Source organism: Thalassophryne amazonica, chromosome 2 (genome assembly GCF_902500255.1).
Source record: "Thalassophryne amazonica chromosome 2, fThaAma1.1, whole genome shotgun sequence".
NCBI lineage: Eukaryota > Metazoa > Chordata > Actinopteri > Batrachoidiformes > Batrachoididae > Thalassophryne > Thalassophryne amazonica.
Window position 1 is genome coordinate 111,003,714 of NC_047104.1, and position 129,336 is coordinate 111,133,049.

The window sequence follows — 129,336 nt, forward strand, 5'->3', positions numbered from 1 at the left end:
AAAATATGTACTTTCATGCTGAAAGATTTAGTCTTATGCTCTTTAACAAAGACATATGCTATGACATATACATAAATGTATAAATTCATTTTATAATTTAGTAAAGAAAAAGTCTGGGTTATTCATTTTAATTTATTTCTCTCTCTCTCTCTCTCTCTCTCTCACACACACACACACACACACACACACACACACACACACACACACACACACACACACACACACACACACACACACAGAGAGAGAGAGAACATCACTTGAATTTCTTCTGCTTCACTCACCTGGTTTTGTTACGAAGATGAACTTTTTTCAAGGCCAGGAAAAGAAAGTTCCAGGTCATTCCAGGGTCTTAAACTACCTTGTTAGGCTTGGAACTGGGGCTGGAGAGTTAAAACCCTTGAAAAAGAACTGTTTTTGCACAGCTTCTTGCATGTGCTGGCACTCTGTAACGCCATTGGTGTTCATTTTACAATGTGGTGCAGCCTTACTTTGTGAAATACAGACACCACAAATGACTGAAGCATGAAATGATGGTTCTCAATTCCAAAGAATTGTGAAACAAAACTACATAACAAGTGGATGGAAATGCACACAAATACACTCTTCCTTTTGCCACATTTTCGAAAATTTGCTTAAGAGTTGCAATACTAGCTGGATGGAAACACAGCTAATGAGAGAGAGAACCAGTTCCTGCTGTAATAACGTTACACGTATTGTTTGTTACTGTGATATAATATTACAAATGGTAAAATAACAAATTATTGTTCAATCTTATTTATGAAAGGTAATCCCATGCGATCTGGTTTCTATACTGCGAAGGTTATCGCAACTGTAAGCAGCACAAAATACCTGCAAATTTGCTTACTCTCCATTGACTCTGGTGCAAGCCTATTGTGAAGAGACCCATCCAATATGGCAGTGATGCTGGATTATACATTACAGCAAATTACGTACGTTATGTTGCAGCAACTTACGTCTATGTATATAATGTCTATGGTCAAAACACTCGTTCAACAAAATGTCACTTTTGCAGCTTAGTCCATTTCATTATCTGTCAAGTATAATTACCAGTACTTTCTGGAAGATGTCAGACAAATATGGTAATAATTGAATGTTTAAATGCACCAGATTAAAAAAAAAAAATCATGTTTTTCATTTACTGAAAATAGTTGTGATGGAAATACTGTGTTGTCTGCTGTCGCTCACTCTGTGTATTAATACTCTCGGAAAATGCTGCTGTATATAGATTCAGTTTTGCTCAGGCAGCTGTGATTAAGATGGGGGTCGGTCAGGGCACGCCAAGGGCTGTGTGGTTTTAACACTTCCAAATACAGCCTTCCATCACAAAGAAAAGACAGTGAACAAAAATTACACAGACATGGAGATGACATTTAACTTTTCAATGCATTCAATGTTTTAATCAGAGTACAACATGTAACAAGAGATACAATTTCCTGCAGAAAAGTTCTTTCTTCACGTTCAATGTGTAAGTAGCTGCAGACACAATATGTGTAAGTCATGTAGTGGATACTTTCAGTTAGAATGCAATTTCACGTTCTTGCGAGATGAAAGCTGTATGAAACGCACACTGCAATACGTGTGTGAACCTTTTACACCTATAAAAATAAACTATTGACCTGTGTGAGAAGATAAAGATTTCTTCTTGTGGATTTTGATGTTGCAAAAAGTTAGCACTATTTTGTACACACTGGCTTATCAGAATGTTGCAGTCTTTCCTCTTAAACAGGCGGTGCTAATAATACAGAATTCTTTTTCAATGCATATTGTGCCATGTGGAGCACATGCATTTGCTACAGTTGTTTCATAATAACGGTTGGTACTTTCAAACATGCATTGATTAAAACTTTTTGTGTTAACTGCTGATGTGAGTTCTGGGATACATGTTGAAGAATTGTATTATAATGCATATTATTCAACCTCCTTACCAAGAAACACGTGTATCTTTGCAGCTTATTCTGTGTAATCATTGTTTTACAGTCAGAAGGCTCTTTTCCCCCTCAGGAATTATGTTAATAGCATCTCCTCTTTTTGGTAGTCCTAATCTATGATCACGTCTGTGGGGCTGCAACAGTACCTTTAATCTTATCTTCCAGCTGTGCGTGTGTGCGTGTGAACGTAGAGAGGGACAACGTCACCATACCTTCTTAAATCCTATAGCAATTACCCTATCCCTTATTGGGCATTTAATATCATATATAATTATGTTAAATTATAATTATATTATATCATAATATAATACTGAATATTACTGAATTTCTACCCATGCTGACCTTTTATGGGAAACATCACATTTTGCTGATGACTGCACTGCTTTGCATATAATAGAATGCCACTATAACATAATGCAAAATATGTTAAAAATCAAAATGTGAAATGAGTAAAATTGTCTAAAACTAAAAATCTGTTTATTAGGTGCTGCACTGACAGTGAGAACAGCATTTATGATGAATGGTTGCTAAAGGAGGACACACTGTTTCAAAGGTCTCCCCTGACCTATCGTCAGCAGTCATGACATTTTAACAGATACAGTCTGATACTCCCAACCAACCAAGTAACAGAAGTTAATATTGCATTTTTTTTATTATTATTATTATTTTACATTCAAACTGTGAGCCTTTAAAAAGTTCCATTTAATTTGACAAATACCAAAAGACAATGAAAATGCACATGTCCACAAATACAGTGCTATTAAGCTGTTTTATATTGTTTGTTGGAATGTACTGAAAGCAGGATCAGCAGGTTTTCAGCACCTGTTTTTTTCATGCATGGTAAATTTTACACTGTTAATTTAGTACTGCAAAATTTACTGTATGGATATGAGTATCAGCCCTACAATGGACTGGCATCCTGTCCAGCATGTACCCTGCCTCACGCCCTATGACTGCTGGGATAGACTCCGCCCTCTGTGGCCCTACTATTATTATTATTATTAGTAGTAGTAGTAGTAGTATTAGTAGTAGTAGTAGTAGTAGTAAGAGTAGCAGTGCTGGTATTGGGTGGGGGGCGTGTCCTTCATTAGGTGCAGCCATAGGTAGCAACTTGAAATCCAGACTGAAAAGATGTTCCTACTAGCATGACTAGCGGTGATTACCCATTGCCTGATCTGGTGATGCATTGGCCTTATGAGCAAGATGCTTGGTGTTTGAACCTCACCAGAAGTCACGTGTTTTCACTTGGCTGGAGTGCATAAGGGTGGCGGCTCTGATGTTGGTGCACCTTGCCAATACAACTTTGAGATAAAAGTCTGTTCTTATTTTTGGGGTCAGGATAGTTAGTCCCTTCAGTTGCTCCCTTGTTTTCACTCAGGGTCACCACGATACAAGGTGGATCTGCATGTTGATTTGGCACAAGTTTTACACCGGATGTCCTTCCTGACACAGCCCCACATTACATGGAGAAATGTGGTAGGGGTGGGATTCAAACTGGGAACCGTTGACTTCACCATTGGCTTTGGCTTTTTTGTTTGTTTGTTTGTTTGTTTAAGAGCTGAAATTTTGGTAAAGCTACCACATGCCAAGATCAGATAAGATTCAAGATGTACATAAAATAATTAAATGAACAAGCAAAATTCAACATACAGTTTGTTCACAGCACAGAAAATATTAAACAAATAAGAAATGTTAAGAAGCAAAAATACACATGGAAACTAATTTCAATAATCTAATGCATTACTCTTATTTGACCTCCTATTTGTCTATCTCCTCGCACAATGTATCAATTTCACTTATTGGACAAGTGTATAAGCTTCAGCTGGAACAAATATGTATGATTTTAGGGTTCACACAAGTTGTTTTTTTTACTGTTAAACTTTATTTTAAAAAAGCTCTGCTAGTGGTTTTTAAATGTAGCTGAAAAGCTAAAATGATAGTTTTGCTAATTAGCTGCTAGCCGGTTAGCTAGTCTGTCAATGACCTTCCTCAATAAATTCAACAACTATGGGTTATAATACTCAAAGCTTTCAACAAACATTTATTTCAGTCTGTGTCTCACGGCTGACAAGATGTTGACTGAATGTGATAAAAGTGTTCAGTGCTTTTACTGCATGTGCAGTTAGTGCATTGATGTATTAATGTGGGCATTCTGGTGACAGGAGAATAATTTCATGCATTGTTAGTACAGACATCTGAACTCCAAATTTCAGCATATACTTTATTTTTAATACTACTCGTAATCACACATGTTCAAGTTTGTGCATTTAAGTACACTGATGACATTTTGTGAGCAACGGACTCAGATACTACTACAGTCTTGGTGCTGCTGGATCTTAGTGCTGCGTTTGATACTGTGGATCATCATATTTTACTCAGTAAGCTGGAGAATCACTTTGGGATCACTGGAACTGCTCTTGCATGGTTGACGTCATACCTGTCCAGTCATTCTTACTGTGTATTGTGTAATGGCACCTCCTCTGATCGTAGAGACATGAAGTTTGGGGTTCTGCAGAGATCCCTTTTAGGCCACCTGCTTTTTTCCCTTTATGTAGCACCCCTTGGGAATATACTGTGGCGCTTTGGGATTCCCTTTCATTGCTATGCTGATGACACTCAGTTGTACATGACAATAACAGCTGGTAATCTCATTCACATAAAATCTTTGGAAGATTGCCTTGCATCAGTAAGAAGTTGGATGTATAGTAACTTCCTACTTTTAAATGCTGATAAGACTGAAGTTATAGTTCTTGGCCCAGCAAGGTATCGGTATCAATTTGATCAGATAGTGCTTAGCTTAGGTTCGTGTGTTATACATCATATGGATAAAGTGAGGAACCTTGGAGTAATTTTTGATCCTACATTGAGACATTACGAGGACTGCTTTCTTCCATTTGTGAAATATAGCAAAGATTCGTCCCATCCTGTCTATGGCTGATGCTGAGACTTTGATTCATGCATTTGTCTCTTCTAGATTGGACTATTGTAATGCTCTATTTTCTGGTTTACCGCAGTCCAGGATTAGGGGTCTTCAACTGGTTCAAAATGCTGCTGCCAGACTTTTGACACAAAGCAGAAAGTTTGACCACATTATGCCTGTTTTGGCATCCCTACACTGGCTTCCAGTTGCTGCAAGATCAGATTTTGAAGTACTGTTATGAGTTTATAAAATTGTGGACTTGCACCTCCCTATCTGGCTGACCTGGGAAGCTCCTATGTACCAGCTCGGGCCCTGCGTTCTCAGGGTGCAGGACTTCTATGTGTTCCCAGAGTGAATAAAAAGTCTGCCGGCCACAGAGCTTTCTCCTACCGTGCCTCCCGGCACACATACGACAGTCGGATACTGTGGAGACCTCTAAGTCACTTTTAAAGACTCATTTGTTTTCCCTGTTTTATCATTAGTGTTATGATGTGTTTTTATTCTTGTATTCTTTTATGGTTATCTTTTTATTGTGTTTTAAATTTTTAATTCAGTTTTTTTTTTATGTTGTGTGAAGCGCCTTGAGACGATTTCATCGTGAATTGGCGCTATATAAATTAATAAATTTGAAATTTTACATTGAACATGACCAAAGTTACACCTACAAGTACCTACATTGCTTTAAATGGTCAGCTATATTATCAGAAAATAATTAGAAATATTTAAAATCAAAATGTGACTTAAGAAAACATCCAAAGCTGAAAGGGACCTGTCACACTGACAGCGAGGAGGGCACTTTCTGGTGATTGGCTGCTAAGGGAGGAGGCAGTGTATGTCCTGATAAATGTGAGGTTTCATTGTCCCCTGACAAATCATCAATGGCCAGAAATATTTAGCAGACACACTCTGATGCTCACACACACACACACACACACACACACACACACAGCTTTACAGAAGTTAAAAGTTCCTTTTTTATTGTACAGTCAAACTGCCTGCCTTATTTATGTCATTTAATTTTACATCTCTGAAGGCCTAAAGGAGCAGTGCAGCATATACGTGCATACTGTACCACTAGACATACTTTGTTTTTTTGGTTTTCGTTGAGTGAGAGGAAATTTTGAAACATTGTGCAATGGTGCCGCAAAGGTTTTGAAAGATTGTGAGTGTTTTGCCAGCGAAGCATCTGACATTGGCCGTTTGGAGAAGAGGTCTCCATGTTGCACCCCTACAGAATGGAGAGTTATCTCATCCCGCCTGTAAGTATTTATTTCATTCATACTCTGTCCAACTCCTTCAGTTACCTTTTAACTTTATTTTCTACTGTACATAGCAACAAACCGGTTATCAAATGGAAGCCTGATTACGAAGTAGATAATGTGATTGTGTCTCTCAGTATGAATGCAGGATACTGTGTGTTATAATGGATCATATGAAAATGAAACTCAAACTCTGCTGCACACTAATTTTTGAGAGTTTCAGAACAGTATCGGCAAGAAGGATAAAAAGGCATATTGTCGTTTTTCAGATCCCACCACTGCTAAAGCCTCAATGCCAATCCTAATTTTAAAAGATAAATGGATTTTAAATTTTAAACAAAGGCAGAGGATTGATTTATTTTATTATACAATTATTATAAGGCACTGCGAACACTTCTCATGCCCAATATTTTCTTACCAAAGGGTTTTCATTTGCTCTTTCAGCCTCCAGAAGAAATGTACGATCCTGAGATCTACAGACAACAAATAGAATATTATAATCCGTATGTCTTTGAAGGAGATATCCAGGCAGGTAAGTGTGAATTTAAATTCAGTTTTATTTATAATTTCAAGCATTTCTTTAAACCCCACTTGTTACGTTAACATGTAGTGATTGTTTTTTTTTTATGCAATATTTGCACATATAATTAAAATACATTGGAGAAAATGTTTGTTAAAATGAGGCAGCAACACCTGTGGAAATGACGGTATCCAGCAAAACTGTAGTGCTGTCATTTCTCCTTAAATCATCATGAATATTTTCCCCCTCAAATTAATTATCATGGGTGAACTTGACATTTGTGTTGACTATGCATGTAAGGAATTTGGCGTGCAGCTGGAGCCTACCGCACATGGGTGTATGGAACACAGGAAACAGATGCCATTTCTCGGCCGCTAAAACTACAGACATAGAACAACTTTCGCCCCATGGGGTTTTGCTGATAGAAGAGAGGGCCTTTACTTTCTCTTGTCATGAACTATTTTGAATATTGCACCAAAACAATCGAAATAGTGGGGGAAATACACATATTTCTTGACCTTATGGCTCCACAGAGAAAGTTTCAGATGACAGCACCTAGCTATCAAAATTGCACATTATTTGATGATATATGCAAATAACAGTGAAGGGTTCTAAGTGTAGGTATGATGACATGATTTTAAGCATTTAACATTTTTGTGTGCATAGCTTTGTGTGACAGTAGAATGGTGGGATATCAGCATTTTCTGCATCCCATTAGTTTGTACATATAACACTGTTACATATGGTTGGAGGCACATTTAATGTCCCCAAAACTTTCAATATATAAAACAGTAGCTATAATAGCTAATATTTGAAAATAAATATTAAAAAAGCAAATATGTAATAAATTTCCACTTTTAGAAAATACATATTGTGTTGCAGGTGATGTCCTACAATTTATTTTTAAAAATTAATTTGTATTGATTTTGTTTTTTTTGTTTGTTTGTTTTTTACAACTGAGTGATTCTCACCAGACAGTACACCTGCAAAAAAATAATAATTTTTTTCCTCCCTCCTTCTGATTTTAAATTTGAAATTTTTTTTTATTGAAAATTGATTATGCTCTTTAATTAATCTAAAATGAATCACTTTTTTTTATCTGAAGAGGAAGACGATGAAGAAGAAAACAAATCAAATGCTATATTTTTATCAAAATGTTACGCTGCCTAAACCTTTTACAGAGTAGTAAATATTTAGATTTTCTCCTCCTTTTGTCATCATATTAATATTTTAAATATTTTTTTAATATTTTACAAAAATATATAGAATTAAACAAGCTCTACAAAATATAAAGATAAGAAAGCAACCATTAAAAGTCTTCTGCTGTAGCAACACTACAGCAATGTGGCAACAAACTGGAAAGAGCCAGAATTCTGCTATTCTGTGATTTTTAACTAAGTTTGTTTCGGAGCAAGAATAATATGGAAAATCATGCTGTGTCACTTTGACTTCGTGCTTTGAGATAAGACTTGAATTACTGAAATTTTATATATATATATATATATATATATATATAAAGGGCTACGTTGGTCTGTCTGTCTGTCTGTCTCCCAAACTAAACTCCCAAACTATAATATGTTTCCCTAAAAACTATATATATTCTGAATCCTCATGACATGGGGAACAAACTGGTAGCATTTTTTTTTTAAGTTAAACTGAAAATTACCCCCAAAATACCCATTTATGTAAGACCATATAGTGTTGTACCATGTGGGATAAACTCCCAAACTATAGTATGTAGCCCTAAAAACTATATATATTCTGAATCATGACATGGGGAACAAACTGGTACCATTTTTTAAAAAGTTGAACTGGAAATTACCTCCAAAATAGCCATTTATATAAGACCATACAGTGTTGTACCATGTGTTTTTCATACTGCCACTTCTGTCTGTCTTTCTGTCTGTCCGGGATAAACCATTTTTTTTAAGTTGAACTGAAAATTACCCCCAAAATAGCCGGCTGTGGGTATGACCAGGCAGATTCAAATTTCCAGCCCTGTATATGTGTTGGCCATCTCTGTTTCTTTAATCCCTTCCTTCAGCTACTTTATGTTCTCAACTGTTAAGCACCTGACTGTCCTGTACAACCCAGTTTGCCTTCCTGTCTGAATACGTTCATTTTATGTTCGTAAAATTGCAATGTAAAAACAGTGAAATACACCACTACCTCAATTTTGATTCATTGATATTTACATTTACTGTTACCTACCTTTTGTGTGTAATTTTGTTAGAAATTTGATTGCAAAACAAAGTCTGCATGAAGGACTTCAAATGTGTTTGTCTTTTAACCAAGTATTTCCACTTAGTTTGAGAAGTCCACCTCTTATAGTTCTGCTGGACAAACTTTAGCCCATTAACTATTATATTTATAAGACATCAGCATTACAAAAACAAATGTTGGGCAATTGTTTTGATTAAAATGATTGGCATTTGGTTTATGTCTAAAACAGGTTAACCTGGGCAGCGCCGGGTACCCCAGCTAGTATATATATATATATATATATATATATACATACTATAATATATATATTGCATTCTTCCACTGTGGAAGACATCACTGTGGAGTAAAGAATGCAAAGGTAGAGCCTACATTATGTTTGTCACCCATTTCTATGTGCTTAGATCACTGGGACTATCACTCTCATCATGTCCACCCAGTGGAGTTTGATAACCTCCAGGAGACACATTTCACAGAGCTGCAGAGCGTGCAGGCCCTGCACCCTCCCAGCCTGGTACGACATGATACGATACGATGCGACACCGACAGCCTGCTGGATCCTAATGTAGGCACACATCCCCATGTGTTGTCACAACCAGTAAGTGCTCCTGTCAGCCATGTGCATGCACACTTTTGGGATTTAGGCTTTCGTGCCTTCTTCTTTTCTGAATTCAGGCTTGTCTGTGTTCCACTTCCTAAAATTCTGCCCTTTAAACTCACAGTGAAGTCAGATCTCAGCAGCATGATATCAGTCACAAAGATGAAAACCAAAATTGTGGAATGCATGTATGGGAACCATTAGTTACAACACCATTAAATCGTCACGTGTACAACAAATTTTCTTTGTGCAAGTCCAGGGATGTACATGAACATTTTCATGTCACTGAATATGCTCGTTAAGAAAAAACAAACCATATGACACGTACGGTAAATCTGTGTGCACCTGATCTCATCAGATGTCAGAAACAGAAGTAGAGCAGGTACTGATGATTAGTACTTGGTTCGGAAACCACTTGGGAGTTTCTCCACGTAGAACTGGGGTTGTTTCTGGACTTGATCTGCTGTGGTCACCCCAAACTATACCTGAAAGACAAACAACAACAACATGGTACTACTATGTAACTGTGCAAGAAGAACACTAGTGAAGGAAGCCACCAAGACACACTTAACAACCCTGAATGATTTACAGGTGTCTGTGGCTGGGATTAGAGAGAGCGGCCATTGTGTAATAGTCACAGCTTCCTGGAGGAGTGGAACAGAGAAGGCTTTGTTACAAGAAAACAGATAAAATCTAGGCTTGATTATCTTGTGGGCCTTCTGGCAAACTGTAGCTGAAATCTAACATCAGCCTTTCTTCATCCTTTGCAAGTCTTGAGGTGTTGGGCCACTGCATGTTGCCTTAACACATTCAGTCAGTGCGCCTTGGCATCGATTCTGGAAGTGTCTGGAAACAGTATTCATCTAAAAAAATATTCTTTCATTTGGTATTTTAATGATGCTAGTGGAGAGTGTTGTCAAACAGTTCAGTCCAAAAGGTGTTCAGTTGGCTTTAGAATTGGAGACTACATTTTTATATATTATACACAGTGTGACTGGATGTTAACAGCTTAATGTTACCATGTAGTGCACCTCTGTGAACACATCTGCATTTGTTCTCCACTCATCATACATTTACCTGGATGTGTGATATCCAACTCTTTGTATGTGTATGTGTGTGTACACATGGTCAAAGGGAATAATGTGATTATTAACATCAGATGACAAAGTACAACCTCTTAAACCATTCTAAAGTCAGTTTTAAGCAAAACTGAAGCAGCTTTAAGCAGAAATGAGGCCATCATCCGTGAATCGCTGCTGACGTGAATCCCCCAGTTCTATTCAATTTATTCATTTTATATAGCGCCAAATCACAAGAGAGTTGCCTCAAGGCGCTTCATACAAAACAATTCACAAAACAAAATAAAATAAATTAAAAGATTTTTTTAAAAAGCACAGTAAAAGAGTAAAAAGGTAAAAAGCATAGTAGTATAATATACTAGTATGCTAACCATACAAAAGGGAAAACTAGTGCGTCTTAAGTCTGGACTTAAAAGTCTCCACAGAATCTGGCTTTTATTGACTGCTTTGTGTCAAACGTCTGGCAGCAGCATTTTGAACCAGTTGGAGACCCCTAATGCTGGACTGCAGTAAACCAGAAAATAGGACATTGCAATAATCCAATTTAGAAGAGAAAAATGCATGAATCAGGGTCTCAGCATCAGCCATAGACAGGATGGGACAAATCGCAGATGGAAGAAAGCAGGCCTTGTAATTTCTCTAATGTGGAGGTCAAAGGATAACGTAGGATCAAAAATTACCCCAAGGTTCCTCACTTTGTCAGTGTGATGTATGGCACACGCACCCAGGTTAAGTGCTAGCTGGTCAAATTGATGCGATATCTCACTGGACCAAGAACCTCCATTCTTATCAGAGTTTAAAATTAGGAAGTTACTAGACATCCAGTTTCTCACTGATGCAAGGCAATCTTCTAAGGATTTTATGTGGATGAGATTACCAGCAGTTATTGGCATATACAATTGAGTATCAGCATCATTGCAGTGAAAGGTAATCCCAAAATGCCACAGTATATGCCCAAGGGGTGCTATATATAAAGGGAGAAAAGCAAGGGACCTAAGACGGATCCCTGTGGAACCCCAAATTTCATGTCACTAAGGTTAGAAGTAGTGTTACTGTACAAAACACAGTGAGAACGACTGGACAGGTATGACGTCAACCACGCAAGGGCACTCCCAGTAATCCTAAAATGATTCTCCAACCTATCGAGTAGAATATGATGATCCACGGTATCAAATGCAGCACTGAGATCTAACAGCACCAGAAACATAGTGGTGTCTGAGTTCATTGCAAGCAGAAGATCATTCACCACTTTAGTGAGAGCCGTCTCTGTGGAGTGATATTTTCTAAATGCAGACTGCAGTGGCTCAAAAAGATTATTCTGCTGTGAAACCACTTTTTCCAGAATTTTAGAGCAAAATGATAGATTTGATATCAGCCTATAGTTTCTCAATACACGAGGGTCAAGATTAGATTTCTTAAGTAATGGTTTAATCACTGCAGATTTGAAACATTTAGGAACAGATCCAGACGTTAATGAGGGATTAATAATTTCCAGTACAGTCGGCCCAAGCGTGGGCCACAGGACCTTAAACAATTTTGTTGGCATGGGATCAAATAAGCAGGTTGTACTTTTTGTAGACGTTACGGGTTTTATCAGCACGCCTAGTGAGATACTATCAAATTCTGTAAATCTAGGTAATACCTCAGTAATGGCACTCACCTCAATAGCAGGGTGTAGAGGCTGAGTTAAGGCATGCTGGGATATCTTTAACCTAATTCAAATTTAATAATTTCTTTTTCTATAGCGCCAACTCACGATGAGATCACTTTTAGGCGCTGTACACAACACAATACCAACAGTGGAGAAAAAATGTAATAAAAAATTAAAAACACAATAAAAAGACAAAACATAAAAGAGCACAAGAATAAAAACACATAATAACACAATAAAACTAATGATAAAACAAAGAAAACAAATGAGTTTTCAGTCTCGATTTAAAAATGTCTTCTATTTTCTTCTCGAAGTAATCGCCAATGTTTTATTATGCAATAATGCTGAATTTATGTGGAAATGATTGTTGTACAAAAGCTTCAGATATCTGTCGCTGAGATAGATGTTGACTGGAGTGCAGTTTGAAGCAGAAATGAGGCGATAATCGGTGAATTGCTGATGACACTCCAAAATGACGCATACACAGTGAAGGGGGGCAGATTTTTAGGGAGGACCGTTCGGTCGGTGACACCAGTACCCATTTCCAGCTGGGTGGACTGAGACAATCTTGGTTAAGAGTCTTCTCAATAAACACAGACAGGTTGCACCAGAGGGAACACTGTTTTGAAAACACTTGTTGAGCTGTTTTAGTTTGATGGAAAGGTCTATAATATCACCACTTTAAGTCTGAACAATAATACTACTAATAAAAAAAAAAAATAGAATTATACAAGTAAACTCATTTGTTAAAACAGATTTTTTTCTTGGAAAGGGTGTTAACTTTCCAGGCCACATTTGCCTGCTTCAGTCATACAGCTGCCACCAGAGATCTCCAGTTACAATCTAATCTCCTTCACCCAGTAAACATCTCACAAACATTAACCCTATGTTCTCCACATACATTCACTGTTCCTTATCTTGTACGTCCTTGTTAATTATGGCAAGCATTAAACTCACAGCCAAGTCAATGAAACTCTTTGCAAACATTTCAAAATGATCAGGCAGGTATGAATTTCAAAAAAATATGTACAGTTATATTAACAGGCAAAACTAATCCTCACTTTGGTAGTATTATTGTTGAAAAACTGAACATACATATATGCAGAACAAATCCTGGAACAAATTGCAAAGAACAAGACGTGTTCCCAGTATTTTATATTGTTTCAACATAATTTCAAGTACATAAATGAATAAATAAATAAAACAAAATGCTGTAGTCACAAGTTAAAACCATATGATTTTTAACCACAAGTGTCTTCGGGGCACATGATGTTCACTACATGGTGCATGTGAAATTTTCCATTCTTGATGACTACAGCTATTTTTGTCCCACATATTTCCTGACATTAAAAAAAAAAAAAAAAAACTGTCATTTCTTCAACCGAGGCAAGGTGTTTGTACAAAAATAAAATGTTATATGTAGCAGCGTCCACACATGACAGCTCATGCACAGAGATTAACATCTTTCTGCACATATCATTATACATTGCCACTATTCTGTTCCAAAGTCACACCTCACCGCGTGTCCGATGTGCGGCACCCTGTACTACATTAGTAATAACATGAACACTACCATGAAAAACAACCCTGCTGGGTGTCAAACTTCAGCTGTTTTAGGAGTGTAAAATATGCTACTTTATTTTTTCCACTTATGTGTTTGTTTTGCTTTTGTTGTTGTTATTGAAATGTTACCACGATAGGTCAACATATTCATTGATTTTGACCACTAAAAATATAGAAGATTGGATCTCATCTGGAAAAAAAAATGGTACAATTGTGGGCCAGATCTACAAAAATGGCAGATCCAAGAAGAAATGGTTAATGGTTAATGGTTAACTACTGCAACTTTTAACTAATGGCCACATTTTTACAAATCTTTACAAAATTTGCTAAAAATGTTGGGTTAGGTCTGGAACAGACAACATTACATTTTGGATTCAAAGTCTCTGCAGCAATAAAAGGTGTCAAAGACACGGAAACAATCAATAAATAAATAGGAATCAACAAACAGGAATTTGCGATGCCAGGATTTCAACAATTAATTCAACCAATATACATGTACTTATAGAGAGATGGGTGGATATACACAACCAGTCACAGCTTTGGACACAAGTCTACCTTGTACTTTTGAGTGGTACTGTATTGCTATATATCAATATATAGAGAGATATTAAAGGATTATTAACTTCGCTTGCTCCGTCTATACAGGAAAATATCAGACCGAGGACTTGACAGGCCAGGACAGACTGATATTCCCATGCTGAGCAAGTGAGGTTAATAATTTGTTTATTGTATGGCTGTTCTGAGCTGTTTTCATCTTGTTGGTCTTCATTTTGCATGTCCACTTCAAGCTCGTTTGCTGTTAATTATTCCAATTCAAACTTGTCAGTGTTATAAAATTTGCTCGGAGAATGGTCCTCTTTGACACTCATAAATTCTTTGTTTACTTTTTTGTTTTGTTTTATTCCACGCCATGAAAATTGTAAAAAAAAAAAAAAAATGTGACCGATTGTTGTGGTAACTGTCTAATTTGGGAAAATATCAGACCGTAAATCAGTCAATCAGAGTGTGCATACTGTCGTGGCGTATAATAAATAGATATATTTGTATTTGCTGAATATATTGTTGAAATCCTGGAGAGACTGTTTAACATTGTGAGAAAGGGCATGTTTGTAATGTAATTGATAAACCATCAAAACTGAGGTGAAAAATTTAAAAGGTGTCATTTTGTGTAAAATCACTTTTTTTTCTGCACTTTACTTCATCTTCAGACACGCCCATTGATTGGGTGGTGCTTTGTGGGACACACCCCCACATTGTCTGTGGTGAACAGCAGCTCTTTTGTCATTTATGACAATATTGTTTTTTTGCTGTTTGTGCAGTTTCTGCCTCAATGACAAACCCAAAATCTGTAGTATAAAGACTGTCACATAATACTGTTAAGCTGTAAATTCATGAAAAATGTTTTTTCTTTTTTACAACACAAATCTGCAAAAAGAGTGTATTGTCCACACATTTTTAACTCTAGTCCCAGGTGAGAGAGAGAGAGAGAGAGAGAGAGAGAGAGAGAGAGATGGGGCCCTGTCCCCCCTTTCTGGAACAATTACATAGTTAAATAAGAGCAATCTAAGATTTCTGACGTCCCCCAATCCTGATCCGGATCACCTCCAAAATTCAGTGAAGTCTTCCATGACCTAATATCTATCTGTGGTTTAAATTTGGTGAGAATCGGTGAAGTAGTTTTATCATAATCCTACAAAGCCTATATAAAGTGAAATCTTGATCCAGAATCTGGATCCGGTTCACCTCCAAAATTCAGTGTAGTCTTCCATAATGTCTATCTGTGGTGTAAATTTGGTGAGAATCCGTGAAGTAGTTTTATCATAATCCTTCAAAGCTTATATAAAGTTTGATGCTGAGTTGATTCAGTTGATGCTGAAAAACTAATTCATGCATTTATTTCCTCTAGGCTGGACTATTGTAATTCATTATTATCAGGTTGTCCTAAAAGTTCCCTGAAAAGCCTTCAGTTAATTCAAAATGCTGCAGCTAGAGTACTAACGGGGACTAGAAGGAGAGAGCATATCTCACCCATATTGGCCTCTCTTCATTGGCTTCCTGTTAATTCTAGAATAGAATTTAAAATTCTTCTTCTTACTTATAAGGTTTTGAATAATCAAGTCCCATCTTATCTTAGGGACCTCGTAGTACCATATCACCCCAATAGAGCGCTTCGCTCTCAGACTGCAGGCTTACTTGTAGTTCCTAGGGTTTGTAAGAGTAGAATGGGAGGCAGAGCCTTCAGCTTTCAGGCTCCTCTCCTGTGGAACCAGCTCCCAATTCAGATCAGGGAGACAGATACCCTCTCTACTTTAAGATTAGGCTTAAAACTTTCCTTTTTGCTAAAGCTTATAGTTAGGGCCTGGATCAGGTGACCCTGAACCATCCCTTAGTTATGCTGCTATAGACTTAGACTGCTGGGTGGGTTCCCATGATGCACTGAGTGTTTCTTTCTCTTTTTGCTCTGTATGCACCACTCTGCATTTAATCATTAGTGATTGATCTCTGCTCCCCTCCACAGCATGTCTTTTTCCTGGTTCTCTCCCTCAGCCCCAACCAGTCCCAGCAGAAGACTGCCCCTCCCTGAGCCTGGTTCTGCTGGAGGTTTCTTCCTGTTAAAAGGGAGTTTTTCCTTCCCACTGTCGCCAAGTGCTTGCTCACAGGGGGTCGTTTTGACCGTTGGGGTTTTTACGTAATTATTGTATGGCCTTGCCTTACAATATAAAGTGCCTTGGGGCAACTGTTTGTTGTGATTTGGCGCTATATAAATAAAATTGATTGATTGATTGATTAAAGTGAAATCTTGATCCAGAATCCAGATCCGGTTCACCTCCAAAATTCAGTGTAGTCTTCCATAATGTCTATCTGTGGTGAAAGTAGTTTTGACGTAATCCTGCTAACAGACAGACAGACAAATAAATAAAAACCCATGATTTCATTAGGTCCTTGGTGGACCTAACAATCCAGAAGTCATTTCAGTTAATCAATGAAAAAACTGTGCCAGGGCACTATATATAGCCCAGTCAATATTCAATGCAACATACAGACACTGATTGATGTACATGGTGAGAGGATGATAGCAAAATGGCCCATAATGTAGTGCTTAATACCCAGGAACCATAATAGATAAAGCCTTTTACAATCCTGCATCTGAAAGATAATCATTTACTGTGTGTAGTAGGGTGGTTGAGAAAGATCCTGAAGGCCCTTATGATGTCATTATGACATCAACGAGCAATGGGCCCTGACCTCCCTTCTGGGATAATTATTAGGGTATAAATTGTGTGTTGTGTTTTTAGAGTTCCGATCAAATTGTAGAATCCTTAATCATTGCTTTTTATGTGCACAAAGCAAAAAAAGGAAGTACTCTCAAGTTCAACTCAATTTTCTGAAAAGATATAAAAGTCAGATACCAAAAATTAGAGGGGAAGCAACAATTAAAATTTAAATTAAGATTTATCATTTCATGCCCATAACATTTACACCAGATGCCGTTCCTGATGCAGCTCCAGTTGTATCTGGAGAAACACACACAGCTCCTCGTCTGTGGTCTTTTGTTTTCCCACTGATGTGTCTGCCACCTACTGGACGGTCGGTGGATGATGGATTAGGAGCAGGTGTCATTGCCAGTACGAGAGACAGACTGTTTCCAGACAGAAATTCAATAAATCAGAGAAAACAATTATTTTCTGATTAACATCAGTTCAATTCAATTTTCAATTTATTCATTTTACATAGCGCCAAATCACAACTGAGTCACCTCAAAGCGCTTCACACAAAACAATTCAAAAACAAAATAAAATGAATTAAAAGACTAAAAATGCACAGTAAAAGATTTAAAAAAGAGTAAAAAAGTAAAAAGCATGGTAACATAATATGCCAGTATGCTAGCCAAACGAAAGGGAAAATAAGTGCGTCTTAAGTCTGGACTTGAAAGTCTCTACAGAATCTGACTGTTTTATGGATGCAGGGAGATCATTCCACAGAACAGGGGCACGATAAGAGAAAGCTCTGTGACCCACAGACTTTTATTCACCTTAGGGACACAAAGTAGTCCTGCACCCTGAGAATGCAAAGCCTGGGCTGGTACGTAGGGTTTAATTAAATCAGTGAGGCAGGGAAGTGCCAGTCCATGAACAATTTATAGGCTAGTAGCAGAAACTTAAAATCCAATCTCACAGAGACAGGAAGCCAATGAAGAGATGCAAAAATGGGTGTAATGTGGTCAAACTTTCTGCTTCGTGTCAAAGGTCTGGCAGCAGTATTTTCAACCAATTGGAGAGCCCTAATGCTGTACTGCGGTAAACCAGAAAATAGAACATTGCAGTAATCCAATCTAGAAGAGATAAATGCATGGATCAGGGTCTCAGCATCAGCCATAGACAGGATGGGACAAATCGCTATATTTCACAGGTGGAAGAAAGCAGTCCTTGTAAAATTTCTAATGTGGAGGTCAAAGGACAATGTAGGATCAAAAATTACCCCAAGGTTCCTCACTTTGTCAGTGTGATGTATGACACATGAGCCTAGGCTAAGCGCTAGCTGGTCAAATTGATGCAGATGCCTCACTGGACCAAGAACCATCAGTTCAGTCTTATCAGAGTTTAAAAGAAGGACGTAAATAGACATCCAGCTTCTCACTGATGCAAGGCAATCTTCTAAGGATTTTATGTGGATGTGATTGGTATGTACAACTGAGTATCATCAGCATAGCAGTGAAAGGCAATCCCAAAACACAGCAGTATATGGCCAAGGGGTGCTATATAAAGGGAGAAAAGCAGGGGGCCTAAGACGGATCTCTGTGGAACCCCAAATTTCATGTCACAAGGTTAGAGGTAGTGTTATTGTACAAAACACAGTGAGAATGACTGGACAGGTATGACGTCAACCACGCAAGGGCACTTCCAGTAATCCCAACAGTTACATTCTACAACTCAAATAGCACAGTCGCACCTCCACACAACCCATCAGAAAGGATTTTGTACGAATGTAGCCAAAGCAGATGTCTTTCTTCTGTTAATATCTCTTTCAACATATATGTGGTTTTGCTTCATGTCACTTGAAATGTGCTCATTTGTCCATTTCTTTCATTATCAAAGTCTAGGACTGGTAGCCATTAAGGCCACCGCTGCCTCTTTAGTTATTTGCAAGTTTCACCACCATTTCCACCTGAATGTTCTATATTTATGTTTTTTATATTTGTATATTATATTTGTATATTATATCTGTGAAACACAACACAAAGTGCCATGCTGCCTGATGTGTGGTACACAGGAGTCTTGGCAGTTCCGTTATTGAACTGGTGCAGCGATACAAAAATAACTATAAAACCACAGTGACTATAAAACAGTATCTATCAGGCAAGACCAAAAGTTGCCTATGTGCAGCCTCTGAAAAACAACAGTTGCAAAAATGGTGATTCTTTTTTTAAGATGCTCACCACAGTTCATTTTTGGCATTTTTGACTCCAAATGTTGAAGCCTATGTTGAAGCCTAAATATCAATAGGGTGTATACCTAATGTAGATCACGTGGTGATCTACATTAGATATACACCCTATTGATATTCAATGACAAATAAGGCAGATTAAGTTCTAAGAGGAATTGTACAGCCAGTTAAATGTTATTTTTACCTTGTCACTTGTCGTTCCTGTTGAAGGTAGCGTTCTTCCCTCGGCCTGTCTATCAGCATTTGTCCCAGCGTAGTTCTGATGATGAAGAGCGTGGAGGAAGGAGCCCCCCACTTGAGGTGTCTGATGAGGAGAGTCTGAGAGATCAAGTGCCTTTTATGACAGCGGGAGAACTGGGTAAGGAACCAGACTGACACCAGACAGTACAGACAGTATGGGACAGAATGCCACAGCTTCACGGGATGGAAGTGTTGCTGTCATCACACGCATTCCGCATATATCTCCACATGTGTAGCTGAAAGTTGTGGTTATCAAACAATATACTGTATAATTTGGCTTTATAACAATTTGCATGTGTGGTCTCTGTTAATCTATGAGTTTCTCTATGGAGAAGTGAAAGCAGTGCTTTTACACGAGTATTAAATTATCTGTTAAGTACTTAGGGAGTTTGGACTAGACTAGAATAGAACAGAATAGTCTTTATTGCCATTGAATAGGTGGGGGGGGGGGGGGGAGTGTACAATGAAATTGGGGTTACTCCCGCAGAGCTACTGTACACCATAAAACAAGAAAAACAAGAACAAAATCTTCTAACAATAAAAAATGTTTAAATATGAAATATGTACTGTATGCTGATGTTTGTATATATATATATATATATATATATATATATATATATATATATATATATATATATATATATATATATAGCAATCAATAATAGCATCGATATCGATATAATGTAATACCTATCCCTACTCGGGAGAGGTGAGAAATGCACGAAGTCTGACAGTGCACGTTTTGTCACTCATGATCCTGGCATGGTGAAACTCCTACAGTGCGATCAATGTCGTATTTCATCGTGAAGCGCATGACAAGGTGTGACATAAAATACACACACACACACACACACACACACACACACACACACACACACACACACACACACACACACACACACACACACACACACACACACACACATACACCTCAGGAAATGCTTCTCCTGGGAGGCCCCATGTGACTACCCCATGTGATTTTTTTTGTTTTAATGACTACAGCCAAACTTAATCTCACCACTAAGATTTCGTTCACATCCCTTTTCTACCCTCCTGGGAACAGCAAAGCAATAAGTATCGACATTCATCGCATTCATAAGTGATCTGTAATATTATGCTGCCTCACACTGAAGATTCTTGCTTTAAGATTAAAACATGAAGATGATGGTTTAGAATGTCATCTTGTATCTCCCAGTATTTACATTTAGATATGCTAAACACTAGTGAAAACAAAACCTATTGTATCATATCACTCAGTTTTTGGATGAGGAAAAATATTGAAACTTGTGACTGACACATTTCTTGGAAAATAAGTATATCTTTTCTCAGTTTTAAATAGCTCTGAACGTTTATTCTTGGTTTTAACCTGGATTTGGATTTTGCTCCTGAAAACTGAAGGTGTTGTGTATGGACAAAAAATCAGGTTATTTTGAAGTTGAGTAAAGACAGAAAAGCAATCAAACATATTGGCCAAACATTGGGGAAGTCACCAAACTATTGGTTTCTTTCACAAATTTATGTTTGGTTTCTTTCACCTTATGACTTATTCTGGAATTGTAAATTATAGTGTGTGTCAATAGTCTAAAGACAAAGCATAAAATAGTTTTTTTTTTTTGTTTGTTTTTGTTTGGTTTTTATGTTTGTTTTTGCTCTGAGGACATGTACGTAGGTTTTTCAATAAATTCCATTACACACCGGATTATCTACAATTTAAACAAAAATAAATATAATGTCTGGGCATGTAAGAGTAAATATACAGTGCATCCAGAAAGTGTTTTCTGAAGGTACTCTTCAGAAGGTATTTTCAGAAGGTAAATTCATTTTTTCCCCTCAAAATTGTACTCATAACACCCCATAATGACAAAATGAAAGGTTTTTTAATTATTTTTTCCAAATTCATTAAAAATAAAAAACTAAGAAATCACATGTACATAATTATTCACACCTTTTGCTCAATACTTTGTTGATGCACCTTTGGCAGCAATTACAGCCTGAAATCTTCTTCAATATGATGCCACAAGCTTGGCGCACCTATCTTTGGTCAGTTTTGCCTATTCCTTTTTGCAGTACCTCTCAAGCTACATCAGGGTGGATTGGGCATGTCAGTGCACAGCCATTTTCAGATCTCAGAGATATTTAATAGGATTCCTTTGACAATTCCTTTGACTTCATGCTTGGTTTGTGCTCTGACATGGACATGGACTCCAGTTCAGCTGTAGAAGCATCTCAAGAATGATCAATGGAAACAGGATGCACCTGAGCTCAATTTTGAGCTTCATGACAAAGGCTGTGAATACTTATGTACATGGAATAAGGCTATAACATAAAATATGGAAAAACAGAAGCGCTGTGAAAACTTTCTGGATGCACTGTATGAATGGCTGGAATGATATTTGTGACTATTTCTGACTTAATTTCATGACTTCTGTGTGACTTCATTGTGAAGTTATTCATACCAATATACTTTAAGGCTCCTTCACACAGGTTTGGTCGAATATGGTGAAACAGTGCGAAACAGTTCAAATTAGTGCACCACGAAACATCACACCGACGGGCAGGCATGCACAATCCCGGTGCAAGGGTTCATGCACTTGACGGTGTCTTTTGAGCAGGAACACAGTGCGAGGTGCACCACATCGCGCTGCTGATGTGGAATAAATAAAAAATAAAAACCACCTGGTACCTGTGGAACCACATCGCGCCGCTTATATGGAATAAATAAAACATTAAAACCAGCTGGTACCTGTTGAACCACATCGCGCCACTTATGTGGAATAAATAAACATAAAAACCAGGTGGTACCTGTGGAACCACATGGGACCGCTGATGTGGAATAAATAAAACATAAAAACCAGGTGGTACCTGTGGAACCACATGGTACCGCTGATGTGTAATAAATAAAACATAAAAACCAGCTGGTATCTGTGGAACCACATGGCGCCGCTGATGTGGATTAAATAAAAAAATAAAAACCTGCTGGTACCTGTGAAACCACATCGCGCTGCTGCTGTGGAATATACTGTATATATATATATATATATATATATATATATATATATATATATATATAAAACATACCACCCACAGAATTCGTACCTGTACTTGCCAGCCCGAAACTTTACCACTGTGCTACGTTCACTGGCCTATAAATGATGCGGGGAAAATGCCTAAAATCAACAAATGGTTGTTTTGGACGTATTTTTAAAAAAGTGAACCATACACCATAAAAAACACAGCATTGTATATTGAATCCCTCTTATCAAACGGCCAATACAAATATGAGCCATCTGTTCCTCTGTAGATGACCCATGGTCACAGACATACAGTCGTTCATTCAATCATTAATTTTCTATATGCACTTGCTCCGATCCTTGCCGATCCCAGCAAACTGTGGGCAAGATCGGGGGTACACCCTGGATAGGCCGCCAATCTTAAAACATTGATAATAACATTGACATAAATTGTAAATCATGAGAATATGTATTTTATGGAATTGTGAAAAAATGTACTACAAGAAAACTTGTGGCCACATACGTAGTTAGCACATGGTGACTTCCCACTTGCCAGCCATCCATTTTCTCAATCCACGTCTTCTAGTTCAGGGTCATGGGAGACTGGAGCCTATTACAGGGGTTATTGAGTGAGAGGTTGGATACACCCTGGACTGGCCTATATCTACTGCAGGTTCAACACATTTAGACAGAAAAACCCAGTTACACCTACACTTAATTTAGTGTCATCAGTTCACCTAATGTGCATGTCTTTGGAGGTGGGAATCCGGCGCCCCGGAGGCAACTCACTCAAATCAATCAATCAATCAATCAATTTTATTTATATAGCGCCAAATCACAACAAACAGTTGCCCCAAGGCGCTTTATATTGTAAGGCAAGGCCATACAATAATTACGTAAAAACCCCAACGGTCAAAACGACCCCCTGTGAGCAAGCACTTGGCGACAGTGGGAAGGAAAAACTCCCTTTTAACAGGAAGAAATACAGCCATATAGTGTCTTGCCAGTTTTTAAAATATGAATGTGATGTCTTGTAGAATCGGGACCTTCTCACTGTAGCGGGATGAAAGTCCCGGGTCCCAATTGAAAAGACGTTCCCGCTAGCTTGGCTAACGGGGAGTTCACCTTTGGCTGACCTGGTAGAGGAACAGTCTTTTGTGCGAGCCGCGTAGGTTCGATCCCCACCGTCTTCCCGGCCACGAAGGTCCTGCTGCTTCAGTCTGGCGTCACAAACAGGATGTGGGTCACAGAGTATGCTAACATGCACCTGTGACTTCGGGACGAAGTCAAAAATGGTGGGGAGATGTGTAGCGGGATGAAAGTCCCGGGTCCCAATTGAAAAGACGTTCCCGCTAGCTTGGCTAACGGGGAGTTCCCCTTTGGCTGACCTGGTAGAGGAACAGTGTTTTGTGCGAGCCGCGTGGGTTCGATCCCCACCGTCGTCCCGGCCACAAAGGTCCTGCTGCTTCATCACTATTGGGCAACAGCACTAACCACTATGCCACTACGCTGCCCTATGGTGACTTGCTTGTTTTGAAAAATTGAATGTGATAACTTGTAGAAATGTATGTGCCCATGTATGTGCCTAGAATTTTAGGGTGCTTTTAAGTTAAAGTTATTTTACAGTAATTTTGCTACTTCTATTTTTAAAAGAAACTTTGGAAAAATGATTCTGTACATAACTGCTAGCATGACTCTGCTAACAGTTTCACTTTCCTGATGTACGCCATGCTTATGGAACTAACAACAAACAACTTGTTTTTAACATACGAAAGTTCCCATTTATTAAGACACCACCTTTTTGTATTTCCCCAAAAGGCAATAAAAAGAAGATCCGTTTGTACCAGTTCCTGCTGGACCTCTTAAAAAACGGAGAGATGAAAGACAGTATCTGGTGGGTGGACAGAGACAAAGGGACATTCCAGTTTTCTTCAAAGCACAAAGAGGCCCTCGCACACCGCTGGGGAATCCAAAAGGGCAACCGCAAAAAAATGACATACCAGAAGATGGCTCGTGCCTTGCGAAACTACGGCAAAACTGGAGAGGTGAAAAAGATCAAGAAGAAGCTGACGTACCAGTTCAGCGACGAGGTGCTCGGAAAGAATCATCTAGAGAGAAAATCGTACGTGTAGATGAAGCAGATACAATAATGCAGATGCAATCATGAAGATGATGTATGTAGGAAAATGAGGCATTACTGTAAGAGCATTACTAACGTTTCCAGTCTGGTCGATGGTGTTATTTCAATCACACCATTACTGTTGTAAAGACGCTGCATTATGCAGCAAAATGCTAACTACTGTACTGCCCACAACTGTGTGGAGCGAGACATTAGATCTGGACACATCATCCTCAATGAGTCATTCTCTAATAACTCATTCTTAGTAAGAATGCATCATCCCAAGTGGAAAATTCCAAAGAAAGAACGGCTGGACAAGTTTGTCAGAACAAATGATAAAATATTTCAAAGTAGCCATGTGGAAAATAAAGTTGGACTTTCATGCTGATCATGTGTAACCTGTAAAAATGTAGAAATTTGTGGATGGCATCAGACTTTGAAAATGTACAAAATGACTCAGTATCTACATCTCTAAACAATCACAAGTGTGAATCTTGTCGCGTGTGCACAAGGTTTTTAAAGGGTCAAGATGTGGAAAAATGTTTTTATTGACCTTTTGCAGTTAAACGTGTTTGGAGTTTCATTTTAAATAGCCCTACGCTCCCATAACTGTGCAGGTAGAAATAACCCTAGAATAAGAACAATTCAGGCATTGAAAGAGCTCGATTTATACGCCTGTGACGTATGTCACAGATGTCTTTATATGAGTTGTTTGTGCTGTTAGACACACCCACACAATCTTGGACTGTCAGCTGTGCTATTCACTCATTACCATATGGCTCCTCCCTCTCCCTTTGAAGAGGGGGTGTGGCTAACAACAGCTCCTTTACATTTAAAGCAACAAAAAGAGAAACAAGTTGTTTCTTACAGATGCAAAAATAGGGTTGTTTTAGGATGAAGTACTTCAGTATCAATGTAGTATTTTTGACTACACAACTTAATTTCTTAATCTTTGCATAGAAGTAAAATATTACATTAAAAAGGACAACATGTCCCCTTTACAAGCCTAACTGTGAAATCTAACCACTCCCAGGAGGGGGCACCAAATCTCTTTGTAGCTACTGTGGCCAAAGTCTGACCTGCAAAACATGTCATGTTCTTGGTTTCTGGTAGGCATCAGCTATGTTTACATTAATGGCTGAAGTGGACCAGACCCAACATTTCCTGTCCTAAATCTCAGGCATAGCCAAGCTCAGTTTATATCCAGATGTAAATTGCTTTTTAAATGTCAAAATGTGTGACATTTCACTGCATAAAAGCTGGATTAACACTGGTGCAGATACATTTCCCTCAAAAGAATGAGTCATGACAAAGTGGTAATCAGACTTTACTGTAAAGAAAGAAATAAAAGTCTGACTTTAGCATTAAGACCTGCAATCTCAACATTGTGTCAGACACAACCAGTGCAAAAGTAATTGCTGTAAAAACTTAAGAATCTGGACTAAAACATCACACATATTTTAAAAACTGCTGCAGTTTGAATCATTTGGTCGGGTGTATTTTGGACACTGCTGCGTGTGCATTGTTTGGAAGGAGGAAGAAAATGAAATCTTCTCAGAATGTGCTGGATGAGCATCTTTTATTGAAATGAAAGTAGACCAGAGTTAATAAACTGATTTTAAAAAAGGGGGGGAGCAACATGGATGAAGAGTCACAGAGCAAAATATTTTAAAATCTGGAAATATTTGCAAATGTTAGTTTTGGTGAACAGCTCCATCTATGTGGGAGAGTCCTTGGTTCCACTCAAAGTACCTCAAGTTCAATCCAGCCACCAGAGGATGGCGCTAAAGCTGCACTGTACTTAAACATGGACACACATTTGCTATACAGATATCATTCCACATTTTCATGTTAGATAAGTTTTATATATACTGTCGGCATTTACAGATACGGTTTTACCACTTTTCAGTATGTCCAGTTTTGTCCAACTGTTTGTCTCTTGCTCTGTTTTATATGTTTAAGTTGTTTACTTTTTGATTGTTTATAGTATTATGTGTATATTTACAGTCATTTAATATTTAAAATGAGGAGTGACATAAAGGAATCACTGTGATCAGATTATCGCTCATGTTATAGAATATCATGACAAGTTGTAATACACAAGAAAAAAAAAAGATTTTGTACAAATGCATCAAAGGGTGTATGTCACAAAAACAAAATGCTTGTAAAATGTAATTTTACAAAAATGTACATGTTGATTTAAACTTGTAGCATGATGGTGAAGTGAAAGTTGACGTCTCTGCCTCTTTTTTACAACTCCTAAAACCAGTGTTGTCAAAGTAACTTTGAAAAGGTACTTTTTTAGTTGCTTTATACAGTTACTTTACGCAGTTACTTCATTAGCAGCTTAATGCAATTACTTTATTAGAAGCTGTCAAAAACTTGCAACTAATAAGTAATGTAACTAATAAGGTAACTAGTAATCTAACTTGGTTACTCTTAAGATTGAGCAATCAGCAAAGTAACTAATAGTTACTTTTCTGAGTACGAGATCTTAAAAATAACCATAATTACATGCCGACAGTTTGTCTGCAGCTGGTAATGAAGTAACTGTATAAAGTAATTGTAAAATATAACTGTATAAAGTAACTAATCAAGTAACTTTTCAAAGTTACTTTGGCAACACTTCCTAAAATAACTCGTGTCCAATGAGGTTTGGGGGGAACTTATTGGAATTCCCATAGTGGTAAGGCTTCAGGGTGTCCTGTCATCTACATCTCACACATCACACACATTTGTCTTTATTTCCAGACACACTGACAGCAAACACACCACCTTTGGGGGAAAATAATCCCCACACATCTGGGCATTACATTTTGTTGTACTTCACCGAATGAGCGACACTGCAAATGGCTTGATCATATGACATAATAACAGCTTTTCTATATTATGTAGTTATTATGACTTATTTACAATATTTTTAAAATGGTCTCCCCCTGCTGTTTTTTGGCACCATGTTGGTTACTATAGTGACTAAAAAAAAGAACAATCAAATACCCAATTGGGGTATGTCAGTGTGCAACCAGTGCTTATAGTGGTGTTGCAGAACTTTGCAACCAATTGCAAATGTTTTGAAGCTCTTCAACAATATCCTGATGAGGGATTTCATTGACCTGACTGGGCAATGATAGTGTGCAGTAGGAGATTAGCACTGCTCAGCAAGACACACAGTGGCTTGGGAGGATCTATGCATGATGGCTGGGTGGGACGCACGGTGACTCGACTGGATGCATGGCTACACCATGCCAAGGCACACAGCTCATTCTTCTGACAAAAGCACTGCAGAGGTTTGTGCATAATGCTGTGTGACATATTTGTTGCATACGGCAACAGACCGCACGCAACATGCATCTATGTATTTAATTTGTACAGATCTTTGTTATACAGTGCATCCAGAAAGTATTCACAGCACTTTACTTTTTCCACGTTATGTTACAGTCTTATTCCAAAATGGAGTAAATTCATTTTTTCCCCTCAAAATTCTACTCACAACACCCCATAATGACAACATGAAAAAGTTTTTATTTATTTATTTTTGCAAATTTATTAAAAATCTAAGAAATCACATGTATATAAAATATTCACACCCTTTGTTCAGTATTTTGTTGATGCACCTTTGGCAGCAATTACAGCCTCAAGTCTTCGTGAATATGATGCTACAAGCTTGGTGCACCCATCTTTGGGCAGTTTGGCCCATTCCTCTGTGCAGCACCTCTCAGGCTCCATTAGGGTGGATGGGGAGCATCGGTGCACAGCCACTTTCTGATCTCTCCAGAGATGTTCAATCAGATTCAGGTCTGGGCTCTGGCTGGGCCACTCAAGGACATTCACAGAGTTGTCCTGAAGTCACTCCTTTGATATCTTGGCTGTGTGCTTAGGGTCATTGTCCTGCTGAATGATCAACCTTTGCCCCAGTCTGAGGTCAAGAGCGCTCTGGAGCAGGTTTTCATCCAGGATGTCTCTTTCCCTCAAGCCTGACAAACATTCATCTTTCCCTCAATCCTGACTAGTCTCCCAGTTCCTGCCACTGAAACACATCCCCACAGCATGATGCTGGCACCACCATGCTTCACTGTAGGGATGGTGCCTGGTTTCCTCCAAACATGATGCCTGGCATTCACACCAATGAGTTCAATCTTTGTCTCATCAGACCAGAGAATTTTGTGTCTCGTGGTCTGAGAGTCCTTCGGGTGCCTTTTGGCAAACTCCAGGTGAGCTGCCATGTACCTTTTACTAAGGAGTGGCTTCCGTTTGGCCACTCTACCATACAGGCCTGATTGGTGAATTAATGCAGAGATGGTTGTCCTTCTGGAAGGTTCTCCTTTCTCCATAGAGGAATGCTGGAGGCCTGATAGAGTGATCATCAGGTTCTTGGTCACCTCCCTGACTAAGGCCCTTCTCCCCCCATCGGGAGGGACCGGCATAGGACGAGTCCTGGTGGATCTGAACTTCTTTCATTTACAGATGATGGAATGGGGAAAAAAATAAATTATATCCCTTTTGGAGTAAGGATGTAACAAAATAATGTGGAAAAACTGCAGTGCTGTGAATACTTTCTGGATGTACCATACATGTTGATCATCACCAGAAAAGAAAAGGGAGCATGAATGCCATTGGTGAAGAAGCAATAATGTGAAGGAAAACAAAATCATGGCTGTTATGGCATAACGCAGTATGCAACCTCACCACTAGATGACACTAAATCCTACACACTATAGCTTTAAATAAATGAATAAATAAATAAATAAATAAAACCCTCTAAAGTGACTAAACTGACTAATCATAGCTGATAATCAGTAATACATCATTTTTCTTGTGTTGCACATACTTGACTTAATGATCTTGCATGTGGACACTTATTAGTCATCGTGGACACTGTGAGAACTCCTTTGTGATAATTACAAGACACGGTGAAGCTAAATGCTCATGGAGATGATTTATTCGACATTAGCTGGTTGTGAGTAAGCAATGAGACGGAAGGTGAAAAGTGGTGTTGGTGTGCAGCTGTGGAAACACTGCTGACAGGCCCTTCAAGGAAAAACATGATCAATCCTGTTGACTGATTAAAACCGCCTTCAAAAGACCAAAGAAGTTTTTAATGGCACTGAGATTCATCCCTTTAAATGATGCGTCAAATCAAATCAAACACACTGTTCAGGCGTACCTTTGTCCCTGTCTTCACAAGAAGTGTGGGGGTGAGTGAGTGCAGCACACGCTTTCTTTTTTTTGTCGTTTTGAAGTTGACTTCTAAATTTAACTGTCACTTTTCATCCTCTCCCTCTTGAGGCCTATCGCTCAGCTGAGGCGTTGGAGGAGAGGATGGTTGAAATAGTCTTGCGGGGGGCAGACGTGCCATCGGGATGGGGGGTGGGAGGGAATGAGCTTTGTTTAGGCGCACAGGGGAGGTGTGATTAGGTTTTTTTAGATAATGTATTGGAACAATGGTAGAAGAGGAGGGATGGGGTGTTAAATGAGGGAACAGCTTTTTTTGGGGAACTGGGATAAATAGGAGTCGGCGTAAGAACGGAGAGTCACACTGTGGAGGAGAAGAGATCATTCAGGATGCCAGAGCCGGTCAAAAAAACAGGTAAGTGAGCTTCTTCTGGATTAGCACCAAAGCTCTCTGAGCTCTGAAAACCGTGTGATATTATTCTCTGTCTTTTTCACACACTGTAGTATTGTTTGTGCAGCGTGATCAACCAAATCTAACCTCATATCAACACTGTTATCTTTGACAACACTCATTCTTATATTGTCAGCATGTTGCAAAACTTCCTTCCTTAAAGTAATCTTCATCAAGCACAGGAACTGTTTTCTAAGAAACGTATGAACAATATTTCAACATATGTGAGAGAACAGAGGTGACAATAGTGCAGCAGATAAGTGAAACAATCATGCAAATGGTGATGAAAGCATCAAATTCGGCAGAAATACTCCTTAGACACTCCTTTTTTGAAAAAAACGATTGGCCACTTGACTTTTCAATCGGTGGTCAAGTAGGGGTTAATTGAAGAATTACACAGAGGTCAAAATTAAAAGATGCTCCAATCATATTGAAAAATATTCCACATTATTTGCCTGATCATAAAGATTCCAAAAAGGTATAGTTTGGACTATCTGTGACTGAATTCTATGGAGTTACAGGATAAAAACAGCAAGAATGGTGACAAAGGTCAGTGTCATTTTCTACAGGGGTCAAAACTTAAAGTTGGTCCAATTTTGGTAAAAAAAAAAAAAAAGTGATGCAAATTATGGGTTGAGCTAATAGGATTAATAAATGGAATAGTGTTGACAGTGTTGAATGCTTGGTCTCCAAAGTAAAGCTCAAACAAGGTCTATGTCTATTGGATTCTATGACGTGACATATGTTACCTCGTAACGTGATAAGTAATGATGATACATGGTCCAAATCCTTCCTTTTTAAAACTGTGTTAACTCAACTATATGATCAAAGTCAAGCCACATATGATCCATGTAGTGCCATGTACGTGCACGTTCAGGCATGGGTTTGGTCCAACCCTCCACCCCTCCCACCCCTGGTCCCTTTAAAGTGTGGGTTTTTAATTCACAGCATCCATGCAAGATGTTGTCACATTTTTTAAACGCAGTCCAAAAAAAGACACTCCTGCACAGTCCAGCCGGTGTGTGCATCTATGCATCAGGCTGCAGTTCACCTGTGTTCCAGAGTCATTCATTTTGAGTTGGGACTACATATATTTATTAGATGGAACCCAATCCAATGAGTCAGTTTTTTGAGTGTATCACACAAACAAATGACTCACTGGATGAACTCAATTCAATTATGGGCAGGATTTCCACCTAATAAATATATGTAGTCCCAACTAAATTAAATTAAATGATCTTGCATGGATGTGCTTTATTGGAGTTGGGGCTACATATATTTATTAGATGGAACCCAATCCAATGAGTCAGTTTTTTGAGTGTATCACACAAACAAATGACTCACTGGATGAACTCAATTCAATTATGGGCACGATTTCCACCTAATAAATATGTAGTCCCAACTAAATTAAATTAAATGATCTTGCATGGATGTGCTTTATTGGAGTTGGGGCTACATATATTTATGTGATGGAAATCCTGAACATAATTGCATTGAGTTCATCCAATGCATCAGTTTTTGAGTGCATATACAGAGAATAGCAGCAGACCCAGAATTAAGCCCTGAGTGATCCCATACCTTACTACAGAAAATTCAGGCATAGTGCTGTTATTAAAATTGCAATCAGCTTGTCAGGGCTGACCTCAACCATCAGAGTACTTGACCTATATACCCAAGAAAACTGACATTCTCCATTCAAAATCCTTTGTTTTCTAGCAAAAATTCTCACCAGCACCATCATTCTCTTACTTCTTTAGTTTTACAAAGCCGTTCACTTTCCATAGCACCCAGAAAAATACTGTTTATGGGAATACACAGAGATCAATGAAACAACTTTACACCAAATAATGCAATATATTTATTTTGTCATTATTCTGTTTGCTTTCAGCAGATAAAAAAGAGTATTGACTTTCCAAACAATTCCATCCACAAGACTAAAACTTCATGAAATTGAGAATCGTGAGAACATCAGTCCACCCTTTCAGAAAAAGTGAAGGAGAATAGCACCATCTAAAGGAGAGTCACCTCTGGCCTGACTGTGTTGTTAGCTATGTTAGTTTAATTGTTTTGCCGTCTGTTTTTCCACATTTTCCAAATTTGCATTTGTGTCCTGTGAAAAGGACAGTTGTTATGATTTTTAAATAATTATATTATTCACATGTACAATCCATTTGTTGTGGATTGCATGTGTGAATTAACGTCTAAGTATTCAAAATTTCTTTCACAATGCACATTTGTACATGTACTGCAAATGATGTGACACAGCTAAATAATCATGACTTATCCAAGACAAAGCCTCTGAAGACACCTCTGGACATTTCCCATAAGTCTGACTTTGTCATCAGAAAACTAAGATGACTATTTAAAAAAAAAAAGACAGCGTTTCTATAGCACATGAATCAAAGCATTTTACAATGATGACTCACATTTACTTTCCCACATAAGACAAGTACCCATTTTTACAGCTGGGTGGATTGAGACAATGCAGCTGACCTGTCCGGCGAGGACACACACGGGTAGCATGAGTGGGATTCAAACTCAGGTCTAGAGTAGTGTTAAGAATAACAGTAGTGCTATGTGACTAAAAAGATTAATCCAGGTTTTGAGTATATTTCTTATTGTTACATGGGAAACAAGGCACCAGTAGATTCAGTAGATTCTCACAAATGCAACAAGACCAAACATTCATGATATGCACACTCTTAAGGCTATGAAATTGGGCTATTAGTAAAAAAAAAAAAAAGTAGAAAAGTGGGTGTTCACAATAATAGTAGCATCTGCTGTTGATGCTACAAACTCAAAACTATTATGTTCAAACTGCTTTTTTAGCAATCCTGTGAATCACTAAACTAGTATTTAGTTGTATAACCACAGTTTTTCATGATTTCTTCGCATCTGCGAGGCATTAATTTTGTTGGTTTGAAACCAAGATTTTGCACGTTTACTAGTGTGCTTGGGGTCATTGTCTTGTTGAAACACCCATTTCAAGGGCATGTCCTCTTGAGCATAAGGCAACATGACCTCTTCAAGTATTTTGACATATCCAAACTGATCCATGATACCTGGTATGTGATATATAGGCCCAACACCATAGTAGGAGAAACATGCCCATATCATGATGCTTGCACCACCATGTTTCACTGTCTTCACTGTGAACTGTGGCTTGAATTCAGAGTTTGGGCATCGTCTCACAAACTGTCTGCGGCCCTTGGATCCAAAAAGAACAATTTTACTCTCAACAGTCCACAAAATATTCCTCCATTTCTCTTTAGGCCAGTTGATGTGTTCTTTGGCAAATTGTAACCTCTTCTGCACATCTTTTATTTAACAGAGGGACTTTGCGGGGGATTCTTGCAAATAAATTAGCTTCACACAGGCGTCTTCTAACTGTCACAGCACTTACAGGTAACTCCAGACTGTCTTTGATCATCCTGGAGCTAATCAATGGGTGAGCCTTTGCCATTCTGGTTATTCTTCTATCCATTTTGATGGTTGTTTTCCGTTTTCTTCCACGCGTCTCTGTTTTTTTGTCCATTTTAAAGCATTGGAGATCATTGTAGATGAACAGCCTATCATTTATTGCACCTGCGTATAAGTTTTCCCCTCTCCAATCAACTTTTTAATCAAACTACACTGTTCTTCTGAACAATGTCTTGAACGTCTCATTGTCCTCAGGCTTTCAAAGAGAAAAGCATGTTCAACAGGTGCTGGCTTCATCCTTAAATAGGGGACACCTGATTCACACCTGTTTGTTCCACAAAATTGATGAACTCACTGACTGAATGCCACACTACTATTATTGTGAACACCCCCTTTTCTACTTTTTTTTTTACTAATAGCCCAATTTCATAGCCTTCAGAGTGTGCATATCATGAATGCTTGGTCTTGTTGGATTTGTGAGAATCTACTGCATCTACTGGTACCTTCTTTCCCATGTAACAATAAGAAATATACACAAAACCTGGATTAATCTTTTTAGTGACATAGCACTACTATTATTCTGAACACTACTGTACATATTGGCAGGCCAGTTCCTTATCTGCTGAGCTACCTGCTCTGCAAATTACTAGACAAACACGAATGCTCAACAACGTACACTGTAATTCTGGCCAATTTGCTTTTTTAAATTCTGTAACTCAATTAGGGACTGAGTTATGACAGAAAAGCTGCTATACTTATTAAGTTTTTACTTGACATTGAGAATTTGAGCTCAGAGAATGTGCATCTCCATATTTATAGATCACACTGTTTTAGGGTTTTGTGTGAGCATTCTACAGCATGAATTCTGGCCCAATAATGGAAATTTTGGCTTTCCTTATGGTCAATAAAAATGGAAGGCCGCTTCCAGTATCCTTTTGTGAAGTATGGTGGATCAAATCAAAATCAAATCAAATCAATTTTATTTACTGTATATAGCGCCAAATCACAACAAACAGTTGCCCCAAGGCGCTTTATATTGTAAGGCAAGGCCATACAATAATTACGGAAAAACCCCAACGGTCAAAACGACTCCCTGTGAGCAAGCACTTGGTGACAGTGGGAAGGAAAAACTCCCTTTTAACTGGAAGAAACCTCCAGCAGAACCAGGCTCAGGGAGGGGCAGTCTTCTGCTGGGACTGGTTGGGGCTGAGCGGAGAGAATCAGGAAAAAGACATGCTGTGGAGGGGAGCAGAGATCAATCACTAATGATTAAATGCAGAGTGGTGCATACAGAGCAAAAAGAGAAAGAAACACTCAGTGCATTATGGGAACCCCCCAGCAGTCTAAGTCTATAGCAGCATAACTAAGGGATGGTTCAGGGTCACCTGATCCAGCCCTAACTATAAGCTTTAGCAAAAAGGAAAGTTTATGGTACTATGAGGTCCCTAAGATAAGATGGGACCTGATTATTCAAAACCTTATAAGTAAGAAGAAGTGGTGGCCAAGTGGTTAATACGCTTGGTTTCAGTTCAGAAGGTTCCGGGTTCAAATCCCACCCCTGCCACATTTCTCCATGTAATGTGGAGTTGCGTCAGGAAGGGCATCCGGCGTAAAACTTGTGCCAATTCAACATGCAGATCCACCTTGGATTTGCTGTGGCGACCCCAACTGCAAACAAGGGAGCAGTCGAAGGGACTTACTTACTATAAGTAAGAAGAAGAATTTTAAATTCTATTCTAGAATTAACAGGAAGCCAATGAAGAGAGGCCAATATGGGTGAAATATGCTCTCTCCTTCTAGTCCCCGTCAGTACTCTAGCTGCAGCATTTTGAATTAACTGAAGGCTTTTCAGGGAACTTTTAGGACAACCTGATAATAATGAATTACAATAGTCCAGCCTAGAGGAATTAAATGCATGAATTAGTTTTTCAGCATCACTCTGAGACAAGACCTTTCTAATTTTCGAGATATTGCGCAAATGCAAAAAAGCAGTCCTACATATTTGCTTAATATGCGTATTGAAGGACATATCCTGATCAAAAATGACTCCAAGATTTCTCACAATATTACTAGAGGTCAGAGTCATGCCATCGAGAGTAAGGATCTGGTTAGACACCATGTTTCTAAGATTTGTGGGGCCAAGTACAATAACTTCAGTTTTATCTGAATTTAAAAGCAGGAAATTAGAGGTCATCCATGTCTTTATGTCTGTAAGACATTCCTTCAGTTTAACTTATTGGTGTGTGTCCTCTGGCTTCATGGATAGATAAAGCTGGGTATCATCTGTGTAACAATGAAAATTTAAGCAATGCTTTCTAATAATATTGCCTAATGGAAGCATGTATAAAGTGAATAAAATTGGTCCTAGCACAGAACCTTGTGGAACTCCATAATTAACTTTAGTCTGTGAAGAAGACTCCCCATTTACATGAACAAATTGTAATCTATTAGATAAATATGATTCAAACCACTGCAGCGCAGTGCCTTTAATACCTATGGCATGCTCTAATCTCTGTAATAAAATTTTATGGTCAACAGTATCAAAAGCAGCACTGAGGTCTAACAGAACAAGCACAGAGATGAGTCCACTGTCTGAGGCCATAAGAAGATCATTTGTAACCTTCACTAATGCTGTTTCTGTACTATGATAAATTCTAAACCTGACTGAAACTCTTCAAATAGACCATTCCTCTGCAGATGATCAGTTAGCTGTTTTACAACTACCTTTTCAAGAATTTTTGAGAGAAAAGGAAGGTTGGAGATTGGCCTATAATTAGCTAAGATATCTGGGTCAAGTGATGGCTTTTTAAGTAATGGTTTAATTACTGCCACGTTAAAAGCCTGTGGTACATAGCCAACTAATAAAGATAGATTGATCATATTTAAGATCGAAGCATTAATTAATGGTAGGGTTTCATTGAGCAGCCTGGTAGGAATGGGGTCTAATAGACATGTTGATGGTTTGGAGGAAGTAACTAATGAAAATAACTCAGACAGAACAATCGGAGAGAAAGAGTCTAACCAAATACCAGCATTACTGAAAGCAGCCAAAGATAGCGATATGTCTTTGGGATGGTTATGAGTAATTTTTTTCTCTGTTAAAATTTTATTAGCAAAGAAAGTCAGAAAGTCATTAGTAGTTAAAGTTAAAGGAATACTCGGCTCAATAGAGCGCTGACTCTTTGTCAGCCTGGCTACAGTGCTGAAAAGAAACCTGGGGTTGTTCTTATTTTCTTCAGTTAGTGATGAGTAGTAAGATGTCCTAGCTTTACGGAGGGCTTTTTTATAGAGCAATAGACTCTTTTTCCAGGCTAAGTGAAGATCTTCTAAATTAGTGTGACGCCATTTCCTGTCCAACTTACGGGTTATCTGCTTTAAGCTGCGAGTTTGTGAGTTATACCACGGAGTCAGGCACTTCTGATTTAAGGCTCTCTTTTTCAGAGGAGCTACAGCATCCATAGTTGTGCTCAATGAGGATGTAAAACTATTGACGAGATAATCTATCTCATTCACAGAGTTTAGGTAGCTACTCTGCACTGTGTTGGTATATGGCATTGGAGAACATAACAAAGAAGGAATAATATTCTTAAACCTAGTTACAGCTCTTTCTGAAAGACTTCTACTGTAATGAAACTTATTCCCCACTGCTGGGTAGTCCATTAAAGTAAATGTAAATGTTAAGAAATGATCAGACAGAAGGGGGTTTTCAGGGAATACTGTTAAGTCTTCAATTTCCATACCATAAGTCAGAAAAAGATCTAAAGTATGGTTAAAGTGGTGGGTGTACTCATTTACATTTTCAGCGAAGCCAATTGAGTCTAACAATAGATTAAATGCAGTGTTGAGGCTGTCATTCTCAGCATCTGTGTGGATGTTAAAATCACCCACTATAATTATCTTATCTGAGCTAAGCACTAAGTCAGACAAAAGGTCTGAAAATTCACAGAGAAACTCACAGTAATAACCAGGTGGACGATAGATAACAACAAATAAAACTGGTTTTTGGGACTTGCAATTTGGATGGACAAGACTAAGAGTCAAGCTTTCAAATGAATTAAAGCTCTGTCTGGGTCTTTGATTAATTAATAAGCTGGAGTGGAAGATTGCTGCTACTCCTCCTCCTCCTCGACCGGTGCTACGAGCATTCTGGCAGTTAGTGTGACTCGGGGGTGTTGACTCATTTAAACTAACATATTCATCCTGCTGTAACCAGGTTTCTGTAAGGTAGAATAAATCAATATGTTGATCAATTATTATATCATTTACTAACAGGGACTTAGAAGAGAGAGACCTAATGTTTAATAAACCACATTTAACTGTTTTAGTCTGTGGTGCAGTTGAAGGTGCTATATTATTTTTTCTTTTTGAATTTTTATGCTTAAATAGATTTTTACTGGTTGTTGGTGGTCTGGGAGCAGGCACCGTCTCTACGGGGATGGGGTATTGGGGGGATGGCAGGGGGAGAGAAGCTGCAGAGAGGTGTGTAAGACTACAACTCTGCTTCCTAGTCCCAACCCTGGATAGTCACAGTTTGGATTAGAACAAGCAAAAGCACAAACCAATCAATCAATCAATCAATTTTTTTTTTTATATAGCGCCAAATCACAACAAACAGTTGCCCCAAGGCACTTTATATTGTAAGGCAAGGCCATACAATAATGATGTAAAACCCCAACGGTCAAAACGACCCCCTGTGAGCAAGCACTTGGCTACAGTGGGAAGGAAAAACTCCCTTTTAACAGGAAGAAACCTCCAGCAGAACCAGGCTCAGGGAGGGGCAGTCTTCTGCTGGGACTGGTTGGGGCTGAGGGAGAGAACCAGGAAAAAGATATGCTGTGGAGGGGAGCAGAGATCGATCACTAATGATTAAATGCAGAGTGGTGCATACAGAGCAAAAAGAGAAAGAAACAGTGCATCATGGGAACCCCCCAGCAGTCTACGTCTATAGCAGCATAACTAAGGGATGGTTCAGGGTCACCTGATCCAGCCCTAACTATAAGCTTTAGCAAAAAGGAAAGTTTTAAGCCTAATCTTAAAAGTAGAGAGGGTGTCTGTCTCCCTGATCTGAACTGGGAGCTGGTTCCACAGGAGAGGAGCCTGAAAGCTGAAGGCTCTGCCTCCCATTCTACTCTTACAAACCCTAGGAACTACAAGTAAGCCTGCAGTCTGAGAGCGAAGCGCTCTATTGGGGTGATATGGTACTACGAGGTCCCTAAGATAAGATGGGACCTGATTATTCAAAACCTTATAAGTAAGAAGAAGAATTTTAAATTCTATTCTAGAATTAACAGGAAGCCAATGAAGAGAGGCCAATATGGGTGAGATATGCTCTCTCCTTCTAGTCCCCGTCAGCACTCTAGCTGCAGCATTTTGAATTAACTGAAGGCTTTTTAAGGAACTTTTAGGACAACCTGATAATAATGAATTACAATAGTCCAGCCTAGAGGAAATAAATGCATGAATTAGTTTTTCAGCATCACTCTGAGACAAGACCTTTCTGATTTAGAGATATTGCGTAAATGCAAAAAAGCAGTCCTACATATTTGTTTAATATGCGCTTTGAATGACATATCCTGATCAAAAATGACTCCAAGATTTCTCACAGTATTACTAGAGGTCAGGGTAATGCCATCCAGAGTAAGGATCTGGTTAGACACCATGTTTCTAAGATTTGTGGGGCCAAGTACAATAACTTCAGTTTTATCTGAGTTTAAAAGCAGGAAATTAGAGGTCATCCATGTCTTTATGTCTGTAAGACAATCCTGCAGTTTAGCTAATTGGTGTGTGTCCTCTGGCTTCATGGATAGATAAAGCTGGGTATCATCTGCGTAACAATGAAAATTTAAGCAATACCGTCTAATAATACTGCCTAAGGGAAGCATATATAAAGTGAATAAAATTGGTCCTAGCACAGAACCTTGTGGAACTCCATAATTAACTTTAGTCTGTGAAGAAGATTCCCCATTTACATGAACAAATTGTAATCTATTAGACAAATATGATTCAAACCACCGCAGCGCAGTGTCTTTAATACCTATGGCATGCTCTAATCTCTGTAATAAAATTTTATGGTCAACAGTATCAAAAGCAGCACTGAGGTCTAACAGAACAAGCACAGAGATGAGTCCACTGTCCGAGGCCATAAGAAGATCATTTGTAACCTTCACTAATGCTGTTTCTGTACTATGATGAATTCTAAAACCTGACTGAAACTCTTCAAATAGACCATTCCTCTGCAGATGATCAGTTAGCTGTTTTACAACTACCCTTTCAAGAATTTTTGAGAGAAAAGGAAGGTTGGAGATTGGCCTATAATTAGCTAAGATAGCTGGGTCAAGTGATGGCTTTTTAAGTAATGGTTTAATTACTGCCACCTTAAAAGCCTGTGGTACATAGCCAACTAACAAAGATAGATTGATCATATTTAAGATCGAAGCATTAAATAATGGTAGGGCTTCCTTGAGCAGCCTGGTAGGAATGGGGTCTAATAAACATGTTGATGGTTTGGATGAAGTAACTAATGAAAATAACTCAGGCAGAACAATCGGAGAGAAAGAGTCTAACCAAATACCGGCATCACTGAAAGCAGCCAAAGATAACGATACGTCTTTGGGATGGTTATGAGTAATTTTTTCTCTAATAGTTAAAATTTTGTTAGCAAAGAAAGTCATGAACTCATTACTAGTTAAAGATAATGGAATACTCAGCTCAATAGAGCTCTGACTCTTTGTCAGCCTGGCTACAGTGCTGAAAAGAAACCTGGGGTTGTTCTTATTTTCTTCAATTAGTGATGAGTAGAAAGATGTCCTAGCTTTACGGAGGGCTTTTTTTATAGAGCAACAGACTCTTTTTCCAGGCTAAGTGAAGATCTTCTAAATTAGTGAGACGCCATTTCCTCTCCAACTTACGGGTTATCTGCTTTAAGATACGAGTTTGAGAGTTATACCATGGAGTCAGACACTTCTGATTTAAAGCTCTCTTTTTCAGAGGAGCTACAGCATCCAAAGTTGTCTTCAATGAGGATGTAAAACTATTGACGAGATACTCTATCTCCCTTACAGAGTTTAGGTAGCTACTCTGCACTGTGTTGTTATATGGCATTAGAGAACATAAAGAAGGAATCATATCCTTAAACCTAGTTACAGCGCTTTCTGAAAGACTTCTAGTGTAATGAAACTTATTCCCTACTGCTGGGTAGTCCATCAGAGTAAATGTAAATGTTATTAAAAAATGATCAGACAGAAGGGAGTTTTCAGGGAATACTGTTAAGTCTTCTATTTCCATACCATAAGTCAGAACAAGATCTAAGATATGATTAAAGTGGTGGGTGGACTCATTTACTTTTTGAGCAAAGCCAATAGAGTCTAATAATAGATTAAATGCAGTGTTGAGGCTGTCATTCTCAGCATCTGTGTGGATGTTAAAATCGCCCACTATAATTATCTTATCTGAGCTAAGCACTAAGTCAGACAAAAGGTCTGAAAATTCACAGAGAAACTCACAGTAACGACCAGGTGGACGATAGGTCTGAAAATTCACAGAGAAACTCACAGTAACGACCAGGTGGACGATAGATAATAACAAATAAAACTGGTTTTTGGGACTTCCAATTTGGATGGACAAGACTAAGAGACAAGCTTTCAAATGAATTAAAGCTCTGTCTGGGTTTTTGATTAATTAATAAGCTGGAATGGAAGATTGCTGCTAATCCACCGCCCCGGCCCGTGCTACGAGCATTCTGACAGTTAGTGTGACTCGGGGGTGTTGACTCATTTAAACTAACATATTCATCCTGCTGTAACCAGGTTTCTGTTAGGCAGAATAAATCAATATGTTGATCAATTATTATATCATTTACCAACAGGGACTTAGAAGAGAGAGACGTAATGTTTAATAGACCACATTTAACTGTTTTAGTCTGTGGTGCAGTTGAAGGTGCTATATTATTTTTTCTTTTTGAATTTTTATGCTTAAATAGATTTTTGCTGGTTATTGGTAGTCTGGGAGCAGGCACCGTCTCTACGGGGATGGGGTAATGAGGGGATGGCAGGGGGAGAGAAGCTGCAGAGAGGTGTGTAAGACTACAACTCTGCTTCCTGGTCCCAACCCTGGATAGTCACGGTTTGGAGGATTTAAGAAAATTAGCCAGATTTCTAGAAATGAGAGCTGCTCCATCCAAAGTGGGATGGATGCCGTCTCTCCTAACAAGACCAGGTTTTCCCCAGAAGCTTTGCCAATTATCTATGAAGCCCACCTCATTTTTTGGACACCACTCAGACAGCCAGCAATTCAAGGAGAACATGCGGCTAAACATGTCACTCCCGGTCTGATTGGGGAGGGGCCCAGAGAAAACAACAGAGTCCGACATTGTTTTTGCAAAGTTACACACCGATTTAATGTTAATTTTAGTGACCTCCGATTGGCGTAACCGGGTGTCATTACTGCCGACGTGAATTACAATCTTACCAAATTTACGCTTAGCCTTAACCAGCAGTTTCAAATTTCCTTCAATGTCGCCTGCTCTGGCCCCCGGAAGACAATTGACTATGGTTGCTGGTGTCGCTAACTTCACATTTCTCAAAACAGAGTCGCCAATAACCAGAGTTTGATCCTCGGCGGGTGTGTCGTCGAGTGGGGAAAAACGGTTAGAGATGTGAACGGGTTGACAGTGTACACGGGCTTCTGTTTAGGGCTACGCTTCCTCCTCACAGTCACCCAGTCAGCCTGCTTTCCCGCTGCTCGGGATCTGCCAGGGGGGAACTAACGGCGGCTAAGCTACCTTGGTCCGCACCGACTACAGGGGCCTGGCTAGCTGTAGAATTTTCCACGGTGCAGAGCTGAGTCTCCAATTCGCCCAGCCTGGCCTCCAAAGCTACGAATAAGCTACACTTATTACAAGTACCATTACTGCTAAAGGAGGCCGAGGAATAACTAAACATTTCACACCCAGAGCAGAAAAGTGCGGGAGAGACAGGAGAAGCCGCCATGCTAAATCGGCTAAGAGCTAGTAGCTACGCTAAGCTAGCGGATTCCTAAAAACACGCAAAGTGAATAATGTGTAAATAATTTAGAGGTGATTCAGCAGAATGAGTGCTTTAGTTAAGGCACGTAAAGATTACACTGGGAAACAAATCGTAATCTAGATAACTAGATCAATCTAACTGCGCAGATTAAACAGCTAACAGATACAGAAAAACACCGCTGTGCTCCGGAACAGGAAGTGATACAATACCGCAGTGAGAGCCAACCACCAGTAGAGGCAAGCAAGAGCTCAAACAAAACCATGCAACACAACACAACTCTGATTGGTCTTTGTCCATCATGATATTAATGAAAACCTGCAATTATGATGCAACAGGATGGTGACAACAGGGAATTATAACATTGTTGCTGTTAGTAAACTTTGCAATACACTTGGAAGAACACTTCCAATCATTAAATTAAATATGCAACATGTTCTATATGAATGTTGTATGGTTAAGTAAGGAAGGACGAGTAAGTCCTATGGAGGGCTTGATGCCCATTGGTGCACGACCAAAGCTACATAGCTCAGGATACTGTAGTATGAAGAGAATGAGAGTCTATGACTCCCCCTGGACATGATGGCAGTATAACACAGGTTACTTCCCAGCCAAGACTATTTACAGCTGAGTGGACGGGGACAATGGAGATGAAGTGTCTTGTTCAAGAACACAGACAGGTAGTAAGACGGGGTCTACATACAGTTTTGCTATTCCAGCTGCTATCCTACTTATCTACCCACTCTGCATGGTTCAGCAATGATTCCATAATTGTATATATAAAAAAAGAATTGAAATACAAAATTTTAAACTGATTACCAAAATTTTGTTTTCAGTCATGTTGAAAAACAGTTCAAAAATAGTGTAAATTTAATTTCATCATCTCAAAAAAGAATGGTGCACAGCAGGAAACGCTCTTCCCTCCCAACAAGGAGGTCCCGGGTTCATATGAAACAGAATTGTTAAAGGTATTTAGATTGATGACAAGGAGACTTCCCGTTCTATCTGTGATTCCATATTCACAAAAACAGAGTGAAGTTAATTCCTCAGCTATGCATTGTTGCATCCCAATAGCTTCATTTATCAGTGTGGTACAGGCTGTATGCCAGCTATATTCTGTGATCTGTATACTGTATGCATTTTAACTACTTCAGTTAGGGAGGTTTATTGATGTTTTCCGGAATATAAATTGTAGTTTTTAAACAATCTTGGGAGATCCTGCAGCTTATGTGACTTACACACAGAAATATAATGTAATGCTAAAATACCCTCAGCCGTACGAGCATTGTCTTCTTTATAATTTACAGTTGTAAAATTGGTATCCCAGTGCAAATTGTGTGTGTGTGTGCATATATATATATATATATATATATATATATATATATATATATATATATATATATATATATATATATATATATATATATACACACACACACACATAAAAATTATAGATTTATTGTTATTTACATTAATTATTAAGATCCTATTGTCTTATGTACAATTTGTACATGTTCAATAAAGCCCCTCTATCAATCAGTCATAAACAATACTTACATTTTAATGGTGTTTGCAGGAGGGCGTGCGTGTGTGCATACATGAGCTTTTGACAAGAGTGGAAGCTAGGCTTGAGTTAGCAGAAGTTAGCGTGCACGCTGACATCGGTAAAATGCCTTATAAATCACTCCAGGGATGTTATCAGGTTCCAAAAACAGCGCTTTCAGTTTTAGAAGTATTTGTCATATATTATCTAAAAGCTAGAAAGAAATAAAGAGGTTATATTTACACACAAATGAAACAGATTTTGCAACTAGCTAGACCCGCCACTGACGCAATGGTGCCGCTCTATTCTGATTAGCTGTCACCCCCAGCCTTCAATCCAAACAGAATGTAATTTTAATCTCTTAAAATACCTCTGTAAATAGGTCAAGGTTAGCCATCTCTGAGCTTGTCTTCGGACTGGGCCCCTTGAATGTTCCCTGACTCTGGCAGTAATAGGACTGGACTTATGCTGAGTACAGACAGACAGAGGGACGCAAAGTTTTCGTACTACCCGATGGCCATATTTGATGGCCTTGGATAAAAATCATGATGATAATAATAACAATAACAACAACTATTTATATAAGGCTTTCCCTGGAATCCCATGGCCCAAGCAGAGGGTCACCCCTTTGAGTCTGGTCTGCTTGAGGTTTCTTCCTCAATATCTTCAGAGGGAGTTTTTCCTTGGCACTATGTAAATAAAATAAAATTAAATCAAATTAAATTATTTCCTACTACTTTTTATTCTTTATTTTACTTTGTCTTGTATCTGTTTTATTGCCTGTTGTAATTTTATTGTTATTTTTTATTCATTTATTTACAATTCAGGGTAACTTGGTGCCTATTTTTTAATTATATACAGCACTTTGGTCGACTGCTGTCATTTTAAACATGCTTTAGAAATAAAGGTTGAGTTGAGTTGAGAATCAAACAAACAACTAAATAAAATAACTCCAGTACTAAAACAATAAACAGCAGTATTAAAATGTACACCACAGCAATGCACAAAAGTCCCAAATTAAAGAGCTGCTAATATAGAAAAAGGTGTGATTTATATATGCTTCTTGGCTCTTCAAGTGGCATATTTTGACAGGTGCAGCTGATACTCCAGTGTAACTTATACTAGTCGTTGTCCTGGTAATGAGCCACTAGTCTGTTAAATTTTAGTGAAACAAATTTAATTTGGCATGATTTGCCAATTGGAAAATAATAGCCCCTATGCACATAACGTGAAGTTGGGAGAAAGAAGCAGGAACTGGCCGAAAAACCATAAACACATTCCACCTGCTATCGGAGGGGACACATGGTCGGACAGGCATGAACGATACGCTGTGACAGTTTTGTGCATGCTCGTACGCATGCACTAACACAGTGTGAACATCTGGAACGTGTGACACCACATCGCGCCGCTGTTGTTGGGGGTGGGGGTTTTTCCACACACCAAAAAAAAAAAAAAAGAACTGCAATTTCTATTATTTAATCCCGCTTATCGAGCGGATAATATAAGCATGATCCTTCTGTTCCTCTGTATATGACCCATGGTCACAGACTTACAGTCATGAAATGACATGAATGATGCAGTGCACTCTTTTCATGTCCACATCTGCTGATGCTGCATGTCCAGCCAGCCCTGTGTGCCCAGCGAGTGGTGCACCGAAGAACACTGTGTCAGTGATACGTGTTTTTTTCCATGAGAGGACAGTATGCCCACTCATGTGCCTTATGGTGGAGTGTTGAAAGGTGATGTCCTTTATAACACAGTATGTGTTCTCCAGCTGTGACTTGCAAGTCAACACACAACACACTCCTCAGGACATCTGTGTTGGGGGGGGGGGGGGGTGACACACTCACACTCAACAAATTTTTGTTGCAAATTTTCTCTGGACTGAGAAAAGCAGATGGCAGTGTACACAAAGAAGTCAGTGCATGGCATCAGCTATGGACTACATTGTCGGGACTGTTTTTGAACTCTCTGGCATGTTTTTGCAATTTGACTTGGAACAATTTTGGATTGGATTGCTATTTAAAATTCGCATTGGGAATGTTTGGAACCTCTTGACCTCAAAGGAAGAGCAACGCACACCAAAATGTAAGCCCCTTTTCTCTTGTTTAGAAATTAATGGAATATAAAATTTTAGCTGTTATATAAAACAAATAACGAATGTTGTTTCATTCGTTCAATGGTGATAATATTTCACTTCATGAAGTATTCTTACCATTGAACTCATAAACATTCATTATTTGTATAATATTTTCCTCACTACTTTCATGGGAGATTCCAACATTATCAATGTGGTTGATGTAACTCATCTGTTACGCATCAACCATGTGGTGAATGCAGTTAACGCTTTCCTCGGTCATGGCGGTTAAAGGTAATTCAAACGTTCATAATCATCAAGGCTCCCTCTACCACTCTTAAGATCAACTGAAGACTTTGCACTGTTGACAAAGCTAATGTGTCAACCATATCAGAACAAATGTCCTTACAAGTTAAACCCTTCTTCTGCACATACTTGAAAGTACCATCACGTTAACGTTTTTTTTTTTTTTTAGATTTCATTGAATACATTTTGCTAGTAACTGTTAACACCTTTAATTAAAAAAAATTATAGCTGTACCTACATTTTTCATGAATTTTTTAGCTGAAACAAATGCCTGTTCAATTTAAATAAGCTGGTGTTACACTTTTATACTCAACCTTTCAGCCTATGAAGTTATTTGCCTTTGCCACAAACATGAAATTTGTTCGGTTACTGTTTAGCCCTAATGGCAACACTCTAAGGGGTTGAACCCACTGTATCTCCTCAGCTTCAGCATTTACCAAGAAACCAAAGACTCAGGAGGCAGAAGAGGGCTCCTCTGTGGTCTTTGAGGCAGAGACCGAGAATCCTGACACCAAGGTAAAATGGCAGTGCAACACAAAGGACGTTGTCAGCAACGGCAAATACGTGGTGGAAGCAAATGGGACCAGGCACTCCCTCTCCATCAAAGATGTCACCACGAAAGATGGCAATACCTATGCAGTGATTGCAGGGGGGTCAAAAGTCAAGTTTGAACTGAAGGTGGTACCTAAGCAAGGTGAGAGCATGTATGTGATGTTTTTACACCACTCAGAAACAAACCCGTGTGAGTCACTGAGTCACTGAGTCAGAGGATTGATCACATGTGAATGAATCTTTAAAGCAGGACGCCGCCTGCTGCAAAAACCATGTGCCGAGTGAGTTACGGTCTGCCCGTGTGAATCTCTGAGGCTGTTTGGATTTGATGAGGTGGAAATAAATCCCAAAGAAAGGTGGCTGTGGTCCCAAAGTGACAAGCAGCCTGTGCCTGGCTCGTATCACACCGGCGCTTTGTCTGCAGGGCGACCTTCACCCTCACACCGGCACATTGTTTCCCCATGAGTAACCAGCACTTGACTGGGACTCAGGATAGGCACGTAAGGCAGCTGATAGTATGTGGAAACATCAATCAGCCTTCCAAACTGGATAACAGGGAAATGTTTCAGAGAAAAATGTTGCCACAGGATATTTTTACCACAACAAAACAGTGTTTAAGGGAATGTTGAGTGTAATAACAATGGCTTAAGTGTGCTTTGTATTACATGCTTTTGACTGAAAAAAAATTTAATCAAACTGGATTCTAAACAGAGCTTTAAAATGTGCAATTTCTTTAATGAAATGTCATATTATAACTACTTAATTGATCTGATTGCGATTAGGTAATCACTTGCATTACGGTGCAACATTAAGGTGCATGTGACAATTTTTACACATTTAATTGTAACTCTGGACGATCTGGAAAATGCAAAAAGAAAAAAAAAAAACACAACAGTAATTCTTACATTTATTTTGACTTCTGTTTCATTGCTGACATTATGAACCCTAATGTTGACAACATGAAATCTGATTTTTTTTGTGTGGTCAACTTCAAGTGTTGATATGAATCCATTCCTACACTGAAGGCCTGTAATACATTCAAAAACAAAAAGCTGGGATGGTGGCAATTTATTCTAAATAATAGGATTAAATCATCACTTTTACAGACAGGTTTCTTAAGACTCTTAGGGGGATGAACATGAACATTTCCAAGTCACTAAATAAATCTTGGACTTGATTTACATCAGTCATTAAGAAATACAAACAGTGTATGGTAAATCTGTGTCAAGGAGGTAGTTCTCAAAAACTGAGTGAACATGCTGGAAGGAGTCAAGTGAGAGAAGCCATCAAGACACCCATAACAGCATGGAAAAAATTATAAGCTTCTGTATATGCAAGTGGAGAAACTAGGAATGGTGCAACATTTGCTTATTACATCCCCCATTAACAGGCTCATGTTGGAGTGGAGTAAAGAAAGATTGTAAAACACAGCACCAGATCAAATCTAGACTCAGGTTTCCCATGTGCCTTCTGGCAAACAGTAGCTGAAATTTCTTATGTTCTTTTGAAGAAAGTTCTCCTCTATACCACTTTGCCATGAAACTGTATAACAGGTGGCTTCCCTCACTAATCTCCTCACATGGACACTCATTTTTATGAGATTTATTGAGGAATGGATGCATATTAAATAGTGAAATCAAGTTAACCAAATAAAATATGAAATATATTGAGTTCATACTGTCTGCAATGTAGTAGAAACTACAATAAATGTAAAGATTACAGATTACTTGGTTGTTTTGTTTTCCATATCATCCCAACCTTTTCTGATTTGGCATTGTACTATTTTCAAGTTTTAGGGCCTCTTCACACATAGTGTGAATTTGGTCAAATCGCACATTAACTGCACATGAAGCAGGAATTGTACGCAAACCGTGTAATGTCGTAGCTGTCTCTAACGCCTTGTACACCTGTTACTACAACTATTTGTGCACACCAGCGACTTACAGACAGAGTGTGTGCTGTGCAAGCTCATCGAACCCTCTCGTGGCAGGTGTCGGCTAAATTCCAGGTGACACACATGAACATCTGACACCGCTCGCTTGACACTTAGAAAATGTGTGGCCATTCACACTCTTGGCACAACAACAGACTGCAGACAATCACTGTCGTACTCGCAGTGAAATTTGTCTAAGTGCCCCATGAGTGTGGCTTTGGTGTGTCTGCTGAACTGACAGGAGGTGTGGCTATGACAGAAGCGGCTGTGGAGATCTGTCATTCTGGACATCCCAGCTGGACAATACTGTGTTTGGACGGACATGGACTAACAACTGACCACTGTGACGTGGGTGTGTCTGTTTGCTGTCATCAAGTGGACATAAATAAAAACATATAACACTATGGCGAAGGGCTGCAGTAAGTGAATGCGTGCGCATGGACAGTCTGCTCCCAGGTTGAAACGGAGCATCAGATCATAACACACAGCAGGCGATCTGTTCCACACAATGCGGTGTCCTGTGGCGCGCCATCCACAAGACACGCATGTCGGCAAGACACACGTGCAGGCTGGCAGGACACGCGCCATCAGATGTGGGCATGAATGAGACAAGCGAACTCCTTCTCATTCATGTGATTTCATGACTGTACGTCAGTGACGATGGGTCACCTACAGAGGAACAGATGGATCATATTTGTATTGACTGCTTGATGAGAGGGATTTAATACAATGTGATGTTTTTATATGGTGCGTCGTTTTTATTTTTTTCAATACGTCCATGTGCTTACTGATATAAGGCAATGTTGAGCACCTTTTACAGGACAGTGATGGGAGCTCACTTGGTAAAGTTTCTGACTGCAATCAGGGCTTTTGGAAGGCGCTGGGTCGATTCCCATAAGTGACATGTATTTTTTTGTTTGTTTTTTTTATTCAGCTGCTGGGCAAATGCTGCTGTGCTTCTGCGTGCATGGAACCATCACAGCATGTATTTTTTTATTTGCTATTTATTTTTTTCTTCACACCAGCTGCAGGATGTGTAACCACATCCTGCAGCTGGTGGCACTGTGTTCTCGCATGCACGAACCATCGCACAAGCATTGTGCATGCCTACCCGTCGGCACGATGTCTTGTGGTGCGCACATACTAGCTCCTCCGACGGGTGGAGTTGTACATATTCACACTATGTGTGAAGAGGCCTTTAGGCATGATTTATTTTTTTAATAACAGTGCAATAGTTTATGCCTCCATCACATTTCATCAGAAAATGCAATTCGGGATGTCCGAACATACACCACCCAAATTTTTTTTTTAAAACTTCTCAAATTACAGGTGAGACCCATGAACTCACACGAGTTGGGGTCCACAAAGTCGGACTGCGAGTTATCTGAAACCATGAATTAATAAGGTTGACCAAAAAAAAAAACCCTAAAATCAGCTGACCTTGCCATATTATAGTAGTTTCATCCATATAAAGCGTAATTCCTTACTGGATGGTGATGATTTCTTCATCTCGGGTGGGTTAAGGATTTTTTTTCTTCCTCCTCTGGCTGCTGCAGGTCAGCAATGAGGGCTTGGTCAGTGTGGAAGAATCTGAATGATAATTTCTTCATCTGGAGTGGGTTTGGAATCTTTATAGTCCTCCTCCAGCTGCTGAATGTTACCGATGAAGGGTTTGTAAGTGCGGAAGATTCCTGATGATTCACAGTTTTTGGATGCGATTCTTCCTTTCAGATAAATGGTAAATGGACTGCATTTATATAACGCTTTTCCATCTGCATCAGACGCTCCAAGTGCTTTACAATTATGCCTCACATTCACCCATTCATACAGACACACTCACACACCGATGCCAGGCTGCTGCCATACAAGGTGCTCACTACACACCAGGAGCAACTCGGGGATTAAGGACCTTGCCAAGGGCCCTTAGTGATTTTCCGGTCAGGCTGGGGTTTGAACCGAGAATCCTCTGGTCTGAAGCCCAACACCTAACCACTAGACCATCACCATCACCATCACCTCCCTAGTTTGCGTCAGAGTTTACACTCACACCCATCACACGTGCCTGCATACTTTCTGGCCCAGTCTGAACTGGTAGTAAAGAGCTAAAGAGTCACATCCAAAAACTGAATCATCAGGAATCTTCTGCATAGAATCATCCGCCCTCATCACTAACCTGCAGCAGCCGGAGGAGGAAGAAGAAATCATGGTCCAGAATCATCCGCACTGACGATCCCTCCCAAAAATGGTCAAATTAAAATTGACTTTTATAGGTAGTCTAAATTTTCGGGGTCCACAACTTGACCGAATTGCGACTTACGCATGCTAGCTGTGAGCATGCCTAAGTTGTGAGACCAGAGGATCCTCGGTTCAAATCCCAGCCTGACCAGAAAATCACTCAGGGCCCTTGGGCAAGGTCCTTAATCCCCTAGTTGCTCCTGGTGTGATGTGAGCGGCTTGCATGGCAGCAGCCTGACATGAATGTGAGGCATTGATGTGTAAAGCGCTTTGAGCGTCTGATGCAGATGGAAAAGTGCTAAATAAATGCAGTCGATTTACCATTTCACCTGTAATTAATTAACTGAAAGAACAAAATATAATTTCTTTGTTGGTGTATTGCCAAATACATAACATGAATAGAGTCATCAATGTTTGCCTAGTAATAAAACACAGAAAAATTCAGAACAAGTACAACCAAATTTACATATAATTTATAAATGGACTGCATTTATATAACGCTTTTCCATTTGCAACAGACGCTCAAAGTGCTTTACAATTATGCCTCACATTCACCCCAGTGTCAGTTTGCTGCCATACAAGGCGCCCACTACACACAGGGAGCAATAGGGGATTAAAGGCCTTGCCCAAGAACCCTTAGTGATTTTCCAGTCAGGCGGGATTTGAACCCACGATCTTCTGGACCAGGGGTGGCCAAGTTCGGTCCTTGAGAGCCACATTCCTTACACTCTTAGTTGTCTCCCTGCTCCAACACACCCGAATCAAATGAAAGACTTGTTAGCAGACTTTTAATGAGCCTTTCATTGGATTCGGGTGTGTTGGAGCAGGGAGACAACTAAGAGTGTAAGGAATGTGGCTCTCGAGGACCGAACTTGGCCACCCCTGTTCTGGACTCAAGCCCAACACCTTAACCACTAGACCATCACCTCCCCCAAATTTATAAGAGAAAACTGAATAGAAATTATGTAGTTCTGTCAACAAAAAGAAAATGATGTGCTTTTTAAAATGACTGGTGACTTTTTTTTTCTTATTTGCATTCATATGGATTGTTGGGCAAACAGGTAAGTAGGTAACCAGCTGACCACTATTACAGCGCAGTATCTTATATTTTACTGTCTGAAGACTAACACGTCTGTGAACACTGTAACACAGCTGCTCCAGTTGATGGAAGCACAGATCTGAGTGCAGTAATGGAACCGAACATGACTCCAATTCCAGCAGGACCCCCGGAGCACAAGACCGCAGTGCCACCACATGATGCTCCTCCAGCTGAGGGTGGGTTAGTCTGGTCATGTTGATTCATTTACTATCTCATTCATGTTTCGTCTATGTTTTCATCAGTCAGTTTACTTGTTTGTACAGAGGAAATTGCTGTATAAATTTGACAAGGCCTAGAAAAGTCTATTTAAAACCCAAAATCAGAATAAGCTGGAACAATATGGAAAATGAAAACAACAAACAAAAATGCAGTGATTCTTTGATTCATTTATTGTGACTTTTGACTATTTATTTCACTGCAGACAGCATGAACCAAGATATTTACTGTTTTGTGTGGTAAGCTTCATTTCACTTTTTGATATACTCTGGGATTGTAATGGCCATTTAGGGATGTTCTAAGGAATAGACCCATCAACTGACTGATGATCACAATTGTGTTCCAGTTCACAGGTTCATGATCTTTACTGCTTGATTATGTGGACAACTGGTCAATACGACCACAGGACTTTATAAGTACTTCAGTGCTTGACTGCATCTTGTCTGTCCTTCCATATGTGATAATTCTTTGTTCTGTTTTTTTGTTTGTTATTGTAGCATGGCCAAAGCAGATGGGCACCCCTCTGAGTCTGGTCTGCTTGAGGTTTCTTTCAGTAATCCTCAAAAATGCCTGAGGGAGTTTTTCCTTAAGGCTGAGTAACACTCTCATGGATAGAGCAAAAGGATTAGTTATGTATTTAACCTCTTAAGACCTGGAGGTTCTCATGAAACAAAACTTAGTTTATGGACTAGACAACCAAAAATGTCATGTCCACATATGTGGATGCCAGGCCCTAGGAGGTTAAATATTTTGTCCATTGGCAAATTTGTCAGTTGCCCATGGAGTTGGGGCACTAACGGACAGATGACGTTGCATTTCAACAGAGTTCTGCACTGAACAGAAGGATTTTCCTGGTTTACAGACAATTATGCTGCATTTGAGCAGTTTGGTGCTCTGAAGCATGATGTCATGTTTCTTCACTCAGACAACTCCGCCTCATCTACTTGATGAGAGAAAGAGAGAGAGAGAGAGCAAGAGACAGAGTGAGACACTATCCCAGCAGTCATAGAGCATGATGCAGAGTACACCCTGGACAGTATGCCAGTCTATTCTTATTATTATTATTATTTAAGAATAAAGTAATGCAGTTTGAGTCATGTTGACTATGAATTGAGTGTACGCAGCAGAGCTGGCTGAAACACCACAGACTTTGTGCAAGCACATGCTCTCATTGTAATACATAACTCTTAAGCTGTCCAAGTAAGCTGTATGGCCTGTGTTTTATTTCTTAGCACTTGCAGACGGCTATGTTTAGCCTATATGTTAATTTTTTATGAAGCTGGTCTAAAATGACTGACCTATATCCTTTGAGGCTGAGGGAAATCCTTCAAGTGCACTTTTTATAATTTTTAATAAAGCATAAATTATGTCCCTTATGCCAGCTTTGTGCTGTGAACCTAATGAATTGAAAGAGAATAAAATAACAGAAATAAAAATAAAAAGATTGTGTATCTTTCCATGTTGTTAGGCTATATATTATATTATAGTGAGCGCTAATTCTATTGTTTTATTATAAACTGGCCTCGACTTTAAATATTTAAACACCATCTCTATCATAATTTTACCAGAGTGTGATCCTTGAGTATTCTGACTGTGATTGTTACTTGTTTTATGCCTTGAGCCTTCACTGTGTCAATTGTTTTTATTATATTGTTAGTAGCCTTAAGGGCCTACAGTCATGATGCTACACCACATCACCTTCCACTGGATGCATAACTGCACTAAACTGTGTTTTGTTACTTTGAAATAAGAGTAACTAGTAATCTATAATGTGTTACATTTTGGAAGTAACTTGTCTAACACTGGTTAATACAGTGAGGAAAATAAGTATTTGAACACCCTGCGATTTTGCAAGTTCTCCCACTTAGAAATCATGGAGGGTCTGAAATTTTCATCTTAGGTGCATGTCCACTGTGAGAGACATAATCTAAAAAAAACAATCCAGAAATCACAATGTATGATTTTTTTTATATAATTTATTTATATGTTACTGCTGCACATAAGGATTTCAACACCTGTGAAAATCAATGTTAATATTTGGTACAGTAGCCTTTGTTTACAGTTACAGAGGTCAAACGTTTCCTGTAGTTTTTCACCAGGTTTGCACACACTGCAACAGGGATTTTGGTCCACTCCTCCATACAGATCTTCTCCAAAGCTCCCTCCAAAGATTTTCTATTGAGTTCAGGTCTGGAGACTGGCCAGGTCACTCCAGGACTTTGAAATGCTTCTTACGGAGCCCCTCCTTAGTTGTCCTGGCTGTGTGTTTGGGGTCATTGTCATGCTGGAAGACCCAGCCATGACCCATCTTCAATGCTCTTACTGAGGGAAGGAGGTTGTTTGTCAAAATCTCACAATACATGACCCCATCCATCCTCCCTTCAATACGGTGCAGTCTCCCTGTCCCCTTTGCAGAAGAGCACCCCCAGAGTATGATAGTTCCACCCCCATGCTTCACGGTTGGGATGGTTTTCTTGGGGTTGTTCTCATCCTCTAAACATGGAAAGTGGAGTTGATTCCAAAAAGCTCTATTCTGGTCTCATCTGAACACATGACCTTCTCCCATGCCTCCTCTGGATCATCCAGATGGTCACTGGTGACCTTCAAACAGGCCTGGACATGTGCTGGCTTGAGCAGGGGGATCTTGCTGCCCTGCAGGATTTTAAACCATGACAGCATCATGTGTTACTAATGTCATCTTTGTGACTGTGGTCCCAGCTCTCTTCAGGTAATTGACCAGGTCCTCCTGTGTAGTTCTGAGCTTTCTCAGAATCATCCTTACCCTATAAAGTGAGATCTTGCATGGAATCGCAGGCCGAGGGAGATTGACAGTCATCTTGTGTTTCTTCCACTTTCTAATAAATAATCATAACAGTTGTTGTCCTCTACCAAGCTGCTTGCCTGTTGTCCTGTAGTCCATCCCAGCCTTGTGCAGGTCTACAGTTTTGTCCCTGGTGTCCTTATACAGCTTTTTGGTCTTGGCTATGGTGGACAGGTTGGAGTGTGAACAGGTGTCTTTTATACAGGTAACAAGTTCAAACAGGTGCAATTAATACAGGTAAAGAGTGCAGAATAAGAGGGCTTCTTAAAGAAAAATTAACAGGTCTGTGTGAGCCAGAATTCTTATTTGCAGCAGTAACATACAAATAAATTATTTAAAAAATCATACATTGTGATTTCCGGATTTTTTTTTTTTTTTTTTTTTTTTTTTAAGATTATGTCTCTCACAGTGGACATGGTAAATGGTCTGCATTTATATAGCGCTTTTCCATCTGCATCAGACGCTCAAAGCACTTTACAATAATGCCTCACATTCATTCATTAAAGACCTTGCCCAAGGGCCCTTAGTGATTTTCCAGTCAGACGGGGATTTGAACCCAGGATCTTCTGGTCTCAAGCCCAACACCTTAACCACTAGACCATCACCTCCCCCATGCACCTAAGATGAAAATTTCAGACCCCTCCATGACTTCTAAGTGGGGGAACTTGCAAAATTGCAGGGTGTTCAAATACTTATTTTCCTCATTGTATAAGAACACGTCTTAATCTGTGGCTGTCAGATTGTGTGAGGACTGAAATCCATTGCATTTTCCAACTTTGATAGGCACTCATTCATCCTTTACAAGTGTGTAGCTCTAAAATCATACATGCGGCTGTGTGGTAAAAGGAATGAAACTGAGCTGTAAATGTGTTTCCAGATGGACACCCTCCAGACACAAGACAGGACCTGACGGGCCTGTTTACAGAGAAACCCCAGAGTGGACACGTCACTGTAGGTCAGCAAGTTTATCATCTCCTGAAAAATAAAATTCATTTAAACTTATCATGAAATCAAAGGGGAAAAAAAAGGAATCTTTACTTTTAAAAAAATGCAATGATTTTATTTATACATATATAAATACATTTAAAATATGGAAATGATAAAATGTGTCATTTGAACTCAAATTTAACAATGTTTTTATTACTTAATAATTCCATTACTCTGACACGTGAAACACTGACCTTCACTAGGTGTTTGGAACTATGAAAACAACTTTGTGCCGGCATATCTACATAAGTCAAAGTCACAAACTATGCTTATCTTTAGATTTATTTCAAAGTAGTTTGATAGAATAATTATATATAAGTGACATTTGTTTTTATACTAACTAAATAAGAATTCTTAAAAATAAAGAATTGTCTTCTTGATTTAAAAAATGCTTGTTTTAGAAACATTTGAAACAAAAGCATTTAGAAGCATTATTTATGATATAATTTAATTTTGGTTCTATAATCCTTTCAAAGAATGGCAAACTACTGTTGATATGAAAGTTCCAGGCCAATAAAAATTCTTGCAGTTCTTTTAAAAGTAACTAAATCAATCAAAAAAATAATTACAAAAATACATTTCACATTTTGAACAGCACTACATCAAAGCACAAACTGGCTGAACCAATATGGTCAGAGGACACGCAACTGCTTTTGATACCATAATGTGCAGGATGTCAGGAAAAATTTCCTGACGGTTTCTTTTTGTTTTGTTTTTTGTTTGTTTGTTTGTTTTTGGTAGGTGAAAATATCACGTTTGTGGCTAAAGTGAATGCCGGCTCACTGCTGAAGAAACCCACTGTCAAATGGTTCAGAGGGAAGTGGATGGACCTCGCCAGCAAGTCTGGAAAACACCTACAGCTAAAGGAGATGTGCGACCGCAATACCAAGGTTCATGTTGTGAAATTTACAGAGCTGGTTTCCTGTCATGTTGACATCAGAGAGATAGAGATAGACAGACACAGGGACATAAAGGGAGAGAGACAGGCTGAAAAAAACAGACAGAAAAAAGTGTCCAAAGTCACCACCTAAAAATGTCTTTCTCCTCCAACCTTCGGATTAAATTGTTGGCAGAATAGAATAGAATAGATGTTTATTGGCACTGCAGAGTTTCATTGCATTTCTGCAATGAAATTCTGGTGGCACTTTCCAAACAGCGATATGCAAAAAATAACAGCAACAGCTTTAAAAAACAAAAAAACAAAACAAAACAGCAAACAGCTTCACAGGATGGCAAGACTTTCTTAAAAATACCAAAAAGGTGCTTAATAATTTTTTAAGATGCTTGATGTTCAGTGAGGTAGGATAGTAGAGAAGCTTGAATCTTTGACTGGACTGGGTTGCTTGACGCAAGGACGTTTCGCTTCAAATCGCAGAAGCTTCCTCAGCTAAAATTCTTACTCTGGTGGTCTGACTTCTGTCTTGACTCTTGTCGAGAAGAATGATCCGAAGTCACAAAAGCTGGAGTATTAAACCTAACCAGACTCCTCCTACTGAGAGGCAGACTGCTAAGGCTAGTGACTAAACAATAGCTCTAATTAGAACCTATTGTGCTCTAGTTAGCACTCTCCTAATGACAGGGCATCTATCCTACCCTGAGGTAGGATAGTTTTAGATATGTAAACAGACTATTATTTATTGCACATGTTGATATCCATTATGGAATGTGTGCGTTTGTGCTTGTGGGAGGGGGATGGAGAGGGGTGATGGAGGCTACAGCTCTGGTGAAAGAGCTGTTCCTTAGCCTATTAGTCTGTGTCCTTATAGTGTGGTACCTCTTCCCCGACGGCAGAGGAGCAAACAGGGAATGTCCCGCGAGGCTGTTATCCTTGCAGATGGCCCGTGCTTTCCTCTGCAAGCACTCATCATACACAGAGTCTTAGTCCAGGAGCTCAGCTCCTGCAATCCTCTGTGCTGTCTTCACCACCCAGGACAGATCCTTTCAGGCCTTTGCAATGCAGCTGCTGTACGACACTAATGCTCTCAATTGTGCTTCTGTAGAAGTTTCTGAGCAGGTGTGCAACCAACCCGCCTGATTCAGCTTCCTCAGGAAGAACATCCTCTGGTGGGTTTTTTCCACCAGGTTGTGAGTGTGTAATGTCCATGTCAGATCCTGGAGATGTGGGTGCCAAGGAACCTGACTGAGTCCACCCTCTCCACCTATTCTCCACTGATATATAATGTTAGGCTGTGAGACTCTCCTGGTCCTCCTGAAGTCTATGATGACCTCCTTGGTTTTGGTGGTATTGAGGACCAGGTCATTGTCTGCACACCACTCTGTCAGGTGTTTCACCTCCTCCCTATATATAATTTAATGACATATTATCTTTTTACAATGAATAAGAGTAGATATTCATAAAAAGGATATTTCAATTGTAATTTTACATCTTTAAAAACCATTAGTGGCAATATGTCCACAAATGACAGAACTTACAATGTGCTCATTCAAATGATCATGTCACAAGTAACCTTAACAGCTGATTGTGATCATCACCATCAGCCAGCAAAACTATCACGCATGTTGAATGTTGGCACCCAAGGTCAGAAAAACAGGTGCTTGGAGGGATTTTATGGGAGGAGGCGGGGGGTGCTGCTGCTTGACATTATCAAAAGGTCTCTGGCTAGAGTTTTGGATGCCAATTGTTTGTCCACAATCCTGATTAACAGGAAGCTACTTGTTGATGTCTGCCTGGAGCTGTGACCTTCATCACCACTGATTATTTCTGCAGTTTTACATGTTACTGCAGTTCTTCAATATTGTGGAAGCAGAAGAAATGTCTCAGCCCTGTCCATCCTCTTGGATACTGTTACAGGAGTACACCTTTGAAATGCACATCATTGACGCTAAGGCAAACTTTGCTGGAGCTTACAGATGTGAAGTATCATCGAGAGACAAGTTTGACAGCTGTAACTTTGATTTGACTGTACATGGTGAGTGCGTCACTTATTACAATGCCTTAACACGTTCTTTAAGTTTATGTAGATGCTATTTTAGTTCTGATACTCAGCGTTGTTTGTACTATCATCTGTCACTGGAATTCTATGTTTCTGGTCCCTGCTCAGACGCTTGCCCCACTGAAGGCTTTGACATAAGGACAGCTTTTCGGCGCACGTAAGTTTTAAGGGAATGCTATTACCATTTAGAAATTTGAATGTCTATATACACACACACACATTATATATATTATATTATATATATATATATAGTGAGGAAAATAAGTATTTGAACACCCTGCGGTTTTGCAAGTTCCCCCACTTAGAATTCATGGAGGGGTCTGAAATTTTCATCTTAAGTGCATGTCCACGGTGAGAGACATAATCTTAAAAAAAATTTAAAAAAATCCGGAAATCACAAAGTATGATTTTTTAAAATAATTTATTTGTATGTTACTGCTGCAAAGAAGTATTTGAACACCTACCAACCAGCAAGAATTCTGGCTCACACAGACCTGTTAATTTTTCTTTAAGAAGCCCTCTTATTCTGCACTCTTTACCTGTATTAACTGCACCTGTTTGAACTTATCTGTATAAAAGACACCTGTTCACACACACAATCAATCACACTCCAACCTGTCCACCATAGCCAAAACCAAAGAGCTGTCTAAGGACACCAGGGACAAAACTGTAGACCTGCACAAGGCTGGGATGGACTACAGGACAACAGACAAGCAGCTTGGTAGAAGACAACAACTGTTATGATTATTTATTAGAAAGTGGAAGAAACACAAGATGACTGTCAATCTCCCTCGGTCTGGGATTCCATGCAAGATCTCACTTTGTAGGATAAGCATGATTCTGAGAAAGCTCAGAACTACACAGGAGGACCTGGTCAATGACCTGAAGAGAGCTGGGACCACAGTCACAAAGATTACATTAGTAACACATGATGCTGTCATGGTTTAAAATCCTGCAGGGTGGCAAGGTCCCCCTTCTCAAGCCAGCACATGTCCAGGCCCGTTTGAAGTTCACCAGTGACCATCTGGATGATCCAGAGGAGGCATGGGAGAAGGTCATGTGGTCAGATGAGACTAGAATAAAGCTTTTTGGAATCAACTCCACTTACCATGTTTAGAGGATGAGAACAACCCCAAGAAAACCATCCCAACTGTGAAGCATGTGGGTGGAAACATCATACTCTGGGGGTGCTCTTCTGCAAAGGGGACAGGACGACTGCACCATATTGAAGGGAGGATGGATGGGGTCATGTATTGCGATGTTTTGGCAAACAACCTCCTTCCCTCAGTAAGAGCATTGAAGATGGGTCATGTCTGGGTCTTCCAGCATGACAATGACCCCAAACACACAGCCAGGGCAACTAAGGAGGGGCTCCGTAAGAAGCATTTCAAGGTCCTGGAGTGGCCTGGCCAGTCTCCAGACCTGAACTCAATAGAAAATCTTTAAAGGGAGCTGAAACTCCAAACCTGGAAGATTTGGAGAAGATCTGTATGGAGGAGTGGACCAAAATCCCTGTTGCAGTGTGTGAAAACCTGGTGGAAAAACTACAGGAAACGTTTGACCTCTGTAATTGAATGAATGAATGAATGAAAGAAAACTGTTTATTTCGAACATTTGATACAACAACAAATACAAGATAGATCAGTGAAAACAACAACAAAAAAGTTCCTACTGTGTACCCAACATGTCCGAAAAGGGGTAGGGTGAAGCATCAGCTTATTTATCCCTACCCCTTCTTCCCCACAACCAGTAATACCCTTTGCCACATATACACATAGATTCCTACACACCTAAACCGATATCAATATATATATATATATATATATACACACATATACATACATATATATATATATATATACACACATATACATACATATATATATATATATATATATATATATACACACATATATACATATATATATATATATATATATACACACACACATATATATACATATATATATATATATATATATATATACACACACACATATATATATATATATATATATATATATATATATATATATATATACATATACACAAACATAAATATACACCTACACATACCTACTTACATACAAAATACTATATATTTATAAGCCGAAGCAAAAAAAAAAACACCCTAACCCTCATTACCCTTCCTCCTCCCTATACCTAGAGAAAAGCATATTTTTGTACTGCTGTTTGAACTGGTTCATGCTTGGACATTGCTTGAGCCCCACTCCCAATCTGTTCCACATCCTCACCCCACAGACAGAAATACAGAAACCTTTTAATGTTGTTCGTGCCCACTGATGCTTTAAATTAAATTTCCCCCTCAGACTGCAATCCCCTGATCTGTTAAAAAACATTTTTAATATTTGCTGGAAGTAAATTGTTTATTGCTTTATACATGATTTGTACTGTTTGAAAATGAACCAAGTCTGTGAATTTTAAGATTTTGGATTGTAAAAATAGTGGATTTGTATGATCTCTATAGCCAGTATTATGAATGATTCTTATAGCTCTTTTCTGCATTACTGATAGTGATTGTGTTGTACCTTTATAAGTATTACCCCATACCTCTGCACAGTACTGTAAATATGGTAAAACCAGTGAGCAGTAAAGAATGCGGAGTGAGTTGTGGTCCAGAATATTTTTCGCAAACATTGCAAACAAAGGCTACTGTACCAAATATTAACATTGTTTTTCGCAGGTGTTGAAATACTTATTTGCAGCAGTAACATACAAATAAATTATTAAAAAAATCATACATTGTGATTTCCCGATTTTTTTGTTTGTTTGTTTTGTTTTAGATTATGTCTCTCACAGTGGACATGCACCTAAGATGAAAATTTTAGACCCCTCCATGATTTCTAAGTGGGAGAGCTTGCAAAATCGCAGGGTGTTCAAATACTTATTTTCCTCACTGTATATATATACACACGAGTGTGTGTATACACATACATACATATACACACACAAATACACACACACTAGCTGATTACCTGCTCAGGGCGGGTTTTATTCAGAGACGGAAATGAAAACTTCATCTTAACCAACAAAGCTATCACCTCCTACCTATCCTGGATTCCAGAGAACTGTTAGAGCATGACTGCCTCAAGAAGACACAGCTGCTATTACTACCACCACCACTACCACCACTACTACTACACTCAACAAAAATATAAATGCAACACTTTTGGTTTTGCTCCCACTTTGTATGAGATGAACTCAAAGATCTAAAACTTTTTCCACATACACAATATCACCATTTCCCTCAAATATTGTTCACAAACCAGTCTAAATCTGTGATAGTGAGCACTTCTCCTTTGCTGAGATAATCCATCCCACCTCACAGGTGTGCCATATCAAGATGCTGATTAGACACCATGATTAGTGCACAGGTGTGCCTTAGACTGTCCACAATAAAAGGCCACTCTGAAAGGTGCAGTTTTGTTTTATTGGGGGGGATACCAGTCAGTATCTGGTGTGACCACCATTTGCCTCATGCAGTGCAACACATCTCCTTCGCATAGAGTTGATCAGGTTGTCAATTGTGGCCTGTGGAATGTTGGTCCACTCCTCTTCAATGGCTGTGCAAAGTTGCTGGATATTGGCAGGAACTGGTACACGCTGTCGTATACGCCGGTCCAGAGCATCCCAAACATGCTCAATGGGTGACATGTCCGGTGAGTATGCCAGCCATGCAAGAACTGGGACATTTTCAACTTCCAAGAATTGTGTACAGATCCTTGCAACATGGGGCTGTGCATTATCCTGCTGCAACATGAGGTGATGTTCTTGGATGTATGGCACAACAATGGGCCTCAGGATCTCATCACGGTATCTCTGTGCATTCAAGATGCCATCAATAAAATGCACCTGTGTTCTTCATCCATAACAGACGCCTGCCCATACCATAACCCCACCGCCACCATGGGCCACTCGATCCACAACATTGACATCAGAAAACCGCTCACCCACACGATGCCACACACGCTGTCTGCCATCTGCCCTGAACAGTGTGAACCGGGATTCATCCGTGAAGAGAACACCTCTCCAACGTGCCAAACGCCAGCGAATGTGAGCATTTGCCCACTCAAGTCGGTTACAACGACGAACTGTAGTCAGGTCGGGACCCCGATGAGGACGACGAGCATTCAGATGAGCTTCCCTGAGACGGTTTCTGACAGTTTGTGCAGAAATTCTTTGGTTATGGAAACCGATTGTTTCAGCAGCTGTCCGAGTGGCTGGTCTCAGACGATCTTGGAGGTGAACATGCTGAATGTGGAGGTCCTGGGCTGGTGTGGTTACACGTGGTCTGCGGTTGTGAGGCTGGTTGGATGTACTGCCAACTTCTCTGAAACGCCTTTGGAGACGGCTTATGGTAGAGAAATGAACATTCAATACACGAGCAACAGCTCTGGTTGACATTCCTGCTGTCAGCATGCCAATTGCACGCTCCCTCAAATCTTGCAACATCTGTGGCATTGTGCTGTGTGATAAAACTGCACCTTTCAGAGTGGCCTTTTATTGTGGGCAGTCTAAGGCACACCTGTGCACTAATCATGGTGTCTAATCAGCATCTTGATATGGCACACCTGTGAGGTGGGATGGATTATCTCAGCAAAGGAGAAGTGCTCACTATTACAGATTTAGACTGGTTTGTGAACAATATTTGAGGGAAATGGTGATATTGTGTATGTGGAAAAAGTTTTAGATCTTTGAGTTCATCTCATACAAAATGGGAGCAAAACCAAAAGTGTTGCGTTTATATTTTTGTTGAGTGTACTACAGGGCTCAATAGCCTATGTCACTCCCTATATGTCAAAGTATATATGTGCCAAGTTTGGCTCAATTCTGCAGCACACTAGTATCTCTCCTCTTAACTATCACTACTAGTACTACTACTAAAGTGCTCAATAGCCTATATCACTGCCCCTATGTCAGAGTATATGTGTGCCAAGTTTGGCTCAATTCTGAGTTGCTCTTTGAACAGAGGAGGGACACACACAACAGTTGTCTCTTAGTATAAAAGAACCAATACAAATACATATGCGTCCATTTATACCCACTATCAAATATCTACAAGTTTACATTATTATTTTCAAAAAAGAGGAAGATAAACTAAGCAGAATAAATATGTAGCAAACCAGCAAAAAAAAAAAAAAAAATAACCTCAGTAATCTGGTAATTGTCAGACCCTAGCCTCATCCATGGACTTTGTGAAAATCAAGTACTTGTAGCTCATTTGAAACTGACAGTTTTGACTAAAAAAAAAAAAAATAATACTCTGACAACTGAACCCCACATGCATTTTATGAGAACACAGCAACAGGCTTTAAAATCAGTTTTAAACTCCTGTTAAACTTTACAACACTGATAAGTTAAGTGACACAGCAGCAGAATCCTCCGTGTTTGTTCCTTTCTCTCCACGTTTAGAGCTCCGGAAGGTTGATTCCACCAAGGAAATAGTTGTTTCCTGTCCAGCATGACGATATGAACCGATTTAGACATGTGACATTTGTTTACAGTTTGTGATTTCAGTGTTTCGGTATTTTCATAATTACACACAGATTTACCAGTGCACGAGCTGATCTCTGTTTTAGCTCAGTCTGCTTTTCTAGTCATTGTGGAATTGATTTGTTTTCAGCAAAACCAGCCTTGTTGAAGGTATTTTCTGTGATAAAATCAAGCAGTCTCCTATTTTACTGATGTTTTGTTTGTCATTGATGTTCCTGCAGCAGCACAGATGGACATCAGCTCTCAGGAGAGCTGGACTTCAGCACTTTATTGAAAAAGAGGTAAGCTGTGTGCATGTGTGTACGTGCATGCGCACATGCATTTGTGTGTGTGTGTGTATATACGTACATCCATATATTCACATTTCATAATCTTGCTTTCTTCCCCGTTTCCCTGGATGGATCGTTGTTTTTCTACAGAGAGTAAGAACCATCTGCATTTGAAAATTACAAATAGGAATAATTATTAACATAGGCCTAGGAGGTGGGGTCTATTTGGGGGAGTGACACCAAATTTGCCCGAATTTCAGAAACCCCCATGACTCTTTAAATTACCATATATTTATATACCCATATTTATATTGGTGACCAAATAGTGGTTTGATTGTTTACATTAATTGCGAAAATAAGTCTGACATTTTAGGCCATTCTATTCTGTATTTGGAGTCTACATGGCCCATGCATGAATTTCCCAGCCCATCTGCCCGAATTTGAGCATTTTGCCGAGCCCAGGGGGGAAGTTGCCCCCCACCTCCTACGCCTATGATTATTAACATTAACACGGGAATAATTATTAACATTAACAAATAATAATCCTGCACAATTTACTGTGATAAAACAGGGTGACCACATTTTTTTCCTTCTAAAACCTTCTTTTAATCATTTCCTGTTACTCCTAATATGAAATTGTATTATATATATGAAATATATTGTACATTTTAACAAGGGCACTTTGATGATTATCACTTTTGTTAACATTACAGGAAGTATTTGCTTAGTTTTACTGAAAAGCTATAAAGTATAGCTTGATTAAAATGGGAAGAAATTATGATAATTGATGTATATTTCAGCTACAGCACTGGGCAAAAGTTTTATGCACTGTAGAATTTTGATTAAAGCATTTGAATTTTATTTAATTATGTGTATATATATATATATATATATATATATATATATATATATATATATATATATATATATATATACTCGTATATCTTTAAAGTATTGAAAAATCTCTGTTCCAAAACAAACAAACACCAGTACACAGACAGTGGATGATATAAACTGATTGTAAACATCAGATTAAATACAATCTAATTTTTTTAGAAATTGTAGTAAACCGCCTCAGAATGCTTCACTTTTAAAGAAAAAAGAATTTGCACATTTTGCTTGTTTATGTCTATATTAGAGATGCAGGGAGTTGCTTTTTGTTGATTTTCAAAGTCATAAAGTCTTGTGCACAGTACTGTAGAAACACAGATCTGGTAGTTTATTTGTCGGGGTGCACACTTTGAGTGCTGCTATGGAGTCAGGCAGTTGAAGAGTTTGTCTGCAAAAAAACAGATAAATGCCATCTCTGTCAAAGTTAAACAATATATGTCATGTTGCTGTTTGTGTGCACTTCTCAGTGTTCACTGACATAGGCTTAGACCACAATACAAAAAGGAAACAAAGGAAATTAATTAAAATGGTAAATGGACTGCATTTACATAGCACTTTTCCATCTGTATCAGACGCTCAAAGCGCTTTACAATTATGCCTCACATTCACCCCGATGTCAGGGTGCTGCCATACAAGGCGCTCACTACACACCGGGAGCAATAGGGGATTAAAGGCTTTGCCCAAGGGGCCCTAGTGATTTTTCAGTCAGGTCGGGATTTGAACCCATGATCTTCTGGACTCACCTCCCCTAATTTAACTAAACTTTGTAACACTGTTACACTCTTTTAAAAAGGCTGATTGCAGGAGGTATGATGTCATGTGGAATTAAGAAAAAAAAATATGTATCATGATTTTCAGAAACTAGCAGATTTGGATGCATCTGTTTTTGCAACGGACTCTTTATTGTCTTTATTTAGTTTTCCAGATAAAGCCACTTTTTCTTTCCCCAACAGTGAAATGAATCAGGCATCAGATATGGAAATATTCACTAACCAACACTTCTATCTGTGTGTCACAGCATGTTTAAAGATTACTGTCTGCTATAATCCTTTTTTTTTTAGTGAAATCATATTTATAATGTGGTGTTTGTGTTACTTTTAAATGTCTTAATTCTTCTGTTTTTGTTGCCATGTGTGTCCATGTGGGTTCTACTGTTGACTGAGCAGCAGTTTCCCAAAATCTTCAAATCGGTAAGTAACTGCTGATGGATAATCTAACTCAGAAACTACACTTTATTTTTTGTATTGCCAGTGTTGTGCTGTTGCTTTATAGTCCCTGGAACAGAATATCAAATTTGCAATTTACATATCCCATTAAAATAAAATGTGATTTTGTTTTCCGTTTCATTTAAAGAAATTATTAAATTACCACATCATATAACTCCTTTTCAGTGGAAAAAAAACACTTCATGTCTTTGTTGATGTATAAATCAGGATAATAAACATGGCAGTTATATTATTTTTATTTGTTTAAATTATTATTATTAACTTCTATTTTGTCATTTGATTTTTAAATGGACCACGATGGAAATAAGTGTTTTCACTTTCTTGTGTCATCCATGTATTTTTAATGTATTTATAATTATATTATGTACTTATCTCGTTGTTGTAATGACAATGATATAAAGCTATCCATCCATCCATCCATACATTGAACTTACTAAATAAAATCACTCACCACACTCACGCTTTTAATATAAAGATGACTTACCACCCCCTGCTGGAATGCCGTGTGAGTCCAGAAAGTAGTTAGCAACATCCATTATTCCATTTTTTTGCAGCTTTCATCCTTGACCCAAAATACATAAGCATACCAAACGGTAAATGTCAGCTGTCCACAGTTTCTCTGTGATAGAGGTTGCACGCGCACACACAGCTGCTGTAAGCAGATGCTTTTAATTAAACAAACAAAGACGTTGGCAGAAGACATTAAAAACACTCCACATTTCACTCATGGTGCCAACATGAAACTTAATTAACTCATGGTAACAGCAACATGGGACTTAACTAAACTGACTAAACCAATTGAACTACAAAAAACACAAATCAATAACACAAACAACACTGTTAAACTAACATGAACCACAATAACAACATTTTAAACCTTGAACTCCCATAGTGCATTGCAGCAGAATGTCCATTGTCTACTGGTTAGCTAAAACTGCTAATTTCTCAAAAACAATTGCCCTATAAACTTACATTTTCACAGCATTCATCCTTGACCCAAAATACATAAGCATACCAAACAACAAATGTCAGCTGGCCCCAGTTTTTGCATGATCGTAGCCATACACACGCATGCAGACACGCACACAGAGATCAACTGACTATTATATTGACTGTGACCAGTGTTGCTGTTATTCCACTACTGGCTGTGCAAACAAAGTTAAATACAGTGTTTGAAGAGAAGGAGAAATGCCAGTGCAATGCAGAAGTCTGTGCAAAAAATTTAGCAAAAGGTGCAAAACACAAAAGGGACTAACGTTTTGTTTATAGCCCCACCCAGAGGAGGTGATATTAAAAAAAAAAATAGTTGTCCAGGGAAGCATTTTGGATTTATACATTAGGTACTTTGGGACCATTTGGCTTGAATGAGGAATTAAATTTAATTTGCTTTCTTTAACATTCATTCTTTTTTTGGCGGGGGGGGGGGGGGGTTGATACATTTTATGCTTGTTTTTATTCAATTGGGACGGTTTGTGTTTCTAATTATGGATTGAGTGCAGTGCCTTGATTGATGTGTGGTTAATGTCCCCTTTTTATGCACGATTACACCTGTTCTTGATCAGTATTTGGGGCTGTACCACCCACGTTTTTCAAGGACTCTGGTGAAGATGTAATCTCTACATCGAAATGTTAGTGCCTTTTGTGTTTTGCACAGACTTCTTTGTTGCACTGGTGTTTCTCCTTCTCTTCAAGTTTGTCCTGACCTGGTTGCACCAGATTATTCTGCTTAGCAGAAGCGGAGAACTTTTCCTTTTTTGCTTAAATACAGTGTTTGTTTGACCGCTTGTTTATATGTACCACTGCACACACCAGCACAGAGCCTGATGCGGATGTGTGGGAGATTCTCCGTAATGCTCCTCCGTCAGAGTATGAGAAAATTGCCTTTCAGCATGGCATTACAGACCTCAGAGGCATGCTCAAGAGACTGAAGAAGATGAAGAAAGAGGAAAAGAAAAATGCAGGTTAGTGCAGAGTGTATTAGACCCTGCATACATTCTAAAAGCTGAAAAAGTCCATTTTTTACCATTTGTCTTATTGCTGCAACTTAGCTTTCCTCAAAAAGTTGGATCCTGCCTACCAAGTGATGAAAGGACACAAGATAAAACTATCTGTTGAGGTTGCCAGTCCAGATGTTGATGTGAAATGGATGAAGAATGGACAAGAAATCCATTTGACTGGAAGGTTTGAATTTCGTGAGGAGTTGAAAACTTAATTTCCATAAAATATGCCGTACTGACACATCACAGTTCCAATGATCATTGCTCTCCTTCTTTTTCATGTCTACTCTCCTTGCTGCGCAAATGATCTATGTTGTATGATTTCACTGCATCACCAGCAAGTAAGTATTCTGACAGCAAATAGAAAAACAGCAGTTTTTAATTTTCTTTGAGGGAGTACCAAGGGAATGACTTGGTGTCAAACCAGGATTACCACTTGCTTTGTGAACAAGAGTCAGCTTCGGAATTTTGGCCATGTGGCATACACACAGTGCATGATCGAGCACATAACACTGGACAGTTGAGGGCTCCAGTGAGTGGAGAAGGCCAAGGGGGCATGTACATTTCACCTGGCTGTGGCAGATAGTTATTTTAGAGATGTGGGGATGGACTGGTTATCTGCCTGGGTGGTTGCCATCCATTGACCCAAGGCGGTTCTGTGGTATCCTGCTTGTGGCAAAACATGGCACCAGTACATCCTTCCACACTTGACTTGACTTGGGTGGACAAGGGACCATAAGTGTTGGATGGACTGGAAGTGGTGGTGGGGTTGTCTTTACTGGACAGTGTGGATGTGAGCCAGGTACTAGCGGCTGAGGGCTGCCCTGTCATTGGCTCCAGTGGACGCTCATGGGCATTGGTGGGTAGCCTCAAATGGGACATTGACCCACTGACTCTTTGGGGTTTGGGGCTCTGTCTGTTGTTGCAGCTGTGCATCTCTGTCTTATCTTGCACTCAATGACTCAATGATGTGGTCTGTCCTTAGATGTATGGGTGATCATTACCATGATGTGGCTGGTCTGAGGGTGTAGGCTACTTACCATAGAGTTGCCTGTATGCATGCATGCATGCGTCACTCTCCCATGGTGGCTGTTGCATTCTGCCTGTGGCACTGATGCAAATCCTCATACTGAGTACTGTTATCACACATGCCATTGTATCAGCTCCTGTCTTCACAAGTTTTTTTTTAAGCTTGACATGACATTGCATGTTCTTGTATGACATTTTTGCCATGTGGCAAGATTCTCTGGGCTTGATTCAGCATGTAGGTGCCTCAGTGTTGAGGACCACAGTAACTGGAGAAGGCCAAGGGGATGCCTACACAGTAAAATCACCAGTTTAAAATTATCACTGACAGTGTTGAATTAACACTGCCAGTGTACATATGGACCTACTCTAGTCAGAGTGGGACCATATGTTCACTGTCAGTGTTGATTTTACTGTGTATGTTTCACGTGGTTGTGGCAGATGAATAGTTGATTTTTTTGTTGTCTGCTTGGGTATCTGGATCCTTGGGTGGTTCTGTGGTGTGATATTTGCACCAACAGCCCGTGGTGGGCACAGCTAACCAAAGTTAGCTTTGATAACCATTAATCCGATAACTGAAAACTTATCTTTTATGATGATAAACTGAAAAACTGCTAAAAAAAAATGTATCTTTATTACAAATAACCGATAACTTTTAGTATTGAGTTGGACGCGGCCACATCAGATTACACTGTTGGCTTCTGATAAACCAGTTTCACTTTCACTTTTTGCTGCTGGGTAAATTCAAGGATCACAAACACATAAGAACGTATGAAAAGTGAATGAATAAAAAAAAATTAAACCCCAAACACTGTCATCATCTTTCAAAAGCAGTAAAACACAGTATTAGAAGTCACAGTTTATCTCGGTATTAGATTCACAAATTAAAAACCTGCTGCTTTTTCACACGTTTTGAACCCTGCGACTTAAACAACCGAAATATGTGCATTAATGCATTGATTGGCAGAGTACAAGACATGTTAGTAAATATAAATTATTACCTGTTAGTTTCAGCGGGATTCATCTGAAGAAATAGAGTGTCCTTTTTTAATCCAAAATAGTGTCTAGAAAGTGAAGAAAAGTGCCTCTGTACACACAGCTGTGCCGTGAGAGCTCCTCCAGCCACAAAGAAATAAAATAATGTGAAAATTAGTCCATTTTGTTTGTGTCATGCGGATGGTAACAGTTTCTGTGTAGGCTCTCAGTTGTCCAGGTGGTTTCCATAGTAGAGAATGGATGGTAACAGTGTAACGTCCAAAGTTAACCTGAACTACATGACCCACAAAGCTCCCTGCATCAACCTGCCAATCACATCTTGAGCTTAATGATGATGTCATCAGCAAGTGACAGGCAGCCAGTCTGCTACAGACACACAACGGACGGACTAAAATGTTTGATTTTAGGGTTTACAAACGTTTTTGACCATTAAACTTTGCTCACTTTACCAGCAAAAAAAACAAACAAATGTTATCAGACTGAAAGTTATCAGAACTAAATTTATCGGAAGATAATTGGTCCGATGATGGTTTTACAACTTTTCTGAAAAGCTAATACGCTAGCAAAATTTTTGCTTCGATAATTATCTGTTTTTGGATTAGATGAACTGTGGCCACCACTGACCACGGCATTGTTACAACAGAAGCGGTATGACTTTGATGACACCAAACAGGGTTATCACTGACTGACTCCATTATACATGTATGCACTCTTAATCACAGCAGGAAAACACTACAACCACAAATGAAACAAAAACAAAAAACTATTGATCACAATTTAAAATAATTGAGAAAACCATTTGAACTGAATTGAATGTGTGTAATATACTTCATAATATTATGTTCCACACACCAAATGCAACTGGCATTATATATTTCACTTTATTCATCACTAATCAGTGAAGATTGCTTCATTAATATAATTGTTAATGCTTAAATTATTTGAGATCACATTATTGGTTGATCTCGTTCTTCAAATTATTTGAGTTGGATGAACTCATCAGCTTTTACAATTATTATTAATTGCATTGTTGATGCCCTTTCGGCTGCTCCCATTTGTTTGGGGTCACCACAGCGGATACAGCCAGATCCGCATTGGTATTTAGCACAGGTTTTACGTCGGATTCCCTTCCTGATGCAACTCCAGTTTCAGCTGGAGAAACACACACACAGCTGCTGGTGTTCCGAAGAGGTCTCCCATCCAAGTACTAACCAGGTCCTGCACTGCTTAGCTTCTGAGATCTGACAGGATCAGGCTGACACAGAGCAGACCAGCTGTTACAGTTATTATTAATCACATTATTGACCAAAAATTGTATTTATGCTACCAATTCTAAACCTCAAAGTTTTGTTTTTTGTTTTTGGAGAAAATGTGTCTATGAATAACAGTGTTCTTTGTGAAGGTATATTTTTGAGAGTGTTGGCAACATGCGCTCGCTCACCATCAACCACTGCTCCTTGGCGGATGATGCAGCTTATACCTGTATGGTGGGTGAAGAGAAATGTACCACCGAGCTCTTTGTTAAAGGTACAGCTTTATATAAATTATATATATATACGTGGTCTATTAGATAATAAACCGACCCTTTTATTTTTGTTTTTTAACTATATGGATTTGAATGACGTGCGATTTCACCAATCATGCTTGAACCCTCGTGCGCATGCGTGAGTTTTTTCACGCGTGTCGGTGACGTCATTTCCCTGTGGACAGGCCTTGAGTGAGATGTGGTCCCGCCCTCTCGGCTGAATTCCTTTGTTTCACACGCTGCTCGAGACGGCGCGCATTGCTTTATCAACATTTTTTCTGGACCTGTGAGGAATATCCGAGTGGACACTATTCGAGAAATTAAGCTGGTTTTCGGTGAAAAGTTTAACGGCTGATGAGAGATTATGGGGTGTTTCTGTCGGTGTAAGGACTTCCCACGCAGGGGGACATCGTGCAGCGCTTCCAGGCGCCGTCGCCGGCCTGTTTCGACCTGAAAACATCCTAATTTAAGGCTTAATTCACCCAGGACGTCGTGAGAGAACAGAGAAGATTCAGAAGAGGCCAGCATGAGGACTTTATGCGGACCATCCACTGTTTAAGGACATTTTTTAATGAAAGACGTGCGCGCAAATTCGCCGAGTCGTTTCCGTGACGACTCGGCAAATCTGTGTGCGCCGCGACAGGAAAAACACCTTTGTGTTGAAAACCATTTGTAAAATTCAGGCGGCTTTTGATGGCTTTCAACAAGTGAGTAACTGAGAAATTGTTTAACAGCTTGTGCATGTTCCAACTTGCCCGTTAAGGTTTCCAACGGAGGTGTTTTTCCTGTCGCGACCCCCCGCGGTCGGGTCTGACCCGACATGTGACTCTGCCCGCACATTCTTTCATTACAAAATGTCCGTTAACAATGGAATGTCTGAATAAACTCCTCATGCCGACTTCTTCTGAAAGTTCTCTGTTCTCTGACGAATTCCTGGGTCAACAGAGCCTGAAATGTGGAAGTTTTCAACTTGAAACGGTGAGACGCTGCCGCCTCGAAGCGCAGATCGCCGTCAGGTGCTGTGGGACTTCCTTAAAGCGACACTACCAGACCAAAATCTCTCATCAGCCGTTAAAATTTTTACCAAAAACCAGCTGAATTTATCGAATGGTGTCCACTCAGTTGTGCCTTACAGTTTTGAAAAAATTTTGATCAAACAAAGCAGCAGTCTCTGAGACATTCCTAAACAATGAAAAAACGATGAGAGGGTGGGCAACTCCTCACTCAAAGACTGCCCACAGGCGTGAAAAAACTCTTGCATGCCCACGAGGGTTCAAGCATGTCTGATGTAATCACACGTGATTCAAATCCATATGGTTTTTGAAAAAAATAATAAGGTCAGATACTTTTTAATAGACCTCGTATATATATATATATATATGAGGCTGTTAAGTACCTGTATTTAAAGGTAGTTTTCGGTTCTGTTTTTTCAGAGCCTCCTGTTCTGATCCTGAAGAACCTGGAGGACCAGATGGTGATGAAGGGTGAACGGGTGGAGTTGGAGTGTGAGGTATCAGAAGAAGGAGCCAACGTGAAATGGTTTGAATTTTTCTTCATAGTTACAAGCTAAGAATGTGTTCGAAGTCAAAATCAAACAATATCAAACCAAGTTGGTTCCAAATCAGTAAATGCTGAAGAACCCGTGTTCAGTCAATGTGCATATTTAAAAATGTACTTATTGAGGTGAACTGTCAATAATTAATCCTGTGTTGTTTGAAATGTGGTCAAAATAACTTCATTCTGTTTTCATACAGTTGGTTGAGAGCGAGAATAGGATATGTGGTGTTCACAAAAACACAGGCTGCTGTTGTTTCAGGCGACTGAAGGCTGATGGCTGAAACACTGAAACCTCTGCAAACTATAACAGAGCTGTTTAAGTGGAGCGGCTGCTCTTAAAACCAGATTAGTTGAGCAGAAATTTGAAGACTGGCACAGTTTGGAACGGAAAGGAAGCACAAAGACTCACTGCTCCTTTTTCTCTGAGATAGACTGAACATAATAAAGCTGAAGAGGGGGACACCACAAGTTACAACTGAGGAGTTGATCTTGTGGGGTTTTCTTCTTTCTTTTATTTTTAAAGACCGTCTTCAATTTCTGTTTGTTTGAAGTAAAGTGAGAGCTTTTGTTGAGTCAAAAATCCATTAAAAAAATTATGCGCCACATCATTTTCATGTCCCCCCCCCCTGAATTTGTTGAAATAGGTATAGTATTTGTGGGAATGAAGACAGTCAGGTCTTGGCAATCTAATGATAGATAGGCATTACAATAAGTGCAACAAAATTTCTTCCCACACAATTACCTCAGACAAAATACAATTATTCCACAATTATTACAAGTTAAACGTAATAATGGCACACATCAGAATTAAAACACCCATACATATACATTTGATTGTTTATGTACGCTTGTTTATGTACGCTAAACTTTAAAAACAGTCCGTCTTCCAAATTGAGGGACTGTGAATGTGTGTGTGGTGGGGTGTTTCCCGCGCAGCCGCAAGCTTGGGGGAGTGCCAGGGAGGAGGCGGGGCGGGGGGTGATAGAGGTGGGGGGAGACATGGGGCTTGCGTCATGAGTGCAGATGAGATGAGTTTGTATCAGTCAGATGAGTTTGCATCAGTTTATGTCAGTGTGTGCATAATGTCTGGAGTTGCCATGGAAACATCAGACTGACTGACGGGGAGGGCAGCCAAATGGTTCACCAAGGCCGTAGAAATTCTTCTGGAGGAAAACAGTGGGGTGTTTTGACCTTCGGAGGCTGATAAGCCTTCCATGTTTAGGGTTGAGCAGAGAAACATTTGCAGCTCCTCTAACCAACCCAATCCAATTTATGAGTATTCCCTGGTCTCCGACATCTTCCTTTGCAAGGCGTACATTTGCTCCGAGATGTTATCCAACTTACTGAGTTCAAGGGTTAACGCAGTCTGAGAATGTATCGCCTTGCCCAACTCATTTATCATGATGGACAGATGAGAGGTCATGGTTCTGGTAGCAGCTGTCTTGCCAATTCTCCGGTAGGTCAGGGTAGCACATAAACCAATAACTACCAGCCCTCCCATGATAAAACCAAATATAAATAAATTTTTGATGTTCTCCAGAGAGAGTGGTACCAAGCACGCAACATACCATTTCTCGCAGGTGTTGAGAACATAGCCCGCAGGGTAGGTTCCATCTGGGCATGCAGGGTCCCCCAGCCCTGATTTCCTTGTTGAAAAAAATGGTGTCACTAGCGTTCAGAGAACAGCTGATCAATTCCATGGTTAATCCAATATAGTTTGAAGAATTCACAGTGCGGTGAAGTAGGGACTTTGAAGGTTGGAGCAGAGATAGAGGAAGAGAGAGGAGGAGATGCAACCACCCTCGCGGGAGTCTCAGGAACTACCCCACTGACCTTGGAGCTTGCCACATTTGGTATGAATTAGGTTGTAAATCAATTTTCTCGACCTTCTCTGAAGTGAATTCTTTGAGGGTAGTTTTAGGTCAACCTTCATCAAGGCCAACAAACAGAGCTTGAACTTTTGCAAATTTAACTTCAACAGGGCAGTTCCAGAATCAAATGCCATATTTGGTGGATATTAGAGTCAAAATAAATATTTTTGACCTTTGATCCCAATGGCCATGACCTATGCTGAAACAAGCATGTTAAGACCAATTCTGGCATTTATCTTCATCAAAATACCAATTTTGGTTGGTGCCAACAAAAAGACAGGAGGCAGAGTTGGAGGTGGCAGGATTAAGAATGAACATATCAGAGGGACAGCTCAGGTGGAACGGTTTGTAGGCAAAGCCAGAGAGGCGAAACTGAGATAGTTTGGACATGTTCAGAGGAGGGACCCAGGGTATATAGGGAGAAGGATGCTGAGGATGGAGCCACCAGGCAGGTGGAGAAGAGAGAAGCCAAAGAGAAGGTTTATGGATGTGCTGAGGGAGGACATGCAGGTGGTTGGTGTGATAGAGGAAGTTACAGAGGACAGGGTGAGTTGAAAAAGATTGATGCTCCGTAACAGGAGCAGCCAAAACAAGAAAAGTAGGAGTAGGGCAACAAACAAATGTTACTCAGATTATGGTGTAATTTATAAAGTTTAAACCAGGTTTTAATCATCAGATTCATAAATTTGATTATTATAGTTTCAATTATTATTTTTAAAGCAAATTATTTGGTAATAATTGGTGTTCTGTGAATATTTGTGCAGGGAAAAAGACGGCGTTGAGTTGACAAGAGACAAGTCTTTTAAGTATCGTTTCAAGAAAGACGGCTGCAAACATGTTCTGATCATTAACGAGGCCTTGAAAGAAGACAGCGGACACTACAAAGTGAAAACCAGCGGTGGCCAGTCAATGGCTGAGCTGCTGGTGCAGGGTAAGTCATGTTTTACAATGGAGGACGGATGCAGTTTGTCGTGGACACTTGAATTGTTATAAGCCAGTAATAGTTGTGAGACCTGGGGATACAGGTGCTGCTCATCATTTTGCTGATGACAATGCACCAGTAGACACCCAGATAACCAGTGAAAGAGAAGATGTCATAGACCCGAAGGGCACGTGACTGAGTCAGTTGCATATCTCTGTGTCGTTATTATGTACTGTTGAATGCATGGTTTTACTCACCAAAATGTTTGAAAACGACAGCATGTTGTGCATATGGATTCAAAATCTATCCAAAAATGGATATAAAATGTGTAGATTTCCTGGAGATACAAAAAGAAAAAAAAAATGGGAAAATGCAGTCAAGAGAAGTGATAGAAAGCAACACCCAGTTCAGCTGTAAGGCAAGTTCATGTGCAGACTTTTCCATAGTGTGAAGGTTCTAGCTCTGCCCTTCAGGCTTTTTATATTATAATGATAACTGTTTTATATGAATTAATTTTAGTTTATAACATTGCAACAATTTAGACTCCATTGATCAGTGTCAGGCCAGAAAAATACCTTTGTAATAGCACCAACAGAAAATAACACCAAATATCACTATTCTGGAAATCAACAATGATGGTGAGGAATAAAATGCTTCATTCATTAATTTTTTGTAGTTGCTGCAGACGTAGGTCAAACACCTGTACTTTTTTAACAGCAGAAACGTGCTTCAGTAACTGTCGTAAAAATATCTAAAATGTGTTTGCTGTATAGCTAACCTGTTGATCATGTCATAAAAGCAACAAATTTGGCACACATACTGTAAATTAACAAATGTTTATTTTCAGATGTTGAGGCCTCCTGTAGCTGACGTCTAAATACCTACAGGGGTCAATGAAGAATTACGCAGGGTTCAAAATATAAAAATGCTCCAGTCATATGAAAAACTGTATTACTGTTGTGTGGGCCGCCAGAAGAAGAGGTACTGCTGGCCCACCACCAGAGGGCGCCCTGCCTGAAGTGCGGGCTTCAGGCACGAGAGGGCGCTGCCGCCACGGACACAGCCGGGGGTGACAGCTGTCACTCATTATCTCATGACAGCTGTCATCCAGCTACACTTCATCGTTCCACTCCATTAAAACCGGACGTCATCTCCACCTCGTTGCCGAGATATCATCTACCTGTGAAGGTAATATTCTCAGCCTTAACTGTGTCTTAGTCTGAACTCTTTTTGCAGCCGCTTTCCTGTGGTGTTCCCTATCTGAGAGATTGGCATTTGGTGTGATCAGCGACGGCTTCGCTTCACACCCCAACCAGATAAGTGGTTAGACAGGAGCTGCACGAGTGTGTGTTAGAGGTGGAGGTGGAATTCCCACCATTGTTGTTACTGGGTGTGCACGCACCCACATATGACTGTTTTTGCTCCTCGCCAGCAGTACCAGATCCGACACTCGGAGACGGTGGCCACCTGGGGACTCGGAACTTGGCGGCTCCAGTATTCTCCAGGTTCGGTGGCGGAGGAAATCGTGTGGTTCCGGTTCTTCTCAGGACAGACGTCTTCTATCCTCGAGCCTGCCCACACGTCACCTTTGTGGATTGACTGTTTGCTCAAATTCTGTAATCCTCTGTGTTTTGTTGTGCTCTTTCACAACAGTAAAGTGTTCATATTCGACTCTTTCATTGTCCGATCATTTGCACCCCCTGTTGTGGGTCCGTGTCACTACACTTTCCCAACAGGATATCTCGGCCAGCGTCATGGATCCCGAGGGGCGTCAACCATCTGTTGGACAACCAATGGAAGAGCAGGGTGCACAGGCGTCTGCAGGAGGCGTGATTGGTGAGTAGCAGCAAATCCTCACTGCCTAGTTGGATTTGATGACCGAGCAAAACGTCATCCTTAACCGCAGGATGGAGGCTCTCACCGCGCAGGTGGAAGTGCGTGCTCAGGGCGCTGCTGCAGCTCCTCCTCCTGCCGACCCAGTGCAGAATATAGACGTTCCACTGGTCGTTCAACGACCCCCCCACCATCCCCTGAAGCATACATAAGTCCCCCAGAGCCGTACGGAGGTTGTGTGGAGACGTGCGCGGACTTTCTTATGCAGTGTTCGCTCGTCTTTGCACAACGTTCCGTCATGTACGCGTCTGACGCCAGTAAAGTGACTTATGTTATTAACGTGCTTCGTGGTCAGGCACGCGCTTGGGCTACAGTGCTTTGGGAGCAAAATTCACGGCTCCTTACCACTTATACTGGGTTTGTGAGGGAGTTCAAAACGGTTTTTGATCACCCTAATAGAGGAGAGACTGCTTCAACTGTGCTGCTGTCTATGAGACAGGGGCGCCGGAGCGCAGCCAAATATGCAGTCGACTTCCGCATCGCGGCTGCAAGGTCCGGCTGGAATAACGTTGCGCTCCGTGCCGCCTTCATAAACAGACTGTTGTCGGTCCTGAAGGAGCACCTGGTAGCCAAGGAAGAACCGTGGGATCTAGATGGGCTTATTGATCTCGTTATACGGTTAGACAATCGGTTAGAGGAACGCCGTCGGGAGCGAGACGAAGGACGTGGCCGGGCACGCGCCGTCCCTCTCCCTTCCGGGTCCGAAAAGGTTCCGCCCTCCCCACGCTCCACAGCCTCAACGCTCCATGTGGCTACAGCTCCCCCTGCTGACGAAGCTATAGACACGAGCAGGGCCACATTTAGACCACCTAACAGACAGAGGAGGCTGGCCCGCGGGGAGTGCTTTGTCTGCAGCTCGAGTGAGCATCTGCAGAGAGACTGCCCCAAGCGGTTAACACCAACGCCCGCCCCCTAGAAACTGGGCTTAGGGTGGGCCAAGACATTCACGTGGGGCATACACATATTTCCACACGACTCCCAGTTACAATCCTGAGCGGGGATTTAACCCTTCAAGCCCCAGCACTGGTGGACACGGGGTCAGAAGGGAATCTGCTAGACAGATGGGCTAGGGAGGTAGGGCTCCCTCTGGTGGCGCTCCCTTCGCCATTGCAGGTGCGGGCACCAGATGGCACCCTTCTCCCTTTAATCACACACAAGACACAACCAGTAGCTCTGGTGGTGTCTGGGAATCATTGGGAGGAGATCGAGTTTTTTGTGACTCCTGCTACCTCCTGCGTGATTTTGGGCTTCCCTTGGATGTTGAAACACAATCCCTGGATTGATTGGCCGTCTGGGGTGGTGGTTCAGTGGAGCGAAACCTGCCATCGGGTGCGTTTAGGATCCTCCCGGTTTACAGGCTAAGGAGGAGGTCAAAGTCCCTCCCAATCTGACGGCAGTGCCGGTTGAGTACCATGATCTTGCTGACGTCTTCAGTAAGGATCTGGCGCTCACCCTTCCCCCGGACCGTCCGTATGATTGTGCCATTGATTTGATTCCGGGCGTTGAGTTTCCGTCCAGCAGGCTGTACAATCTCTCACGACCTGAGCGCGAATCAATGGAGACCTACATCCGGGACTCATTAGCTGCCGGGCTGATCCAGAATTCCACCTCCCTGATGGGTGCAGGTTTATTTTTTGTGGGCAAGAAAGACGGCGGACTCCGTCCATGCATTGATTACAGGGGGCTGAATGAGATTACGGTTCGCAATCGATACCCGTTGCCCCTGTTAGATTCAGTGTTCACGCCTCTGCATGGAGCCAAAATCTTCACCAAGTTGGATCTTAGAAATGCATACCACCTGGTTCGGATCCGGAAGGGAGACGAGTGGAAGACGGCATTTAACACCCTGTTAGGTCATTTTGAGTACCTGGTCATGCCGTTCGGCCTCACTAACGCCCCCGCGATGATCCAAGCTTTGGTTAATGACGTCTTGCGGGACTTCCTGCACCGATTCGTCTTCGTATACCTGGACGATATACTCATGTTTTCTCCAGATCCTGAGACTCATGTCCAGCATGTACGTCAGGTCCTGCAGCGGTTGTTGGAGAACCGGCTGTTTGTGAAGGGCGAGAAGTGTGAGTTTCAGAGCACCTCTTTGTCTTTCCTGGGGTTTATCATCTCCTCCAACTCCGTCGCCCCTGATCCGGCCAAGGTTGCGGCAGTGAGAGATTGGCCCCAACCAACAAGCCATAGGAAGCTGCAACAGTTCCTCGGTTTTGCAAATTTCTACAGGAGGTTCATTAAGGGCTACAGTCAGGTAGTTAGCCTCCTGACAGCCCTGACCTCTCCAAAAGTCCCCTTCACCTGGTCGGATCGGTGCGAAGCCGTGTTCAGGGAGTTGACACGACGGTTCTCGACTGCACCAGAACTGGTGCAGTCGAGAACCGTCGTGTCAGTTCTGGTGTAGCCCGACCCTGGCCGCCAGTTTGTGGTTGAAGTGGACGCCTCTGACTCAGGGATAGGAGCTGTGCTATCCCAGAGCGGAGAGACTGATAAGGTTCTTCACCCATGTGCCTACTTTTCTCACAGGTTGACCCCGGCTGAACGGAACTATGACGTCGGCAACCGAGAACTCCTTGCAGTGAAAGAGGCTCTTGAGGAGTGGAGACACCTGTTGGAGGGAGCGTCTGTGCCGTTCACGGTTTTCACTGACCATCGGAACATGGAGTATATCAGGACCGCCAAGCGGTTGAACCCCAGGCAAGCCCGCTGGTCACTGTTCTTCGGGCGTCTTGACTTCCGGATCACCTATCGCCCCAGGACCAAGAACCAAAGATCAGATGCCTTGTCCCGGGTACACGAAGACGAAGTCAAAACTGAGCTGTCGGATCCACCGGAGCCCATCATTCCGGAGTCCACTATCGTGGCCACCCTCACCTGGGACGTGGAGAAGACCGTCCGGGAGGCCCTGGCACGGAACCCGGACCCCGGAACTGGACCAAAAAATCGTCTGTATGTCCCACCAGAGGCCAGAGCTGCAGTCTTGGATTTCTGTCACGGATCCAAGCTCTCCTGTCATCCAGGGGTGCGAAGGACCGTGGCAATTGTCCGGCAGCGCTTCTGGTGGGCGTCTATGGAAACCGACGTCCGGGAGTATATCCAGGCCTGCACCACCTGTGCCAGGGGCAAGGCAGACCATAAGAGGACCCAGGACTTCTCCAGCCGCTCCCGGTGCCTCATCGCCCCTGGTCCCATATCTGCCTGGATTTCGTCATGGGCCTCCCGCCGTCCCAGGGCATGACTACCATCCTGATGAAAGTGGACCGGTTCTCCAAGGTGGCCCACTTCGTGGCCCTCCCGAAGCTCCCAATGGCCCAGGAGACTGCTGACCTCCTGGTCCACCACGTCGTTCGTCTGCATGGGATACCAGCTGACAGTCTCGGATCGTGGTCCCCAGTTTTCCTCTCAAGTCTGGAGTTTCTGCAGGGAACTGGGGGCCACCGTGAGCCTCTCGTCCGGGTACCACCCACAGACGAACGGACAGGCAGAACGGGCCAACCAAGAGTTGGAACAGACCCTCCGCTGTGTGACATCAGCGCACCCGACGGCCTGGAGTAACCATCTGGCCTGGATCGAGTATGCACACAACAGTCAGGTGTCTTCTGCCACCAGCCTCTCCCCGTTTGAGGTGTGTCTGGGGTACCAGCCCCCGTTGTTTCCCGTGGTGGAGGGAGAGGTCGGTGTGCCCTCGGTCCAGGCCCACCTGCGGAGGTGCCGTCAGGTGTGGCGCACTGCCCATTCTGCCTTATTAAAAGGCCCGGATGAGGGCTAAGACCCATGCAGACCGCCGGCGGTCCCCGGCCCCTGCATACCAGCCCGAGCAGGAGGTGTGATTATCTACTAAGGACATTCCCCTGCGGATCCACCCTGTTTTTCATGTCTCCCGGATTAAACACACCTCACCTCACCCCTCTGTGCTCCCGGTCCGGCACCGCCTCCTGCCTGGATCATCGACGGGGAGCCGGCTTGGACAGTGCGCCGGCTCCTGGACGTCCGTCGAATGGGCCGGGGGTTCCAGTATTTGGTGGACTGGGAGGGGTATGGACCCGAAGAACGCTCCTGGGTAAAGAGGAGCTTCATCCTGGACCCGGCCCTCCTGGCCGATTTCTACCGCCGTCACCTGGACAAGCCTGGTCGGTCGCGAGGAGGCGCCCGTTGAGGGGGGGTCCTGTTGTGTGGGCCGCCAGAAGAGGAGGTACTGCTGGCCCACCACCAGAGGGCGCCCTGCCTGAAGTGCGGGCTTCAGGCACGAGAGGGCGCTGCCGCCACGGACACAGCCGGGGGTGACAGCTGTCAATCATTATCTCATGACAGCTGTCATCCATCTACACTTCATCATTCCACTCCATAAAAACCGGACGTCATCTCCACCTCGTTGCCGAGATATCAGCTACCTGTGAAGGTAATATTCTCAGCCTTAACTGTGTCTTAGTCTGAACTCTTTTTGCAGCCACTTTCCTGTGGTGTTCCCTATCTGAGAGATTGGCGTTTGGTGTGATCAGCGACGGCTTCGCTTCACACCCCAACCAGATAAGTGGTTAGACAGGAGCTGCACGAGTGTGTGTTAGAGGTGGAGGTGGAATTCCCACCATTGTTGTTATTGAGTGTGCACGCACCCACATATGACTGTTTTTGCTCCTCGCCAGCAGTACAAGATCTGACACTCGGAGACGGTGGCCACCTGGGGACTCGGAACTTGGCGGCTCCAGTATTCTCCAGGTTTGGTGGCGGAGGAAATCGTGTGGTTCCGGTTCTTCTCAGGACAGACGTCTTCTATCCTCGAGCCTGCCCACACGTCACCTTTGTGGATTGACAGTTTGCTCAAATTCTGTAATCCTCTGTGTTTTTGTTGTGCTCTTTCACAACAGTAAAGTGTTCATATTCGACTCTTTCATTGTCTGATCATTTGCGCCCCCTGTTGTGGGTCCGTGTCACTACACTTTCCCAACAATTACATTATTTGTCTCATCATAAAGATTCCAAAGAAGTATAGTTTGGACCATCTGTGACTGAATGTTATGGAGTTATGGGGTAAAAACAGCAAGAATGGTGACAAAGGTCAATTTCAGTTTGTACTTGGGTCAAAATTTAAAGTCCCTCCAGTTTTGGTAAAAAGAAAAGTGTAAATTTAAAGTTAATGTAAAATTAGCGTTTTAGCCTTTATCTGTAACTTCTGCTAAATTTTTTAGGGATTTATCGGTATAGCTTTATAAAATTTAATTTTTCAGTTAGCGGCTTTACGGCTATCGAAGCTAACTTTTTGGTTAGCTGTGCCCACCACTGCTGACATGGAATATCAACCCTGAATAACCAACTGGCCTGTTTTATTGTTGTTTTCCTTTGTGCCGACAAGATGGCCATCTCAGCGTCGTTAGCCCAAAGAGTTATGGTACCAAAAAAAACAAAAAAAACAACAACAAAAAAGTTGCAATCATACAAGTTTGGGCTTTTTTTTTGTTGCACATAAGTCTCTTGATACAAAACTGTTCGTTCTGGTAATACTGTATATAAATAAGTACTGCATGATTACCTTCCAGTGTTTTCGTGTGTGATCTTGTGTGCATGCATGTCTCAGGGGTCATTTAGTGTACAACTGAAAGCTGATCTTTGCTCCTGATCTCCGTCCAGTTACGTTGTATGAAGCTTGTTACTGGAGCACTGCTCCCGCCAACAACTAGCAGCTGCACTTTGTACGCAGCAGCAAATCTGCAGCAGAACTTCCATTATCATGTTCTTCACACCTTATTAGCAGTGATGCCGGTAACGCGTTACTCTAATCTGACCACTTTTTTTTAGTAACGAGTAATCTAACGCGTTAATCTTTCCAAGTCAGTAATCAGATTAAAGTTACTTCTCCATGTCACTGTGCGTTACTATTATTTTTCATTGTGGGTCGATAGCAGCATTAAACTTGGTCTGTGGGCAGGAGGTCGGGGTTCGACTGAACTGCCCACTTTCAGTGAGCTGTGAGCTTTTCATCCGCGGTTTTTTGCAGCTGCTCGACTCGTCCTCACCTCTTAAAGGGCGGTGATCAGCACACCTGCACTGAGCTTTACAAATACATTTTTATACTTTTTTTCCTCCTTTATTTAGAATTCTGAGCTGAGCCGCTCTGTATCTGGTCGTTAAAAACAGCTGATCCTCCGCGACGCGTCAACAACTAACACTATTTTCCACTCAAATGCACCTAAACTCTCTTTCTGAGGACCACATGATGTGAAAACGCAATAAAACTTTCTTACCTGTAAATCTGGTCCTGTTTTCTGCATAAATAAATGTTATCCATTCTTTGTGCTCAAACGCCAAAGCAGGGGCGAATCCAGATGGAATGGGGGCGTGGGGGCAGGGATGTGCCCCCCTCACAACACCCCTAGATTAAAGGTCCAGTTTTGAAGCCGTTTTTTACTACAACTACTAATATTGCTTAAAATAATAATAATTTCGACAAGTAAAATGTTTAGAGAGAATTTAAATGTTAGAAAAATGTTAGAATTTAATAGTTACATTTATAAACAATGTAGGTTTGAAATTGCAAGTTTTACTGTTACAGTGCTGTCAACAGTTAAATATGAGGTCAAGAAAGAGGTCTTTATTTTACTTTTTATAAAACAAGTATTTATTTTCATTGAAGTCAAGAAAGGGTGACTATAAAGTGAGTTTTGGCAAAACAGGTATCATTGTCATGTTGACGTGGGTTGTTGTCGGCAGCTGGGGAAAGTAACTAAAAAAGTAACTAGTAATCTAACTTAGTTACTTTTACAATTGAGTAATCAGTAAAGTAACTAAGTTACTTTTTCAAGGAGTAATCAGTAATTGGATTACTTTTTCAAAGTAACTGTGGCAACACTGCTTATTAGTCATCAGCAGGCTGCAGTGAGCCTCCTGTAACCTTTACACAGAGCACGGCGTGACTTCACTCCACAGACAAGAATTCTTTGGGATGAGTTTAATCCATGTATATGATTTCTTTTGATGTGCAGTTATAACCTCAGGTTCCTGCATCTAATTTTCACATCCTCCCACTTTATTTTATACCATAAATCCAATTAACTAGTTCTCCTTGTGTCTGTTGCTAAGATACACCTCACAAAGGCTCCACAAAGACAACAAAGGCCTGCTGTTTGAACATACTACTGTATTATACTCACAGACAGGACTTGCAGTATTCATTTTTCTCCAAATATCATCACACACTGTCATTTCCCCGTGTTTGACTTCATATGTTGTTAAATTTGAACTGTACAACCAAATATTAAGGCCATTGTGGGTTAAAATATTTTTTAAACAGATGGTGGTGTGTGTGTGTGTGTGTTGGGGGAGGTGGTATTTTGAGGAAACTTTTTTCTTTTGTGTTTAAACTCGTAAGTTTGAAGTGTGGGCTGAGTCTGCTACCACTGAAACCTGCACTCCGAGAATTGCCAGAAAACATATTAGGGAATGAGTGAATTTGCAAGAAAAAACAAGAACATATTGTCTGACATTATTAAATCATAAATTTGCACAAAAAACTCAGATGCTCTGTGATCACAAAATCATATATTTGTGAGAAAAACCTCAGATTTTTCAAAACTCAAGTTGTAAAATTTAAGCAAATAAATGAGAATTTTTTTAATGTTGCATAACAACAACAGCAATATAAGATCTCTGACACTGACAATCTGGATCACTTGATAGAAACAGGAACAAGCTCTTTCTTGTTATTACATCCGCTAAGGATGTAATAAAATCACCTGCATTTATTTGTCTGTCTGTTAGCAGGATTACACCAAAACTACTGCATGGATTTTGACAAAATTTTCACCACAGGTAGATTAGGCCACGGAAGACTCCATTAAATTTTGGATCTGGATCAAGTTTCACTTTATATAGGGTTTGAAGGATTACTGTTAGCAGGATTACGTCAAAACTACTGCACGGATCTTAACGAAGTTTTCAACACAGATACATATTAGGCCATGGAAGAATCCATTAATTACTGGCAATGATATGGATCCGGATCAAGTTTAATTTTATATAGTCTTTGAAGGATTATGTCAAAACTACTTGACAAATTCTCACCAAATTTGCACCACAGATAGATATTAGGGCATGGAAGACTCTACTGAATTTTGGAGGTGATCCAGATCGGCAGACATCAGTAATCTCTGATTGCTCTTGTATTAATTATGCATCTAAAACTAAAAATCTACATTTTTGGTACATTAATACTGGGAGGTCAAAGCTTTTTGTGCCAGAAAATCGTGCATTTCTGACATTTAGAAATTCCCTTTTCACTGACTTTTTGGTTTCAAGTAAGAAATGTACTAGAAGCCCTGAAATGCTCGCATCGCCCACAACATGGCGAGAAAATCTGCTCAAATATACATTATTCATGTTTCAGACATTAACTTTTGGCAAAAATAAAAATGGGCTGACTTTCAAAAATCAGCTTACACTTGTGTACCTTGTCCTTGTGGGTAAGTTACTTGTATATGATATCACTGATTTATAATTCTCAAAATATCCCCACCACCGTCATCCCATGTGTTGTTTTTAACCTATAAGATAAGATAAGACTTTACTGATCTCACAGAGGAGAAATTCACGTTACATCAGCTCTTAAAAACACAGAAGATGAGTGCGAGTAGAGGAAAATGTGCATCAAACAGTGTGTGCAAAGATAAGCAATAATAATAATACTTGTAACAATACAATAAAATAAGAAAATGAGGTAGAAATAGAATATATATAAGTATATATGCATATATATAAACATGATTGGAATTAAAAAAAATAGGAGCATCTTATTTACAATATGTGAATATACTGGCCCTGCCATTGTCAAAATGTCTAAACATGGTGATAATAGTTTTTATTGTCTCCGGCCTATGCACTTACCTTTTTTTTTCCCTATTGGTGCAGAGAAGACACTGGAGGTGTACCAGAGCATCGCTGACCTCACAGTAAAGGCAAAGGATGAAGCAGTCTTCAAGTGTGAGGTGTCGGATGAGAAGGTCAAGGGCACCTGGTTCAAGAACAATGTGGAAGTTAAGCCTGACGACAGAGTGCATATCACACATATAGGCAGGTGAGGGTACTTTAACAATACTTCAAAGAGCTTGTGTTTATTCCACAGCACCATGAAGCCATAAACTGATGTGAAATACTTGATTCCTGAAGGATCCACAAACTGACAATTGATGACGCCAAACATGAGGATGAGGGGGACTATACTTTTGTGCCAGATGGATATGCTTTCAACCTTTCTGCCAAACTCAATTTCTTGGGTAAAATTAATGCTTTCACATGACTTCCTGAAAAATAACATTCTTCAGAATTCCACAAACAAAGCTATATTCAAGTTCACACTTTGTGCATTTTTTTGTGCATTTTTGATTCGTTTTCCAGAGGTGAAGATTGACTATGTGCCACGCCAAGGTAAGTAGCTTCCACCCCAGCTTCTTGTAATGAACTAACGATACCAGATACTGTAAATGTTTGTCTCACTTCCTCAGACCCTCCTAAGATTCATCTGGACTGCATGGGTCGCACCGCTGAGTCCACCATCGTGGTGGTGGCTGGTAACAAACTGCGTCTCGATGTCCCCATCACAGGAGACCCTGCACCCACAGTGATCTGGACCAGAGGAGAAAAGGTCAACACAGCTGCTGCACACACCTTTGTGTTTTATCTGATCCAGAGCTCATGAGGTAACATTTAACCACTGTCTCACTCACAAATACAGCAAAATTACAAAAAACTTTCAGATGATAAAAATGCAGAGCTGACCTCATCTTGGGGTCACATCCATTGTAATCTGGTGGTTAATGTTAAATATAGTCACAGTTTCAATTTTAATGGAATTCTCTGTGTGTGTCTGCGCAAATGTCCCTACAATAAGCAGGGACATTTGTGCTCCACACACAAAGGCCTCAGGTGGGAAGCGATCCCACAATGGATCAACAACTGGACTTCTGCTTGCCATTGAGCCAGAGTCCTCTGTGAGACTTGCCCACCACATATATCCAGTGCCCTCCAAAAGTATTGGAACACTTAGTATGTCACACATTTTAATTTGTTTATTCCTTTTCAAATACAAAAAAATCACAATAAAAAAAAATTCTAAAATTATCTTCCTTAAACTCAAACTGAAAGTGAATATCTACAACTTGTTATAAAATAATTAAAAATATAAAAGCCAAGAGGATGGGTTGCATAAGAAATGGGCCCCTTTGGTATAATACCTGTGAATAATCAGTTTTATTGCCAGTTTTCTTCAGACCAGTCAGGGGATGGACACATGAACATTTCCAAGTCACTGAATATGTCTTGGATTTTATTTACATCAATTATGAAGAAATACAAACAGTACGGTACTCTATGGTAAATCTGTATGGAGCAGACAGTTCTCAAAAACTAAGTGACTCTGTAAGAAGGAGAAGAGTGAGGAAAGCCACCAAGACACCCAGAATAAGTTATAAGCTTCCCTGGCTGTGATTGGACAAATTGTGCATAGTGCATGTTTTGTCAGGATTCATGGCATGGAACAAACAGAGTGCTGGACACAATATGCAGACTCACAGACTCGGGTGGTGAAGTAATAAAAAAGGCTTTAACCAAAAATCACAGGTTGGCAGCATTCAAGGGCAGAGACAAAAGCAAGGCCCAAAAAGCAAAGCAGGGTCAAACACGGACAGACAATAAAACAAATACTAAATAAGGCTGTGTTAAGAGGCTGGAATGAAGACATAAAGTGCAAACAAAGTGGCAGAGAACAATGGACCAGCAGGGTATAAATACACTGGTGGTAATTAGGGAAAATTAGACAGAGGTGTAGAGAACATTCAGGAAGGGGGCGTGGCCAGATGATTCAAAGCTGAGGGAAGACAGGAAGCAAGATAGTGCAGTAAGACAGAGCAGACAGAATTAGAATGAAGGTGAGGGACGAGTGCAGTTTGACAAACACAAAGTGAACAGGACCTAACAAGAAAATGAACTTAAACCCACAGTGATCAAAATAAAATAGCAAAACCAAATAGGAACAAAGCCCAAGACCTAATAAATAAGAAATAAAATAAAAAGACCCAACATAAATGAACAAAGAATTAACAAGAAAACAAATATAAGAACTGAAAATGAACAACAAGAAAATAAAGGTGAAGACTAAACTAGAATGGAACTCACGTGTGGCAAAAGTTAAATAAACAGATAATTCAACATATGACAAAAGTAAAACAAACAGATGATCACAGACAGTGGATAAGCAAACAATGAGGAACCAAACAAGGGGAAAAAAAACCATGGCATAGACCAGGTACGGGGCAGAGCATGACATGTTTTGCATTTTGTATACCCAGTTATATAGCTTCATGATGAAGTGGTATAGAGGAGGATTTCCTTAAAAAGAAGACCTGAAAGTTCAGCTACAATTTGCCAGAAGGTACATCTGAGCCTAGGTTGAGGTTTTGGTTTTGAGGTTTTGAGGCTTTGGTGATTTTGGTGAAAGAGAGTTAAGAATACAAGTAGTATATAACTCTTTTCCTTTTAAAGTGGGTTGCACAGTCACAGCAACTGGTTGTTTCTTAGAGACTTCTTTTTTCAGGATGCATCATTTCTTTTCATTGTCTTTGTGGCTTTTTTTTCTGCAAACCATAATATCTATTTTAAGAAACCTGGTGGCCTACAATTAGCCTGCAGAAACGATTAAAGACACCTTGCATCCGTGGTCTCTGAAAACATAAAATGGAAAATGACAAAGAGTACAAGGTAAATTTATTTATTTGTCATGGTGCATGATAGAGCGGCTGCAGCTTGCTTTTGGACTAACAGATATACCTACTCTGGTTTTTCTGCTGCAGGTAGTCACAGAGAGAGATGGTAGGGTCCACGTTGAAAGCAGCACGGGCCACTGTATCTTCACCATTGAGGGTGCTGAGAGGCACGACGAGGGAGTCTATTCGGTTGTGGTTCGAAACCCTGCTGGGGAAGACACTGCAGATATCACTGTGAAAGTCGTTGGTAAGACGGGGTTAGCCCTGCCATTTATTTTAGTGAGAACACTCACTTCTTAATCATCTGACAGTTATCACACATGTAAAGTCAGAATCAAAGTAGTCTGTCACTGCATACGTAAAGCTGCAACTCTTCAGTTCCTCCCAAAACCTATTGCAAATCTGTCTTAACTCATCAGATCAGCCAGGTATAATAACAAATGCTTGATGTGTTTTGAATGATTTTCCCAAGATGTTCCAGACCCTCCTCAGGCTCCTAGAATCCTCAGTGTAGGAGAGGACTCCTGTGTTGTCCAGTGGGATCCTCCTCTGTTTGATGGGGGACAACCAGTTATTGGTAATTTTCTTCTTCTTCTTTTTCTTCTTCTTAGCAAAGGAACATTCACTCATTCATTTTCTGTAATCGCTTATTCCAGTTAACCCTCTGGGACCGATGCCGTCGTATACAACAGCTAAGACCAAGCTTTACTAAATTATAAATAACCTTTTAATGATATGAGATAGAAACATGCTTTTTTTTTTTTTTGGTGAAAAGTTAACTCTGCGGACTTTCGAGCCAGCCATCGGCCATCTTTGTACTCCTCATAGAAGCTGTGTGATGACGTGCGCAATGTGAGTGTCCAATCAGAATTGGTTCACCGTCACATGGTTTTCCAATATCCAATTGTAGGGCAGATTTTCCTCACGTGAAAAGCCAAAGATCGTTTTCAGGAGTGATGTGTTACTAGTTGGCCCATTTGAATAGCCCCCTGGGTGCTCCAATGAGTACATACTATTAGTACATACTCAGTGTGCCCTATGGCATTACACACAGCGAAAGTGAAAGCACATGGAGCAGACAGAAAACCTCTGATGACAATCTCACGTGCTCAAACAAAGAGTGTGTAACTATCATGATTGCTCCACTAGTTTGCATGTGAATGTTACTGGATAACTCTGTTGCTTTCTCTGTGTAAAGCACTGTTTACCATATCAAAATAACAAAATGCATAGACCATTTTGTATATATTGTTCAAAATGTGCATTTGTGTTTATTGTTTGAACCTTTTTGTTGTACAGTCTTTCACACAAGACCTCAAATTACCTTTATAAAGTGCCAAAACAGTTGTTTATTATAGTTTGCTGTGTGTTTTGAATAAATGTGTGTGGAAAATTATTTTTCGCTTTATTTTTTCCTTGCCTATTTTTGAGTGTAAACCTTTATTACACTTATAAAACACAACACAAACATATATATTCTGAAAGCACAGGTTGTCCTGAAAAAAGAGACATAAAACTTCATTGTGGGATGCAGGGAGAGCTGTTAACAGCAATAATAAAACATTTATGCCAGGTGAGTGAACTGTCCAAAACAATGCCCTCAGACTCCAGAGGGTTAAGGGTCATGGGTGAGCTGGAGCCTATCCCAGTGGGCTATGGGCTCATTTAACCAAAACAAAATTTATTATTAATTATACGACATTTAGACCCTTTATTGTTTTTGTAGTACCTTTATCAGTTTATCATGCCTAAGATTTTTTGCATACCACAGCATATCCATCCATCCATTTTCTATACCCGCTTACTCCAATTAAGGGTCACGGGAGGGCTGGAGCTTAGCAGTCATAGAGCGTGAGGCAGGGTACACCCTGGACAGGAGGCCAGTCTGTCGCAGGGCCACATATAGACAAACAAACACATTCACACACGCATGCACACCTACGGTCAGTTTTAAGATTTCCAATTTACCTAACCTGCATGTCTTTGGATGTGGGAGGAAGCCGGGGCACCCGGAGAGAATCCATGCAAACACAAGGAGAACATGCAAACTCCATAAAGAAAGGCCTCAGGTGGGAAGCGATCCCACAACCTTCTTGCTGTGAGGCAACAGTTCTAACCATGAAGCCACTTTGCTGTCCACCACAGTATATCCAAATACAGAAACACTACAATAAAACATTTGTTTCCCTTCCACATCTAAGGTTATGTATTGGAGAGGAAGAAGAAGAAGAGTTACAGGTGGATGAGGTTGAATTTTGACCCTTACCCAGAAACAACCTATGAAGCCAGGCGTATGATTGAAGGGGTGGAATATGAGATGAGAATCTACGCTGTCAACAGCATTGGCATGTCTCGTCACAGTCCTGCCTCGCAACCTTTTGTGCCAGTTGGTGAGTGTTTTACAACAGGATTTTGCTGGTAGTTCTACTGTTACTCATTGCTATGCATTTTCTGTAAAAACACCTTCACTAAAAAGAGCAGTTTTAATGTGTTAGGTAGGTTAGAGTTTTATCAGTCACACAAAAGGTATTGACCTTAGTCTTCACCAACCACTGGGGTCTTCAACACAGAGCCACCTGTATCAGGGATCATGGTCAGAGAAAGGCACCACATGGCCAATATGTCAGAGCTAATGTTCCCTCCCTGTGTAAGTGATACTCCTCATCTTAGTCTCTCTAAGTAACCATTCGTTTGAGCAAAGACATTCCACTGGCACCCAAGGATCGTCCAAACAGACCTAGTGCTAAAGGCACTAGGTCTGCCTCCTTAGGTTAGCATCAAAGTTCCACAACCATACAGTAAGATAGAAAGCATCTGGTTGGATTATGTCCAACGACAGTGCATCCGGAAGGTATTCACAGAGCTGCACTTATTCCATATTTATTTGTTACAGCCTTATTCTAAAATGGATTAAATTCATTTTTTCCTCAAAAGTCTGCACACAGTACCCCATAATGACAATGTAAAAAAGTTTTTTTTTAGATTTTTGCAAATTTATTAAAAACAACAACAACAAAAACTAAGAGCTCACATGTACACTTTCATGTGGGCACCTGAAGGACTCTCAGACCATGAGAAACAAAATTCTCTGGTCTGATGAAACAAAGACTGAACTCTTTCGTGTGAATGCCAGGCGTCATGTTTGGAGGAAACCAGGCACCATCCCTACAGTGAAGCATGGTGGTGGCGGCATCATTCTCTGGGGATGTTTTTCAGCAGCAGGAACTGGGAGACTAGTCAGGATTGAGGGAAAGATGAATGCAGCAATGTAGAGAGAGATCCTGGATGAAAACCTGCTCCAGAGCCCTCTTGACCTCAGACTGGGGTGACGGTTCATCTTCAGCAGGACAATGACCCTAAGCACACAGCCAAGATATCAAAGGAGTGGCTTCAGGACAACTCTGTGAATGTCTTTGATTGGCCCAGCCACAACCCAGACCTCAATCTGATTGAACATCTCTGGAGAGATCTGAAAATGTATGTTTACAACTGTGTTACATCACCTTTCCTTCTAACAACAGTCAGTAAGCATTTGGGAACTGAGGACACTAATTGTTCAAGCTTTCTAGGTGGAATTCTTTCCCATTCTTGCTTGATGTACAACTTCAGTTGTTCAACAGTCCGGGGTCTCTGTTGTCGTATTTTGCGTTTCATAATGCGCCACACATTTTCATGGCCGACAGGTCTGGACTGCAGGCAGGCCAGTCTAGTACCCGCACTCTTTTACTACAAAGCACAAAAACAATAAAGTTTATCAGTTTGAAAATATTTTGTCTTTGTGGTGTATTCAATTGAGTATAGGTTGAAGAGGATTTGCAAATCACTGTACTCTGTTTTTATTTACATTTTACACAATGTCCCAACTTCATTGGAATTGGGGTTGTAGTAAATTTGCAAAAAATGTAAAAAAAAAAAATCATGTTGTCATTATGGGGTATTGTGAGTAGAAGTTTGAGGGGAAAAATATTTTTTACTGGATTTTGGAATAAGGCTGTAATACAACAAAATGTGAACAAAGTGAAGCACTGTGAATACTCTCCAGATGCACTGTAACTACCAACCAACATTATTTGTTAAGCACTTTAAAACAACCACAGTGGACCAAAGTGCTGTACAGAAGAATGAATAAAAATCATCATAAAAGACATAACCATTAACATAACTTAAATTTATAAACAAAATGAAACTAAAATAATTAAAAGCCATAAAACATGAGTAAAAATAATCATACGATAAAAAGCAAGAAGATAAAGTCAAATGAATGAGTGAATTGCCATTCACATTCAATCTGCTGTTTTCCTTTGTGTAATTACACGTACAACACCTTGATTTTCTGACTTTTGGGGTGCATGTTGGACACATTAGTTACAGAATCACAGAAAACAGATTTTATTACTGCCTTTCCAGCTGTGACTTTCTCATCCACGATTTGTTGATGCAACAGTAAGACTCATTGTAATCAGATGGCCACTGTTTTCAGATGAGGCAAATGATTAAGAATCCATCCATGGAATCTTTCTCTATAAATAATGGAAGTGTCTGGCTGTACTGTGCGACCAGCTGTTAGAGACACATGAGTTCACCACCACTGCGGAAGCTTCTCCACAGGAAATTTTGCTGTGGCTGCAGCCTTTGGAAGAGTAGGAGGATAGTAGAAGTAGAGCACAGCTTGTTGGCAGATGAGTGTCAGCGTCACCCAGCAGCAAGAGTGAGATAGTCAATAAGAAGAATGAAGCTGACACTTCCACAGATTCCTGAAAAACAGCCAGCTGATGCTCCAGTGGAAGAACCAAATCAAAAACTGAGCCTGTTATGGGTGAACTGGATCCAAAAGCCTGCTGTGAATCTCCTGCAGCTCTCACTGGGAAAGACGGAGCCCCGCCTCAGAATGAGACACCACCAGCAGAGGATTCCAGCCGGGGATTAAATGAGAGCTGTCCCCTGGGACATTCCTGCTGCTCAGCCAGAGCCACAGCTAAAACCTGCAGGCAGCAGGTCTGATGCATTTTACCATCCATGATTATCATATTTGCCTGATGTAGCCTTAAATGGAAAACTGATTACACCATTTCACACAAAGAGTCATCGTTTTCAGGAGTGTTTTTTGACACTGACAAGCCTGATGTATTACTGGTGATGCTATCAGATGTGTACGTTCTTTGGTTTCTCTCTAACAATGTCTCTGTGTATGATAATAAGATAGCTTAAGAATGCCTAATCCAGTTTTAATCAAACATGGAAGGTAAATTAGGTCAACGGGCTGAAAAGAATGATTTAACTTTGCTTCAGAACAGTCAATGATCAAGATCAGACGTTAAGGTCAAATTTCTGAGTTCATGTTGACATGTTCCCTGCTATTACTTATATCACATATAATACAAATAATGAATGTTTATGAGTGCAATGGTAAGAATATTTCATGAGGTGAAAGATGAAAATCAGAGCCTCCTGCTGTAGTCAACTATTGGCACTTCCTCTCCTTTCAAAATCGGTCTTTCAGAATCAGAAAACTTGTGCAGCTTTCTCGCAGACACATGTAGAAATAATTTTTTGTTGCCAGTTGCTGCGAAGCAGCAAAGTGAAACCGTTCATTGCTTAAAGTGTAGCTGACTGCAGAAAATCTGACATGTTGGTGAATGGCGACGCAGTGGATTCTGGATCATTTACTGTTGATATATGATATGGAGAATTATCAAGGCAGGTATGGACATAATGGAGTTAATCAATGGGTCAGGGAATGACTCCCTCAGTAACACTGTAACATACAGGTGACGACCAATCAGCCTCCTATTTTGGGCCATGTTTGTGTCTTTTAACTTAATAATTTGCCAATATTTTCTTTTTTTCTTGTTTTTTAAATGATTTAAAGCCTGCATAAATCATCTAGTATGTTAATCACTCACTGTTCTCACAAATACAAATTTAAATGCTGGTTGAAAAAAATGCCCCCCAACCCCCCACGCAAAAAAAAAAAAAAAAAGGAAATAAAATAAAATGTATTCATTTATATAGCACCAATTTGTGAATAAAAACATGTAGTTCTGGATGGATACATTTATGGATTATGCCATGTGTAATTTCAGATATTGCGCCTGCTGTGGAATTTGTAGGAATGTCACCATTCTGATGGATATCAAACCTCTGCTCAGTGCTATTGCTGTTTTTGTACCTTTCCCACCAGTTCCATCCAAATTTGTTTCTGAGTAAATTCTGTTAAAGCTCCAGCTATCAGCGCCCATTAATAATGTTTCTGCCTCTTTCAGCCCCAACAAGCGAGCCCACTGGACTTTGTGTCGATGACATCAGTGACACTTCCATCTCACTTAAGTGGAGGTCGCCTGAGAGGATCGGCTCTACTGAACTGGAGGGTTACTTGGTTGAGTACTGTAAGGAGGGCAGTAAGTGCTCGTACCCTCCCTTTGTATGTAGGTTTTATTGCATACATCCCATAAACACATATTGAGCTGGAAACGTCTGTCAGAAAACATCAGTCTTGGGCATGTTACTTTAAAAAAGTAATTAGTGATAATTACTAGTTACTTCTCCCAAAAAGTAACTGAGTTTGTAACACTTACAGCATTATAAAAGTATTAGTTACTAGGTAAAGTAAATATTGCATTACATAAAAAAAAGTTAAAATATGTCAATGAATTTGGACCCCCCCCCCCCCAATAAAATTTAAATTCAACTGTATGCTCAATTATTTATAATAAAACTGAATATTAAATATGTTTAGAGAAAAATAAACCCCCTTAACTTGCACTGACATGTGTCACAGAGTCATGCAAATTATTTCTTCACAATTCAGTGATACCTCAATGTATGGGTGTGTGTTGCCCTGACATTTAATTAACTCTGTCCAAAATTAAGCCACACTCTAAAAAAGGAACTGCTGTCTCAATGAGAAAAATTGATGCAACAATTTGTATAGATTTTTTATAAAGTTTTTTCAACTTAGTTATTTCAACTTTCAAGTGGGTTAATGCTATAAGACTTCTCTAATTAAGTTGAAATGACTTTAGTTAAGTTGAAATAACGTTTAAAAAAATCTATGCAAATTGTTACATCACTTTCTTATTGAGACAGTGGTTCATTTTTTAGAGTTCACTTTACACTTGCCAAACACACAATCTTCTATACCATACGTTGGGTTTGTCCTTTCTATGGCTCCCAAAATTGACCTCCAGGGTTATACACTAACTTCATATTAGAGCTCAATAGTAACCATATTGACCTATTAAATATCTCAGTGAGCTCAAACCTTTGACTTTAGCATGTGAACTTGACTTTTAATCAATTTTTTCCAGGTTTGGTGGAAATTAAATTGATTAATTTGTACACAACTGGATGGACGCACTGGACTCAAAACAATATCCCAACATGCACTACCACTGTATGCTAGCACAATAAATATTTGTAAGAGAAATATGTTTTATTTAATCACAAACCAATGATCCCAGAAGTTTCCTTTTAAAAACTCATTCACACCATCCATAATATTTCCAACAATGGAAAGAAAGTTTGAATTTGTTATTATTATTATTATTATCATCATCATCATCATCATTAAACGGAGGTCTTGCATCTTTGTAGATTTTTAACATTGCATGAGCTGTTGGTGAACAAATTCAGTGTGAGATACAATTTGCTGAACCACAAAGTTACATTTTAATTGTATTTTCAGTTCCCTTGTATCATTTGAAGTGGGGTTTTTGTTGTGTGTTGTGTGTCTGCAGCAGATGAATGGGTGGCAGCCTTTCAGGGTCTCACAGAGAGGACATCTGTGGTCATCAAAGATCTCACCACCGGAGACAAACTGCAGTTCCGTGTTCGCGCACACAACATGGCAGGTCCCAGCGCTGCTGCCACCCTGTCACAGGCGGTGACCATCAGAGAGATAATGCGTAAATGTCTTTGATAAATTGACGTTCATCTGTGAGTTAGAGAGCTAAAATACTGCTTTGACCAGATAATTCACACGGGCCTGAATGATGTGCATGGCGTGCATGAAGCTCAAACACAATAGTCAAACCTTAATAATCTTTTGTATGTTTTCTATAGTATATGCATTCTAAAAAAAAAAAAAAAAAGAAGAAGAAATATTTATGTGGAGCCAAACCTGGCCAGTCATAGAATGTTAAATTTGTGACACTGCCTGAAATGTCATTGTATATAGGATGACCTTTTTCTCACTAATAGCAACAGTTCTGTGCTATATTTACCTGTAGTATTTTAATCAAACTGCAACCTTCAGATGTAAAATATGTACAGGTAGAAAAAAGTCCTAAGTTATCAACATAATGCAGTGATCATATGTGTATTTCAGGAAAGAGAGAAAAAAAAAAAACGGAAGACAATGTACACATTACAAAGCACCTCGATCTGCAGAGTGAAAGACAAGCTGCGCAATGTTGCACAAGTTTTACAATACGCAGTGCTGCATAGCGAGAGTGAAATAACTCTGTGAGGAAGTCAGGATTTATTCAGCACTCAAAATGCTACAGCAAAACATAATTACTGATTAGTTCCTCCGTGCATGAGAAGCATCTGTGCTGTGCCAAATTTCCAAATGCACACAGAGAACTGAGATATAAAATAACTCCCTCCATGGTAAACATTATTATTGGGTGTTTATGTGGATAATAACAAATGGAGAAATGCATTTATTGACCACATAATAAATTTTGTATGTGAGCCAGCACCTCGCATTTTCCATTGGCTGCACATGCTGCCAACTTTTTAAAAAATATTTATCACATGTTCACAAATGAACCAACCTATGAGAAGAATGATCAAATTACACGAGTCAGCACGATTTTTCTTGCAAAGGGTTTTCAACAGATTTTGGGTAATTTGGGGGCGCTGAATACGAATCTGGTGTTTTTGTCAATCACATCATGTTTTTGAGATATGAAAACAAATTTTTTTTTAATTTATATTTTTTGCTAAAAGTCAAGAAATTTACATTGAGTCAAACATATGTTTAAAAATTTCTTAACCTTACTACTTTGTGTGGAAATAGCTATATTTCTAACTTCGTGGCTACTTCTCGTATAAAGCATTGAAGCAAAAGCTGCAGTCTCACACACCTCTTCAGCGCCATGAACGATATTATGGCTGTTGTTCACATTTCGCAAATCTGGTTTAAAACCTATGCTTTTGAAGCTGCTTTTGTGCATGAATAGTAGCATCAAACTCATGAGTGAATGAGCAACTTTTGCATAATCCATCTGTAAGGAACATGGAGATTAAAAAAAAATATATGATGTGATAGAGGAAATCTGAACTCAGATTCAGATTCAGCACCCCAAAATGACCCTAAATCAGTTCTCAAAGTCCATGCAAGAAAAAGAAACACAATAACTAAGATTTCAGGCAGAATACTAAAGGATTATTAGCCAAGTGTGAGGTTTGTACGGGGAAATATCAGACCGAGGTGTCCGTGCGAAAAACATCGAGGTCTGATATCCCCGTACATACCGAGCAAATGAGGTTAATAATTAGTTTGTTATGTGGCTAATATATATATATATATATATATATATATATATATATATATATATATATATATATATATATAAAACACACACAAACGTACAGTATCACTTGATCTCATTCGCTTTCTCCAGCTCCATGAAGAACTTACTAACAGATGGTCCCCTTTGGCTGACCTGGTAGAGTTGTGGTCTTTATTGTGAGCAGTCTGTGGTTTGATCCCAATGCCGTCCCGGCCACAAAGGTCCTACGGTCACAATTGGTGTTGTCGGCAGGATGTGGGTAGTCACAGAACATGCTTAAATGCACCTGTGACTTCAGGACAAAGTCAAAAATGGTGGAGAAATATGTAGCAAGATGAAGTCCGGATTGAAAAGATGTTCCCGCTAGCTTGGCTAACGGGGAATTCCCCGTTGGCTGACCTGGTAGAGTTCTGGTCTTTAATGCGAGCAGTCCAGGGTTTGATCCCACCACCATCCCGGCCACAAAGGTCCTACGGTCACAGTTGTAATCGTTAATTTTATTTTTGTTACCTGTCTATCCCTTCTGTTAGTTTTTAAGTGCAATAGCTATGAATTTTAGCTTATCAGTCCAAGGAGTGGTTAGCTTTTCTTTAGTGTTTAGCTTAGCTAGTGGATCTCATGGACCATTTTACTGAGAATAATCTCTTTGAGCCACTGCAGTCTGCATTCAGAACGCACACATGAAATACAGGGTTCCACAGGGGTCAGTCTTAGGCCCCTTGCTTTTCTCCCTTACCACCCCTCTGGCACATACTGTGGTATTATAGAATTACTTTTCATTGCTACGCTGATGACACTCAGTTGTACAAGGTGATAACTGTTGGTAATCTCGTACACATGAAGTTTTTAGAAGATTGCCTTGCCTCAGTGAAAAGCTGGATGTCCAGCACTTTATTACTTTTAAAATCAGACAAGACCGAAATGATGGTCCTTGATCCAGCAAGATATCAGCATCAGTTTGACCAGCTAACACTTAACCTATGCTCCTGTATCATACATCACACTGACAAAGTGAGGAACCTTGTGGTGATTTTTGATCCTACATTGTCCTCTGACCTACACATTAGAGATATTACTAGGACTGGTTTCTTCCATCTGCAAAATATAGCGAAGATTCATCCCATCCTGTTTATGGCTGATGCTGAGACTCTGACTCCTGCATTTGTCTCTTCTAGACTGGACTACTGCAATGTTCTATTTTCTGTTTTTTTCTGGGGTGGGGTGGGGGCGCATTCACCTGTGTTCTCATTTATGCATTTTTCTGCTTGTAATAACATCTATGTAACATCACACAGTACGTGTAATGATGTAACATATGGTACATATCACACCAGCAACATCGCAGAAGTTTTGAACATGCTCGAACTGCTGCCTTGTCTTATCTCACCAAGACACATGAGCGTACCTAATGCACTGGCAACACATTGCAATAGGGATGGTGTTTTTGAAATGCACTTTGATGATTAAGTTTTATGTTCTTTAAGCCTCTTACTTGTGTGTTTCCGTTCTCTTCTACAGAGCGCCCTAAAATTTTGCTGCCTCGTAACCTTCGGCAGACTATAATTAAGAAAGTTGGAGAGACCGTCAATCTTTTAATTCCTTTCCAGGTAGAATGATATCATAAAGGAAGAAAACAGCTAATTTGATTTGACACTAATGTTAACCCCCAAAACGTGAATCAGTTATAAACCGTGAATTATCCGCAAACCATTAATTGCAAAACGTGAAAACTGAAAAAATATCTCCCAAAACGTGAACGCGGGTCTCACAAAATATGAATGCAGGTCTCACAAATTATTGCAGGAAATCTTGATCGCAAACGCTGTCACTACAGCTGGTGAGGTGGGGAAGTGATCCAAGCTTCTGATGTCAAGTGCCTGGCCCCGCTAGGTGTGTCCTGCTCCGGGGACGGTGTCAGGTGAGGAGTTTGACTGGGACGGTCCACCTGTCAAAGTCAGGGAGGACAGAAACCTCCGCCTCCGGTAAACGACTCAATAATCTTAAGAGAAACATTGTAGAAAAACAAACAACACTAGTTTCTAACCTCAGGAAGGTAGACAACGAACTACAACCTTTTTTAATCCATATGAACCGTCCTCTGAGCTGGAAAAAATAATATTGATCTGAATGAGCAGACGGCAGAAAAACTGAAGTGTAGGGACTAAGTGCAAAAAATGAAAAGAGACACCAAAAAATATTCAATAAATTCAGGTGTGGTGTCAGCACATTCACTGAACACATCAATGTCTCCTGCTGGTTATATTACAGCACCCAGGTTGGAAAAATGTGCAAAAATTTAATATTAGTAAATTAGTGAATTTTATTGCTCATTTTATTACTTATTTCAATGATAGAAAATCACTAAAATTCTGTTTTTGCACATTTTTCCAAACTGAGTTAGTATAACCAGCAGGAGACCACTGATGTGCTCAGTGAATTTGGTGACACCACACCTAAATTTGTTAAATATTTTTCTGGTGTCTTTTTTCGTTTTTGCACTTTGTAGACGCTCTCTAAGCTTCTGTTTCTCTGCCACCTGCTCGTTCAGGTCAATATTATTTTTCCAGCTCAAAGGATGGCTCATATGGAGCTTGTTGTCTACTTTCCTGAGGTTAGAAACAGTGTTTTTCTACAACGTTTCTTTTAAGATTATTGAGCCATTTACTGGAGGGGAAGGTTTCTGTCCTCTGTGAGATTGACAGGTGGACCGTCCCAGTCAAACTCCTCACCTGACACTGTCCTCGTTGTGGGACACACCCAGTGGGGCTGGGTGCTTGACACCAGAAGCAAGAGCTGCTCCAATCACCTCCTCAGGCTGTAGCGACCCACACCCCAGACAAAAAATAAATAAATATAATAATTTTTGAGGTGATAGGGTTTGCAATCAAGATTTCCTGCAGTAATTGATCCGTAAACCGAAATCCATGAGCTACTTAAACTGAAAAAATATATGTATATTATGAATGATATTCACATTTTGCGAGACCTGCGTTCACATTTGTCAGATATATTTTCAGTATTCACGTTTTGCATTTAACAGTTTGCAGATAATGCACAATTTGCAGCTTATTCACATTTTGGGGGTTAACACTGATCCTATGTTAGCCTATACTTCGATCCAGTTCAATAGTATCTTTCTTGTTTCTTGTTGCAGGGTAAACCCAGGCCGAATGTAGCCTGGATTAAAGATGGGAAGCCGCTAGACCCCACTGTGGTCAGCGTGAGGAACAGTGATACAGACACAGTCTTTTTCATCCGCAAGTCAGAGAAAAAACACTCAGGCACGTATGAGCTCCATGTGCAGATAGAAAATGTGGAAGACACAGTGAGTGTCACACTGCAGATTGTTGGTAAGTGGAGCACAAGAAACTCCTTAATGAACTGTGAGTGTGCTCATTCTAGTAATACTATAACATACGACATGTTGAAATGGAGAATTAGTTAAAATCCATATTTGCCATCTCTAGATCTCCCAGGACCACCAGAGGCTCTGAAGATCATGGATGTTTGGGGTTTCAATGTGGCCCTGGAGTGGAAGCCACCCAAGGACAATGGAAACTGTGAAATAACAGGTTATGCTGTTCAGAAAGCTGACAAGAAGACCATGGTGAGACCCAGTACCTTTAAGTCTCCTTAGTACTATATATACAACAAAAATATAAACGCAACACTTTTGGTTTTGCTCCCATTTTGTATGAGATGAACTCAAAGATCTAAAACTTTTTCCACATACACAATATCACCATTTCCCTCAAATATTGTTCACAAACCAGTCTAAATCTGTGATAGTGAGCACTTCTCCTTTGCTGAGATAATCCATCCCACCTCACAGGTGTGTCATATCAAGATGCTGATTAGACACCATGATTAGTGCACAGGTGTGCCTTAGACTGCCCACAATAAAAGGCCACTCTGAAAGGTGCAGTTTTGTTTTATTGGGGGGGGATACCAGTCAGTATCTGGTGTGACCACCATTTGCCTCATGCAGTGCAACACATCTCCTTCGCATAGAGTTGATCAGGTTGTCAATTGTGGCCTGTGGAATGTTGGTCCACTCCTCTTCAATGGCTGTGCGAAGTTGCTGGATATTGGCAGGAACTGGTACACGCTGTCGTATACGCCGGTCCAGAGCATCCCAAACATGCTCAATGGGTGACATGTCCGGTGAGTATGCCGGCCATGCAAGAACTGGGACATTTTCAGCTTCCAAGAATTGTGTACAGATCTTTGCAACATGGGGCCGTGCATTATCCTGCTGCAACATGAGGTGATGTTCTTGGATGTATGGCACAACAATGGGCCTCAGGATCTCGTCACGGTATCTCTGTGCATTCAAAATGCCATCAACAAAATGCACCTGTGTTCTTCGTCCATAACAGACGCCTGCCCATACCATAACCCCATCGCCACCATGGGCCACTCGATCCACAACATTGACATCAGAAAACCGCTCACCCACACGATGCCACACACGCTGTCTGCCATCTGCCCTGGACAGTGTGAACCAGGATTCATCCGTGAAGAGAACACCTCTCCAACGTGCCAAACGCCAGCGAATGTGAGCATTTGGCCACTCAAGTCGGTTACGACGACGAACTGGAGTCAGGTCGAGACCCCGATGAGGACGACGAGCATGCAGATGAGCTTCCCTGAGACGGTTTCTGACAGTTTGTGCAGAAATTCTTTGGTTATGCAAACCGATTGTTTCAGCAGCTGTCCGAGTGGCTGGTCTCAGACGATCTTGGAGGTGAACATGCTGGATGTGGAGGTCCTGGGCTGGTGTGGTTACATGTGGTCTGCGGTTGTGAGGCTGGTTGGATGTACTGCCAAATTCTCTGAAATGCCTTTGGAGACGGCTTATGGTAGAGAAATGAACATTCAATACACGAGCAACAGCTCTGGTTGACACTGGTTTGCACTCTTGCCTAACAGCAAGAAGGTCTGGGGTTCAATTTCACCCATGCCCAGTTACTTTCTGTGTGGAGTGTGCATGTTCTCCCCATGTCTATATTAGTTTTCTCTGGGCACTCCAGGCTCCTCCCACCATCAAACCACACACATTACGCTCACACTCCTTTCTCTGCCCTCGACTAAGGCACCAGGTCCAGAACCGCGGGTGGTAACTTGGGTGCCGGACTGTGGCTGCCCACTGCTGCCAGTGGTTGGATTGTGTCTAACTACGTTTATTTAGGATGAGTTGAATGCAGAGGGCAAATTGCATAGTATGTATGCATATACAGTGACAATAAAGACCCTTCTTCTTCTTGGTATGGAAGTGTTGATCTTAACAGTCAAAAATAACCCGAATAACAGCTATGATGTCATCAACACCACAATATTTCTTCCCAAATAAATGTTTTTACATGTTTTGAACCAGATGGAGTTCAAATAGAGTCCTATCAGGAGACTATGTTGGGCTTTGAATGAGCAGGAAGCCACAGTGAGGTTCATTCACCAGGGTAGCTAACTGTCCTGTGAGCTAAATAAGACCCTTGATCAGTTTTCCTGAGTCTTCCTGAACCTGATGCCACTGTGCTTCCTCATCAAGCTGGCATAGTCCTCTCTGTTTATGGTTTGGACCTTTGGAAGGCAAATCATAAACAATGCCAGTTCCATCCCAGGAAACTGAGACCACTGCCCTCCACACAGATGAAACAACTTTTGGCCCCATTGTCTCTGTCTCACAAAGAGGGGACAATCATTCATTCTGGGTTGAGAAACATTTGATGAATTTACATGGATCACTGAGCAGTGAGGTTGCCAAGTAGTTAATGAACTTGCTTCCAAAACAGAAGGTTCCTGGTTCAAGACCACCCATGCCCATTCCCCATGTATTGTCATGTGGAACGTCATCATTAAGACGTGTCTGCTTTAAAGCTTGTGTCAAATCAACATGCAGATCCATAGAATTACATGTTGAAGAACATGGATCTGCTTCATTCATTCATTCATTCATTCATCTTCTTCTTCTTTATTGTGCTATGCTGGTGGGGTAGCAGTATACTACATGGATCAGGGATCAAAAGACACATTAGCCACCAAAAAGAAAACTTTGACATCATCAGTATGCAGAATGTTCCTGTCTCTCTCACTGGAGATTCCAATAGCATTAGATATCACCCATCATCCATAAGCATGTGTTGAACATGATTAGTGGCAACCATAGGCTGTCCAGACCTTGAGTCAAGCTTGAGGCTTTCTCAACTATATTCAGCTGACTGCTTTACCAGTGATGACAGGTCACCACTGCTGCATGTCGCCATATCCACCATAACACCGAACTGTTCCAGGTCATGGATAGCAAGCACCCAGGTAGACAACTGGTCAAATCCTACTTCTCAAAAGTAGAAGTATAAACTGTTACAGTGCAATGCCCTAATGTAGCCTTCATATCCTTCATATCCCAAAAAATGTTCTGTGGAATTAAAGCCTTCATCTACAGATACTTGATGATATCGTGATGCCAGTATTTTCCGTTTGAACCATTACTCACAACCTCCGGCATTCAGTCTTCTAAGAAACAAAAATAATGGTTTCAATGAGAAACACTAATATCAAAAGAATTAGTTATAAAAAATATATAGTTATATATTCTTTTGATAACCAATTCTTTATTTTATCATATATATATATATATATATATATATATAAACACATCTCTGGTGTCTGTTTACACAAAAGAGTATGCGCGGACACACACACACACACAAGGGTGAACAGCACATGGACAGAGATGGATATTTTAGCCTCCCCCTTTGACTTATACCCTGCAATCAATAAATATTTAGCATGTAGTGTCCTCTGTGTGACAGGAATGATGCCTGTTGGGAAGAGCACCATCTGCCACCATCTGCTGGCCTCCAGGAACTGTGACGGTTAGGAATGTCCTAATCTTAGTGTTGCAGCCTTGACCTGGTTGGGACGGTCTGTGCATTGAAGCAGTACTTTTGTTCTTTTCCTCTACACGTTTGATGCCACGTTCTTCAAATTCCACTGTAGTCATTATTAGATGGAACTGAACTCAGTGGAAAAATGTTAAGTCCAAGATCAGGAATGTTTATTTGTGCATTACCCATTCAATATGCAGGATATCTATTAGACATTGTAAATTATGCCTTTTATTGTTGTTGTTGGAGAAGCATAGATTGCCACTATAATACAGATATGATCTTTATAAATAGTGTGACTATGCCAAATCAGATGTTCTCTGTGCTATTTGTCTGTTATCAGGCTCATGCAAAGATTAATGAAACTTGCTGGAAAAGTCTGGTATGAGCTAAGGTCTGGTATGGGCTAAGGTCTTCTATGAGCTAAAGTCTGGTGTGGGCTACGGAGAAACCATTAACAGCTAATGTCTGGTATGGTATGATCTAAGGTCTGGTATGGGCTAAAGTCTGCTATGGACTAAAGTCTTGTATGACCTAAGGTCTGGTATGGGCTAAAGTCTGCTATGGGCTAAGGTGTGGTATGAGCTAAAGTCTGGTATGAGCTAAGGTCTGGTATGGGTTAAGGTGTGATATGAGCTAAAGTCTGCTATGGGCTAAGGTTTGGTATGAGCTAAGGTGTGGTATGGGCTAAAGTCTGCTATGGGCTAAGGTTTGGTATGAGTTAAGGTGTGGTATGGGCTAAAATCTTTTATGAGCTAAAGTCTGCTATGGGCTAAAATCTGGTATAGGCTAAAGTCTGGTGTGGGCTAAGGAGAAACCATTAACTTTTAGAACGGATATAATTAAGGAGGCAAATCTTGCAATTTTTTCCATGTTCTGTAACATTGCAACATAGGATTATTTTACAGATTTTAAGTCAATTTCTTGGAAATTAATGCACAGATCATCATAGAAAACAGACTTTCACAGAGAGACATTTCAACAATATATTTAATTTGGTACGGATCCCTATAAAGATCTGGGTTTTATGTATCAATGTATCAATCAATCAATGTATGAATTTTAAGGGAGTGCATTTGTATATTGGGTGAGTGTAACAATAAAATGAGCTACAAACATGCAAATCTATTTTTTCACATTCTGTGAGCATGCAAATGTAATATTTATTTGTGATGGAGTGAACACAGCAAAATGATTAAACTTTTATGATACACATTTCATCACAGTTTATAACAGTTACTCATAATAAAATCATTGCAGGGAAACACTGAGAAAAGTTTACCAGTATGTATTTTTATTTATTTTTTTTTTTTGAAAAGTGATCACATATTTTACTTATTATATTTACTTTTTCATGGTATTCATGAGCATGGAGATAGTACAGGCTCAAGCAATCTTACAGTTCATCCCACATTCACCCAAATATTTTTTACTTCTGGCTGACCTTGCCAGGGCAGTTTTGGAATCCACCTAAATGTGTGACACATTTGGCCCAAATTGGGTTAAAAATAAATTCCTTGACCTTTGTCAAAGACAATTATTTAATACCCTCATTACACATAGCTGGAATCACGCAGAGTGGCGTCGGACTTATGAATCGACACACATCCGAAAGGTGTCGGATTTCAGTTCCAAAACATTCTGTCAACCATCTGCGGAAGTCCACACAGTTGGTCAAAATTGGCCGGCGGCCCAGAATGTGACGCACATGTTCATAATTCTCTGGGCGCATCTAGATGGGACACCTATCCGATGGCAGTCCATGTGTTGTCTGAGGGCCATTTAACCGCAATTTATATATTCCAATGGTGGAAAAACAGGATCTGAAACTATTTGAACGCATATGAGGAATCCTCAAGATAGATCTGGCACAGTATGGCTGCTGGTACGACCTGCAATGCCACGTATAATAATGTCTACCCCCCCCCCCCCCCCCCCACCCAGGGGTGCAAAGGAACTATTGAAATGTGTGTGGCACGCTTCATCACAATAATAATTATGAATTATTATCATGTACAGTGAATGTGAACAGTGGCTATCAAACTGAAAGCTCCATGCACTGCTGCGCACATGGTGCCACAAATGTGAACAGGCTGTTATATCCACAATAGACCTTACAGTACAGATATTTGCCCATTCCTTCCCATGGGGGACGTAAATAATGTTAACTATTGTCTCCATCATAACACGGACAGCTGCCTCTCTGTGCTGCGCAGTAACGTGTCATTGCACGTGTCAGGCTCAAAGCTGGAAGGATCTCATGTTGTAATAAATGCTCACCTTCTACCTCTGGAGGAGATATAACATGGAGCTTGTGGCAGGCTGTTACACCATTAATAAACATGCATCTTGCCTCCAACAGCGGTCCAGGAGTGTTTCACAGTGCAGGACGTGGACATGAAGCTGGGACAGTAGCCTGCGGTTAGAATCCTCTCACACAAAAGAAAAAAATTAATTCCATGTGATAATCCAACCATCACAGTGTCCAGAGTTGCGTTGTGCTGCTGAAGTCAGCAAAAAGAAAAAAGAAAGTTCCCCGGAAAGGCTCCATTTGAGGGACAGCATGGACAACTGCCAGCAAACTTTGGAGCGAAGCTGTGCAATGGCAGGCACGTGCACATGTGTTTGTTCCCTTCAGGTCACTTTTACTAGGGGAGCTACCACCACTACCTTTGCACCCCCCCACCCACCCCCAGGACTAAACCAAAGCAACTGTTTTAGGTTCCTTAGATGACCCCAAAACACGATCAGGATGTTCCCAAAATACACTCAACAAAAATATAAATGCAACACTTTTGGTTTTGCTCCCATTTTGTATGAGATGAACTCAAAGATCTAAAACTTTTTCCACATACACAATATCACCATTTCCCTCAAATATTGTTCACAAACCAGTCTAAATCTGTGATAGTGAGCACTTCTCCTTTGCTGAGATAATCCATCCCACCTCACAGGTGTGCCATATCAAGATGCTGATTAGACACCATGATTAGTGCACAGGTGTGCCTTAGACTGCCCACAATAAAAGGCCACTCTGAAAGGTGCAGTTTTGTTTTATTGGGGGGGATACCAGTCAGTATCTGGTGTGACCACCATTTGCCTCATGCAGTGCAACACATCTCCTTCGCATAGAGTTGATCAGGTTGTCAATTGTGGCCTGTGGAATGTTGGTCCACTCCTCTTCAATGGCTGTGCGAAGTTGCTGGATATTGCCAGGAACTGGTACACGCTGTCGTATACGCCGGTCCAGAGCATCCCAAACATGCTCAATGTGTTGTGTGGGCCGCCAGAAGAGGAGGTACTGCTGGCCCACCACCAGAGAACGCCCTGCCTGAAGTGCGGGCTTCAGGCACGAGAGGGCGCTGCCGCCATGGACACAGCCGGGAGTGACAGCTGTCACTCATTAATTCCTGACAGCTGTCACTCATTCTTCATCATCTCACTCCATAAAACCCAGACGTCATCTCCACCTCATCGCCGAGATATCGTACTTCTATGGAGGTAACTTTCTCTGCCTGTAGTAATTGATTCCAAGAGCTATTGTTTTGCAGCTGTCAACCAGAGGACCGGCGTGGGTCCCGACTGTTTTGTCCTACGTCCGTCAGATAAGTGGTTACACAGACGCTGCACGAGTGTGTGTTAGAGGTGGAGGTGGCATTCCCACCGTTGTTGTTACGGGGTGTACACACACCCACACTTGACTGTCTTTGTTCTTCACCAGCAGTACCAGATCCGACAGTCGGGGACGGTGATCACCTGGGAATTCGGGACTTGGCGGCTCCAGTATTCACCAGGTTTGGTGGCGGTGGAAATCGTGTGGTTCCGGCTCTTCTCAGGACAGACGTCTTCTATCCTCGAGCCTGCCCACACGTCACCTTTGTGGATTGACTGTTATCAGATTCTGAGATTGTCTGTGTATTCGTTGTGCACCTTCACAACATTAAATTGTTACTTTTTGGCTCATCTATTGACCGTTCATTTGCGCCCCCTGTTGTGGGTCCGTGTCACTACACTTTCACAACACAATGGGTGACATGTCCGGTGAGTATGCCGGCCATGCAAGAACTGGGACATTTTCAGCTTCCAAGAATTGTGTACAGATCCTTGCAACATGGGGCCGTGCATTATCCTGCTGCAACATGAGGTGATGTTCTTGGATGTATGGCACAACAATGGGCCTCAGGATCTTGTCACGGTATCTCTGTACATTCAAAATGCCATCAATAAAATGCACCTGTCTTCGTCCATAACAGACGCTTGCCCATACCATAACCCCACCGCCACCATGGGCCACTCGATCCACAACATTGACATCAGAAAACCGCTCACCCACACGACGCCACACACGCTGTCTGCCATCTGCCCTGGACAGTGTGAACCGGGATTCATCCGTGAAGAGAACACCTCTCCAACGTGTCCATCTGTGGCATTGTGCTGTGTGATAAAACTGCACCTTTCAGAGTGGCCTTTTATTGTGGACAGTCTAAGGCACACCTGTACACTAATCATGGTGTCTAATCAGCATCTTGATATGGCACACCTGTGAGGTGGGATGGATTATCTCAGCAAAGGAGAAGTGCTCACTATTACAGATTTAGACTGGTTTGTGAACAATATTTGAGGGAAATGGTGATATTGTGTATGTGGAAAAAGTTTTAGATCTTTGAGTTCATCTCATACAAAATGGGAGCAAAACCAAAAGTGTTGCGTTTATATTTTTGTTGAGTGTAAAAACTGGCCTCAAGCCAGTTATCCAAGATGGCCACCAAAATAGAGTTTTTTCACGAAAACACCTTTAAACAACATATAAACAACTTAAATATCACAGCGATTCAATGGGAAGACCATTGCAGGTCACAGCAAACTTATTTGTGCCTAAACTAAATTCATTCATGGGTTTAAGATTCAAAATGGTGTCCAAAATGGCCACCAATAGACCTTTATCATTAAAATACATAGTAGGAACAAATAATAGACTTAATAATGACAGAAATCATGAAATCGTGAAAAAACCCTATTTTGGTGGCCATCTTGGACGCCATCTTGGATGTTTGGCTTGAGGCCAGTTTTAATTTTGGGAACATCCTGATTGTGTTTTGGGGTCATCTAAGGAACCTAAAAAAGTTGGTTTGGTTTAGTCCTGGGGTGGGGGGGTAGATGCAAAGGTAGTGGTCGTAGCTCCCCTAGTATTTTTACAAGTCTTTTAAATAGTTTATTTTGGTTTATCACAACTTTATTTGACTGCGACAAAAACCTAGAGTCGAGTTTAACAGTTTTTGACCCGTCATCGTGTGGAGATTAATAACAGTTTAACAGCATAAACACACAGACTGTGTCCTTTAAGTGTTAAACTAATGCCTATGAACTGTAACTGTGTAACTATGAACTGTAAATGCACTTAACTGGATGAGAATAACTGATTTCTGTCATATTTTTTATGTATTTATTATGCTTCCTATCAAGGAGTGGTACACTGTCCATGATCACTACAGGCGAACAAACTGTATCGTGTCTGACCTCATCATGGGGAATGAGTTTGTCTTCCGCGTCTTTGCCATTAACCTCGTAGGCCTAAGCCCAGTTCCCTGCAACACAAAAGACAGCGCGTACATTCAAAAAACAGGTACGAACGAATCAGACAGATTTGTAAATTGTTCCACAAATATTAAACGTAACATCTTAGTAACTCAAGCAGAGAAAGGTCATGTGATGAAAGCATCGCTAAATGTGACCAGCTGTTCAAACATACCAAAACGTGCGTGATCTGTTTGTACTCAGGAATTCCGTACAAGTCACCAACCTATAAGGATCATGACTTCTCAGAAGCACCCAAGTTCACCCACCCACTGGTGAGCAGATCCATCATCGCAGGATACAACGCCACCCTCAGCTGCTCAGTCAGGGGCATACCAAAGGTCAGTGAAACACAGCCAAAATAATCTGACATGCACTAAAATAAACATATGTACGTGACTGTAATGGAGAGTGATGGGTGATGTCTCGTTAATATTATAGACTAGTATTATTATTTTGGTTTAACGGAGGAAATTATTAAAAAAAAGAAAAAACAAATGATGAGAAATTCAGATTAAAGAGTCGCTCCTGCTGAATGACTCTTGATTTTTGTAACATCACAGTATTTCATGTTAATGCATCTTACAGTTCTAGTGTAGACTGTCAGGACTATGGACCCTGTACAGCACAAACAGCATGGATCACATATTTTTTCAGAACATCATTAACCCCCAAAAATGAACCCCACCAATGACGAGGTTTATGACTGACGCACAGTGACACGTATCAACCTGTTTCCTGCTTACAGCTGTTCTGGGTAAATACCACTCTGCCACTTTAACACTATATGTGCACTGAGTACAGGAGTATAGTGGACAGGTTTGTGGAGTTGTGGACTCAACTACCTGCAGTTCAATGTATCTAAGACGAAGGAGCTGGTGGTGGACTTCAGAAGATGTAAGACCCGTCCAAACCCAGTTACCATTAATGGAACTGAGGTGGACTTTGTGGACTACTACAAGTACCTGGGTGTCCACATAGACAACAAACTGGACTGGACTGTAAACACAGATGCTGTGAAAGGTCAGAGCCGACTGTATTTCCTCAGGAGGCTCAGATCTTTCAATGTCTGCAGAAATATGTTGCAGGTGTTTATCACTCAGTGGTCTCCAACATCATCTTTTACTCTGTAGTGTGCTGGGCAGCAGGCTGAAGTCGGCTGGCACAACAGGCTCAACAAGCTCGTCGGGAGAGCTTGTTCTGTCCTGGGAGTTGAGCTGGAGTCTGTGGTGGAGGTGTCAGAGAGGAGGATGCTGAGGAAACTGCTCAGCATCCTGGACAACACCTCCCACCCCCTGCATGCCACACTGATGTCCTGTCAGAGCACCTTCAGCCATAGACTGACACCACCGAGGTGCACCACAGAACGCCACAGGAAGTCCTTCCTACCTGTGGCAATCAGACTGTATAATTCCTCCCCTTTCTGCTGAATGAATACTCATTTACTCAGAGCTATGTGCAATACTGTCAAACATCTTGTTTAAATATCTGCCAGTCATTTTGCATAAATTTGTTGTACTTATTGTAAAAAAAAAAAAAAGAACATTGTTCACTGTTTACTTTTTCGCTACTCTGGCAAAATAATTTCCTGGGATAAATAAAGTTGATCTTATCTTGTCTTATCTTATCTTATATCCTATCCTATTAGCCCAAAGTTACCTGGTACAAAAACAAAATAGACATCACCAATGAAGCCAAGTACAGAATGCTCAGCAAGCACGGTGTTCTGACTCTGGAGATCCGTAAGCCCTGCCCGTTTGATGGGGGGGTCTACATGTGCAAAGCAGTCAATGAGCGAGGAGAAGACAGTGTGGAATGTAAAGTGGAGGTTCGCAGTAAGTATGCTGCTGTGTGGCACAGGGACAAGTCCCTTTTTTTCCTTTGACCCATTTACTGCCTCAGTGTTTTCTCTGGTTCCCTTCATCCTTTTTTGTCATTAACATGTATGTAATTATCGTGTGTTGTGTAGAAAGAATTACATTAACTGATTTGAGAATAGAGGCAGCACGGTGTCTTAGTGGTTAGCGTTGTTGCCTCACAGCAAGAAGGTCATGGGTTCAGTTCCCACCTGTGACCTTTTTGTGTGGAGTTTGCATGTTCTCCTTGTGTTTGTGTGGGTTTTCTCCGGGTGCTCCGGCTTCCTTCCACATCCAAAGACAAGCAGGTTAGGTGGATTGGAAACTTTAAATTGTCTGTAGGTGTGCATGCAGGTGTGAATGTGTTTGTTTGTCTAAATGTGGCCCTGTGACAGACTGGAGTCCTGTCAAGCGTGTACCCTATGACTCTATGACTGCTGGGATAGGCTCCAGCCCGCCCCCCCCCCCCCCCCCCCCCCAATTGGAGTAAGGCATTGAAGTTGAAGTGAGTGAGTTTGAGAATAAACTGAATGTGTAATTGCTAAATATTTCAATGGTAAAAATTTTATAAGGGGTTAAATTTTGATAGAAGCATACAATATTTAGATTAAAAAAAACAAGAACTAGTGGGTGTAACAACCTATGCAAATGAAAATCCATTCTGAAGTCACAGATACGAGGTCTGTCAATAAAGTATAGGTCCTTTTTATTTTTTTCAAAAACTATATGGATTTCATTCATATGTTTTTACGTCAGACATGCTTGAACCCTCGTGCGCATGCGTGAGTTTTTCCACGCCTGTCGGTGACGTCATTCGCCTGTGAGCACTCCTTGTGGGAGGAGTCGTCCAGCCCCTTGTCGGAATTCCTTTGTCTGAGAAGTTGCTGAGAGACTGGCGCTTTGTTTGATCAAAATTTTTTCTAAACCTGTGAGGCACATCGAAGTGGACACGGTTAAAAAAATTCAGCTGGTTTTCGGTGAAAATTTGGACGGCTGATGAGAGATTTTGAGGTGATACTGTCGCTTTAAGGACTTCCCACGCAGTGGGACGTCGTGCAGCGCTCCCAGGTGCCATCGTCAGCCTGTTTCAAGCTGAAAACCTCCACATTTCAGGCTCTATTGATCCAGGACATCGTGAGAGAACAGAGAAGTTTCAGAAGAAGTCGGTTTCAGCATTTTATCCGGATATTCCACTGTTTTTTTTAATGAAAGACGTGCAGACGGATTGCAGCGTCGGCTCGCAGCCGCCGCGACACTCCGCCACAGGAAAAACTTTAAGGACAAGTTGGAACATACCCAACTGTTAAACAATTTCTCAGATACTCACTCCACTGAAAGCCATCAAAAGCCGCCTGGATTTTACAAATGGTTATCAACACGGAGGTGTTTTTCCTGTGCCCGTCCGCACATCTTTCATTAAAAAAAACTCCTTTAACAGTGGAATATCCGGATAAAATGCTTAAACCGACTTCTTCTGAAACTTCTCTGTTCTCTCATGACGTCCTGGATCAATAGAGCCTGAAATGTTGAGGTTTTCAGCTTGAAACAGGCTGACGACGGCGCCTGAGAGCACTGCACGACGTCTCGCTCCGTGGGAAGTCCTTAAAGCGACAGTATCACCTCAAAATCTCTCATCAGCCGTTAAAATTTTCACAGAAAACCAGCTTAATTTTTCGAACCGTGTCCACTTCGATGTGTCTCACAGGTTTAGAAAAAATTTTGATCAAACAAAGCGCCAGTCTCTCAGCAACTTCTCAGACAAAGGAATTCCGACGAGGGGCTGGACGACTCCTCCCACAAGGAGTGCTCACAGGCGAATGACGTCACCGACAGGAGTGGTAAAACTCACGCATGCGCACGCGGGTTCAAGCATGTCTGATGTAAAAACATATGAATGAAATCCATATAGTTTTTGAAAAAAATAAAAAGGACCTATACTTTATTGACAGCCCTCGTATAACTATATTGATATATTTTGATTTTTATGACTTGGTTGAGTTAAGCTTGTTAAGCTGCTACTTTCACATATTCAAATTCTCATAAAAGTTCAAAGGTTGGTGCAAGGCCCTCATGAGATGGGTCATATAAACAATAACTTTGCAAGGTTAAAAGAAAATCAACATGTCCGACAGCAGTAGGTGGTGGAACGGATAAATACACCCGTTTGACCTTTCCGTTCAGTTCACAATGTGTTAATGCTGTCATACCGCTTCAGAACAGGAAAGCTATACTGTGCTAACGGCTGACTTCTTTTTTTTATGCGGCACCTTCTGCTACAATATGTGGTGCTGCCCCCAGTGGTGAACAAAAGGCGAGCAGATGCAGCAGCAATGTGATGCAGCATAGTTAAAAATACAAACAAACAAACAAACTGATGAATGTTTGTGGTTTTTCATGAAATATGAATTTGAAGATAAGCAATGCCACTTTGGGCTTGTTGTAATTATCAAGGAAAATGATAATTACATTAAAAAAAGAAGCATATCTTTAAAGGAACAACAAAAGATGGCTTAAATGATTTATATAATTTTATACTTCAAATACACCCATGATTCACTAATTGACTACATACAACCCATTTGTTGCCTGCACCAAAATTTGACAAAATGGAGTTGCACACGCCCCAAATGCATTTGCTTGATGCATTTCAAACTATGAGCAATTGATAGCCAAGATAGGGCCCTGCAGATTTTGGATGATTATAGGTTTAGATATATTTATATATATATCACAGACCTACAATTTTCAAAACTGTTTTTTTTTTTTTGTTTTTTTTTTTTTGTACAGCTCACATTGCTAAAGAAGAAAAGAAGGAACGGGTGTGAGTGATCTGAACAAGGACACAGTTGCTCTCAGTTCACCTGCACCACTGAATATGTTGAAGCTCCGTTGAAGCCTTGACTTTGTGCACCGTGCTGCTCCTTTCACATCTGCTCCTGTTCTACTCTGTGGCTGTGTGATTGACATGATTATTTCTTATCGTTAAAGGAATTCTCTTTTTTCCATTAATTAATTTTTTTTAACTACCTATAGGTTGGTTCTCATTCCAGCCTTTATCCAGGCAGACAGACGGCTTTATTTCCAATGAAGATGATTGCAGCAAGCGGCAACATGAATTAAACTTTTTTCTCATTGTTTCAACTGATCAACGAATTGATTTCAAGGATTTGATTTTGTGACATTTGAAATGACATTTGAAATATAAATTGCTTCATGAATATGAAAATGAATAAATAATTCAAAAGAATGCATCCAGTTGTATAATCAACAGTGGCCATTAAAAACAGTGTTGTGAAGTTTTACAAAGTTTTATTGTATTATGACATTGAAATCAAAATGAAAACATTCAGCATTTTTCACACAAAAAGTAATGATGCACTTTCATCTCAAAGTGGAAATAAATTTGTACAACATGGTCTAACCTTTGTGAATAAATATGTATGTACATATAAATAAATATGATGGCAGGGGGTGTACAAGGGGTGTGCAATCAAGGGGCGGCTTAGTGGTTAGCACTGTTGTTCTTTTTGTATGTTCCTACTGAACTCAGTATTATCATAGAGAATCAATAGAATAAATGAATAAAAACACAACAATAAATATAAATCTGGTCTTGAATCTCCCATGTACTGTCTTGAGTATATGACCTCTGACTTAAGAAAACTGGTTGTAAAAGTAATGAATTGCAGTACTTGTTATATTACTGGTGCACAGGCACTGAGCTTTTAAGATTAAGTTATAAAAAGATTTTTTTTGCATCACTATAATTTTATTTACCTTTAAAAAAGGGATTCATAATATGACATTGCATAATATGATCAAATTCATCTATCTGGAAAAAAATTAGATTTCCCCTGAAGGGAAAAATTTCAAACAGACACCCTTGAATTACTTAGGGTAGCGACCTATAGAGTCTCTGGAAGAGACCATAGCAACATCATAGATCATGTGGGGGCTTTGCCCGACTTCCACAAGGGATACTGGGAAGCACATGGTGACAGCTGGCTGCTCGCTTAATGGTGGAAAACAATCCGAAACAGCATATTTCAGCATAAATCTAATATGTTTCTCATATTTTGTAAACGATAGTGGGAAATAAACACTTCTAAATCTTAAAATACTTTTTGAAACCAGGTAACACCTCTGAATTGATTTACAAGACATCTGTACACAAATCCGGCAAGGTCAAGATTATTTCTGATCATTTCAAACCTCACGCATTCGCACATGCTCTTTGTCCTGTTAAAAGAAAAGGAAACTATTCACTATGGAATTCCCCCCATTTAAATATGTTCTCTTCATTAACCCTCTGGTCCCGACTAAAAATCGGTCAACCCTGCCTTCACTGTGCATGCGTCATTTCAGAGCTTTGTCATTTCTAAGTGTCAGCTGCGATCCACTGATTATCACCTCGTTCCTGCTTAAAACTGCACTCCAGGTATCATCTCTCTCAGTGACAGATATCTGAAGCTTTTGTACAACAATCATTTCCACATAAATTCAGCATTAGTTCATAATAAAAGACGGCGGACCAATCAGAGTGCCACAGCAGCAGCACAGCAGACGTCTGACAAGCTACTACGCCTACGTCATTTCGGTGTCAGTCGCGAAATGAGGCGATTATTGCCTTATTTCTGCTTAAAACAGCCTCGTTTCTGCTCAAAAGTGACTTTAGAGTGATGTAAGAGGTTTTACCTTGTCAATAATCAAATTATTCTTATTATTAATGTGATTATGACTGAATGAACATGACTTCCTGTTCTCGGACAACTGTGCTCTTGCCACACTCAGTGAGCCAGAGCTGCAAGAGCTTTCTAGCTGCCTAGCTACTGCAACCAGAGCCTTTGGACTGACAACCAACCTACGAAAAACTGAAGTGACGCTTCAGCCCGCACCTGGCCTTTCTCCCCCAAAGCACAGCATCAAGATAGAGGGCACAACCTTGAACAGTGTTGATTCTTTCACTTACCTGGGGAGCTGCTTGTCCTCAACTTGCAACATGGATAGAGAAGTCTCGAGCAGACTAGCACAGGCAGGTGCTTCCTTCGGCAGGCTGTGGACACGCGTATGGGGTGAATGTGGCATCACACTTCACACCAAGCTGGCAGTCTACAGAGCAGTTGTGGTCACATCCCTACTCTATGGTTGTGAAACATGGACCCTGTACAGGAAACAGTTGAGAACCCTGGACCAGTTTCATCTCCGCTGCCTGCGCAAAATCATGGGCATTTCATGGGAGGACAGGGTCTCCAACACAGAAATGCTTCACAGAGCCGACATGCCATCACATATATAAGTATTCACAGTCTTTGCCATGCAGCTCACAATTGAGCTCAGGGGCATCCTGTTTCCACTGCTCATTCTTGAGATGCTTCTGCAGCTAAATTGGAGTCCACCTGGGGTAATTCAGTTGATTGGACATAATTTGGAAAGGTACACACCTGTCTACATATAAGGTCCCACAGTTGACAGTGCATGTCAGAGCACAAACCAAGCATGAAGTCACAGGAATTGTTTGTAGACCTCCAAGACAAGATTGTCTCAAGGCACAAACCTTGAAAATGGTACAGAAACATTTCTGCTGCTTTGAAGGTCCCAATGAGCACAGTGGCCTCGATCATCCATAAATGGAATAAGTTCGCATCCACCAGGACTGGCCGCCGGTCAAAGCTGAGTGACCGGGGGAGAAGGGCCTTAGTTAGGGAAGTGACCAAGAACCCGATGGTCACTCTGTCAGAGCTCCAGCATTCCTCTGTGTAGAGAGGAGAACCTTCCTGAAGGACAACCATGTCTACAGCAATCCACCAATCAGGCCTTTATGGTAGAGTGGCCAGATGGAAGCCACTCCTTAGTAAAAGCCAAATGGCAGCCCACCTGGAGTTTGCCAAAAGGCACCTGAAGGACTCTCAGACCATGAGAAACAAAATTCTCTGATCTGATGAGACAGTGAATGAACTCGTTGGTGTGAATGCCAGGTGTCATGCTTAGGCACCATCCCTACAGTGAAGCATGGTGGTGGCAGCATCATGCTGTGGGGATGTTTTTCAGTGGCAAAAACTGGGAGACTAGTCGGGATTGAGGGAAAGATGAATGCAGAAATGTACAGAGACATCCTGGATGAAAACCTGCTCCAGAGTGCTCTTGACCTCAAACTGGGGTGACGGTTCCTCTGTCAGCAGGACAATGACCCTAAGCACATAGCCAAGATATTAGAGGAGTGGCTTCAGGACAACTCTGTGAATGTCCTTGAGTGGCCCAGCCAGAGCCCACACCTGAATATGACTGATTGAATATCTGTGCACTGACGGTCCCCATCCAACCTGATGGAGCTTGAGGTGCTGCAAAGAAGAATGGACAATACTGCCCAAAGATAGTTCAATTTCAATTTATTTTCATTTATATAGTGCCAAATCACAACAGAGTTGCCTTGAGGTGCAAGATAGGTGCACCAAGCTTGTGGCATCATATTCAAGAAGACTTGAGGCTGTAATTGCTGCCAAAGGCACATCAACAAAGTATTGAGCACAGGGTGTGAATACCAGTGGTGGGCACAGTTCCGATAATTATCAAAGATAATGTTTTCATTATCGGATTATCTTTTTAGATAACTTAAAAACCATTATCGGACTAATTATCTTGCAATAAATTTTTGTCCGATAATTTTTAGACCGATAATGTGGTAAATAAAGCTGAACAGCTACAAATATTTATAAAACTTAAAATCAGTTGAGCACCTACCTGTTAAATGTTTCATAGCTGATGTGTAGTTCTACCATCTGCAAAACAGAGAAGAGCTGCTTCAAGAAGAAACTGCTCTATCCAAACTAATGTCGGACAAGTTATTTAAATTAATGTCATGTCTGAAGTTTTATAAAGTGATAATATCAGATATATGTTTTAGTTTTAAAGTAATGCCCCAATTTTTAAGGTTTTAGTGTGGATCTATGCTGTGCCCAGCAGTGCATTATGGGTAGGATAGGGTAATCTCAGTACGTTCACGACATGAGAAATGCATTTGAAACATTCTGATCAGGTTCTACGGACAACAGCATTAAACTCTAGTGCCTAAAACTCTCGTGAATATATTCTCTGGGTTTATAGACGTTATTGTGTCTGTGTTTATTAAATTCCACGTATCTTAAATGGAAGTCCCAAAAACCAGTTTTATTTGTTATTATCTATCGTCCACCTGGTCGTTACTGTGAGTTTCTCTGTGAATTTTCAGACCTTTTGTCTGACTTAGTGCTTAGCTCAGATAAGATAATTATAGTGGGCGATTTTAACATCCACACAGATGCTGAGAATGACAGCCTCAACACTGCATTTAATCTATTATTAGACTCTACTGGCTTTGCTCAAAAAGTAAATGAGTCCACCCACCACTTTAATCATATCTTAGATCTTGTTCTGACTTATGGTATGGAAATAGAAGACTTAACAGTATTCCCTGAAAACTCCCTTCTGTCTGATCATTTCGTAATAACATTTACATTTACTCTGATGGACTACCCAGCAGTGGGGAATAAGTTTCATTACACTAGAAGTCTTTCAGAAAGCGCTGTAACTAGGTTTAAGGATATGATTCCTTCTTTATGTTCTCTAATGCCATATACCAACACAGTGCAGAGTAGCTACCTAAACTCTGTAAGTGAGATAGAGTATCTCATCAATAGTTTTACATCCTCATTGAAGACAACTTTGGATGCTGTAGCTCCTCTAAAAAAGAGAGCTTTAAATCAGAAGTGCCTGACTCCGTGGTATAACTCACAAACTCGTAGCTTAAAGCAGATAACCCGTAAGTTGGAGAGGAAATGGCGTCTCACTAATTTAGAAGATCTTCACTTAGCCTGGAAAAAGAGTCTGTTGCTCTATAAAAAAAGCCCTCCGTAAAGCTAGGACATCTTTCTACTCATCACTAATTGAAGAAAATAAGAACAACCCCAGGTTTCTTTTCAGCACTGTAGCCAGGCTGACAAAGAGTCAGAGCTCTATTAAGCTGAGTATTCCATTAACTTTAACTAGTAATGACTTCATGACTTTCTTTGCTAACAAAATTTTAACTATTAGAGAAAAAATTACTCATAACCATCCCAAAGACGTATCGTTACCTTTGGCTGCTTTCAGTGATGCCGGTATTTGGTTAGACTCTTTCTCTCCGATTGTTCTGTCTGAGTTATTTTCATTAGTTACTTCATCCAAACCATCAACATGTTTATTAGACCCCATTCCTACCAGGCTGCTCAAGGAAGCCCTACCATTATTTAATGCTTCGATCTTAAATATGATCAATATATCTTTGTTAGTTGGCTATGTACCACAGGCTTTTAAGGTGGCAGTAATTAAACCATTACTTAAAAAGCCATCACTTGACCCAGCTATCTTAGCTAATTATAGGCCAATCTCCAACCTTCCTTTTCTCTCAAAAATTCTTGAAAGGGTAGTTGTAAAACAGCTAACTGATCATCTGCAGAGGAATGGTCTATTTGAAGAGTTTCAGTCAGGTTTTAGAATTCATCATAGTACAGAAACAGCATTAGTGAAGGTTACAAATGATCTTCTTATGGCCTCGGACAGTGGACTCATCTCTGTGCTTGTTCTGTTAGACCTCAGTGCTGCTTTTGATACTGTTGACCATAAAATTTTATTACAGAGATTAGAGCATGCCATAGGTATTAAAGGCACTGCGCTGCGGTGGTTTGAATCATATTTGTCTAATAGATTACAATTTGTTCATGTAAATGGGGAATCTTCACAGACTAAAGTTAATTATGGAGTTCCACAAGGTTCTGTGCTAGGACCAATTTTATTCACTTTATACATGCTTCCCTTAGGCACTATTATTAGACGGTATTGCTTAAATTTTCATTGTTACGCAGATGATACCCAGCTTTATCTATCCATGAAGCCAGAGGACACACACCAATTAGCTAAACTGCAGGATTGTCTTACAGACATAAAGACATGGATGACCTCTAATTTCCTGCTTTTAAACTCAGATAAAACTGAAGTTATTGTACTTGGCCCCACAAAACTTAGAAACATGGTGTCTAACCAGATCCTTACTCTGGATGGCATTACCCTGACCTCTAGTAATACTGTGAGAAATCTTGGAGTCATTTTTGATCAGGATATGTCATTCAAAGCGCATATTAAACAAATATGTATGACTGCTTTTTTGCATTTACGCAATATCTCTAAAATCAGAAAGGTCTTGTCTCAGAGTGATGCTGAAAAACTAATTCATGCATTTATTTCCTCTAGGCTGGACTATTGTAATTCATTATTATCAGGTTGTCCTAAAAGTTCCCTAAAAAGCCTTCAGTTAATTCAAAATGCTGCAGCTAGAGTACTGACGGGGACTAGAAGGAGAGAGCATATCTCACCCATATTGGCCTCTCTTCATTGGCTTCTTGTTAATTCTAGAATAGAATTTAAAATTCTTCTTCTTACTTATAAGGTTTTGAATAATCAGGTCCCATCTTATCTTAGGGACCTCGTAGTACCATATCACCCCAATAGAGCGCTTCGCTCTCAGACTGCAGGCTTACTTGTAGTTCCTAGGGTTTGTAAGAGTAAAATGGGAGGCAGAGCCTTCAGCTTTCAGGCTCCTCTCCTGTGGAACCAGCTCCCAATTCAGATCAGGGAGACAGACACCCTCTCTACTTTTAAGATTAGGCTTAAAACTTTCCTTTTTGCTAAAGCTTATAGTTAGGGCTGGATCAGGTGACCCTGAACGATCCCTTAGTTATGCTGCTATAGACGTAGACTGCTGGGGGGTTCCCATGATGCACTGTTTCTTTCTCTTTTTGCTCTGTATGCACCACTCTGCATTTAATCATTAGTGATCGATCTCTGCTCCCCTCCACAGCATGTCTTTTTCCTGGTTCTCTCCCTCAGCCCCAACCAGTCCCAGCAGAGGACTGCCCCTCCCTGGGCCTGGTTCTGCTGGAGGTTTCTTCCTGTTAAAAGGGAGTTTTTCCTTCCCACTGTAGCCAGGTGCTTGCTCACAGGGGGTCGTTTTGACCGTTGGGGTTTTACATAATTATTGTATGGCCTTGCCTTACAATATAAAGCGCCTTGGGGCAACTGTTTGTTGTGATTTGGCGCTATATAAAAAAATTGATTGATTGATTAAATGTAGCAGACACAAATTATCTGGAATTTTGTTTTGGCAAGTTTTCAAGGTCTCTACTGCCATCTAATGGCCAGCAGTGTTCATTCACCCTATTGACATATCCCATAATCCCTTGCGTGCCAGAGTCGCAGCAGTCACAGCATATAGACAATCAACACAATGACAGTTGTAAATTAATATTTTACTACAAAAATGTATTTTTTTATGCTTTTCGTCACATTAATAAGAGACTGCATGCATGATACCCTGAAAACTTGCTAAAGCAATTAGAACAAATAATCCGTGTCTGTTACGTGTAATCTGCGTGGAATTTAATAAATGCAAACCGAATTTCAGACATATTATATATATAAGGCTCGAACAAAGAGGACAAACAGTGTTGTAAAGAACAATAATCAAGATGTTAAAGAGCAAACTTCACTTTCCCCCAGAACTACATGATCAGGAAGTGATTGTAGCTCACAGCAGCTCCCATTGAAAATAACAGACAGCCTGTGATTCTCGCATGTTTACATAAAATAAACACAATAACGTCTATAAACCCAGAGAATATATTCATGAGAGTTTTAGGCACAATATAAAAATAGTTTTATGTTGCGATGTTAATGGTGTTGTCTGTGTGCAGTGGTTAAAGTGTAGCGTGATCAAAGCATCTCAATGCAGTTCTCAATGTTACTGAGATCTCGCAGCGCGGCGAGCCAACATTTATGTGTGAAGACAATATTGAGTGCATGTTTTACAATATAATAAAACGTGCGCACATCATAAAACGTGCGCACAATATAATAAAATGTGCACACAGTATAATAAAATGAGCGCACATTCTCTCCACATGCAAAACATTTTGCGATGACACTTCCAGGGCTACATAAAAATGTGTTTTTACAAATAAAAAATGGAATAGTTTACAAAAACATATTTATCTGTAAACACCAACACACGTCACATTAACGTGTTGGTTTACATAATGAATAACTGAACCAATCAGTGTTTAGCAGAGGCACATTTTACCCAGAATCCTTTGCGATCTGTCTGTGTTTGTTACTATTTCAGAATTAGTGCATTATTCAGCATTTAAAGATATATGTTACATTTTAACTGTACAAATGACAGAACTAACATTACTGGAGTCATTCTGTCTTAATGTTATTTATAAATCAAAACCATAAGTCAGCACTGCTTTATCTTCCAAGACCTTGGCCTGACCAGAGCATTGTGATTGGGTACAGAGCTGAGGTATGTGGCTGCTCTCAGTTTGCTTCTGTGCTGGAAGCCATGTAGTAAACAAGAGCTTCCAGCAGGGGATAAGATGTGTGGGCTCATTGTTTGGGTCTGTTGTCGCTTTTGATGCTACCAGAAGCGATCGTGGTGTTAAAACTCAAATTCAGTTTATTAGTAGTTGCAAATGTACCAGAGACAATACTGTAATTTATTGGTTATCTGTAACTTCCAATACATTTTTGGGTGGTTTATCATTTTATCTTTATCAAAGATAACTTTTCAGTTATATGATTATGTTATCGAAGTTAATATTTTGGTTATCTGTGTGTTATGTGTCGACGCGGGTTGGGGAGCGGACCTGTGTCTGACGGAACCCAGCGCCAAAACAACCAGAAAGCGGTTCCAATAACAAAACAATTTATTTTCTATGAGCAATGAAAGGAGGAAGGGTGAGGATTAGTGGGTGTCAGAGCCACAATCCAGGAAGAGAGGAGAAGCATCCATGAATACATCAGAAAGATGGCTCCCTGAGATCAGCTGCTATAAGAATGCCTAAGGCAGCTGTAGAATGACAGTGATAAGGAACAGGAGGAAGAGACATCATGGAAGACCAAGCCCCTCAACAGATAGAGGATTTGGCTGACATCAAGGAGACCCACCAGTGGCTAGAAAAGGCCGGGCTAAGGACAGCACAGAGGCTCTGATCATGGCAGCACAAGTGTACAAACGTAAAATGCGTCTGTCTGGCGGAGTGAAGGACGGCGCGCTCTCCAGCGCCCAAAAGGATCGAAGCCCGGTGCTTCTGGACCCACGTTCACCGCCAAACACCCCCCAGGTGGACACGACAAACCGACTCTGCGAAGGATAGAAAAGGTGAGGTAAGTCAGCAGCTACAACTAATATCCTTCAAAGGCACACACTATCAGCAACACATTCAGGTCTGAATTTAAGCTCCATGTAAATGAGCAGCTTCTCACAACAGGTGGAGGACCACCAGTCCGCACGCCACGGCAGCAAGAAGGGAGCTGCACAATTCTCATCAATATTCACATACACTGCGTAACAAAATACCAAGTTACTGTTAACAATTATTCAGACAATCAAATCACCTCTGATGTGTGCTGACAGCATGTGTCCCTCACCCGTCCTCCTTCACAGGCACGATGTGTCAAACCCAGGCGCGGTCCTCAGCGTCTCACAAACGAACATCACAAGGTCGAGTTCCCGGCAATTCTGCTTGAATCACACATGGCTTAAATGCAGAACGCCATCTCATTATCTGCTTCAGCTGAAAGTCTTTAAGGTTGCACGTGAGCACCATCCACAGGTGCTGCACATTACGTTGATGAGGGTGAAGGACTCTTCTGCCAGCACCTTCTCCACAGACAATAAATCAGTTTGCATACCACCTGGAGAGCAAAGAAAAGAAAAGAACACCCAAATGTCCAGCCAAACCCCCCAACACTGTGCCCACCACTGGTGAATACTTATTGTACATCCATCCATCTATTTTCTTCCGCTTTATCCGGAGTCGGGTCGTGGGGGCAGCAGCTCAAGCAAAGCCGCCCAGACCTCCCGATCCACACACACCTCCCCGAGCTCCTCTGGGGGAACCCCAAGGCGTTCCCAAGCCAGCCGAGAGACGTAGTCCCTCCAGCGTGTCCTGGGTCTTCCCAGGTCCGATACAGCGACCGCATCACTGCAGATGCTGCACCGATCCGTCTGTCGATCTCATGCTCCATCCCGTCCCTCACTCGTGAGGGCAAAGCACCTTTTTCCGGTCGAGAACCATGGCCTCGGATTTGGAGGTACTGATTTTCATCCCGGATGCTTCACACTCGGCTGCAAACCGCCCCAGTGCACACTGAAGGTCCTGATTTGATGAAGCCAACAGAACCACATCATCCGCAAACAGCAGAGACGAGATTCTGTGGTTCCCAAACCAGACCCCCTCTACACCCTGGCTGCGCCTAGAAATTCTGTCCATAAAGATAATGAACAGAACCGGTGACAAAGGGCAGCCCTGGCGGAGGCCAACGTGCACTGGAAACAGGTTTGACTTACTACCGGCAATGCGAACCAAGCTCTTGCTGCAGTCGTACAGGGACGGAATAGCCATTAGCAAAGGACCCCGTACTCCCGGAGCACCCCCCACAGGGTGCCCCGAGGGAGACGGTCAAATGCCTTCTCCAGATCCACAAAGCACATGTGGACTGGTTGGGCGAACTCCCATGAGCCCTTGAGCACCCGATGGAGCGTGTAGAGCTGGTCCAGTGTGCTGCGACCAGGACAAAAACCACACTACTCCTCCTGAATCCAAGGTTCGACTATCGGTTGAATTCTCCTCTCCAGTACTCTGGAATAGACCTTACCGGGGAGGCTGAGGAGTGTGATCCCACTGTAGTTGGAATACACCCTCCGGTCCCCCTTCTTAAACAGAGGGACCACCACCCCGGTCTGCCAATCCAGAGGCACTGTCCCCAACCGTCACGCGATGTTGCAGAGGCATGTCAACCAAGACAGTCCTACAACATCCAGAGATTTAAGGTACTCAGGACGGATTTCATCCAGCCTTGCCACCGAGGAGCTTTCTAACCACCTCGGTGACTTCGGCCTGGGTAATGGATGAGTCTGCCTCTGAGTCCCCAGTCTCTGCTTCCTTTTCGGAAGACGTGATGATGGGACTGAGGAGATCCTCGAAGTATTCCTTCCACCGCCCAACAACATCCCCAGTCAGGGTCAACAGCTTCCCACCCGCACTGTAGACAGTGCTGGTGGAGAGGTGCTTCCGCCTCCTGTTTCGTCGGACGGTTTGCCAGAATTTCTTCGAGACCGACCAATAGTCCTCCTCCATGGCCTCCCCGAACTCCTCCCAGACCTGAGTTTTTGCCTCTGCGACCACACGGGCTGCGGCACGCTTGGCCTGCCGGTACCTGTCAGCTGCCTCTGGGGTCCCATCTACCGACAAGTAGGACTCCTTCTTCAGCTTGACAGCATCCCTTACTTCCGGTGTCCACCACCGGGTTCGGGGATTGCCGCCGCAACAGGCACCAGAGACCTTGTGACCACAGCTACGAGTTGCCGCATCGACAATGGAGGTGGAGAACATGGTCCACTCGGATTCCATGTCTCCAACCTCCCCCGGGATCTCGGAGAAGCTCTCCCCTCCAGTGAGGTGACATTCCACGTCCCAACAGCCAGGAGCTGTTAGCGCAGACCGGGCCGCCGGGCCACCCACCCTCGACCGCCACCCAGTCCTCTCTGCACCCGACCCCCATGGCCCCCTCTGCAGGTGGTGAACCCACAGGAAGGTGGGCCCACGTTGCTCTTTCGGGCTGAGCCCGGCCG

General features: G+C 40.7%; 2 protein-coding genes across 3 annotated transcripts; both read left to right on the forward strand.

The window, feature by feature from the left end:
* The first annotated feature begins 5,517 nt into the window (after positions 1–5,517).
* Positions 5,518–25,924, forward strand: spi1b (Spi-1 proto-oncogene b). The gene is made up of 5 exons (XM_034191833.1): positions 5,518–6,128; positions 6,573–6,660; positions 9,273–9,466; positions 19,415–19,562; positions 24,274–25,924. Exons 1-5 carry the CDS (start codon positions 6,087–6,089, stop codon positions 24,585–24,587), a joined length of 786 nt encoding a protein of 261 aa, XP_034047724.1. The 5' UTR covers positions 5,518–6,086; the 3' UTR covers positions 24,588–25,924.
* A 4,079-nt stretch (positions 25,925–30,003) lies between these two features.
* Positions 30,004–118,012, forward strand: mybpc3 (myosin binding protein C3). 2 transcript variants are annotated; one of them, XM_034191824.1, is made up of 32 exons: positions 30,004–30,161; positions 46,988–47,257; positions 52,436–52,558; positions 56,297–56,374; positions 57,148–57,296; positions 59,219–59,336; positions 59,469–59,517; positions 65,096–65,155; positions 65,294–65,296; positions 67,201–67,224; positions 69,058–69,221; positions 69,309–69,441; positions 69,596–69,598; positions 72,682–72,806; positions 74,238–74,343; positions 76,997–77,163; positions 87,949–88,114; positions 88,207–88,313; positions 88,435–88,464; positions 88,542–88,681; positions 90,885–91,044; positions 91,270–91,374; positions 92,999–93,187; positions 97,061–97,195; positions 98,534–98,701; positions 101,834–101,922; positions 103,470–103,665; positions 103,783–103,922; positions 112,666–112,825; positions 112,981–113,117; positions 114,425–114,611; positions 117,420–118,012. In XM_034191824.1, exons 1-32 carry the CDS (start codon positions 30,137–30,139, stop codon positions 117,455–117,457), a joined length of 3,744 nt encoding a protein of 1,247 aa, XP_034047715.1. In that variant the 5' UTR covers positions 30,004–30,136; the 3' UTR covers positions 117,458–118,012. The 2 variants fall into 2 exon arrangements, with proteins under 2 accessions (XP_034047715.1, XP_034047708.1); XM_034191817.1 differs by having other exon boundaries at positions 69,058–69,214; positions 69,302–69,441.
* The last annotated feature ends 11,324 nt before the right edge of the window (positions 118,013–129,336 follow it).

Bases quoted from the DNA above. Each gene is read 5' to 3' on its own strand.
- spi1b (XM_034191833.1), top strand. From the start codon at position 6,087: ATGTTGCACCCCTACAGAATGGAGAGTTATCTCATCCCGCCT. The intron at 9,467-19,414 runs GTAAGTGCTCCT...TTCCTGTTGAAG, and splicing joins CCCATGTGTTGTCACAACCA to GTAGCGTTCTTCCCTCGGCC. The intron at 19,563-24,273 runs GTAAGGAACCAG...TTTCCCCAAAAG, and splicing joins TATGACAGCGGGAGAACTGG to GCAATAAAAAGAAGATCCGT.
- mybpc3 (XM_034191824.1), top strand. From the start codon at position 30,137: ATGCCAGAGCCGGTCAAAAAAACAG. The intron at 101,923-103,469 runs GTAGAATGATAT...TTCTTGTTGCAG, and splicing joins ATCTTTTAATTCCTTTCCAG to GGTAAACCCAGGCCGAATGT. The intron at 113,118-114,424 runs GTCAGTGAAACA...CTATCCTATTAG, and splicing joins CAGTCAGGGGCATACCAAAG to CCCAAAGTTACCTGGTACAA.